The sequence below is a fragment of the Marmota monax genome, unplaced genomic scaffold, assembly GCF_021218885.2.
Source record: "Marmota monax isolate L192 unplaced genomic scaffold, Marmota_monax_Labrador192_F-V1.1 WCK01_AAM20220418_F8-fsc00247, whole genome shotgun sequence".
In the NCBI taxonomy this organism is placed as follows: Eukaryota; Metazoa; Chordata; class Mammalia; order Rodentia; family Sciuridae; genus Marmota; species Marmota monax.
The window spans coordinates 1,146,048-1,290,226 of record NW_026694880.1 but is presented as its reverse complement, the minus strand read 5'-3'; the positions used below and the strand labels follow the sequence as shown (position 1 = coordinate 1,290,226).

Sequence of the window (144,179 nt, the reverse complement as noted above, 5' to 3'; positions counted from 1 at the left end):
AATTGTCTGCCAGTATAAGCAGGTCCATTATCAGTCTTAAGGGATGCAGGAGCACCCCATGCTGCCCATGCTTCTAGGCAATGAGTAATAACATTACGTGCCTTTTCTCCCGATAAAGCAGAAGCATGAATAACTCCAGAGTACGTATCAACAGAAACATGCACATACTTGAGGTTACCAAAGTCAGGTATGTGTGTCACATCCATTTGCCAGACAACCAATGGCTTCAATCCCCGTGGGTTCACTCCATAATTAGGGGGATGAAGAAATGTGACACAATGGGGACATTGTAATACTATCTGACGAGCATCCACTCTTGAAATGGAAAAACGCCTGCGCAGCGTTAAAGCATTAACATGGAAATTCTGGTGAAATAATTTAGCCCCCTCTAAGGAGGAAGCCAAGCATATCAACTGACCTCTAGTGGCTGAGTCCGCACAGGCATTACCCTGTGATAACGGACCAGGAAGAGAGGTGTGAGCCCGGATGTGCATTGGATAAAAAGGAGCAGTGCAGCTACAGATAAGCTGTTGAAGCTGATTAAAGTAAGCAGATACATTATGGGCATTACTAATAGCTCCCACGGCCTCCAGGACTTTTAGTGCTTGTACCACATAGATGGAGTCTGAAATAAGATTAAAAGGAAAAGAACACTGTTTAAAAACCTCAATAACAATTTGCAGTTCCACCCATTGTGGATTTCCAGGAGCAAATTGATGCTGAACAGGGGGAGAGTCATTAATTACATAAGCTCCCATTCCAGACTTGGAACCATCAGTAAAAATATTAACAGCCCCCGGAATTGGATTGGGTGAAGTTACCTTAGGGAAAATGATGGGATGTTCTTTAACAAAATGGAGTAATGGATGGGAAGGGTAATGATTATCAATATCCCCTTGAAACGAGCAACATAGAATAGCCCAGTTGTCTAGAGTAGCACACAAAACATTAAGTTGAGCTTTAGTATAGGGTATAATAAGAGAAGAAGGTGATTGTCCGAAAAATTGAATGCTTTGTTGAATCCCTTTAAGTGCTAACGCTGCAACAGCATCAGGATAGTATTCTAAGGATTTTCCTGGGGATACATGTGGGTGGATCCATAGTAAAGGCCCATCTTGCCACAGTACTCCAGTAGGCTGCCGCATAGTGGCAAGCACACATAACTGGAAAGGTTTATCACTCTGGAGCCTGCATAGAGTAGCATGTTGTATAGCTTCTTCTACTGTTATAAGGGCCGCTCTAGCCTCTTTGGTGAGGCTACGAGGAGAAGCAAGATCTGGATCACCCTTAAGGGTAGCATACAAAGGCTGGAGCACACCATTAGGAATATGTAAATATCCCCTTATCCAATTAATATCTCCCAGCAGTTTTTGAAAATCATTTAGAGTTTGGAGATCCTGAGTTCTTATGGTGATTTTTTGTGGTTTTAATTTGTCATACCCAATTATCGCTCCCAAATACTCAATAGAATTCCCCGTTTGAACCTTTTCAGGTGCGATATGTAGCCCATATTGAGCTAACAGCTTTACTAATTCTTTATAGGCCTCATTAACTGTCTGCTCTAACTTAGCGGCCAATAACACATCATCCATATAATGAATGATCTTGATGGAGGAATACTTATGTCTGAGAGGTGCGAGTGCCTTCCCCACATACATCTGGCACATCGTGGGACTATTAGCCATTCCCTGCGGCAACACTACCCACTCAAACCTTTGATCTGGTTCCTCGTGGTTACACGAGGGAAGGGTGAAGGCAAAACGCTGTGAGTCTTTAGGATGCAAAGGAATAGAAAAGAAACAGTCTTTAATGTCAATAGCAATAATATGCCAGCCCTGAGGAACAGAGGAGAGCAGAGGCAGCCCTCTTTGAATGGGCCCCATAAGTTGCATTTGAGCATTAACTGCTCGTAGATCATGCAGTAGGCGCCACTTTCCTGATTTTTTCTTAATAACAAATATGGGAGTATTCCATGGAGAAGTAGAAGGTTGGATGTGACCCAAGTCAAGTTGTTCTTTGACTAGATCATGGGCTGCTGCCAATTTAACCGAGGGAAGAGGCCACTGAGGCACCCAAACAGGCTCCTCGGTGAGCCATGTTATGGGTATTTGAGCCCCAGTGGCCCCTAGGAAAAACCCAGACCAAATCTGTTAAGCTTTTGATGACCTTGCACAGGATGCCTACGCCCCTGTAGGTGTTTTCCTAGTCCTAGACCTGGCCTATACCCCATATTTTGCATAATTTGTTGAGACACTGGGGAATAGTCATTACTAAGAGTGAACCCCATGTCTTTCATCAGATCACGGCCCCATAAAGAGATAGGTAAATCAAGTACATAAGGCTGAAAGGTGCCATTGTGTCCTTCCGGGTCCTTCCAAGATAGATGTCTACAGCTGATTTGAGGGGCTTGGGCATATCCAAGTCCTCTCAGGGATTGATCAGAAGTCTGCACTGGCCATCCCTTAGACCAGTCCTTAAGGGCTATGATACTACGGTCTGCTCCTGTATCCAGCAATCCCACAATAGATTTACCTTCTATGCTTAATTCCAAAGTGGGGCGATTGCTCATATCTAGTGACAAATAGGCACAATTCCCTCCGGTGGTACCAATCTCACTTCCCGTCCGTGACCTTGAGTCAGCAGGGAAGTGATTATGTAAGCTAGGCAAAATTAGTAATTGAGCAATCTGATCCCCTGGGGAGATAGACACAATGCCCCTTGGAGCCTCCACCATAACCTTTACTGCCCCTACAGTATCAGGGCTAATGACTCCGGGAAAGACATGAAGACCTTGTAAGATAGAGGATGCACGTCCAATTAGCAAACCTACAGTGCCAGGTGGTAAAGGCCCTTTGAACTCAGTTTCCACCAATTGGACTCCCATCTTAGGTGTTAATACGAGTCTGGAGGTGGAACAGAGGTCCAATCCCGCGGCACCTGTAGTGGCTCTCCGCGTCTCATGGGATGGCGTAGAGATGGCCATGTCTCGGGTTCGGGTGTGACATTCTCCACTGCCCCATATATTTGTGGGCCCTGGGGTCGGGGGCCCCTTCGGCCGTTTTTTGGCCCAGCTGAAATAGGCTGTCCATGGATGTCCCTCACTGATCTACACTCTTTTGCCCAATGCTTCCCCTTTTTACATTTTGGACACAGCCCCGGTTGACGAAGGCCATTGGAAGGGCCACCGTGAGGAGGTCCAGTAAAATTGTCTTTTTTGGGACATTCACGTCTGAAATGACCGGGTTGACCACAATGGAAGCATGTTCCGGCACCAGGACTGCCCCCTTTTGCAATCCGAAGGACAGCAGCTGCAAGACCTGTGTTAGTTAAAGGTCCTCCAATCTCTCTACACACTTTCATCCATGCTTCTATGCCCTTATTTTTATAAGGAGTGATTGCCGCTTTACATTCCTTGGTGCATTGCTCAAAGACCAATTGCTTGATAAGGGGCATGGCTCTATCAGGATCCCCAAAAATCTTTCCAGCGGCATCCACCATCCTTGCTACAAAATCTGAAAAGGGTTCTGTAGGGCCTTGTAGAATCTTGGTCAAATTACCAGACACCTCTCCTCTATTTGGAAGCGACTTCCATGCCCGAATGCAAATGTTGTTAATTTGATCATATGCCTCAAGAGGAAATCCTGTCTGTTGATTTGCAAATCTACCCTGCCCCAAATGCATATCCTTGTCCCAATGGGGGTGTCCCGCCGCATGGTTTTGGGCGGCCTGCTCTATTGGGCCCTCTAGCACAAATGCTCTCCAGTCCAAATATTTACCCGGGGAAACACAAGCCCGAACAAGGCTAGCCCAATCAGAGGGAGTCATGCAGTATCTAGACAGACTCTCCACCTGAGTTAGTGTGAAGGCGGCATCCACCCCATAAGTGCGCACAGACTCCGCCAGGGTCTTCACAATTTTAAAATCTAAGGGTTCATGGAATCTTCCCCTATTGTCATCCTGAAAAACTGGATAAGCAAGACCCATCTCAGCGTTAACAGCCCTCCATGTTTGGGCATGGAAAGCTCTCCCCGAAACACCCCCACCATATGGCGGTGGATCTGGGGGATCGCTTTTCTTGAGCCCCTGTTTATTTCTGTTCTCTTCTCCTATAGCTAAACTCTCTAGCTGACGAGACAGCCTCCTGAGCTCTTCCTCCTCATCCTCCTCTTCCTCTGACCCACTTTCACATGGGGGTGTGCGCAGCGTACTGAGATCTGGATACAATCGTCTCCTCCCCTGTTTCACGCTCCACACACTCCCATCCTCCTGAGGCACCTCACTTCCTGCCGTCTCCGATTTCTCCTCATGTAATTGCTCTAGAACTTCCTGTCCTTTAGTAAGTGCTTCCTGACATCTGCCATCTGTAAGGCAACTACGGACCATTTTCCAAAGGGGTATCACCCCACCCTCTAATATGCCCTGCTCAGAAGCAAAGTCAAGATCTTTGCCTAATTTATCCCAACTAGGTACAGTAAGGCTGCCCGAAAATGCAAACCACGGTGCAGCGATATCTATCTTCTGTAAAAATCTCTGTAAAGTACTATGTTTCACTTCCAGGCCCTTGGAACGTAACAGGCCATCTAGGGCCAGGAGAAGCGGACTTGAAGATGTGGCACCCATGACACAACAACAAAAGAAGCACAAAAAACAAAAGCGAAATGACACAACAAAAGAAACACAGAAAACAAAAGCGAAAGTAGAAGCGAAAGTACACAGTGCAGCTGCAATAAAATGTAATGCTCTCTCTTTCTTTACAGAGGAGCTGCCCCGCTTTGGTCGCGGATCCCACTACCTGGGACTAACCCCGCTTTGATCGCGGATCCCACTTACCTGGGACTAACCGGTGCACCACCCCTGACTGCTGAAAGTTCTGGTTCCCGGGTTTCGGCTCCACTTGTCGCGACCCCTTGCCCGCAAGGAAGACGCAACTCAGGAATCTTCTTTCAGCAGTTTATTCAGGCCCTTGATATTTCTTCTTCTCTCCCCCGGATGCCCCTCCCAGCCTTAATAAAGCATCTCAAGCCCCAATGCGAAGCTGCCACGTGGAGCTTTCTCATAGGGTGGTGAAAAAACACGCGCCAACTCTCCCAAATAAGGAGTTGTTTGTCACAGACCACAGCGGAGCCAGCGCCATCTTGTAATGGCGACCATAGTCTGCAGAAACGGCAGAAGCGGCTCACCACAGGTATGGTTTTAAAGAAAGCAGTTTATAAATGACAAATCCAATCCAGGAAACCACCATGTATAATGGAACACCTTTTTTTGTGAAGATTTTGAGATATGTTCAAACAATTTGAATTTATCGCTTAGAAGATTGTGCCTGCTTTGTATTTCTGTTTCAACTATTGAAACAAGGTCAGCAAGCTAAGTGACCTAATGTAGATATTCATCTATGAAAGAAAAGTAAGTATACTTTACTGTCAAATAAAATACCAGACAAAGTAGGTATAAAATACATGGTGGGGACTAGGGATGTGGCTTAAGTGGCAAGCGGTAGCGCGCTTGCCTGGCATGCACGGGGCTCTGGGTTCGATCCTCAGCACCACATAAAAATAAAAATGTTGTGTCCACCGAAAACTGAAAAATAAATATTAAAAAATTCTCTCTCTCTCTCTCTCTCTCTCTCTCTCTCTCTCTCTCTCTCTCAAAAATAAAATAAAATACATGGTGGATAACCTGCTGTAATCTGGCAGTTATCATAGTACAAATTTTCTCATCATTTAGCTGTATAAGAATCACCTGAAGATCCCCTGAGTCATAACGTGGTTTGAAAATAGCTGATTTATTTAATTTAGAAAATTGCCTTGCAGGGGATAGTTTCCCTCATTTATTTTAAGGGAACTAATTATGAATATCAAATGTAAACTATGTAAGGAAGAAATTATGAAAATTATTTCAAATGGTGTACTATAATTTTAAATTATTCTTCCTTTCAAAGAAATAATTATCTCTTTCTTTGGAAATTGAATTGCTTTTTATGAAATGGAACATGAAAATGCCCAATAAGATGAGTTGAATATTGTCAGTGTACTTCCGTATTGGAATACTTTGTTGATGTTGTTTGATGTGAACAATTACTTCATTAAAAATATAAAAGCTATATCTCTGTCCATTTTTTAATTTGTTGAAGAAAATATGTGGAAAATGATATACCTGCTATAAGATATGTAGCCTCTAAAAAACAAGAATATACTAATTATATATACTAAAATACATTTTAATTACTAGTTATATGCTACAGGGAAAAAAACACATTCAAACAAATAATACATTTCTTTAAATTCTGTTTTAATGCCACTACCGGTATTTTATTCAACTATGTAAAAAATTTGTTTTTCATTTTATCATTAACTATGAATTCATACATAATTTTCAAACAAAATATAATTTAATTAAATATGACTTCCTCTGCATACAATGCAGGATAAGGATTCTTTGTTCTTTTATATTTCAAGCCCAGTTTTAACAAAGCATCTGGAAGGAAGTTAGATATAAGACTGCCTTGAATTTATAAAAGTAGTTTTTGTCATCCCAGAAACTCAAAATCGCTTGCATTTGTTCTTGCAAGATGCTTGTTTTGTGCACTAAGATGCAGCTGGAAGAATGTGTACCAATCCCTCCCACCTTCTAATCAAGGGCCCTGAGCAGAACCTATAAGGCCATGTGAATTATAGTCTGATTTATCCTATGAAAGCAGCAAAACTTACAAATTCCTGTATGGAATCGTGCTTATATACTGACATCCAAGTAGTCATCTTGAAAGATCCACCATTCATAAAATTGTTACTGTGTAGAATGTCTTGAGTGCCTCCTTGATGGAAGGTGGAGTTGCCATCAGAGTCAGTTAAAGGACCACTCTAGTGCCACCATCACTCTGAACATAGTTCCCTATCCTCCAACAGAACTCCAACTTACTTTTGTTTCTCTTGTTTCCTTCTATCAACTTATCTCCAATGAGGAAGATTTTGTTAGCACTGTAAGTATTCAAGAAATGAGAAACCAGCTCTTGCTTCCATTGTCTGTTGAAAAAACAATTGATGCTCATAAGCACAATATCAGCTATCACTTTACTAAAAAATTCTCGCAAGCAGGAAACTATTCTAAGCCTTTTATTTGCATAATTTCATGTAATGCTAAACATAATTCTACGGAATAGCAAATATTCTCATCCACATATAATAATTTGTAAATGAGCTATGGAGAGATCTGGTGCTATGGCCACAGCAAGTAAAATGTTCTCCATACACAAGCTTGACATTGCTCATTTCCAACTCATTTCTGAAGAAAAGAATACATGGATAAGTGACAAGACATATATACATCATTAGCCACACAGAGAGTGAGAAAGCTTTATGGAAGAAAATTGACATGCAGAGTTTTCAATAGAGAAGATGTGGTTACCCCAGTTCTCTATTAAAGAAGCAGGATTGGACCAGACACCACGGCAAGCCAAAAGAGGGGTCCTAGGCTCGGATTCCAGCTGATTCCAGTTTTGTGGTACCTAAAGCATATTTGATTTAGAGGCCTATCCTCTAGGAAAAAGATTGTAAAAGTATAAATAAAATTTTAAAAATGGAAGTGTGCATTTGTTAGGAACAAGAAAACTCATCAAGTTAAAATAATTTAAACCAATAAGTGCCACAAGTATTACAAAATGCAGAAACATAACATCATTGTTATTCATTAAAAACTGATATACCAATCAATAACTTTACTTCCTACAATTTGGGGTGCATACTCTGAAGTACTCTTCCCATGACAAATTTATAATGTAATTTGCCAAAAATAGAATAGAAAGGAAATATTTAGTATCTCTTCTAGCATGCTGGATGAATACTTGAAGGTCCTTTTAAAAGTTATTGATTCAAAAGTGTCTTTCTATGTAATATTTCTCTACAGATAATGTCACATGTGCTCAGACTGTGCTTTATGTCAAAGTATAAGTTATCTGAGAACTGCCATGACAGCAACTGGTCTAGCTTGACCATATCCTCCCTGGACCTCTCCAGAACAGAATTTAGTGGGCCATTGGTATGGGCAGCATGAAGTGGATAAAGAGCTTGGTCTAAATAACCTCTGGATAGGAGACAGGAGGCAAACTCTGAATCAGTTTCTTCTTCATTAGGTCAAAATTAGGTTCTAGATGAGTGATGATGTCTATTTGGCCCAGATATTATAGTTGGACTGGCCTATGGCCCAGTTCTAAGTCTCTGGGTCATCATCAGTGGACAGAGTGTAACACCCAAGCTGGATATCATGCCACATTCCCAACACTTCTCCATATACACCATGGAGAAGGCTTCTGTTCATGCTTCATGAGCTTCCTGATAAAGCTACCTGTGACTGTAATTTGTTACATATTTATAGAGAACAGTGGAGATGGTGACACCCAAAGACTATACACTGATGGAATTTTCCTAACCAGGGAAATGACTTGTTAGAATATGTGAAAATCAGCCAGGCATGGTGGTGCATGCTTGTAATTCCAGTGACTTGGGAGGCTAAGGCAGGGAGATTGCAAATTTGAGGCCAGTCTGGGCAAATTTGCAAGACCCTGTCTTAAAATAAAAAGTGAGAAGACCTGTGGATGTAGCTAAGTGGTAGAGCACCTCTGTTCAATCCCCAGTATCAAGAAGGAAGAAAGGAATGAAGGAAGGAGAACGGAAGGGAGGGGAGTGAAAGGTCCAAGGAAAAAAGAAAGAGAGCAAAAGATAGAAAGAGGAGGGAAGGAGGGAAGGAGGGAAAAGAAGAAAAGGAAGAAAGTAGGGAGGGAGGCAGGTGAAAATCTGAGCGAGTCTGAATACTAGCACCACCTTTATCCTATAGATCTTGGATTCTTCAACTGAGTCTTGCTTGCCAACTTTCTGCTAAATTATCAAAACAGAGGATATAGGAATATTAAGGAGAAAAATTTTATCTCCCCATAATGCTATGAGAGAATGGAACTTGTCTCCAGATAGATAGACCCTATGTAGCTCTAAATATGCTATTTTATAAAGCTGGAGTAGTACATACTGTGGACTGTTGTGTAGAGATTAAATGGCATATTAGATGTGCAAATAACAAAGCAGTTTTTATCCTACACATTTAGTGTTAAATCTCTACTGTTTCTCTTGGTCTAATCAAGACCAGTGTTCTCCCTGAGTGGAATAAGTATGACTGCTAAAAACTTGGCAGTCAGGATGCTCTGTAAAGCACTGGAAATTCAAACATTCAAACATGTTGACTTGTCACAGCCAATGTCAATCTCTTATGTTTGATATTGTATTTTCCAGCTTGGCATGTCAGATCCCCAGTGCATTGAATCCTTGCTGAAAGTCTCTGCTCACTTGACTAATTCTAAATGTATTCACACAAGGATACTTTGTATTGATGACTTACTGACTTGAACAACTCTTGATGTGAGTGACCCCTGATGCCTTGCTCAACCCACTAAATTGGATTTCCTTCAGCATTGTGCTGGCCTGTTTGAAACCTTGAATTAACTAAATCCTAGGGCACCTAGGGGCTGGCTAGAAGCTAAGTCATTTGATTTCACCTACTTCCGTACTTCTCTTTGCTACTGCCTCATGCTGCCAGGTTCTCAATAAGAAAGGCAGAATACAGTCTCAAGCCATTTACCCAAATGGTATGCAAAGTGTTCTGAATAACAACACCACCGAAAAATACATACTGACTTCCAGATTGACTAGTCTGTAAAACCACACTTACCTGAATAACAATCACAAAGAATAAAACAATGCTAATAACTTTAATTGCATAATCATCTCTCTTGCCCTTCATCAGAAGTTCCAATGGTCATATTATTGTGACCATTTTATATATCAGTATTTGGCAAGCTATTGTCCTCAGTTCTGGATTGCCAACTATTTTTTGTTTAATGTTACATGTACTAAAAATGGCTTTCACACTTTTAAGTAGTTGAAACTAAATCAAAAGAAGAAAAACATTTTTGACATTAAAATTATATGAAAGTCAAATTGCAGCATCTACAAATGAAGTTTTATTGGGACACAGTGTGTTCATTTGTTTATCCATATTATCTGTGGGTAACTTTGCTCTACAAAAAACCCCTGAGAGGTTGCAACAAAGACCCTTTGTCCTGCAAGCCTAAAATATTTACTACCTGACCCTTTATAGAAAACTTTGCTGATTCCATTTACAGATTATGATGCTAAAGTTCAGATAATTCTGTGACCTACCCAAAACTACCCCTGCATAAGTGGTGGTGAAACCCAAATCTGGTCGATCCAAGAGATGATGTTTGTAATAGCTCCACAGTGTTGCTGTAGTTCTGGTTGTTATGAAATCAGTGAATCTCCAACATAGGCAGTAAACCACATTTTAGAAACTTTCTCATCTTATTTTCTATCTTGACCATCACAGAAAGATTTGGCAAAGGGTGACTGACTGCTGCTACTTCTGTAGAATGATGTGCTGCTGAATTTAGGGGGAGAATATTTTCTTTAGCTGACATCTACATGGCACAGTGCAATTCTTGTCCTTTTGAAAGTGGAATGGTTGCCAACCTCCATATTATAAACACTTCTACTTCTAACCTAACTTCAAAGCACAACCCATATGCTAGGTTTTTGGAATTGGATGAAAGATATGGGGACCATGTCCAAGAAATAATTACAAATGATTATTCAAAATTATACATTCAGTTAATTGCCAGTAAAGAAAAAAAAACTCATCTCTTCCTCCTTTTCTGGTTTCAGAAGCCAGAAATAGTGGCAACAAGATTCAGTCTCTTAAATGAATGAAAACATTATATTGTCAGAATCATTCCTTCAGAGCAACATTTTTAATATCTAACAGCCATTGTAAGATTGACTTTAAAATGTATATACAGTATTAATTGTCACCTTGACAACATTTAAATTTTAGGTATAATATTTTAAAATAATTATAAATCTGTTTTTGTTTCTTTTCACTATAGCAATGCAGTACTAATATTCAATAATGTTATTTTATAGTTTGTTAAAGCACACAACCAGGGACATGAAGAATTAAGGAACATCTGTTTTTAAACCTTAGAAGTGATGCAAATACTATGACACAGAGGCAAATTAATCAATAGTATTGCAATTATACATGGACTTGGGAATGATCAAATTCATAACAGCATTCCTAAGAGATGGCACTGTTGTCAACATTGCCAATGGAATTAGCATCTTTAGACAGAAGCATTTGATAAGCATTTGTTTCATGGCTACCATTTTGAAAGTCTCTCATCTTCCAATTTTTGCAATGTTGGATCTTAGGATGTCTATTTTTGTATACTACTATTGGCAATATTGATAAATGACACAGCTTGGAAGAACACTGCTTTTGTTAGAATAGTATTTGTTTTACTTCCTTTTAAGTAAGGAAAAGGATAATATGTGTCAGAATATTGTATAGGATAAATCTCTTGCTTAAAATTAAAGTAGGTCAGTTATTCCTAAACTGTCTATTTTTGCTTTTCAGAATCTTTAACTTATTTTCTGGGAAAAAAATGCATTTCAAAGCTAAGCCATTGTCAGATATTAAGTAAAGGTATAAATTTTCACCTGCTTATGTTTTTCTCCCCTCTGAGTCTCCTTGGTATTTTGCACAGATGCCTCCTACTGTAATTTTTTTTATTTTGATAATCATTTACTATGTGGTAGTACCTATTGTAAAATTTTTAAAGGCAGGTACTGAATCTTAAAGAGGTATTTTCATTTATGGTTCTAGGAAATGCATGAGAAAGTATTAACTTGAATTGAATAAGACATTTAAATATGAAAATTTATATTTTAAGGAAGGATGTGTGCTTTTGTTTGACAGATACAGGGAAAAAAAGATAAGTGTCACATTGTTTCTTGTGTTAAACTAAAGGAGACCTGTCCATCTATTTATTTATAACGTTTGATTTGCATGAATTCTTTGCAAAGTCAAAGAGACGATAAGTATGTAGTGAGAAGGAATTAATTAATTAATTTGCTTATTCAAGGAAAATGTTGATCAGGAGAAGGAGAACTTCCAAGAGAGGTAAGAGGACCAGACCTGAGAAGGACATCCAGTTTTTCAAGGCAAGGAAAAGTAAGACATAATATTAGAAACATTAGAGAGAATGTCCTATGTGAACACAGTTTTCAGCAGTGTGTGCTTCCTTCCACGCACAAACATACCATCCAAGCATTTCTCTCTCTTTTCCTCTGTCTTAAATGTTTATCAATCATTTAGTTTATGCAGAATATTGCGCTAGGAACCATATCTATCTTTTATATTTTAAGTGCCTCAAATTGATTTTAGTAAGGTGGTATTTTAGCTTTATATTGCTGTGACAAACACCAGAGCAAATCAAATTAAAAGAAGGAAATTTTTATTTTGACTCACAGTTTCAGAGGTTTCAGTTCATGGTCACTTTTCTCCATGGTTTCTGGGCTTGAAGTGAGGGAGAACATCATGACAGGGACTCACCTCCTGACAGTGAGGAAGCAGGGACAGGCAGAGAGAGGAGGGTGAGAGAAGTGGGGGATAAGACACACCCTTCGAAGGCAGCCCCCAGCGACCCACTTCCTCCACAACTGGATCCCACATCCACAGTTTCTAAAACCTTCTTAAAGCCTGTTAAATTACGAATCCTTTGATCTGATGAGGTCAGAGCCCTCAAGATCCAGTCACCTTTCAAAGGTCCCACCTCTGAATACTGCTGCCTTGGGAACAAAGTCTTTAACACGTGAGCTTTGGGGGGACATTTCAGATTCAAACCATAATAAGTAGAAAGATAAATATGATTCTCTCTTCTAACGTATGAAGATGTCAGGTCTGAAAAGATCTTGTGGTTATGGCACAAATGGGTATGTAATTTGTTTTGAATCATAATCAGTCCAATGAAAGAAAAGTCAGTTTAAAAACTTCTTCTTTTTTAAGTATGGGTTTTGAATTTTGTTTCAATTCAAATTCTGATTGTACCATTAGTAGCTGCTTCTCCTGTAAGACCATTAAATTGTAAGCCTCAGTGTCCTCATTGGGTGAATAAAGCTGTTAGTAACACAGAGACAATACAATTTCTATGAGCATGAATTAAGACAATACATTTTAAACACATTGCCCATTATAAACAGTAATATTACCTATTAATTCTGTTGTTCTTAGATGGAGACAGGTATCTTTATCACAGATCTCCTTTTCTGTATGGCAGATATTTTTGAATGGACAATTAATGCCAGTAAAGTTAAAATTTATGAATTGGTCTCAATAGATTAGTATTCATCCATCCATGAAGGGTACTTTATGAAAAGGAAACTCTTAAACTTGTAAATGGCTAATACTTTTTCTCTATATTTAACAAAGTACACAATTAATAATTCTAGTTATCTTTCAATTTTGGCCCAGCTCTAAATACCAAAATGTGTTCAAGTACATCTTGTAATTATTATTTATTTAAAATTAATCTTAACAGAATACATAAACCAATAGCATGTTTTAAAATTAGAGTTCCAGCGTGTGAAATCTTAGTGTCAACACAATTATTCAATATTTCTTTACTGTGATTATATGACATTGATGCAAGAAGAAAGGGGCAGACTAGCAAATGACTAGAATGGTTGATCCTGTTATTATTTATGAAAAAGAGAACCTTGTGAGAAGTGCCTTATTGTCTTCTCAACATTAGTTAATATTTTATCACTTTAATTATTTTTATATTATTGCATCTTTGTTGCTAGAATTTTTTTAAAAAATAAGAGCTCACACTTGAAGTTTGTGGTCTTTCCTCCTGTAAGGTAGTCAGACTGAACCTACGCAGCACAGAGTTGTGAGCCAAGCAAATAAGCTCCCTTTTTAATAAATATGGTAAGCCCATAGAAAAAGATATTCTGTTCTCAAATGGGTAGTTAAATTTCATTTTAATAATTAATGATATGCTGGGCGTGGTGGTGCATGCCTCTAATCCCAGCAGCTCAGGAGGCTTAGGCAGGAAGATTGAGAGTTCAAAGCCAGCCTCAGCAAAAGCAAGGCACTAAGCAACTCATTGAGACCCTATCTCTAAATAAAATACAACAGGGCTGGGAATGTGGCTCAGAGGTTGAGTTCCCCTAGGTTCAATCCCGAGTACCCCCCAAAAAAAGTCAATGATATAAATACATAATTCTAATTTAATTTTAAATATCACTTATTTAAAACAATATACAAGCCGGGAATGGCGGTGCATGTCTGTAATCCTAGTGGCCTGGGCAACTGAGGCAGAAGGATCACAAGTTCCAGGCCAGCTTCAGCAATTTAGCAAGGCCCTAAGCATCTCAGAGAGACTCTGTCTCTAAATGAAATGTAAAAAAGGGTTGGGGATGAGGCTCAGTGGTAAACCACCCCTGAGTTCAATCCCTAGTACCAAAATAAATAAATACATACATACATAAATAAACATACGTTAGTACGGTGGCAAGCAACATTGGTCTCAGTAAGACAAATTGGTGCAGAGATGATACTTTTCAATTTCTGATATAAACATCATTTTATGGCTGAATAAGTAAATCTCCAAATTGGGATTAGGCAGATAAATCAACTTTGCACAAGTTGAAGTGGGAGATTTTTAAGTGAGAAACTATTTTTAAGTTTAAAGATGAAGAATGAATATTTTTAAAAATAAACTCAGTCAAATATAGGGTTTAGGAAATATATGTATGTGTGTTTGTGTGCGTGCATGCAGAAAGAGAAATCATTAGTCATCGTTAACTATTGATATCAACCAACTATACCTCATCAAATATATATACATATATACACACATATATACATATATAGTCACAAACATGTACATCAAACAAGTGCATGTGAAAGTTTTATAGGAAATGTTAAAAGAGACAGAATTTTCGAAGACAAGTTTTAATATTTAACATTTGTGGAAATCTAATACAGTTAAATGTTCTTATTTTAATATTAAATTCTGGTAGTGCAAACTTTCCAGAAATCATTAAGGATTAAAAATTTCTTGGCATCACAAAGAAATTTAGCCCTTAATAGTCCTCACATTGTGATTCCCTAGGCTAGCTGAGCATCATTCAGGGACTTATTAGAAATACAAGTCCTTGGACTCCACTCCATAACTACTGACTCAGAAGGGTGACTCATCTCCAACTGATTATGGAGGTGAGATCCACAAATCTGCTTTAATGAGCTCTCCAAGAAATATAGATTCATGCTGAAATTTAGGAAGTCTGCTCTATATCAATTCCTCACAAAGAGGAGAGAGTTGAGATAGGTGCTGAGGAAACAGAAAAATAAAATCATAAATTGGGAAGGAGGTCATCCACAAATGCAGATACTTGAAGGTTCTATTTATTTTACTTCTTTGACTACCTTAAAGAACGATTTGTACAGTGCCATACATGCTCTATTTTCACTCAAGTTTAGTCTCCTTTTCGTGTCTGAAACGGATCCTGATCTTATTCAGAGATATTCAAGTTCACTCCAGATCAAAAACCTGGTACTCAATGTTATGACATCCATTGACAATCTCACTAACTGTATTAAGTTGTGATACTATGTCTAGATATCAAACCAAATTCCTATTTCTGGAAAAGAATAAAATATATATGCCTTCTTCTCATATTTCCATCTCTTACTACAGAGGATGAAATGTCCATTCAGCATGCACCTCTGACCACTTTCTATTATTCTGAAAGGGTGTATTAATCATTAAGCTAATTAGTCAAGAGACTAAGTCATTGACTAGGTCACTCAACATGTGCAAGAATTTTGGGTGTCTGCATGAGGGTGAAATGTGGTGCAGTAGAGAGGAAGGCAGGGCAGAGAGGGAAAGGACTGCAGTAGGAAGCATACAACAGCTTCCCAGGTCTAAGCTTAGCACTACTTTTCAGCCAAGTTTTGAAGGTGGTGGGGAATGCTTGCCAGTATACCAGGTTTTTTCCTTATCAGAGAATTCTAGAAGGCAGGAGTAGTGTGAGAATGGTCCCCATGGCCTGTCATTACTCTGTGCCAACTGCTCAGAGATAACCAGCATTTTATATGTTCTACTTGCCAATCTTTGAGAACATATCTTACTCTTCATTGGTATATCCAAATGTTGAATTCTATTTTGCATCTTGTCTGAAGTCTCCTGTTATAATTCCAATATTCTGAGTTCTGCCTTCCTCTAATCATCTCAGATGAAGCAATCACGCTTCCCAAAACCCATTAGACATGATTCTAGTTCTTGCTATAGATCTTAGATATTTCTTTATAAATATTTACTGTTCCCATTCCTGGTCCTTTTGTGAAATATATAACCATACTCTGCAAAGAAAAAGATGACTTAAAAAATTTAAAATGCTGCACCTATAAGTTTGAGTTTTCATCCTGAACTACCACCTGGATAAAGAGAAATTGAATAGATAACAAGCTTAGAAAGTCATGAAAAGCTACTTTGTAGCATTTAACCTAAGGCAGTTATATGGTTGTTGCCATCTTGAGAAATTTTGTTATATATTATATACATTTATGACTTTATCATAAATATAGAAGCAGTATTTGAGAAACACAACCAATATATTAAAGTATACTTATATTTTAATCATGTGTTTTCAAGTTAAGATTTAGAGACAGGTTTCCATTACCATTTAAAACACATGAAAGATTTAAATGGAGAAGACTCATTTATTTTGTGAACACTAGGGAAAAATATAAATCTGAAAAAACTGACACTCTTGCTTTTCATTCTCATCTTTTCCCCTTCTCTATCTCTCCCTGGACTCTGTTACTCAGTGTAATTATTCACTTCAATTATGTACCTCAGTATAGATTACTTCAATATTTATTTTATTCTTTTCCCAAGCTGCGGGTACATACAATTAAGGGATACCTGCAACTTGTGTCTCATGGGCATCTGAAATATAATACATCTGCAAATGACTCATCCCTCCATTCCATTCAATCAAACACATACTCAACCTGCTCCTCCTTTCTGTGTCTTATCTCAGGTAAGAAGACTATGTAGTTTTCCAAGCTAACAACCCTGGAATCACTCCTTTACTTCAATATAAATGCTATACAATACATTAACATTTTTATGAAATATATTCATACTGATCATCACACAATGTACACATGAATCAAAGTATGGCATTGCACCTCCATAAATATGCATGATTGTGTCAATAAAAATAATAAATACAAATTAATGCTTAGCTATCCACGTTCTAATTCTATTTCTAAACTACTTCTCAGATTCCTTCTTATTCATCTCACAGTGCCACTGTATTTGTTCATCAACCATTAAAAATTTCTTGAGGGCTGGGATTGTGGCTCAGTGGTAGAGTGCTCGCCTAGCACAGGCGGGACCCAGGTTCGATCCTCAGCACCACATAAAAATAAAGGCATTGTGTTGTGTCCATCTACACCTAAAAATATAATAAATATTAAAAAATGTCTTGAACTACAGCAATATCTTCCTAGTTGGTCTAGGTCTCCGTATTTCTTCTCAATCCATCTTTAATATCACTTCCTGAGATTCAGTTTTATAAAAGTAATTTAAAGGTCATTCCAAATGTGAGAACCTTCAAGATTCCTCACTGCTTCCAAAATAATGTCTATACTTTGGCTTGATGCATAAGATCCCCTAGAATTTGGCTTCAAAACCTCTTTTCTAACATTTATTGCTTATCTTTGCATCCCCGTAAATGCTAAGAGAAAGCCACACAAAATCTTCATTATGTTAGAACAATACTTTCTACATGTTTCCTTGTTTGAAGGCCTTCTCTCTGCCTAGAACATCTCCCCTATTTTATCTTCCTGGTGTAGACCACCTTCACTACAGCTACACAGATGTACCAGAGTAGTTGTCTATTTGGGCCTCTGCTCACTAACCTGTGCTCCTGGAAGAAAGGGATTGAGTACACCATAGATACAATGCAAATAATGGACATTCAATTTCAGTGGATGGACACATAAATGAATATAAGGCAACATGTAAAGTAATTATAAATAAGAAACCTAGAGATGTTAGAATAAAGACAATACAACAGGGAGTGGTGAATTATTCAAGATATACACACTTAAGTAAGTACTAAATATCTGGATCGATGCCACTTTTTTCTTCTCACTTATTGGCTGTGTGAAGGAAAATTTGGTTTTGTGCTGAAAGTAGACTACATTGCTATTTTATACCTCTGTTAAAAGCTATTTTGAAAAATTTGTCAGTAATTTCTCACATCTCATATCAAGTCAATCCCTCACATGTAACATTGGGAGGACCACTTCTACGCAAAATAGAGATGGTGACTATGAAACACACACAGAAATATGTTTTTGGATCTTGGCTAATATTAAGAAATAATGAGGGTAAAAAAGTCCTGAAAATGTAAAGATCCATAATGAGAAAACACAGATATGAACTTCAAGGTTTGTTTCAAAACATTATGAAATGGTGGAATTAAGGATGGGGGTAAAGCAGGTTCATCAGGGGACAGATATGTGTATAGGAAGTTGATATAATAAGCACCCATTAAAATACCTGTCTGCTTTTGTCAATGTTTGAAATTACAAAAAAGTTTTTTTAATATGTTTTCATCATGACCAGTGTCTACCCAAGTATGAACAATTAAAATGACAACAAATAATCATTTTTATTATTTGTAATGCACTCAGAATTTTTATTTATCCTTTCATAGTTTTTCAGGGTCCTACTTTAATTTTAATTGAGAGTTTGCTTAAGAATGCAGAACAATTAACATTTAATGACTTGATGTTATAAGATTTCAAACAAAACCCTTAGGTCAAATAGTTACAGTATTCCTCATCAGTTATTTCACATTAGGTGCAGGTCTTTTAAAAAAATAAGAAAAGAAAAGAAGAAATCAAATAAGTTCTATGATTAAGTGGAACACAAGATAAGCATTTTAATTTAGTAACAAAATTAAATACTAATAACCACTTTATAAGTGTGAAATTATCATTTCAATAGGGGTAAAAAATCTAGTTCACCAGCATGAAAACTAACTGCTGCATTTTTAAAGCTGAGGTCACATTTGTGTAAACACACACCAGCCCACATAGTGGAAATGCATTTCTTGGTTCATTCCTCCACACTCAGACCTGAAAAGGGGTTCCTGCTGTGTCTCTTAGATTCCCAGTCTGAAAAGCTACCATAAGTTTTAAGTCATGGGTTGGAAAGACCTAAGTACTATACCAAGGAGATTAATGTATTTGAGAAGGATGCAATCTTTCTCTGAAGGGCCAACTAGTAACATTTCTAGTCCAACCCCTGAGCTTTCCAGGCTAAAGGTGCATATGGGAACAGGACTACCTAATGCAACCCTGAGAGAGAGAGACGGATGCATGTGAGGATTGATGAATTCAAGTGCCCATCCCCCCTCCCCCGCCAGCAGACACTGCTTTGCAACTAAACTAACTCTGTAGAATGGTAAATGGTGTGATTCTTGATCCACTGTGACCAAATAGCTCTAACGCAGGGAAAGTCTGTATGTTAAGCCTTGCTCTCATTACTATTTGAAGCATAAATGATTAGTCCTTTCCAGTGTGGTTCTCACAGGCACTGGGTTACCATGTTTTCTTTCTTGTGAGCATGCAGTCTTTACATTGAACATTGAAGCTTCAGGCCTTTGAACAAGTACAGCCAAAACTAAGAAGCAGACCCAGAAGCCAATTATTTGCATTATGATGTTAGGGGAAAAAAATTACTGCTAGTAGATTTTTCCCCCTAAGCCATTTAGCATTTATCAACTGTTCAAACCAAAGGTCATTACTAAGTAGAAAAGTTCTTATTCCAACTTTCCACTGGCCCATGTGCAATACAATTTATTCTGTTCCCCCAAACTGTGGCAGGACCTGTTTATTTGAGTGTAATTAATGCTCAGTGGGCTTGCAGACACCAAATGCCATGAGGATGTTGGTCACCCTCAGGATGGTAAAAATGGTTCCCATCAATACCAGGCTCTGCCCATGCAGCATCTCATTTGTCTGGCTCCTATCCAGTGGTTCCACTAGGCTGGGGCCTCCACCTGCCGCACTAAGAGGGTGCACAGGCCCAGACATAGCCACAGTCACACTGGATGAACCCTCTTTCCCATTCACTAATGGCAAAGAGAGCTCTATCTTTTTTTTTAAATATATATATATACACAATATGTATATATATATATATATATATATATATATATATATATATATATACACACAATATGTATATATATACACACATGCTAAATCATGAACCGATGTTTATGATGTTTATTTAAATCTTTGGCAAACACTGAATTCTATACAATGGAATAATTCCTCATGTATCAATCCCCCACCCTGCACCATCATATGACCACTTCTGGAACCTATATTAAATATTAACCTTCTCATAAGTCTCCTGCCGCAGTCTGGCTGGGCACAAAATCACGAGCCACCACACAGCTTGTAGATTCAAACAGCAACTCTTTATTCCCGAACTCACACCAGCCGTCTACAATCACGTTCTGGGGAAATCCATGTTCTCTGCCCAAATCCACCCCACTGGGCTTCTGTCTCTCAAAAAATACTGTCTGAATCCCATGAGAACTCAAGGGGAACTCAGGCAGCAGGATACGCCCTATTCCCAGCAGGAATAACCTTAAACCTGGAACCACCCTAAACCAGGATTGTCCTAAACCGGGAACGCCCTAAACCCGGATCCGCCCTGGTCCTTGAGCAAGGTCACCTACATGCAATGTCACTGCAAAATGTCCTATTTCCACGAGTCCTTCCACTAAGCAACACGGGGTACGCTGGCAAGGAAATTGTCATACCTACTTGGCTAATGGCTCCCAGCAGTCTCCTAGAATTGTAAACGTTGTAAACATCTTCCTGATGTTTCTCTAATCTTGCCACATGACTCTTGTCATAAAGTATGCTGTAGAAGAAGTTTCTGGGGTTGGTCTAAGCAGATAAAAATTAAGTTAATGCAAGCCATAGACAAAGCTAAGGCAGCCTAAGATGGAAAAAACTGACTCTCTCTATATGAACAGAAATATTGTCCAAGGCTATTAAGCGGTATCATTTATTTAAACTTGACCCTACTGTAAAAAAAAGAAAAAGAAAAAACTTCTTCCAGAATGTACATTCATCTTTTTTCTGCTCTGTGTAATCATCTGCAACTCTATTTTACTGATCTTTCTAGTCTTACCTTTTGATCAGTTTAGATTTGCAACTACAGAGAAACTTCCAGTTTGAAAATTTCTCCTTAGGTTTTGGTTGTATATTCTATTTTGTTTTTCTAATTTTTTAATTGAATTTCATTCTGCATTTTCAAATATGTTTCCATTTATGAAGGTCATTTTATTTTTTTTTAATTTTCTATGGCACAAACTTGGCCTGCTGGGATGGTGCCACCTGTAAACTATGAGCAGTTTTTATGTTTTGTTCAGTGATAAAGTTGAATGCTCTGTGGTCCCACTGAGTCACCTATTTTAATGTCACCAGCAAATAATCGGAGTCTCAAGCATAAGATAACCAATCAAATATACTTAATAATGAAATGCCAAGTACATTAAGTTCTTAATATACACAAGCCATGTAGACATCTAAACAGTGACAAAAATGAGAGATTGGATGATGTAATAGACATTCATCCACATATCATATTTAAGATGCAAAAGACTTGATAAAAATGAACATATGCACTTAAACATTGTGTTATAGTCTCTGTACTTCTGTATTATTCTATATACTATTTCCACAGAATGTACTTGAGACATATACCTCATAATGTTGAAGACAGTATTTGATATACATCATTTAATATTATACATAATGAATCAAGCCCCTGATTTATTACTCTGACATAGGGAGGAAGACATAAGGACAAGATAATTTCTAGGTGTGGAAAAGAAAATAAGTGGGTAAGCACATGAAAATGTTGACCTATAAATCGTTCTTGATTATTATAGTTCACATAATATTATGGAGAAAAAAACCCTTGCATAAATTAGCCAATATTGAAACTGGCATGAAATTGTTTATAACTAACCTAAAATCAATGATGTCATATATATGAAAGTCTAGTCTGGTTGTAATACTAAACACATGTTTTGTCATTAGCCCAATGGAGGTGTGTTATTCCTGTGGTAGATGGTCTGTCAGGATCCCAAACAGTTTGACTCCTCACTATGAGATAATTTAAAAACAACTTCCCAAGTTCCTTAAACATCAATAAATCTTACAATCTCTTAAACTACTGTATTTAGAATTCTGAGGAGAGGAAATGGTTCTGCCACTGTGACTGATGGGGCAGTCGCTACTCCATGCGTGTCACCGGCGGCGGTGGCAGAATTCTTCCAGTCCAGGTGGCCCCAGGGGCAGCACCTGCTGCCTGCATGCTCCGCCTGAGTTGCTTTGTTCAGCCAATGTCTGACCTCTGGTTTTATATTCCTTGTACATCATACAGAAATATTTTAAGTTATATGACATTTAAAAATACATTTTACTTTCAAATACTAGAAGTTTTAATTTTACAGCATCCAAAAATCAATCTTTTTGTCAAACTTGGAGGTCAGTGGAGAAAACTAAGAATTTAAAAATTATAACTACATTTGCCTAAGTAAGAAGCAACAAAGTAATTAATGCTAGGGGGATGATGATTCCACCCTTTTGTTAATTAGTAGGTGCCCTTCTTTTAAGTGGACCCAAATTACAAAGTAAATGTCTTTAATATTTGCATAAGCCTATGAAATAAAATATTATCAGTTTATTAACAGGAAGGAAGCAAGATACATGTCTAGTATCAAAAATTGATTTGTCAAAAAACAGAAGCAACATTCATTTCCACCCCACGCCCCACAATCTGTGCTCTTTATTCTATTTTTATCTAATTTTATTTTAAAACAATCTTTATATTATCATGATTTGAGTGCAAAATATCTCTCCCAGATTTTTCTTCTGGAAATTAAATGAGATTAGCACTTACTTATTCCTTTCCCTTCCCTGAGTCAAATACTGTGAAGGCTCCTAGTCGAAACAATACTGTCTGATTTTGCATTATACAAAATATTTAAAAAAATGTTTTGAAATACTAAATATTTCTTTCCATACTTAAATTGGTGAAACACACAATAGGATTTTCTTCTGTCTTTAAAAGAACAATATTATATTCTGCCTAGAGAGAAAAGTGAGAAATGAAACCAAGTATTTTAGAATTCCCATTTATGGAAATATCTAATTCTGAGCTTTTACTGTAGAAGCTTATTAATTAGAGTGCTTATTTTAATTTGATATCTGATTAAGCCTTGGCTGGTACCTAAAAGTAAATTTTGGTAGGTTTGAAGACAAGTAACTAAAGAAACCAAATGTATGTACAAACAAACCTTATGAATCTAAATGAATCTGCCTGATAGTTGAAATAGATTCTTAAAAATCTTTATTCCTATACCTTGAAAAACAAAAAGGAATTTAGAGGCAAAATATGCTAACATCAGGAAGAAAACCAAATTCTGTTTTATGAAATAAATCCCTGATAAGAGCCTTGCTCTTATTTATTTATTTATTTACTTACTTACACTGACCTCTTTCTAATGAAAGTGAAACTGCAGAGATCACTCTGCCAATCACATTCTGGAGACTGTTTGTATGTTATAGATATGACTTGTATTTCCTGAGTTATTCTAGCCTGATAAAAACAAGGGAAGGAAGTTCCCATCTGTATCAGCTCTGTTGGAATTTCTGCATACCTCTGATCTCTGACCAACTATGTCTTAGGAGCCTCCAGGGAGATTTTCCCTCTTGGCTACCTCCTGGTGTCTACTCTTTTCTGCTCTGCCTATTGTGGCAATGCCACCAACTCTTGCTTAACTCCAAAGTGGCCGATGTACCTAATTGTTGCCCAGCAAAATGTCTGCAGTTGTTGCCATAACCTTTCAACATTAGAGAGGCTGCTATTGTAAGCAGGAAGCTGTGGTGCTCCATGCTGTCACTCTAGAACTGACTTCATGCACTATGAAAATTATTTAGAGAAGGCATTCTGTCCTTTCATTCTCACATTGCCAAAATGTGTTAGTTGACAATCTAAATGACTAATGCAAAATCGCTAATTCCTTTCCTTTTGATACCAATTGTCTTCTAACTTAAATTTTTATAATTCTACTTCCTTTTCCTTTGAAATGAATTCAACAGAATGTTTTTCCCCTTCACAAATATATATTCTAGGAAGATCAAGCCCTGCTGCATCTATAAAGCTGCACAGATCCTAGGGTTAAGGAGGCTGAAATTTAGATGTGGACCTCTGCTGCATTTGTCTATGCCTTTTAATGGTAATTATAAAATGGTAATTATAAAAGGTTTACTTTAATGTGTGGATATTAATAAACTATTTTCCCAACTGCAGCCAGAGATTTACCTATGAAATATTTATTAGGCATCTGTTATGTGTCCCCTTTGTTGGGCACTAGAGTAGACCAAAGACATAATTTAGATAAATATCCCTCAAGCAACATGTGGACTTTGAGACTATTGAAAAATAGTCATGAAAACTTGTCAGCCTCTAAATACCCAGCCATCCTTTTTTTTTTTCCTTCTTTTTACATCAAAAATTGACTTCAACATACATACTTGGAGCAAAGTAGGTCTCTTGTACTAGTGTTCAAGGAATCAATGAGCCAGACTGTTGAAACAGATTAATATGGTGGGAGAAATGCCCAACTTATTACCCTGAGCTCTGTTAGCTCACAGAAATTATATAGATGCCTTGCTTCTGTTTCTCATTGCTTTCAGCTCAAGTAATTCCTCTTCATTCCCCAGAGAGGACACACACATAAGCCCTTTAATGTCCTTCCATCTCTCTTAGGCCTGATTACTTTAGAATAGTGTTTGAATCCTCAAACTAATTGAATCTACTCATAAATTTCCTTTAGGGCAGCCACAAAGTGAAACCTTACCTATTTACCATCCCAGTTAAATCAGGGTTTCTTAAACATTATCACTTATAATGAATCTTTTTTTTGTCATTACACTACTTCAAAATCACATTTTCCTTTAGAAGGAAAGTACTTTTAATGTATAATATTTAGCATTTCAATTATGTCATCATCTGTGATGTGATTTATGTAAGGAATTTTGAGTTTTAAATAGCTAGCTTTCAGGGGGGGTTAGGATTGTGGCTCAGCAGTAGGGTGCTTGCCTAGCACATGGGAGGCACTGGGTTTGATCCTCAGCACCACATAAAAATAAATAAAGTTATTGTGTCTGACTAAATAGCTAGCTTTCAGATTATAGGCTACTTAATGTTTATCTAATACAAATACATCTACAAAATATTTTACTCAAAACCAAATGCTACCATGTTTTATATAAGTTGGCTACTAAAGTTTCTTTAAAAAATATATTCTAAATTTTGAGAGTAAGTAACTATTCCTGCAGAAATAATAATAGGATGAATATAAAGGCATAAAGTATCTCTTAACAATGGGGATACCGCCTGAGAAAATCGTTACTAGGTGATTTCATCATAGTATTGACAACGCAGTGTGAATTTACACGCCTGGATGGTATTGGCTACTACCTACCTAGGCCACGTGGTTTAGCCAGCCCACTGCTCCTAGGCCACCACCTGTGTAGCATGTTACAGACTATAGTGATACTGTGGGCAACTGCAGCACAATGGTAAGTTTCTATTATCTAAACATACCAAACACAAGAAAGCTTCAATAATAGGAATTTTCCGCTCCATTATAATCTTTTGGGATCACCTTCATGTATATGGTCCTTAGACCAAACATCGTTATGTAGCGTATTACTTCATATATTATCAAGGGAAGAGTACTGTCACTGAATAACAAATGCAGATAAATTTTTTAACTGAAATGCATTGCCAATTATTATATGAAATGCAGTTGCTAATCAAAATAAAAGTGTTTTAGAGAAGATTTTAAGGTTCATGGAGACATTTAAAAATGTGTAACAATCTAAATTACTGATTATAGTTACTAAGTGAGTGTACTTGAAAGGAGAAATCCGGGGTATACAGGTTTAAAAAAAACACTGAAAATACATTGATGTTTGTACAAAATTACTTAGTATTTATTTATTGATCTAAAAACAACAGTAAATTTGGAAGAATACTTCTCTGTAACATTGTATGTATATAAAAAGTTAACAAACAGACTCTTTGGTTTATTATTTCCTCTTTTTTGATTTTAAGAATTAAAGAACCAAACTGAATATTATGATAATTTTTAAAACAACATCACACATAAGTCACAAGTGTAATTAACATAAAACAATGGTTCTACTTTATATCCCTTAGCCACAGGCACATTAAGAATCAACAGATATTTACCAAATAATCAAATATTTGTGGAGTAATAGTTGAATAAGGACAGGTCTTGAATAAAGCTAAATTAGAATACATCCAGAATTCAACCTCTTTTGTTGTTTATCTGGATTGCACTAGGTGTCGCCTTGGCTAAACAAGATTCGTGCTTCTATCAGTGTGGACTGAAAACATGTACCCAATATCTCAAGACACCATGTCAGAACTGTAGCATCTCCATCATAATAAAGGGACATAAAGTGTTCAGGATGCAGGGTTATTCACTCTATTCTGAAGCCAACTATCAAGAACTACTTTGAAATCATACCCATTTTCTTGAGTTTCTGCTTATAAACTAATATACTATGTGGAATCAAAAATTGCCTTATCAAAATTTAATGTCAAAGTACACCTGCATGACATTATCTTTCCAATAATAATAATAATATGGGGAGAAAAAGAGAAGCTGTATTGCTTGAAATTATTATGTACACAAACTTGGCTAGTGTCAGTAAAAAAATGAAACACTGAAACTTTTTTTTTGAAGTTATTATGTGTTTGCTCTGTCCTAACCCTGGGGAATTTATCAGCTCAGAAACTTTGGAAGGTTATTATGTACATATTCTGACATACAGGTATTTCTGGAGGGAAAAATAGAAGGAAAACAATCAAAGAAAAAAGGCAAAGGAGAATAAATCTGTTGTGCAAAACTCTAAATTACCTGTCAAGGTGGATGGAATAAAGCATCCTAAAAACTCCCCAATTCCACTAAGAGGAAGAGCACAGTAACTATTTAAAAGGATGTACCTAAAAGCTATTTGTTTCCAGAAATTATATAAGTTGCTGTACAAAATGGCAACAGACTGTTGTTTGAACAGGAAGTTTGGGTTTCTATATCATTTCAGGTTTTAAAGTCACACTGCACTCAACTTCAGGGCTTTTTATTTCATAGCTGCCTAATGCCAATTAGCTCATTATCCTCTTATCTCTGATAGATGCCTAGTCCAGTACCAATAAAGAACAGAAGATATATTGAAGTCCATCTAGTTTGGTGAACTGTAAGTTCTGGACTTTAGAACGTGGGTAAAGAACTATGATCCAGAATTACCACAGTAAATTTTGCTAAGAGCAAAATGAATAATCTCTTCCACGCACTGAGCTCCAATTGTAATGCTTTTTAGTGACCTGACAGTAACCCATGAAGATCATATAATCTCTAGGTAACTATAAAAATTAAGCAACAAAATAATTAATATGTCTCTCATTGCAAATGGAATCCTTTGTCTGATTTACAAGGAAATATGTATTCCAAAGGTTATTATTAATCAAGTTTTCTGCAAATATAATTGGTTACCTTTCCTGTAATAAATGAAAACTCAAAAAGTTTTATTTTTATGCTATTAATTTCTTAGGGAGTATGAAAATTTCAAGTTGATGATACTCATTTTTCCAAAACAATAAAAAGTCATGTTGCAGTACTTGGGAATTTCCTTTATTATATGGAAGCTTTAAACCCTACTTTTGTGGATGATATAAAACTAAGTATACATTTTGGATTTGTATTTATAAAATGCTATTTCTGTACAGTTACTGGCATATTTCTATGATTTGTAAAAGGAGAAAGAGCAAAAGACAAGAGTTCTTCAAGAACAGCAGGGGAGAGGCCAGCAAAGTATAGTGCAGCATAGGATGAAAAATACAGGCTTTGTGCTCAAACCTCAGTTCTGCCAATTCAGTGCTATGTGACTCTTGAAAGGTCATGTAACCGCTCCAGAGCTCATTTTGTCTTCTGTAAAAGGAGATTCTTACTTCACAGGGTCATTGTAAATATTTAATGAGACAGTGTATTTAACACTGAGCTTCCTGACGGGATGCACCCTTCTCTAGCCCACAGCCTACAGGTCAGAACTCACTTCTGGCTCTCTTGGCTGTGCTCTCACTGTCACAGGTCTTCTGGTGGCAGGAGATGACAATGGCTTCCTAGCAATTAAAACTGGCCCCATTAGATTATATTCGGAACTTAATCTCATTTTAATCCCTCAACCTCACCTATGATGATTAATTTAAGGTTTGTGTGTCCCTATTATCTGGTGAAATTCAGCTTAACCTCTCCTGGTTGATCACTGTTGCTTTAATCCTACCAGGTGGGGCAGGACAGGCACTGAACCGACTGGGAGGTAGTGACTGTGACGGAATGTGACAGTTCAGAGCCATTGCTTATTAGTTATGTGACTTGGGACATTATCTCCCTGAGTCTCAACTATCAAACCAATCATCTATGAATATAAATATTGGGGAAAATGTCACCCACAAAATATGGTCATGTCAACTTAAGCTTCTAGCTCATGACCTGGTCTATAGTTAAGTGTTCAATACATGTTAAGCTTTGCTTTTCCCTACTGTCACAATTTTCTACTGTCATGTTTCTTTTCATGTGTTTAAATACTGTCATTATTTTAATTAATTTAATGTTATAGATATTAATATTTGACTGAATCTTGCATTTTTAAAACAATGTATGTCCCTCATAGTGACTTAGAAGATGTTAAATGATACATTTAAAGTGTCAGAAAAGCACTTCACATTTCTGACATGATCCATTGTTTCTCAAATTCTATACCTGTGTATAAAGAAAAGCCAAGGTAAGTGTTTACAAGGGATACGGAGCTTTAATTTCAATAACTTAAGAAAGGCAAAGGGTATCATCTAATCTGAATATCATCATCAAATCAAGATATATAAAGATTTAAAAACCAACCAGGTCCTACAGTAAAGGAAAAACTAGGCCTAGTTCTCACTTTCAGCAGGGTACTCTTGTAAAAGCACTATGGTGTCATATAATATTTGGCTCACGTTTTTCAAAAAGTAAATATTTTTTTCAAGCAAAACATCTCAGTACTGTTATGTTAATCCAAAATAAAAATTTAGGCAGGATATTATATTTCTGAAGTCTTTATATGTTAGAAAAAGTAGGATATATAGTCTAGGTTTCTGGCTTGCTATAAATTGACTAAATCATGATGATAGAAGATGGATAGTTAATTGGGGGGAGGGGGGGCAGGGCGTGGAGCCTGCCTGGGTCCAAACTGGAAAGAGGCACATCCAAGATGGTTTTTAAAAGATTAGGAAACAGGATCCTATGAGTATTGTTGTACACATGAGACTCATACTTTGCAAACACTTAAGCAAAATCAAAAACTGTGGTGAAGTATATAGTATAAATGTTACTATTCTTTCCCAAACAATTGTATACTGCTCCACAGTAAAGCTAATAAAACATGACAAGTTATCCTGTAAATTTAAAGTTAATTAAAAACAAAAAAGGCTTTATCACATTTTCTTATATATTTCAACATGTGAAAACATCATAAAGACATAAAGCATCACTTTTTTATAGTATGTTCTTTTTTCAAAAACACAGACTTTGGAATGAATGGTCAAAATCTATGTACCACTTGTTCACTCAAGTTTCTAATAAAACACTTAAGATTTTTCAGATTGAAGAAAACAATTTAGTTTACACTTTTTTTCTACCATTACAATTTTAAAATCATGTCTTTACAGAGAAAGTCCATCTATAGGGTAATTAAGCACAACTAATTTTATCATACAGAACAATAACTGCTGTACACTACTATGCTGTGAACATGTAAGTCACACCCACAGTTCTTCCATTACAGAAATCTGTGCACATGTTATAACAACTATCCACTGTGTTCTTTGGACAAGTATTTATAGCTACATTCATTTATATTTCAATAGCTATTTGAAATTACAGCATTTCATTTGTTTTTGTGGATAAAATTTCCAAACTTTTGCATAAATCCTCGAAACTTGTTTTCATTTGGCTGATAGGAGCGGTAAACACCAGCATTGTAATTAAGCATTGGGCTGGTTCTGCCATAACTGTTACCCATCGTTGTGGGTTTTATTTCTGGGCGATTTACACTGGTATTTGGAATGCTGCTTGTTGGCTGCATAGAGCTCTCGATCTTACAAAATGGCTCAAATCGACTGTAAACACGCCGGTCAGTTGAATGAGTTCGGAGAAGCTCACTGGGCTTTGGCCTTGGAGAAGAGGTTGCTCTTCTTTCAGGAACAACAGGTACATTCACCTCCTTTGAATCGCGGTATTGTATCTGTTCAGTGTTAAATCTTGGGGCAGAGGCATCTCCTGCCCTCTCCAAGAACTTTCTTTCAACTTGACCTGGGGAAGGTATTATTTTGTCTCTTTCATCTGATGGAGGATTCATCCCCTGAATTGAGCCAACTGTTACATCTTCCTTACTCTTGTGAATGCTGCCTTGAGAATTTGATGAGGAAGAACGCTTTCTTCTAGGAGATGAATCAACTTTTGGTTCTGATTTCTTTAGTTTTTGATTCTCCTCACCTTCAGATACTAATGTGTCAGAGCTACTGCACATTCTATAAAATGCAGGTGCTTTGTTTTTGGATAGATTTTCTTTCTTTTCTGGGGTAAGGCTAAGTAATGACCTTAACTTCTGAGATCCCTTTTTCAAAAAACTTGGGGAACCCTTTACCTCCTTCTTTGATGCATGTTCTTTGTTGGGTTCCTCTTTATTCACATCAAGTAAAGCAGCCATGGAAATTGATTTGGTGGTGGTGCCACTTGGAGCATCTTTCTTGATAGAGGCTTCCTCCCCCTCCTCCTCCTCCAAGTTATGGGTCACATTGTGCATGCTTTTAGAACTTTTTAGCAAATCCTCTTTGGGTTTTTCTGGTTGTCTAACTCTATTCCTGGTAAGTGTACTATATACATAATGCTTACTATTTCCATGATCTAAATTGGGTTTTGAATGGTCAAAGAATGGGAAGCTGCGTCTTTTAAGAAGATTCTCTTTTTGTTGATTCTTCAGATTTTCTGCCTGCTTATTTACACACAAGGTTGTATATATATAGTTGTTTGATTCTGCATGGGCATTTGTAGTTTGGTTTAAGATTGGTGACTGGTTTTCAGGAACCTGCAAGGTATGCATTTTTGGTGCTTCTGACTGAATTGGGAGCTTGGGGATTGATTCAGGTAAAGGTTTCTCTGTCAAATGCTGTACACTTGGAGGGGTATCTGGGATCTCTTTAGGTGTGTCACTTCCCTGGGAATCAACGATAGTTGAATTGGAAGAGCTGGTTGTACAACTGTTAACTTCTTGCTGCTCAGGTAGAGTTGGTTTAAATACAAAAGAGGAGCGAAGCCGAGAGTGAGTATAAACGGCATTGGCTTTCAAATTCTCAGAGCTATCATAGCCCTCAAATCGGTCACCTAAAGCGGAGCCATTTGATTCAGGTGTGCCTTCTGAATTGTCATTTAAGTAGGATTCAATTCTCCAGTTGCGCAGGAATGATTTAGTGGTGTGCTCGAGGGTTGGCATTCGTTGTTGTAAAGAGCGAATGTGATTATCTGTCCCATTAAAAGACCTCCGCACATTCGAATTCCTTTCTGCAAGATTTGTTGTCTTTCTCTGGGCAAGCCGATTGGCAAAACTCTGGGTGGGTGTATTATGGTGGCCTGTATAGCCTCCCCGCGATGAGGATGCCACACTGAGACTATCTGAAGGCCTCTTCCAATTCCCAGGAGGATTATTGGTTCGATTCAGAGCCCTATTAAGCAGCAGGTATGGTGTTGTTTCTGGCTGTTCCCCAGCATAACTATGTCTTTTCCAATTTTCATTTATTTGATTGGGTTGAAACTGTCGGATTGTGTTTGGACCATTAAAGTTTGGAATAAAATGAGGTTTGTATCCATGATTTCTTATGTTGTATTTGTCATATTCATTTAGGGCATATATCCCTCTGTTTTTGAAGTAACTAGAATCTAGTTTATGAATTTTGTCTTGTCTACCAAAGAGGTTTCTTTGGCTGGAAACAGAAGCTAGTGAAGAAACCGATCGCTGGTAGGTGCCGTTCTCCCAGAGTGCCTTGCCATGCTTCACCCTTGCCAATTCCTCCTGAGCAAATGAACTGGGGACACAGGATCTGGCATAAAGGGTTCTAAATTCTTCATCAAAGGACTCAACAAGTTGCCCTGTGATTATCTGGACCATGCTGAGGTGTGCTTTTTCAAATGACCACATGTAGCTGAAAAAAAAAAGAAAGAAAATTATAATTTTGCTAGGTTAAAATTATGATGATAATATATAGTTCTACAATGTCATTTAATATTAACAAAAGAATACTGGTGTTTGTTCTGCTTGGATAGCATAGTTTATAGAATTTTTCAGTTATTTATGCTTGTAATGTAGGTATCTCCTATGTTCAAAGAACAAAGCAACTCAACTTCTGGTATTAAATCCACTCAAGAGTTTTTTATACTACTTTCCAGAAGCTCAGAGAAAAGCTTGCTGTGCATTTTTCATCTTTACCTACCAAGATTTTATGGAGTAAACAATATTATATTTCACATATACTATCCTGCCAGGGTATAGAAAAGCCAGTACTGGAGGAAAAGCTGGGAGGCCTGGCTTCTGCAGAGATATAGCCACATGAGCTTGGACCTCACTTTCCCCAAGTCCAAAATAAGGACATAGATAGTATCATAGCTACAATACCCTATGCTCCTAGGATGTAATAATGCAAGATGAGCCTGTGCTAATGCATGTATTTTGAAAGTCTCAGTGTCTTCAGACTGTTATCTCTGTGGCTTACTCAGCAAGTGTAATTTAGGTTGCAGGGAGCTGTAAACAGGATTTATAGTTAGCTTCCTCAATCACTAATGGGCATACTTCCCTGTACTCGGTGTACACAGGACTAGTAACTGTAGTCCTTATAAGCCATGCCATTCAAAAATGTCAATCAGGATCTTTTAATATAGAATGCAATTTATAAGACATTAAGGTTTGTAATGACTTACAGTACTTTATGGAACTTTCAACTCCTTTCCACCTTTAGAGGTAACAGCTCTCTTGAAATTTTCTATCAAATTTTAAATCTGATTTTTGAAAACATAGATGATATAAAGAACCACTATGCTGGAAAAATGCATTGCTAATATGCTATGCATATGCTATGTACATAATACAATGGAGGTTTATACAAAAGAGAAATGAGACAGAGACACATTCTACATTAAAATATCTTACTATCTATAGAGGGAAACAACAACAAACACAAATATAAAGATTTTTTTTAAACCTGCATAGTAATAATTTAAAATGCACAAAACAACAATATAACACTTAAGAATCTTGCTATGCTGATATGCTCAAGTTTATCTGTTATCCTGGTGGAATGTGTGGTTTAAGAATATTTACCAGCTGCTTTTTATGTGAATATGTGAGCCACCAGGATGACTTAAAAGAAATTGTACAAAAGTCAATAAATAATTTTCAATTCAATTGAAGATATGAATACAACATGCAATCAAGTAATGAAATAAATAACTAGAAAGTATGTGGAAATCCCTTAAGAGAGTGGGAGCTTAGTGAAATTTTGACAGAGACTAGATACTCAGAAGTTCAGACATGAAAGACGTGGGAAGACAATTTGTGTGGAAAAAGAGACATATGGAAAAGTAAGGGAAGCAATAATAGCTACGTTTCAGTCAAACACAGAACTAAATATATTTAGTTGGATTAAAAGAGTTATGTAAGGGATTTTGTGAACCAGTTGTGAAAGCAAGGGAGAGAAGTCTTGAAAGCAAAGCAGAACGTTGGATTGCTTAGGACTTGTTTCTGAAATTGGATAATTTACAGTAAAAAGAGATGTTTCAAGAATTATTTTTTTCTAGTGGCTGTTTGTAATTTGGATTGAAAGATGAGGAACTGTAGTTACTATGAAGAATAAGGTAAGAGTCTAGACTTTAGCAGAAATTGGAATAATGAGTAAAACTTGAGCCACTAGGAAAAAGAAAGGACCTGATCTTCATGCCATAAAGAATGTCTATAGGTTATGAAGTGAAAATACCCTCCAGCTGTCAAGTTTAGGAACCTGAGAAGATATTGCTACTAGTAAATGTATGACAACTGGGAAAAGTTTCTAGGTCCAGTAAATCAGAATATTTCAATAAAAGCTCAGGGAACAGGAAGACATTTGATTGAATATGTTTAATTAGTAAATCTGAGAATCTGGAGAAAAGGGGCATTCTGTAGGGTTTGGGGACAGATTCCTGTATTTCTCTCTCATCCTTGGTAATTTGTATTATCTAAATGTCAATAAGATCTGTTTTATCAGTGCTGACCTCTTCCTTATCTCTGGAAAATTGCAATCTAAACTTGCAATTTTAATGAACTTTATAAAACTAAGATGTCATCGATCCTCATCCAACGCTTCTCTTCGCACAACCTGTTTCCTCCCCAATCTTACTTATTTAAGTCAGTGGCTAAATCATCCTTTCAGGCGATCAAGATAGAAAACAGGAGCTACCTCTGATGCTCTCTTTCCCAGAACCAAGAAGAAAAGCAGGTCCTAATCACTCTGATTCCCAAACCAATCACAGATGTCTCCTGTTTCCTATGACCTTAGTCTGAGGTGTCATCTGCTAACTTGGCTCTTCTTCATTTGCTTATTTTTCAATTAACAGTAGCAAAGGTGATGTATTCAGAATATAAATTGGGTCATGTCATATTCCTACATAGAATTTTCCATTTATTTAAGATGAAATCCAAACTCCTCGTTACCTGGCCTAAGAGAATACCTTTTCTACATTCTTTCCTGTTCTACCTTGAAGAGCTTCTCTCCTTGTAGAAGGTGTTCCTGCCACATTGGTCTTCTTTCTAGAGATAATAGCTCCACCAGATAATGTGTCCCAGGATTTTTGTTGTTACTGTTTCTTTGAAGATACTTTCTTCCCTCTGGTCCCTGACTGACTGTTTCCTAATCACTCTAGTCAAAGTAGCCATGTTATCATGCTTTGTCCTATTACCTTGGTCTGATTGCTCCAGTCCTCATTATTACTATCTAATATTTTATTGTTTGTTTTCTCTTTGTCTTCCCTGCTCACTAAAATAAAACTTCTCTCAGGTTATTGACCTTGTTGAGGACTATATTCTCAGGGGGTTAAGAGTGGTGCTTGGCATATTGCAGAAACTTTTAAATATTTGCTATAAACAAACACAAGAAAGTATAAATGAATTATTATTTTCTAAGTCACAGAAGATTAAAAGGCAGAGATGTTTATATTTGTGGAAAGTTTAAAGGGTTTCAGTTAAATTTGTTTAGTAAGCTTGTTTATTTCTTTTTCTTTCCTTTATACTACTAGGAAGACAGCAAAGGTAATAGGTAACAGGTGGGAATATTCAATGTATTCTGAAGCAGAGAAATCCAAAGGAAAAGTGGTAGCAATTCAGAGGAAGTTTGTGCAAGTTGAGTACCAATGGGAATAAGCCATTTGGGCCAATACAAAATTTATAGATTTAATGTTGGAAGAAAAGGGTACAACAGATGGTAGGTCATTGCTATGGCTTGAATGTGTCCTTCAGAATTCATGTGCTGGAAACTTAATCTTCAAGGTCATATGCTAATGTATGTGGAGGCAGAACATTTGGGAGATAATTAGGATTAGATGAGGTCATGAGGGTGGATGCCCATGATGCAATTAGTGGTTTATATGAAAAGGAAGAAAGACCCAAGCTATAAAGTTTTATACCATGTGATACCCTGCACCGCCTTGGACTCTAGAAAATCCCCACCAGTGGGAATGCTCTCACCAGATGCAGCCCCTTGACCTTGCACTTCACAGTCTCCAGGACTTTAAGAAATGAGTTTATTTTCTCTATAAATTACACAGAATGTGGTATTCAATTATAGTGATATAAAACAGACAGGATGGTTATTAAAGCCACCAAAACAGGGAAATGGAGATTGATGGAAAGTCTTGGGCTTATAGGTTCCCTTCTCTTCCCTCTCCCATTCACCATTCCTTCATCCTTTTCATCAGAAAGTGACCCCGAGAAGATCTTAGCTCAGGATCTTTAAACAGCACAAGGCAGAGGTGAAACTGAGGCAGAAAACAGAATTATCAGGCCCCCATTTCCCTTTTCCAGTTTGTTGTTGTTATAGACTATTTCTGTATTCCAGAAACAGACTGGAAAAGGGAATCCCCCCCTCTGGTCAGTGCCACATCACCTCCAAATTTTGCCCCCTTCTATTAAACAGTCATGGAAAGAGATTATTCTCAGGAAACACTGAACAGCCCTAGACAAGCTATGTATATTGACATGTGTGAATCCTTCTATAAATCTTCCAGGACCCCAGTCAATCACTCAATTGAAAGTTAAACTTTGATAAATATTTTCTATGCAACTTCTGATCAGCTTTATCATCAATCATTCAGAAGCAAACTTTGGCAAAATTGACTGGGTAAAAAATTAGTAACCACTTTGAAAAAATAGAACGAGAGAGAAGAGCAATAAAAACCCAGATAATTTGATCAATACTATGGACAAATGGGTGGAATAAACACACATAGAACACTCAACAAAATCAGAATATATATTCTTCTCAAATTGACATTCAGTAGGGGCTGGGGTTGTGCCACATGTGTGATGCACTGTATTCAAACCTCAGCACCACATAAAAATAAACAAATAAAAATAAAGGTATTGTGTCCATTTACAACTAAATTTTTTTTAAAAAAATGGACATAGAATATTTTCCAGAATAGACCATATTAAAGTCAAACACGAGTCTTAACAATGTAAGGAAGGTTTGAATCATGCAAAGTACCTTCTCTGATTATAATGGAATAAAACTAGAAATCAATAGCATAAGAAAACTGAAAAGTCCACAGACATTTGTAAATTAACAGTTTTGAACAACAAATGGGTCAAAGAAAGTCACAAGAGAAATCAGAAAATACCTTGAGACAAATGAAAATGGAAATTCAGCATATTAAAATTTATGGAATACAGTGAGAACACCTCCAAGAGAGAAAGCTGTTGATGCATACATTAAAAATGCAGAAAGATCTTAAATCAGCAATTTAACTTTATACCTCAATAAACTGGGAAAAAAAGAGAATAGATATAGATTAGAACAAACTAATTAGGGTGGTGGGAAAATGTCCTAGAACTTCAAGAAAGGGGGAAAAAAAGATTTACATTAAAAGAATGGAAATAATAATTGTTGAGACTTCTCAACAGTAACTCTGATTATAACACCTTCCAAACTTGGAGGAAAATGATTCAGCCAAAAATTCCATCTCAAACTAAGCTTCAAATCACCTAGAATTATGAATTTGGGGGTTAAATGTTCTTGAGCAAACTTGGGAGACAAGTAGAAACATGGAAACAAAAACAAATAAAAGTAGGATTTAAGAAATCACAGATCACAGATCAAACCACCCAGGAATATGGGACATATAAGGGCTCTAATTGTGCTCCTGGTTAGGCCAGGTTAGACATCACAGATTGTTGTCAGCTACTCAGTATTTGGAAAAGTCATTCATCTGCTGCAAAACCTGTGTGGTCAACTGGAAACATAGCAATAGAGATAAAACAAGAACAATGAATAAAAGCAAAAATAAAATAGCCATTATTCACTCTTAAGACATATATCATAAATTACTCCATGGCTCAACAATGCTCAATTTTGACAGAATTTCAATAATGTAATCCTGGACTTTTCATTTAGCAAATATTGTGGTAAAACTATATCAAGACACTGGAGATAAGAAAGGAAAGTGGATGTGAATATATCGACATCTATCCTAGCTGGCGACCTAATGCTGGGTTCACAAAATCTAACCATTCCAATAACTTAAGAAAATGACAAATAAAGCACACAAACACACAGAACTTTCTTTTCAAAATCTGTGATGGCTCTCCGACCATAAGGGTCAGTGGAAAGAGAGAGAGCCACTAGAATTCTTTATTCTTCTATAGGGGACACACAAGGGGAGGTTCTATGGAACATTCTATCCTAAAAGGGGCTAAAGGGTAGGGATTACAAAGGAACAGGACAGTGTAACTCAACCCCACCAGGTGAGGCCTACTCCTGGAGCCACGCTGGGTAATGCCCAAGTTACTGTGACCTGGCACTGCCTTGCCACACTGAACACAATTATTGGTGAGAACCCTGGTGCATCAGGACTTAAAGGCGCCTGCATTCAGGGCAGCTCCCGACAATCCTGGACTTTTCATTTAGCAAAACTTGTGATAAAACTATATTGAGAAACTGGAGATAAGAAAGGAAAGTGAATGTGAATGGGTGAGAAATACAATTCCTCAATTACTGTAATGAAACGCCAAGATACAATAATTGAAATTGATAAATTAAGAAAGAACAGTATGCTCACATTATTGAAGGAATGGAATAAGAATCAGAAGAACTAGCTCAAGGAAGTGAATAATTACATTTAGAGGTCAGAAGCAACAGTGAGTACAGATAAAAAAAAAAAAAAAAACAAGAAATGCTGTTTAGTACTACACATCTTTCAGTAATATTTGATTTTAAAAAATTACTCCCACCTCCTCCAAACACACACAGATGTATATTAGTCATGAAGTTGGAAGTGTGGCTATGAATTCTCATAACAAAAAGTGGATTAAAAACACTCTGGGTTCCTGGCAGGGTGTTAAAAAGTAAAATTCATGGGGTGTACATAGTGATGGTATATTGGTTGTAGTATGAATCTCAAATGTGAAAATCTTCATGTCTGATCAAAAATGGCACTGGAGAGACACCAACTTCAGTGAGTCTTTGGGAAGTAACTTTTATAAAGATCATAAGATTTAAGAAATAGAAGCTCATAAAATTCTTTCTTGGTTCAATATGTGGAAAATGCTTTACTAAATACTTTTCAGGGTTTTATATGAAAATTTCAAATGGGAATTATCAAATTCAAGATATTTTTATACTCTTTGATTAAAAAATATTTAAGTGTTTTATCTCATCAATGTTATTATCATGTTATGGCAAAAAGCCTATTGTATAAAAACTATCACCATGATGTGTGAGCTGTCACACGACAGATGTGTGACTGTGTGAATACAAATTCCAGGCCCTTCTGGCTGGGAGTTTAGAACCCATTGACATCTCACAGCAAAGAATTTTGAATTAAAGAAGCCATTTTTCAATTTGCCTGTGAGGAAAATAATGGCAATACCAGAATATGAAAGACAAAGGCTGTTTTCAAAGTATAGGAGATACTTTTTAAAATCAAACTGGTTTGTAACTATTCCAACAGAATCCATGAAAATATTATTAACAATAAATATCTATGATATCAGTCACGAAAAACAAAATAAAAATGGTTGACAACCACTAAATTTTAAAGAAGTATAATCAAAATGAACTTCAAATAACAAAGAGAATAAAGTTGTTAGAATTTTTAGTGAATTGCTATTATCTGTGTTCCTAGGAATTCCATGTTCATTTCCAATTATACCTCTGACCTATGATATAGATAGAACGACATAGAGTTTTTGCTTTGTATTGATTTTGGTGATTGCAATTATCTGTTTTTCCCCATATCAATATAAAGCAGCTTAGCTACATTTATCTGAACACTGGGCACTTATTAATACCTAGTGGTAGCAAACCAAAGTTCAGGTGAAATTTCCTACTGAAGACAATATTAAAAGTCAAGTTAAATACTAAAAACACAAAGCATTAATTATGATGAACTGAAATAAGAAATACTATTCTGTGAGTCAAATAAGCTCTCAATTTTAATTGTAATTTTAATTAAAAACTCTAAAACTAAGCGTGTCTGAACAAATAATACACATATAATAAGACTTTAAAAGGACTCATTAATTTTAAGCATTAATTGTAATTTCTGCTCTTAACAAGTGTTCACTTGGAACTGCAAACAGCAACAACAAAAAAAACTCCCTGAGCTTAAAGGGAATGGTAGCAGAAAATAATAGTTATAACAAAGCCCTAAAATAATAGCTAAGATTAGGGATTAAGGATGCATTAACTCATTTAATCTTCATAACCATGTCATGAGGCAAGTCCTATGAATATCCTTATTTTCAGCTCAGCAAATCAAAGTGCAACCAAATTACATGACTTGCTTGGGGCCATCAATTTCAGAATTTCAGTGTGGTTCTTCCTTCCTGGGATCTTTTAAGCTTTAAGCAAAAGAGACCATGGATTCTACCCCCCCCCCCAACTTCTATTTATATCTACCTCTTTTCTGGGGTCTCTCTCATCTTTAATAGTGAATCTGCACTGCCCTGATGACCTGGCACTACACAGATATTTGCAGGTACTTTTATCTGCTTGTTCACACAGCCTCATCCTGTATCTCATGCAGGACTGATGCCAGGATTTAAAAGGGAATGTCGACAAGTGTGCATACTCTGGATAAGCCTGTCCTGGATTGGGTTGCCTATCTAGTGTGATAAGATGCTGAATAACACCAAAATAAGAAAAATCTATTCAACAGTCTCTTCAAAGCAGTGAAGAGCTTCTATTTTTATAAGTAGTAGTTGTTACTTAATGTACAATGTACAGTGTTTTCACAGGAGAAAAACTACCTGGGTAGTGTTATAGAGCTGTAGGGAACCTAAGATATTAGTCAAACTCCTCATTTTCTAGAAGAAGAACCTGAAGCTCTAGGGAATATGGGATTTGCCTAGAGTCTTAATCCTTTAGAGGCAGGACCAAGAGCGAAACATGGTCTCCAATCTTCTATGCAAGCATTCCTTTCTTGTTTTTAAGAGTGAGCTAAGACGATTGTATAAAAATTTGAAACTTAATCAATTATTTAAATGATGGATAATGCTGAAGACAAACACAATGTTCTTACCTGTAAGAGCCATACATCACTTTTTGGCAGTCTACTAACAAAAATTTCTGTTCCAGTTTTCCATGGAATTTTGCCCCAGTTTTTGAAAGATAATCTTGACCTTTTACTGTCCGCACTCGAATATTCTAGAATTATATGTAAATATAAATTTTAAATTATGGCTAGAAAGGAGATATTTTGAAAAGTCAAATATATATCAATATAAAAACTTAATAACAAAAAACATTTACTTAAATTCAACTTATAAAACATAAAAAAATTGTGAAAAAATATCTCAAAAATTACTCAAGAAAAATGATCACTTATAAAATACATTTCAACAAAGCTTAAAGAAGCGGTAGATGGTGTTTTATATTTATACAGAATGATTTTATTAATTATTTAGGATCCTATTGTGACAAATCCTTTTGAATTATAGCATCATGAAGATACAATAACAAATTAAAATCGGTCTTCCTTTCAAAAGTCAAACATAACTGATAACTGTATGCTAAATGATCTTGACAAGCAATATGTGCTGAATCATAGCCACTGCTCCTGTCAGTGGATCAAGGTTGTACCTGCAAAATGGAAGCATTAAATATCCTAGCAAAGTTAACTAAGAAAAGCCTTATATAAGGATGTGTTTTTTAGGCATATTCTGAAAAGCTCCAGAGGGCCTGTCTGTGATCAATCATTGTATCACCTTAAGTATACATACATTTTTTTTCTTTTTACTTTTGGAATGATCAGTCTTAGCATGACTTAAACTGAAGGAGAAGAAAATGATGCACAAAAATGCCTGAGAAAAAAATAGAATTCTTACCCTGAGACGTTGAATTTGACAACTCTGCTTTTCAGTCATATTTAGAAAATGATTAAAATTGGACTCATCGAGTAAAATATATACAGATATCCCCCGAGTTGATGCCTCCACTATTTCTTTGAAAATGTCCACATCTGTAAACATATCCATCACTAAAGCAATCACCTGTTAAAGAAAGGATAGGAAGCAATTTCAGATATATAATAAAGATTAAGAAATTCCTTAGTTTCAGTAAAAACTGGACAAAATAGAAAACAATGAAATATGTACATACATACATATACATAAATCATATACCAATAAGTATGCCATTTTATATAAATAAAAAATATATTTTAAATAAGCAAAAACATATATGCTGATTTGTTACAATAATAGTCTGTGTTTTAAATCCATAGTTCTTGAAACTGTGTTAAGAATAGACTTTAGTGCCAGGTGCAGTGGCATGCCTGTAATCCCAGCAGCGTGGGAGGCTGAGGCAGGAGGACTGAAAGTTCAAAGCCAGCCTCAGCAAAATCAAAGCACTAAGCAACTCAGTGAGATCCTGTCTCTAAATAAAACAAATAATAGGGCTGGAGATGTGGCTCAGTAGTCAAGTGCCCCTAAGTCTGATCCCCCGGTACCTCTCCCACCCCCCCAAAAAAGAACAGACTTTAGGAGTGGGAGCAAAGTTTGAAATAGAACAACTGTAACAGGAGGTGATGGTGAGGACCAAGACAGTGGTGTCTGTGATGGGCGATGCTGGGTATTTGAGCCAAAAGGACTTGTGAATGGAGTACATGTAAAGAGTGAGAAAAAAAGGCAAAGGAGGTCAACTCTAAAACTTTTTGCCTCACAAAGACAGAACTGACAGCAGGTACAATAAGTTTTAGGTGCAATATTAAGAAGAAAATTTAGGTTTGAGGGGCCTGGATATCCAAATAGAATGCTGAGTAGAGAGGTCTGGGCCAGAAATGTAAATTAGGTGTCAATGGTCTGGAGATAATTGAATCCCAGTCATCAAGGGAGAGAGGATAAATAGAAGACCAAGGAATGAATCCTGTGACACTCCAAAGTTAAAATGGGCTAAAACAAGAGAAGGTAACAGCAAGGAGGCATCTTGAAATCCAAGCACAGTATCAAGGAGGAGGGTATTAGGAGCACCAAATTCTACTGCTAGGCCACATGCAGATTAGTGAAAAGTAAAAGCAAAAGCCTTAGTGGAAGGTGTCTGGGAGTGAATGGGAGGACAGACACTGGATGTAACTGCAAAAGACAACTATGTTTTTTATAATTTGGCTATAAACAGGAAGCAGACAAATGAAGCAAGACTGCAGGTCAAGAGGAGTTGTACTTGTTTTGTTTTAAGGTGAGAAAAATAATAGCATGTATATGCTACTAAAATGTTCCAGTAAAGAGCGGAAATAAATGATGCAAGAGAGTGTGGGAGGGGAGGTGGGAAGAGGAGAGTTCCCGGAGCAAGGCCTCTGGGTCTGAGTGGTTAATGAGGGATAGAATCTAGTGCAAAAACAAAGGAATTATAGCATTTATTGTACAAACCAGAAAATGATCCTATGAAGCCTAAAAGCCACATACAAACACTCAAAGACGGGATGTGCTAGAGACACTGGAGAAAATGGATTTTCTTGGTGTTGTTGGAAATGTGGTCCTCAACTGAGAGTGAAGCTTTAGAAAGATATTTTAGAGGTCTGAGAAAAGGATACCAAGAAGTCATCTAGAAGGGTAGGAAAGGAAATCGACTAAGAAAATAGAGTCTGGTTGCTGATTAGCATAAGGACTCACCAGGTGATAAACTTGTTATGGGAACAGTATATAAATAATGATTGTGACTTATTCTCCTCTGGCCTTGTTCAGCTGCAGGTGCACAGGCATGGAATAGCCAGAGAGTTTGATTTAACAATGGCTGTAGTCCTGCCATACAGTGTAACAACTTGAGAAAGGACAGAGGAATTGAAGGTATGCATAAATGACTAATCTTTAGTCATTTGGGCTGGAAATAGAGTGGAAACAAGATGCTATGACTGTGAGAGACAGAGAAATGGGGACGAGATCAATGAGTTGAATGTTTTTCTGGTTTTAAAGGACAGGTAGATGTTAAGGAATTCTGTGTGTTTAGGTTTAGTGTGTATCTTATCTTTTAAATATACAGGTTAATATGGCCGCAAAGGAAAAAAAAATCTTGATTTGTATTTACTTCACATTATAGGAAATGAAATAAAATTAGCCATAAATTCATAATTTTTGAGGATGGTTTACTGTATACAGGAGATCTCTTTGTATTATTTTTTCTACTTTTGAAACTTTCCATAAAGTGAGGTTAAAAATATAAAAAGACAAATGTTTGATTAAAGCATACACCAGAGTCAGAAGGCAGAAATAGAAGCAGAAGGTATTGTCAGAGAGGGATACATGAGTTAGATAGGGAGGATCTGCAGGTTACCTTCAAGGATATGACTGGGAGTCAATGGCTAAGGTATTTTAGGAAAAGATCATCAGGAAAAGACAAGGAAGTACGTTTATAGAAAGATCTCTTACATTGTATATTTCAATTGCCAGGAATTGAGGCAAGATAAGTGTCAAAAAGAGTAATAGGAAGTAGGATCCAAAGCCATCAAAAAATGAAAGGGAATTGAATAGCATGGGAACAGGCACATGACAACATCAGGATATGTTAGAAGAGGATTGAGTCATTGGTAATATTAAGACATTTTTATTTACTATATTTAAACAAAATATTAGACCATGGTCGTATCAGGAGATGACCTTCTTCAATGTGAAAAATTTCAGCCAGACTGTCTGCAGGAAGAACAATTTCTACCATGCTAAGTGGGGTCTCTCATTTCTTTTTTATTAATGAATTGATATGAGGCACCAGAAGGCAGAAACTAACGAAAACAATCTCACCTACATCGTGAAAATATTCTCAATAATATCAGATATGTGAAGTTTCAAAACACATCTACAATTATTAATCTAATGTAATTTCTATGCATTAATGAGTAGTGTAATAATACATGAGCAATAACATAAAGAAAACATTCAACACACATTTATATATATATATATATATATATATATATATATTTTTTTTTTTTTCAAAACAACTTCTATTGCTATACAACATGATATTCTTTAATCTGTGTATCTAAGAATTCCTTTTTAATTTACCAGATAGTCTCCTGCAACAAATTATTTTAGACTTTAGGAATGAACAAAAACATATTACCAGGATACATAAAGATTTTTGCTTATAAAAAAGTAATTGAAGTCACTCAGCCATTGAATGATTCACATCAAAGGTAAAACAAATGACAGTCATTCTTGCATGCAGATAATACACTAAGTCAGCATCCAGGAGATTAGATTATACATTTTCAACAAGTTTATCTAATGTTAACCAAGCCAGGCTGCTTTGTGGGGCTTCTATTTCTTTTTTTCCTTTTTAAAAAATTATTCTTTTTTAATTATCACAAAAGCATGGAACATAACTAACTCCAATTCAGTTCCTAGCTCTTTCACTTTGCCCCCCCACCACCTCTACTCCCCTAACTCTACTCCACCGAGCCCTCTTCAATCCATTTAGAGTTTTTTTTTTTTTTTTTTTCTTTGATTAGTGTTCTGTGGATACACCTGATGCCAAGACTCACCTATAATATTGTAATATCCATGCATATGACAATATGGTGAGATTCACTCTACTATACTTCCTTTTCCCCATCCTTCTTCCTCCTCCTTAATCCTCTTTGTCTACTGATTTTTCCTCTATTTTATTAAAATTATGCTTCCTTTTTTTCCTCTCTGTATTTTTTTTTATTTCCCTTTCTGCTTACTTTGGATTAGCTTCTGCTAACCAGAGAAAACATTTGACCTTTGACTTTTGGGGACTGGCTTATTTTACTTAGTATGATAGTTTCCATTTACCAACAAATGCCATATTAGTTTTTATTATGGCTGAATAATATTCCATTTGTATACACACCATATTATCCATTCATTTGTTGAAGGGCACCTACATTGGTTCCATAGCTTGGATATGAAAATTGTGCTGCTATAAACTTTGATGTGGCTGTATCATGGTAGCATGCTGATTTTAAATCTTTTGGAAGTGGACTGAGGAGTGGAATAGCTAGGTGACATAGTGGTTCTATTACTAGTGTTTTCAGGAATCTCCATACTACTTTCCAAAGTGGTTGCACTAATTTGCAGTCCCACCAACAATGTATGAGTGTATCTTTTCCCCACATCCTCACCAATACTTATTGCTATTCATATTCTTGATAATTGTCAGGGTTTCATTCAATGTAGTGAAAAGTTACAAAAGAACTACAGAACATTTCAGGTAACATAACATGTAGTTCTTCTTTATGGTGGATTACATTCTGGGAAGAGTAATGATTAGAAATAATGTATTCAAAATTTTATCTGAAATTACTACTTGCCCAGCTGGTTATTTAAATTACACTGTGCAGTAGACATGACCATAATGACTATATGTAATCAAAGAAAAATATATGCCAGATAAGAATAATGCTTTCAAAAGGTACATTGACTGATTATATATCAACACAAAACCCATTTATGTTGAATGGTTTTCATTAAACTACCACAACAGTATATAGTCCTTAAATTCTTCTCTTGATTCTATATTCTTATTTTGTTCTTGCCTGATAAATTGAAATAAGTCTATTCATCATGAGACTTGGAAAATTTTTTAAGATATCCTGAATCGCTTTTAACATTTGAAAGAAACATGCTATTTTTTAGTAGTTTCAGAGAACGTGATTCAAGGACATTAGTTTTTACTTATTTTTTCTCACAGTAAAGTATTAAATTTAAAAATTCAGTCTGTATGTGCATGGTTGTTAGGAGTAGGAGCGCAGGAGAATGAAACAGACAACAGGGCTTCAAGGATAAGCCTTAAATAATGAATAAAGATTATTTTTAGCTATCTAAGCTGGAAGACTAGCATTGCAAAGACACACAGGCAAAGATGAGAATGAAGATGATGATAATATTTTAACAAATGTGTACTGAATTCACCTAAAGTTAAATCCAAAGATCACAATGCTTTTGCGCATAAAATAAATGTAATCAGAGAATTATATAGGTTATAAAAGATCTTGAAAATCTGATACATGTTTAGATTTGACCCATAGAACAATATAAATCCTGAAAAAGAGAATATTGGTCAAAACAGTGTCTTGGAAAAATGTGTCTAACAATAATATGCATACATCTAAGTTCTACTGGCTCATGAAGAGATTGTGAGATCATCTAATGACATTTATTGTAATGTTCATATTTGTAAGTACACTGGAAAAAAAAACTTTGTGTAGAAACCAGTGATAAGAAACATGAACAGTAGCAAGGCTTTGGGTTCAATCCCCAGCAATATATACACATGCACAAACGGAAACTGGATGACAAATTTGATAGAAAATGTTCATTACAATGTTGATGGTGAATACTTGCATTTCCTTAGAAATACACTGCATTATCTTCAGCATTTTATTTTCAAATCTTACATTGCTTTTCTCTTTGTTATCTATTAGGACACAAAGCTATTAGCAATATGCTTTTGTATGACCTAGATATTTAATGAAATGTAGGTGTACCTCAGGTTAATGTTCTGTAGTCACACAACTGTCATTATCATCCTCAAAAAGGGATATTATATCTTTTATGCTTCATTTGAAGGGATTCAGTTTTCTTTGGTTATTGAATAGAGATAGGAGAATTTATTTTTCTCATCAGAAGAAAATCTAATAGGGAATTCAAATTAACAAAATGATTAATGGAGCCTTACAATAACTGTATTTATAACTAAATTGAATGCAAATGGAAAGCTTCTAAGAATTAAGTAATAGAAAAGGGGGAATGAGGGGCTGGGGTTGTGGCTCAGTGGTAGAGCACTTGCCTAGCATATGTGAGGCACGGAGTTCGATTCTCAGCACCACATAGAAATAAGTAAAATAAAGGTCCATTGACAGCTGAAACATATTTTAAAAAGGGGAAATAATCACTTTTAAATCTATAAAAACTGTCAAAAATAATGTGCAAAATGGGTTTCAAAAATAACAACAAAAAAGACTGAGACAAAGAATAAGTATCTTTGGCCTTAATTCTTGTGCAGCCTAAGTAAGACCTGATAGTTCGGTGTGCCATAAATTAAGTGGTCTTGGAGAAATCACTGGAACAGCTCTGTATATAGTGAATTAATTAAAACAGAGAAGATCTCACATATACCATGTTCTGAAATTCTGCATTGCAACTGATTATGACAGCTAAAATAATATGAACAGTAAAGATTACAAACCACCACAAAAATGTATTACAGAGCTTCATTTTTATATATTAAACCATGAAAACTGATTCACCCATAACATGTTAGGGGCTCATCATTCAAAATTGATTTATATATTACTAGTGGGAAACAACAAAGATTTGACACCTATAAGTCACAAATATCTAGGACACATAAATAATCAGCTTTCACTATTCAACAAGCAGATTACAAGGTGCATTATAGATACCTTTCAAAAATCTGATCAATTACCACTTGGTAAAAGTGGGGAAAAAATCTAGAGTATTATAATAAAAGCCAAAAGATGTAAAGGGGTATGTTTGGACAATGGCACTAATTTATAGAACTGATACATATGGATGCAACTCAGAGAGAAACTGATGTTATTTCCCACATTCTTCGCATGACATTAGTGACAAACTATACTTCAAAATAAAGTACTTAAAAATAAAATATGCTTGTATTTTTATTCTATTTAAGTAAACTTTTATATCAGCACTGTGCAAGTAGGCTCCTTTGCTTTTGAAAATGACGTTTAGTGAAGAAGTCTAAAAGAACTTGGGAGGAAAGAAAAACAGGCTTAAGTGAAACTGTAAAGAGTGTCACTTCTACTAATTTCAGCAATTTAACCTTCTTACATGTTCTCATTTTCCCATTACTTCCCCCAAAGTGACTTTTACTGAAAGTTGATCTGGGAAGTGTCTCAAAAGCTTAGGTATCAGAGGATCTAGATAAAGTAGGTAGTGTTGGTAAGAACTGAGCTCAGGAGTCCCCAACTTTCCTTGCATTAGGATGATCAAGCTGTGTGACCACAGGAACAGTCCATCTTACAGAGTCTCCTCAGAGCTCCATCATTTGAGGCTGGAAAGGAGAGGAGGGGTAACAAAGCAGATTCTGTCCAACCAGCTAACAATGATAATGCCTCTAACTTTATGCATGACTCAACTCTAAGAGTATCACAGCCACACTCTTTAAAATACATTGTTCACTCACGAGTTTCAAAATTCAAATCAAAATGGATGAAAGACTTAAATCTAAGAGCCCAAACAATGAAACTACTGGAAGAAAACAGAGGACAACTACTCAGAACAATGGAATAGGCATGGATTTTTTGGACAAGATCTCAAAAGCAAAGGAAAAAGAAAATATAAACAGATGTCATCATAACAAACTTGAACACTTTTGCACAGCAAAAGAAACAACCAAAATTATGCATCTTAATGGGGTACCAAGTATTTGATACATGTACACATAGTATAATTATATTAGATTTCTCTCTTCTAATATTTATTTCTTTATGGAAAAAAACACTCAAAATATTCAAAACATTCAAAATTTTCTTCTAGCATTTTGAATGCACAGTACATATTCCCTATGTATAGTTTCCCTATTATGCAATAGCATGCCATAAATCCTTATACCTATCTAACTGCAACTCAGTATCCACTGATCAACCTTTCCCCATCCTCTCTCCACTTTTACCAGCCTCTGATTACTACCATTACTGTTAGCTTCTATGAGGTCAACATTATTTAGATTCCACATATGTGTGAGATCAGGTGGTGCTTGTCTTTCTGTGCCTGTCTTACTTCACTTAAAATAAAGATCTCTAGTTCTATCCCTCTTGTTGCAAATGATGAGGTTTCTGCAATCTGTATTTGGGGTAAAATTGGGAGTTCATAACCAACTTGAATCTAATGTATGAAATATGATATGTGAAGAGCTTTATAATGTTTTGAACAACCAATAAAAAAAAATTAAAAAAAAAAAAAAAAAAAAAAAGAAACAACCAGAGTGAAGAGATAACCTATGGATGGGAGAAAATATTAGTAAAGTGTACATCTGACAGGTCAGTATCCAAAATATGTAAGGAACTCCGAAACTCAATAGCAAAAAGACCAATAACTTGATTTAAAAGTGGTCAATGCAAGGCTGGGGATGTGGCTCAGTGGTCAAGCACTTGACTAGTATATGTGAGGCACTGGGTCCAATCCCCCAATACCACAACAATAAAAAATGGTCAATATAACTAGATAATCATTTTTCAAAGGAAGGCATAAAAATGGCCAATAGCTATATGAAAAATGCTTAACATCCCTAATAATCAGTGAAATGCAAATCAAAAAATGATCTCAAATAAATGTCTTAAAATAAATAATAAAAAAGCACTCTTGAGTTATCACCTCACTCAAGGAGAAACTGCTATTATCAAAAAGACTAAAGATAACAATTACTGGTGAGTATGGAGAAAAAGAAACTCATACACACTATTGCTGGACATAAATCATTCCAGCCATTACTAAATGGGGGTTTCTTGAAAAATTAAAAACAGAATAACCATATAATACAGCAATCTCACAACTGTGTAGGTATACAAAGGAAAGTGAAATCAGTGAGTTGAGGAGACACCTGTATGCCTATGTTTACTGCAGCACTTTTCAAAATAGCCAGAAATGTAAATAATCTACGTGTCCCTCAACTGAAAACATATAAGTAAAACATGGTGCATATACACAATCAAATATGATTTAGCCATAAAAAGAAAGAAACCTCATCATTTGCAACAAGAGGGATAGAACTAGAGATCTTTATTTTAAGTGAAGTAAGACAGGCACAGAAAGACAAGCACCACCTGATCTCACACATATGTGGAATCTAAATAATGTTGACCTCATAGAAGCTAACAGTAATGGTAGTAATCAGAGGCTGGTAAAAGTGGAGAGAGGATGGGGAAAGGTTGATCAGTGGATACTGAGTTGCAGTTAGATAGGTATAAGGATTTATGGCATGCTATTGCATAATAGGGAAACTATACATAGGGAATATGTACTGTGCATTCAAAATGCTAGAAGAAAATTTTGAATGTTTTGAATATTTTGAGTGTTTTTTTCCATAAAGAAATAAATATTAGAAGAGAGAAATCTAATATAATTATACTATGTGTACATGTATCAAATACTTGGTACCCCATTAAGATGCATAATTTTGGTGTTTTTATGTATCAATTAAAGAACAAATTTATTTAAAAATTTATAAAATAGAGATAGCTGATGTAACATTAGAGAACTAGAAATGCTAATATTTTCTCAAGTGCTGCTACTAAAGAATCAGGGCTACATTTTAGAAAAATTCTAGAAACATTTGTAAAAACAGAAAGTTAAGTTTATATATTCATCAAAAGCAATCACAGACTGCTGAGAAATCATGATACATTCATAATGTTTTGAAGACAACATACATGCTACATAGTACTTTAATATTTCAGGGCATATAGAATAGATGGATACAGGGTAGTATTACTTCACTAGGAATAAAGTATAAAAGTATAATATTTATTTATGTCTTCTAACTTCACTTTCACCTTTATTATAAAAGTCAAATTTATAGAAAAATTAAAATGATAGAAGTTTTCACAATCTATTGTCAGTATTTTAAAAATTAAAATTTTGTTATTTCTTTTATAATTTTACAGATAAATATCTGTAATTTTGGATCAAAATTTAGAGTTAAAAAACTGAAATAAATTTAATTATGACTATATTTTCAGCAGGTTTAGTGAGTGAGCAGTCATATAGAAGGCAACTTGCTAAAACAGAAGGGTGTGTGTGTGTGTGTGTGTGTGTGTGTGTGTGTGTGTGTATAATGACCAAAGGCCATACATTAAAAGTAATAAACATTGTTCTACTTAATTTCTTAATAGCTTGCTATTAACCTTTAAGTTTTGCATTATAGTAATGCATGTAACTGGTTATTTTAACTACTGATATTTACAAGAAAACTTAGAGAAAATAAATGTATGATAACTATTATTTTAAATCATCAATTTGAACCAAAGAAAACTTCTCAAAATTCTGACCAAGAACATAAAAATACTGCAAAAGAGTAGATCATTATTATTTTCTCTGGCTTTTAAATTTTCATTATATATATATATATATAAAATATGGCACTGAAATTAAAAAAGAACTCAAAGGTTCACACACAAAGGGCAAAGGCACCAAGTCAATTCTATAGAAAAGGAAAGTTCATTCAACAAATAGTGCAGAAAAATACTAGATAAACATTTTTAAATACATAAATAGCATTTAAAAAATTAAAAATTTAAAAAATTGATACATAAAAATTAATTTTAGGGCTGGAGTTGTAGCTCAGGGGTAGAGCACTTGCCTAGCACATGTGAGGCATGGGTCTAATCCTCAGCACCACATAAAAATAAATAAAATAAAGGTATTGTGTCTTTGTACAACTAAAAAATTTTTTTAATTAATTTAAATGGAACCCTTATACATAAAAGCTAAAACAATAAATCTTCAGGAAGAAAATATAGAATGCCTTCCTGATCTTTCTTGGAATAATCAAATTTAAGATGCATATTAGGGCTAGGGCTGGGGCTCAGGGCAAAGCACTTGCCTAGCATGTGTGAGGCATTGGGTTCAATCCTCAGCACCACATAAAAATAAACAAATAAAATAAAGGCATTCTGTCCATCTACAACCACAAATTTTTTTTTTAAAGGTGCATATAAGAATCTTTAAATTAAGCCTACTTCATAAAACTGGAATTCATAAAAAATGTTTTAAATGTGTGCTCATCAAAAGAAACAATAAAAATACAAAAAGAAAAGTACAAACTGAGAATACATTTGCAATAAATAAGTCTGTCAAAAGACCTGTGTCCACAATATGTCTCTGGCAACTGAAAGATAAACAGCCCATTAACATATACAAAGACACAAAGATTGATATTTTTAAAAAAGACATAAGAGGTAATAATAAAGATAGATTTGTTCTTACTCTTATTTTTTAAATTTAGGACATAACTATTTGCTCCCAAGTTTTATTAACTTTATAAAACACAATTTTTTTGGGGGGATGGAATCTTACTTTCTCCCCTCATTCTGTTTTGTCAAGTGCTCTCTCATGACAGCATTTGTATCTCTTCTAGTAACACTTTTTTAGCACCTAGAGGACATTTCATTTAAGTCACTTCTCATCCAAGTACATTGCTATTGTACTCTGTACACTGTGAACAATATATATATTCTAAAAAGAAGTTTTAAAATTCTTATTAATAGGATTTTTAAATGTTTAAGTCATCGAATCAGTAATCTCATTCCTGGAGATTTATCATAAGAAAATAATCTGAAATGTGTACAGATTTTTACAAACCAAATAATTATGTTAATTACAGGATTATTTATGACAACAAACATTCAGACCCTAAAAGTTTCATAAAATAATTTTTCATAAAGGAACAATTATTATATGTAGTGGTATACATTTATACAACGAACTGGTGGGTATGTGACTATTTCTAGTTATCAGTTTTACTTATGATAATATAATTTCATGTATATTTTAAGACATAAAAATAAAGACATTGGAAGAAAATACATCAAAATACAGTCACTTATGAATCATAAAAAAAAGAAAAAAGAACTCAAATATAGGAAGAAACCATTAGGAAGAGAATATTCAAAAGTGGAAATTTTTAAAAAATCATTTTAGAATTATGTGAAAACTTTCTACACAAACTATCAGTAAAATTAAAACATCTGAATTTTTAGAATGTACATTTTATTATTATTGGACTAGTTAGAGCTTCCCACTACTGAGTTTATATAATCTGAGTGTATTTCCTTCTGAGGTAGGAATGGTAGACAAATATCAGATGTTCAGTAAATTTTTGTTGGGATGGAATGCAGTGCTTACATGCAGCCTGTCCTCAAGGAACACATCATTTTGTGAATCATTCATTCATAAAACTATAAATCAGAATAACTGGTTATAAAAAAATATGACCAAACTTAGGGAACAATTACATCTAACTAAGAATTTTGTATCACTAGTACCTGAGAATAAGAAGCATCCCCTCATATCTTATGAATGAAGGAAATGACACTTCTAAGAATTCAAGGTCGATGCATAGTGGATCAAAACACTGGAGTACAAAGTCCCTTTGAAGAGAGAATGTACAGGATGTGATAAGAACCAAATGAATAAGGGGGACACATACAAAAGTAGGTATGTCAGTATGAGAGTATGGCAGTTGGTTCGTAAGCCAGGGAAATAAAGTAGAATCACCGATGCAAACAAACAGTGCCCATATTCATCTAAGTACTATCCAGAAGAAAGTGTGGGTATCCAAAGGCATGAACTTGATCTTTCTGTAATATTGGCTTGGTAAACTTGGTTTAGTAATGGCATTTGAGCCAGAGCATTTTAAACATCACATGAGTTCTTCTTGTTTGGATTTTATACCTTCAATTATTCTGGGGCTAACTGTGTATATATTGCTCCAAATAGAAAATAAGCTAGCTGGATAAAACAAATCTATTAGGACACTGTGCCATTGCAATTGGTACTGTAAAATGGCATTCTGTTGTCAGATATCAATGTTCCAAGCTTAGTCAAAGTGAATTTATGGATCAGGCATTCAATTCTCAAGCCTAAGGTCCAGAATCTAGATCTTGGCAACTGACTATGGTATTTTGTACTTTTTCCTGGCACCTCTTGGGAGATAACCTTTTTTCAGTAACAGTAAACAGATTAAGAAACTGTCCCTCCTGCTTGGAAGTGCACAGTGAGAATTCCAATCATCAGGGGCTTGGGACAGCTGTTACCTTACTTAATATTTAGTGATATAAAGGAGTACCTGTTATAATAAAAAAAAAATTAGTGAAGGACACTAAAGGCAAGAAAAAGACTCAGGTCATGAGTCCAGATGCATTAGGAAAGCTGTAGATTAGTATTGAGATGAGCAGTTTGGGTGATAGGAGCTGAGCCATCAGGAAGCCTCGGAGGCAAAGCAGCCCGGAAGCTAGGGAACTGATTTTGGTAGGAAATGGAACTATGTTAAAGAGGAATTAGCAATAGAGCTAGAAAGATTATGAAGGTAAATCTGGCTGAGATGACAAGGAAATCCTTCAATGCCAGGCTAACTACAAATTCCCCAAGGCACAACAGAGACCACTTGAAACTTTACAGCTAAAGAATAATGTCATTAAAACAACACTTAAGAAGATCAATATATATATTTGTATATTTAGGATAAGTAAAATAGCTAATAGCAGGCAGAGGAATGAGGTTTTAGTCCCCATCTCTATAAAAATCCCAATGTGGACAGTAGTAGCAGGAATAAAAGGGATGGAGGTGAATTAGCATCCACATATCAGAGAAAACATTCAGCCTTTGGTTCTTTGGGATTGGCTTATTTTGCTTAGTATAATATTCTTCAACTCCATCGTAATTAGAACAAATTCTTTAAATTTTTTTTTAATAAAACAATTAAAAATAAGAAATGGAAAAAAAAATACCTTCTGGGAATAAAAAAGGGATGGTGGTGACATAAAAGATGATTTGACAAGACTTACTGGCTGACTGATGGTGAAGGAAAAGAGAGAAAGATTAAAAAGATCTTTAGGGCCTAGAGACCTATATTACACAGCAAATTACTTGTACCATGATAAGAAAACCTAACATTCAAAAATATCATTTTGTTCATGATCAGAAGAAAAGTTATTGGACTAGGTCAAAATGAGATAAAAAGTTGTTTTTCCTTTCTACCTACTAGTCCATTTATCCACCCACTCATTCACCCATCCAACTATACATGTTTTTTTTTGTGTGTGTGTGTGTGTGCTAATTACTGAAATTTAAACATGTTTAGGCATACAGGAAAAAATAAATGGACACCAAAATAATAAAGCAGGAAAGAAATATAGCATTTGATGCTATAAGATCGTACAAATATGCTAAGACTATGGGGATAGGAAAGTACTTTATAATGGAAACATTTTGGTAGTATGTAGGACACAGGGGGAAAAGGGAAACAGATAAGGGACTGTCCCTGAATGCCCTTAACATACCTCCTGCTTGGAACTGCACAGTGAGAATTCCAAGAGTGGGCTTGTATGTAAATGAAAAAGACTCAGAAAAACTGCTCCAAGGAATTTAGTAAGAATTTAGTGAGACATTAAGAGATCAGCAGAGTTAATAATAAGTGCTCAATCCAGGTTAAAAAGTATAAAGTTAACATTTTAACATGTTGTTGAGACATTTTCCAGTAATGTTCAACAAGCCCTGTGTGGAAGAAAAGGGAACAGATGGTGGGGCTAACTTCATATTGATAGAGGTGGGCCCTGACGTCAAGTACTAAGCAATGTCCAAACATACTGAAGGACTGATGCAAAGAATGTGGAGAGACAAGAAATCACCATGAGGGAAAAATTCAAGTCCAGTGGATCTGATGAAAAGTGGCCTTTTAAGGTGAGACTGTTAAGTGCTAGATTTGAGATATAAATAAATATGTTATTATGTTATTTCATACAAAATGAACTTTAAGATATGTTCTTTCCTATGGCAAGAGTTATATGGCATATGCCTTATGAATGAATTCTAATGTGAAGCATTACTTTGCTAATGTTAATATGAACATACTTGGTTTCTTTCATTTAAAAGATACCTAGGAAATGTTTAGTAAATAAATGCCCAACCACTACTTTAAAAAATTTAAAAGGCAGAAAATGCATAGATTAAAAGACAATTAAAGGAGACATCAACCAAATGCAATATGGAGCCTGGACCTTGTTTGAACTTTAACGAAATGTCTGTGAAAAGATGTGTATGTAACAATCAAGGAAACTGCAACATTAACTTGTTATTTGAAAATATGAATGACATTTTCATTGTTGCTTAGGTTTGATACTTAGACGCAAGTTATGTTTTCAAAAAGCCCCCCCCCAATTTTTTTCTTCCAGACAATCATATTAAGTCAGTTCAGATGAAATTAAATAATCTGAAGCACAAAATTTGCTTTAAGCAAGTTTGGGGGACATGGAGACAGCAAAATTGACCACAAGATGAAATTATGTTGACCTTAACCAAATATCCTCCCAACAATTAAAACAATAAATAGAACAAAGAAAAACTTTCTGTTCTCATTTTAAGAGGCTGCATCCTTTACTTGGGCAACAACCATTTCAATTTGACATAAATTATAAACAATTAATTAACCTGACTTAAAAAGTCCAACCTGCCACATGGCAACAAAAAGAGTATTATTTATTCCATATTCATTTCCATTTGAATAAGAAATTTAAATATAAAGGAGTTTCATTAAGGTCATGAAATATTAAATAAGCAGTTTATATTTAATGAAATGAATTCATAACACCTGTACCCAATGGTCAATTTACATGTATTTAGTTTTTTATTTCACTCTTCTTTGCTCTCTAGGATTATTTCACACCACCAGCTTTTATAAATTATGTATTTTTTTAATGTGCACCGGGAAACTTGAAAAGATAGCATATATTTGGTGGTAGGGAACAGTTGTCCTAAAAACTAAGAAGTATTGGAAATAATTTTCAGGAGACCGTCAAACTAAAGTGAACAACTTTAGCCATATTATTTAGGATATTCACTGGATAATTACACCCCACACTTCAAGTTTCTTGAGTATTTTGAACACTTAATGATAGTATCTCTATACAGATTAATAAAATATAAAACAGAACATAGCAAATGTTTTTCAGTTGGGCTGAAAGTTGCAGATTCTGTATTTTATTAGCAGCTTCTATTCTCAAATCTTCAAAAACATGATGAAAATTTCATTGATATAATCATGTATTTTCTGCTGGTAAAATTATAAATTACTTTCCTATAGCAGATTCATAAAAAGGACCTTAGTCTTCTGTGTTAAAAGGCTGTTTTGTTTATTACAGATTTCACATCTAAAAATTGATATTTTATCAAAATTGAGATTGGCCCTGTCAAATGTAGAAACAACCACATTTATCTCAAATATTTTCATTAGATTAAACCAAATTGTTTTATCATAAAAATCAAGGAATTTCCATGTCTGTATGTATCACACTTCACTGATATTCTAAATAAATGTTATTTGAAAATAAAATGTTCCATATAAATGTGTCCTCCAGCAGATAGTTAAACTATAAATCTAGAGGAATTGGAAGTTAATGATTAAAGAAGAGGAACAGAATGAGATGTGGAGAACAAAATGGAGGAGAAAAACTATACAAAAATTCCCTTGGAGCAATTCATTAAATTTGGTTATTGCAGCAAAAATACAAAATGATATTTTAGAACTTAAAGTATTTCCACACTGAATAATTTCATTTTTCATCTTCCATATGTAGGGACACAAAAAAACATTAAAAAGGTACATTTATTCTGACAAGTAATATTCAAGTTGGAATTTCATGTTTTGGGGCAATTTAAATATGCCCTGCAATTTAGGTTATTTGAGAATTCCTTTATGAAATAAATTAATTGGCATAAGAGAATTATATGTAGACAGGCATTAAAACATTTAGATAAGTCATAGTTGAGGAAAAAAATTTATCCAAATTATTAAAATGTGAAGCAGTTCAATAAATCTAACTTTTAGCTTTTTAAATTGAGCTGATCAAATCAAATGCAACAGTAAGCCTGACAATTGATAAGGGGCCCAAAATAATCTGTCCTCTGAGAAGAGAAAGAAAATGGTAATGTAAAATACTCTGGTAAATTTTTAATTTTAAGCTAAATTGCAATTCATGAGCATCTAAAACAGACTCCAGCCTCACTTCTTACAAACTCTTTATCACTAATACTGCAGTTAAAAGATCATCTCAGTTTTTTGGGTTTTTTTTAGACTTTATGTCAGATAGCCTTTTTGCAAATTAAATTCAAACTTCTTAAGTAAATTTTAGGCATCTGTATGAATTCTAAGCACCTTGGTAAAAAAAGAAACACAAGGTTAGTAATATTCTTAAAAGATGAAAAATAAATCTATAAAATATCTATTAAAAACAGAAAGGGGTCTGGGTTTGTGGCTGTGTGGTAGATAGAGCATTTGCCCAGCACAAGTGAGGCACTGGGTTTGATCCTCAGCACCACATAATAAATAAATAAGATTAAGGTAAACTGTGTCCATCCACAACTAAAAAACAAAAAACAGGGGTTGAGGTTGTGGCTCAGTGGTAAAGCACTTGCCTAGCTCTACTGAGGCACTGGGTTCGATCCTCAGCACCACATAAAAATGAAATAAAGATATTGTGTGTCCACCTACAACTAAAAATTATTTTTAAAAAACCAAAAACCAAAAAAAAAAAAAAAAATCAGAGTTGGATAATCTGTTTCCTTCTTTTGTTCTTGTTCTCTCTCTCTGCAGAGGAAAATTATAGACAAACTTCTAAGAAAAAAACAGCATTGATTTCACAACCAAGAACAATGCTTCCTTTCCTTTCATCTTGGTATTTGTATATTTTCACAAAGCTGAGATTATCTTATTTATGTAATGTGGGATATTGTATATTTATCATTTTAGCATAAGTATTTTCCTATTTTTACACACTGTTGTAATATCACATTTGGAAAAAAAAAGTTCTGCAAAACAGTGTAAAATATGTAGTTTGTAGTCAGGTGTGGTGGTGTACACCTGTAATTAATGACTTGGGAGGCTGAGGTGGGAGAATCACAAGTTTTGAGAGCATCAAACCTAATTGGCACAGGATACTATGTGATTCTGGGTCCTGGAAGGAGTCCAAATTTTCCTAAGAACTTTCATTGGTGGGACATTTATGAAAAGTCTGTTTTCAGAAGTGTTAACACTGTAAAGAAACCAGCAAGGGATCCAGGATTCTTCTTCTTTCAGTGTTCCATGATTCTGCAGGTAGCTCCCATGAGGCAACAGGCTCCTCATCAGAAATACAAGCAACAAAAGGACAAGCAAGTGATGCGTTCTATAGCACCAGTCTGAGAAAACCACAGAAGAGCAGAAAAGGATGAACAATACATCTACAAGGGTTGGGGCAAAGGGAAACATGCTCAGCAATGTAGATCAGAGGACAAATTTACAGATATTTAGAAACTAGATGAAAAAAATAAAATCTGACAGCCAATGGGATGCAAGAATACGTGAAGATGATGTAGTCTCAGTAACTTCCAAATTTCTGCACTGGGTAACTAAGTGACTGCTGCTATCAAGAACACACATAGACAGAGTGAAGGTTGGAATGAATGGGTTTGACTTAGATCTGTTGAGTTTCCGCTATCTATAGATAGAAATTTTGATGATCAGTTGGTTATCAGGGCTTGCCACTGGGGAGATAGAGCTTGGCCTCCCATTTCTAGATTTCAGATAAACTATTTAAAAATAATTTATAGAATCAAATGTAAATTCCTTGATACCAATTTCTTATCTTTCAGAGAAGCCCTTTTAAAACAATTTATAGAATCAAATGTAAATTCTTTACAATGGCATTCAGGATCTATTGCAATCTGACTACCTTTTCTTAATTTTATTACTCACTGCATATTCCATGCATTCTGTTTGGCTAAGCATGCACATTCAAAACATACCATGCTTGTGTGGTTCCTTTTATATTAAATCCCCATCTTTCTTTGCCTATGAAAATCAAACATATCTTTAAGGATACAGCTTACTTGCAGGTGCAGGCACCTTCCCAAAGCCTTTGCCAATTTTATTAACCTAAATTAATTGTATCCTCACTTGTGCTCCATCTACAGTATATTTGTACTTCAGTGTTTATTTCATTCAGCTTTGTTGCTTACATACTGCATTCTCAGGGGCAATAAGCTATTTGAGAGTGAGAGTGTACGTTGGTCATTTTTGTATCAAAATGTAACAATAAAATTTTCTAAATTATTCATTGTTGTTTCTCCAAAGCATCAACTGTAGATATTTTCAAGCTATGCACAAGCAAATATATATATATATATATATATATATATATATATATATATATATATATATATACACACACACACACACACACACACACACACACACACATATACACACACATACATATATATTTTTAAATAAATATTTGTGTTGTTTCATTTTGAATTTCTTAAAATTCTAGAGAGATTTCTTTTCATTCTTTTTTTAAAATATAGTGTATTGGGGATCAAACCTAGGCCTTACACATGCTGACAAGTGCTCTGTCACTGAGCTACATTCTTAACCATGATTTTACTTTTCTTTTTAAATTATTTCTTAGGGAATAGGGGTGGTAGGGAAAGGGAGGGAGAAGGGGAATAGTAAGGATGATTTTTCTTTTTTTTTTAATTTTTTATTGTTGGCTGTTCAAAACATTACATAGTTCTTGATATATCATATTTCACACTTTGATTCAAGCGGGCTATGAGCTCCCATTTTTACCCCATATACAGATTGCAGAATCACATCAGTTACACATCCATTGATTTACATATTGCCATACTAGTGTCTGTTGTGTTCTGCTGCCTTTCCTATCCTCTACTATCCCCCCTCCCCTCCCCTCCCCTCCCCTCTTCTCTCTCTGCCCCCTCTACTGACATTCATTTGTCCCCCTTGTATTATTTTTCCCTTTCCCCTCACTTCCTCTTGTATGTACTTTTGTATAACTCTGAGGGTCTCCTTCCATTTCCATGCGTTTTCCCTTCTCTCTCCCTTTCCCTCCCACCTCTCATCCCTGTTTAATGTTAATCTTCTTCTCATGCTCTTCAACCCTACTCTGTTCTTACTCTCCTTATATCAAAGAAGACATTTGGCATTTGTTTTTTAGGGATTGGCTAGCTTCACTTAGCATAATCTGCTCTAATGCCATCCATTTCCCTGTAAATTCTATGATTTTGTCATTTTTTAATGCAGAGTAATACTCCATTGTGTATAAATGCCACATTTTGCCCTTCAATAGATGAATGGATGATTTTTCTTAATAAAGCACCATCTCAGAATTATATGTTTCATTTGAAACCCATGGAGTTCTGGGAGGGAGCTGGAATGGAACAGACAGACAGACATTACTGCCCTATTGACTGGTCCTCTGGTTCTAGGAATATTTTATGTATGAACACATGTATAAGACAGCTAGACCCTAAAGGTCATCTGCCTGATATTTAAAATGCCAGTATATCCTGAAATATATTCTAAATGACAAATGTAAAAACTGTAAATAGCATGGATCCTAGTAAGTTTGGAATAATAACACTTGCATAGTGGAAAGTCAAATTATAAGATCAAACTTCTCAAGAACAGTCCTGTGTATTGGGTAAAACATGTACTGTTATTTCTGTGAATACAAATACACATAAATGACAAAAAGCAAAAGATACAGAAACTAATATTTGTATAAAATCACACAGTAAGTGATAAAGCTATGATTCAACCTACTTTTCATGTAGCTCAGTACTCAACTACTGTTCCACATGACCCCAGTCCCCTGCCTGAATCAGGCGGATAATGCATATATAACAGGGTTTCTAGAATATAGTGGCCATCTTTATTGGTAGAATATGACTCTAGATTTATGGTTAATGCTCCATTAATAATAAATGGCAAAGAATACTTGAATGCAGTTTTCCAGTCTTAGAACAACCATTACCATGTTCTAAGCCCTGTTTCAAAGTTCTGGCCATCTTCATGAGATTGTCAATGAGTGAAACTAATATTAAATACTATTTTTTCCCTATAGCCTATGGTGAACAAATCTGAAGCCAGTCTAGGCAGAATTTTAGTCTGTGAGGCTCAATTTCAAATGCATTAAAATTCATTATAGATGTGTTTCAATGTGTGCATAAATCATATAATACATCAAAGCTATAGTTAAGATTTTTTTTTCTAAAAATATATACCTAAAAAGTGATTACTTGAAAAATCTCATTAATTTAAAAATTGTAAATTCAATAATCACAATAAATAAAATGTTCAACAACTCTAGATAGGGCAGAGGGGTGGGAGGGAAAGGAAGGGGGCAGGGGGTTAACAAGGATGGTGGAACGTGATGGACATCATTACCCAAAGTACATGTATTAAGACACGAATTGGTGTGAACATACTTTGTATAAAACAGAGATATGAAAAATTGTGCTGTATATGTGTAATAAGAATTGTAATGCACTCCACTGTCATTTATTTTTTTAAAAAAATCAATTAAAAATTTAAAAAATGTTCAACAATGGTAGTATGTATAGGGCACTGAAACAAGATATATTTCAGATTTCTTAAAGAAGCTCTTCTCCTTGGAGGAAGAACCACACTTAAGAAGCAATATTCACAATGAAAGAACCTTGCTTATCAGGGGGTCAGAACTCTAACATAATGGTGCATAAAAGAAATTCCTCAGTTGCTAATAATGAAATGGAGGACAGGCTGGGGATATAGCTCAGTGACAGAGAGCCTGCCTAGCATGTGCAAGGCTCTGGGTTCAATCATTTGCATCACACACACACACACACACACACACACAAAGAGAAAGAATTTGAGAGTTGATGTGTCACTAAATACATAAATTCCCATTTGTAGAATACTCTTTGTCAGCATTTGACAGACTACTTTCACACCCACAAAATCCTAACAAGGAAGAGATCTTCATTTGGTCAACAAATAAGGGGGTAATAGATGTGTTTTATTTCCCAAGTATTATGCCCACTTACTGTTTCCATCTTCTGGTTTTTGGTCAAGGAGAGCCTTAAATAAGTAATGTTTATTTTGTATTTCTTGGATGGATATTTTTCTACAATAGTGACCTATATCACATCTGTTTCCTGCCCTTCCTTAAAGAAAAATCATATGGTGACTTATTCATTCTAAATGTGTTAAAACAATATGCATGGCCTTTGGTCTGTTACCAAGCCAATATAAAAATTGTTTCATTAAATGTTAGCATTAGGGCTGGAAATGTATTTCAGTGGTATAGTATCTACTTAGCATGTGTGAGGCCCTGGGTTGTATCCCCAGCACTCCATTATAGATTGAGTTCTTTGAAATCTTGACATACAATCTAAAATTTGGTTAATACTACAGTCTTTATATGGAAACTTATATGGAATAGAAGAAATTCTTACACTGAGTGAAGACATAAATGAAATCAACTCTGATCTTGGAGGTGCCATCAAACTTTGATATTCTATGATCTTGTTTTTTCAAAAAACTCTTAAGACATTCCCCATGAAAATATTATCAAGACCTCTTTTCAACAGTAGTTAGCTCCTTATGAGAAAGCTAAAGAGATGTTATATAGAATCTTGAAAACAAAACTCAGTTTAAAGCCAAGAGAATAAAGAACTGAAGAGTTACAGTGTTGAACTTATCAGAATGACTACCAGCATTGTTCAAAAAATTAGGCCCTCTGATTTTTTTACAGTTGCATTTTAGCAATAGTGAATAGTTCTTTATGATTCTTTGTTATTTTTCCATAGTATTTCCAAACCATTGAGATATATAAGTAATATCAAATGAAACAAATTCTTAAATACTATTTGACTGAATCAACAATGATAGGAAAAATATTCTTTAGTTTAAAATATAATGATTAATACAGGTAATAGCTTTTCTATACTAACCAACAAAAAAGCTGCAAAATGTTTCTAGTATTTGTATTTTTTTACAGTTAACTGCTGTTCATAGAGAGGTACATGGAACAATGGATGCAGAGCACATATTTTAAAGTAGGCTTTTTCCATATAACTGTAAGGAAGTTTAACTTTGATGGTAGTGTTCATCCTGAACACATTACAATAATAAAACAAAATGGGCTGAATTTCATTGTAATCAAGGAAGAATGTCAAACTAAAATTTCACATATATATGCTGGAGGAAAAAGACTGTATCTGGCTGCACCTATGAATGTAGACTCCTATGTGTTGTTATTCAGTTGCAATATATTACTAGGATTTAAATATAATTCTTAGCCACATCCTCTATCCATCAAATCACCATTTTTAAAATCACCTATTAACTTAAGGAATACTCAAAATTTTGTCTTGGTGTAACTAAACACTATATTATACTGGATTGAGATCTAAGTTGAGAAAAATAATTAAAGTTTTCTTAATTTTGATGATAAAATCTGAAAAACATGGATACCAAAGCACCGACTCAATTTAGCCCATGTATGTTATCTGTGGAGAATCACTGTTACAGATTCTAGTACTTTTATCTGTTCTTAGTGGAATAAATGACCTACTTTATTTCTAAATTGAACAAGACATTTTGTATGTTATGCTCTTTTGAAAACTCCATTTAAGCAGAATTTAGATTCTCTATAGAGACAGAACAGGATGATTGGTTGAAACAAAGAATTTTCTTCATTTGTGATTTTAACAAGGATTTCTTTTCTTTCTTCTTCTTTTTTAAAGAATAGTAAGTGCACTGGGATGGATGTAAAAGAAGGGAGACCAGGAAAATACATTTAAATGACATGATATGGAGACTTTTATTCATAAAATAAAAGAAGAAAGATAACAGATAATGTAAATAGGGTAAGCAGAGGCATATGGTTCTTACACAATGGAGAAAAAAATCCTGTTTATGAATGCAAATTGGGAAAAAAACAGAAATGGACAATTCACAATACACAGAGAATAATGTATGATGAAAGATCATGATTCTATGGCCAAAGCCTGTTTTTACTTTCATTTTATTCAATTTTCTCAAGTCCACCTCTATTGTTTATATTCTTACAAATGTTGAATAGAAATGAATGCATTCCTCTGGCTAATATGAAAGCCGCTATAGAGGTATAGAAAGAATCTAGCATGGCTCCAAACTACTGGACAGTTTTAACTTTCTCTACAGCAAATAAATGTCCCCTGGCTCCTCTTCTTCACCTCTTCCTCTCTGAATGGAAACAGCAACAGCGAAGACTTCCCTCGGAGAAGCACCATACTACATTCCTCCTGTCTGCCTCAACCACCATGGCCAAGGCCTTGGGAAGCATTTCCATGCCCAGCCAGAATAGAATATCTTTCCTTTTCTTTACACATAATTGACCTTCCATTCTTTCTCTCCTTTTCCCTCTGCTCTATTCTCTTTTCTCTTCCCTCCCCTATCATATTCTCTCTCTCTCTTCCCCTCCCTGCTACCCTCCCTCACCCCCTCGTTTTCCTTTTTTGGTCCTTGTTATATATTTTCCCTTAATCTCTCTTTTCTCAGTATTTGCCACCCAACCTTACCTGCCAACCATGGCTGGCATGGCTGCAGCCAAACTCTGCTTCTTACTATTTCCTAGTCATACGGTTCTAGCACTACTGTCAACTGACCTCAGTCTCTGACTCTTAGTCTAATCTCTTTGGAGCACTCATAGAATAAACAGTCAAGACCAGGGTAGGCAGAGGTGGGGCTATATTACTCCCTATTTAAAAAGCAGGTATCTTGAGTTTACATTCTATGCTAGGCATAAGGAGAAGTATTCACCAGGGCTGCAGAGGAGGGCAGGGCATATGGAAGACTGTTTATCTTAAATGCCTTTAGAAAAGGGTGGAGTGACAGTGATATAGATTAGAAGAGTACTTAATATTTGGACAACAGTACTTGTAGATAGAAATGGTAGTATCTATGGATTCCCTCAACAGTGTACCTTAGGACTCTTGGAAGATAATGGTACTCACAGTTTTTGAACAAGTTTTTTGCTAAGGTGGACTTGATATTTGCCTGCATGTCAGCATGGGTACTAAGCATCACCCCCAAACACTATTAAACCTGTGAAAACCAACTACTTTGTAGAATTTTCTAGAACAGAAAAATAGTCTTTCACTTGTAAGTTTTTTTTTAAAAAAACATTGACTCATTATTTAATCAAGCATTAAACAATATCTAAGCAAACACTTAAAACTATTTGGGATTAGTCCAAGGAGACAAAGTTAGCAGCACATAGTCTTAACCAAAACGAGAAGGACAAAAACAATCTAGGACATACAGGACAGTTTTCGATCTAACAAAAAATGCTTCCTCTAGTCATTTCCAGATAAGTCCTGACTCAACTCCTCAGTAAGAAGGAGCTGGCCAGTGAGGTAAGAACCTACCCCTGTGTGTGTGATATCGAAGCATTTAGAAGAGCCAGGGGCAGTAGTGCATTTGTATAATTCTAGCAACTCCAGAGGCTAAGGCAGGAGGATTGCAAGTTCAAAGCCAGTCTCAGCAATTTAGTGAGGCCCTAAGCAACTTAGCAAGACCCTATCTCAAAGTAAAAAACAAACAAACAAACAAACAAACAAACAAAAAACAGGAAATAAAAAGGGATGGGGATGTGGCTCAGTGATTAAGCATCACTGGGTTCAATAGCCGATACTTCCCCCCACAAAAACAAAAACAACAACAACAACAAAAAACCCAGAAAATAAAAAACAAACAACAAGAGGATGAGTGAAAAACTCATTCAAGGTGCTTTTTGATAAGGATGACTTCAGAATTGTTAAGAATGAATGAGCATTACATTAATGGAGTTAGGAAATGAGAAAATAAAGACTAATATCCAATAGAAAAATTATTAAGACAAATACATGCAGCCATTAAACATATAAAAAGATGCAAAATACCTCAAAGGAGAAAACTGAAATTTTACCTACCATCTTTTCCAAAAACATCAAAGTAATGAACAACACTCAATGTTAGCATGTGGTGAGAGAAATGGGCACTTACAGGAAATCTCAGTGGTAGTATAAATTGAGTCAATGCTCTTGGATGTCAGTCCAGCAATGTTTTTTACATGTAATAGGTGAATAAATCATATCCTTCAATAATACCAGCCAGTTCTCTGAACTTACCCTGAAGAGAAAACCTTACTCAAATATATAGAGATATATGTGCTTTCTGTAATTGCATACAATTGTAAAAAATGGGATTGTCCAGTAAATAACAGGGCATCACTGTTATGGCACACTTGTAGAATTGAAACAGGCCCAGTTTAAAAAGTATGTTAAATGTGAAACCATTTATTGAAATAAAAAAATAGAAAAAAACTGTAATAATGAAATTATCATTTTTATTATCTTCTATATATTGCCTTGTGATATAAGAGTATTAGAAGTATAATTAGTTCTACTTTTCTGATTACCCAAATAAGTTTCCTAAATATTTTGAAAATAAACTGCATAAATTTCATCTTTCACATTGGGGGGTCAAGTCAGTTTAAGTAAGTCATTTTTATTTTATTTCAAAACCTGAAGTTAAAGAACCACTGAGGTGCTTGTTCACAGAGAGAGGAAAAAGGAAATAATTAGCACTCCTCAAAATTTCTTAATAGGAATTCTTTTTGCCTTAGTTATAGGTATATAAAATGTTGGGCATTACTTGTGGAATATTAGACATAAAATAAGAAGAACAATCTGACTCATAGAATAAGTGGAGGGTTTTTCCTGGTATTCTATAGTCCTTTTCTTTTAGGACAAACACTAAATTGTGGAAAAATGTCAAAAATAAGAACAGTAAGACAATTGAGAAGGGCATGTGTTGTTCCTGCCCCTCTATCCACACTGAAGAAAAAACACATTGGAAACACTATGATCTCAATAGAGCTGAAGACGGAAACAGGAGAACTGGACAATTTGTAATAATGTATTTCCCCAAAAGAAGAAATCCATGTAGTACATGGTGGACCTGCAACAGCTCTCTCGGTGGAAGCTGGCAGAGTCAAAACAATGGAAACACAACAAAAGATGACTAAAAACAAAGGCATTTATAGATCTGCAAGTGCTTCTTAAATGGATCTTGGGGCATTTGGGGACAGAGCTTTACTTTTCCCAATTCACATCATGAATTATCATTGCTCTCCCTTCTCAATACATTGCAGCTAATTCCCAATGTCAGAAACAAAACACTCAAGTTTAGGAAATAATATTTAACTCAATAAGTCAATCCCTGTGCTACAAGTTAGATAAGAAATAACTGTGCTGAAAGTGACTCGGTTTTATGATAGCAAATCCACAAATTATAACTGAAAATGAAATCAGTCTTATCGTCCCTACATAGGGAGGACTTAGATGGGGAGACATCTGACTTCAAATGGCTTGAAAAGAAGCAAAGAAGGGTCTACACAGGAAGGAAAAAAAAAAAACATTCAAACTATCTACCTGTCATTCAAATGCTACATCTGTCACTAGATAACATTCACCTGTCAGAGTTACAGTGCTTAATCACCTTAAATTACTTCTCTGTAAATCTGGTTAATAAAAATGATGTGTATGTTAAATACTAAAATATCTTCAAGGACATCCCAAGGAAGAATTTAGAAACTCTGCCACATAATTTTAACCAGCAACTGTTATTTCTTTTATGTTTCAACATTAAAGGAATGAATAAAGGAAGCAATGATATTTTAATAAGAATATCTATAATATTTGATTAGATTTTTATATTATAACAATACTATGTCACAAAATTTTAAAATTTTTCTTTCAATAAAGATGTGATTTGTTATATATTCTTTCATATGACAGAAAATTCTTTAACACAGTGGCTTCAGGGAATAAGATTATGGCTTCTATTTGCCTTATTAATAACAGGCATTTACCTCATTTGTTCAAGAGGGTAACAATATATGATTTTTTTACAATCATGAGAAACAAGGTAAGCCTGATACAATTTTACTTATTGATATTCATTATGGAGCTAGATATGTATCAAATTCCCCTATTTCAGTGTTTATAGTGTAGGAACACATGGTCAATCTATTAGGAGGGGACAATAGCACTCAAGGATAACAGTCCAAAAGTAAAATCAATTTAAAGTATATTCTAAGATGTATTATCTTTAACCTCCAGGCTTTTATAGACTATTAAGAATTGTCATTTTGCTAGACAGATTACCAGCTATTTGCACACATGTCAACAACAATCTATATAGTCCACAACACAGTAAAGTATTCCAGTATCAAAGTAGTTGTGTTCTATTGAAAAAAATTAAATTTTGATTTATGATCACTTTAATGTCTGTATAGACAATTATAGTTGCTTTAAATGTTGAGCATTCCACTGGCAGCAATTACTTATTAGCTATATATGAAAATATAGTTCTTGTGAGTCTGTAGCCACATAGCCCAGCATTTTTAAGTGGAATGGGATGGTCTATCACACTCCAGTTTGGGCATTTCTCACTTTCCTGTTAAATGACATTATTTGAAGCAGGCCATCATTTGACTGTGAGTTGTAGAGTCAACTGAGTATTCCTAAGTAAGGCAGTGGATATCTCTCTCGTGCATATTTACTCTGTGTGTGTGTATGTGTATGTATATATATATATATATATATATATATATATATATATATATATATATATATATATATATATATATATATATATACACACATATATATATATATATATATATATATTTTGTCATTAACAAAATCATACCTATAGCTGGTCTTGATTTTTTTTTTACTCATTGGTCACCAACAATTAACAGAAAAAAATAGAATCTTTGGCACCAAAATTATTTCTAATAAGTGCTTCATTTTTGATATTTAAAAATAGAAAGTCATTTTATTTTTGGTATTTTTGAACCTGAAACAGAAATCAGCTCAAATAACTGTCCTTCAATGGTACATACTTTGATGCCTCCATATCCTTCAGAAATAGCACAGTCCCATCAAGTAAAAGCCCACATGACACCTGCTGCTTCCTACTGGGGAAAAGGAGAATGAGCATCTGAAAAGGACCCCCAGAGATTCTGACATGCTGGTATGGAGTGGGGTGCCTGACTGCTCACTCTTCTTTCACTCCATCCTACTGAAGACAATGATCTCAAATTAGATCTAAAAATGGCTCTTTGTTCTTGCTTTTATGTTTGTGCCTTTCATTTATAAAGAGTTATTAAAACCAGGAAAATCCAACCAGTAAGAGTAAGTGTGCTACCATAATAAAAAATCCACTAATAATTTCAAGTACATACTTATACTGTATATATCTAACATGAGTTCTGGCAAAATCTTAGGTGCTAAATGTAATGCTACATTTTCATTCACCTATACTATGATATAAACTATGTAACTTAAGTCAAATTATTCTAATTTACTTCAGGGTTTCTTTTTGTCTGTTTTAATGTGAATCCTTTCATTTATTTAGGATTAAAATGTAAGTTCTGGATCATTTGTACTCCAGGAGCCCAGCTGAACTTCAGTCACCAAAATGTGAGACTGAGCATCTGAGAATCATTCTGCTCGACCACATCTCCTAGCTACTCTACTGCTCTGGTCATATCATGTTCATGCATCCTTTACCACTGAATTCATATGTTGGACTCCGAATCCACAAGAGGATTGCATTCAGATTGGCCTTTGGGAACAATTAGATCATGAGGAAAGAGCCTTCTTAAGTGGGCACAGTGCCCTTACAAAGGCTCCAGAGAACTAGTTGGTCACTTGAACACTGTGAGGACACAAAGAGAAGGTGGCAGTCTGTGAACCAGGAATGGGTATTTACCAGACACCAAATGTGCCAGTGCCTTCATCTTGAACTTTCCTGCCTCTAAAACTATAAGCAATATATTTCTGCTGTTTATAAGCTTCCTGGTTTATGGTATGTTGTTATAGCTAACTATACAGACTAAGAAAATGCCTATTTTGAATCAGGCATAGAGTTGCTGCATTGACTATAATAAAGAATCCTAAAACTAAATAGAAAATTATCTTTGCTTGTGGTTTTCTATTTTACTTTGTTTTATGTAATTTTATTTATTTATGGTGTTGCTGGGATTGAACCCAAGGCCCCACACATGCTAAGCAAGCACTTTACCAGTGAGATACACCTTCAGCTCTTGAATTTCTTAAAGTAAATGAGTCAGAAAACCTTGAACTTATAGTCACACAAATGTTATATGTATAATGCCCTTTTAAAAATTATAAGAAAGCCTTTTCAATTCCTATTTTATCAATTTACACCACTAATTTTGTACTTCACAACACAGAAGAATCCACATTTGTATTTATCATTTTAATTTAAGAAATAAGCTGGGTACTTACTGTGTGCTAGGAATTTTAACATGTACAAAATGAAGCACCTCTCTTGAGGACTTCTTAGTTAGAAAGATAGGCAGACACAAAAATGAGAGTCACTGCCCGATTAAGTACTACATAAAACATGCTGGAGAGGAGGAATGCTAAGGCTGAGCTCACTGGAAAAGTTCAGGGAATGTCCAACAGCAAAGACATGAGACCTAAAACCCCAAGAGGAAAACACAGCAACACTGCAAGAGAATGGAAGATGAGTCACAGGGTCCATGAAACAGTCTAGAGGAGACTATGCAAGCCTTAAGTAACACTGGAGATAGAGAAGATAGGACCAATTTGACATGCTGGTGACCAAATCAACAAGTCTTGACAAATATGGGACTAGGGAAAGGTAGAGGGCAGAGGAAGGACTCACTCCTTTGAATGAGTCCTTAGATGGTGATACCATTATCCTGGTGGGAACATATAAATGCTAGTCCATGGAAAGCAGAGTAGTGATGGGAGTTTAGCTGAGGAAGCATTAGTGTGGGGTCTCTGGGGCACTCTGGAAGGAATGTCAGAGCTGGTGATGCTCGGTTGGTAGAGCACTTGCCTAGCACGTGTGAGGCTATGGATTCAGTCACTAGTAAGATAAAGCGCGTGCGCACACACAAAAAAACAGTAATAACAACAACCAACAACATACAACCCTACAACTGGAAAACAGTAGTCATTAACTGGTGGCAATCAGCAGTACTTCACTCTTTCTGGCCTTTGAATTTTGAACACATATCAAATGACTAAAAAGGCCAGCCATTTCCACCTCTGAGTCCCCAAAGAGTGTGGAGAGTACCCAATCTGCTTCACACAGCACAGAGCTAGAGAAAAATCTACTGAGAGATCCTGTTATACCTGTACTGATCCTAGGGCTGGTGGAGAATTGCTGTCTGAGCTAGAGACAGTTCGTGGGGAGAAAAGCACCCGAAAGCAGCAATGGGTAGGATCAAGGGTGCCAGATGCGCCTTGCTCCTCTCAGGCATCAATTCTAAGGGTGAAGGCAAAGAAAACTACATTGGATCCTTGGAAACCCCATTTAAGCTAAAAATTTAAGCTAATCAGCCAAAAACAGGAGGAAGAATATATCATTAAGCATTCCAAGAAAATCTGAGCAAAAGAGGAAATATGTTAGTATTATACAAGCAAGAAGTATAAGTGTTAGAATCTTAAAAATTCTGATAGTGCTAACTAAAAACATAATAATTCAGTTATTTTCCTTATGCATTCAGGTCTTCTCTTTGGCCTGAATAATTGACAGAACAACAAAGTTCTTTCAATCTTAAGGTTGCTGATTAGGAAATAGTTCAGGTACTACTCCTATTTTACAGTAGTCTAACCTCAACCTCCTTGCTAAAAGCAAGACGGTTTATGAACTGGCATGTGGCCTGTTTCATTCCTCTACTGGGTCTTACTGCTGCTCACATTTCTTTTTTTACGGTTTCATTATCCTATTAGTCTAGACAAAAGTAAAGAGAGTGACAAAGAAATTCTATGATATGAATCTACCAAATCAAAGACTGAACTTTTGGCCTGATTTTCATAGCTAGAAATTCAGGTTTTTGTGTTGTTTTGCCATTTTTCCAGACATCTGCAGAATTTTTCAGATGAAAATTATTAGGATTTCTGTCAAAAACTCTGATAAAACTATTCTGATTCCTCTGTCCTTATAACCTAATTCTAAGGAATAAAATAACATATAATTAGCATTAGAATGTTTGACCTTATTTAAGGGCTTTCCTATTGGTGACATTTAAGCTACTTAGAACGTAACAGTGCAATTAAGACTTTGGTTATCAGCACAGAGATTATAAATACTATTAAGATTAATCATCATACCCATGAGTGTTTTCCATCTGTAGTGTCCCCACTCTCCAGATGACTTGGTTTTTGGTTTTTTGTTTGTTTGTATTTTTCTATTAGGCCATAACCACTAGCTGTAAAGCAGCACTCAATATGCTAGAAAGTAGTAAGCAGTTTAAAGGATCTCAGAGAAAATATATGGGAAGGAATATAGCAATGAAAACAGGATCCCAAAAGGAAATACAGAGATAACTTCCAGCTAACTACTAAGAAGACTGCATGAAAATGTATTTTCATACTATTTTGCATTCCAATTTCAAAATGGCCTCCAAGAAACCTGACTTGGCTCTACTACCCAATTATATTTAGTTTTCAACAAATATAATTTGATTTTTATTATACAAGTTCCTTCCAAGAATTCTCGCTAATAACAAGTATAAACTTAAATCAGGTAAATTTTCCTGACAGTTATAGAAATGTGACTTTAAGTACCAAAACGTTTTTTTTTTCATTTCATTTTGTCAATTTTAAAAAGAAAACACTTTAAAATATAGAATATCCTTTCCTGACTTCTAAAAAACACTATACAGAAATCATTTAATCTTGATGTTATTTAAACATACTGGAAGACAATGGTGAAGACTGTTGACAATGACAGTCACTATATACTAGGGTCTTATCAGCAGAAACAAACATTATGAACAATACGTGCAGAGTGAACACTAGGAACATGAATTTCATGGTTATTTTTAAAATCTGTGATGTCGTGATATGTGACTGTGTGTTAAACTCACAAGTGGAACAACTGCTTATAGAGGTAAAAATATAGAAAAGGAAAAAAAAAGGTAGTAAACGCCAGAATCATAAATTGGTGTTATTTTCCTAAATGTGAAAAAAGATACAGTTAAGAAGGGAAAGGGCATAGAGTAAGGGGGAAGGAATGGGAAAAGGGAGGGACTGCAGAATGAAACTGACCAAATTATGCTACGTTCCTATATGAACATACCACAGTGAATTTCAACTTTATGTATAAGGATAAAGCACCAATAAAAAATAAATAAATAGGGAGAAGGAAGACCAGTAGAGTAAAGGATGGGAAATAGGGAGAGAGAAAAGGAGTGGGAAAAAAAGGAAATACTGGGGACTGAAATGGAGCAAACTATATTCCATGCATGTATGTCAAAATGAATCTCATTATTATGTATAATTATAACATACTAAAAAAGTATAAGGGCTGGGGTTATGGCTCAGTGGTAGAGCACTTGCCTAGCATGCATGAGGCACTAGGTTTGATTCTCAGCACCACATATAAATAAATGAATAAAAAAAAGGTCCATCAACATCTAAAAAAATTAAAAGCATTAAAATACATGTATTACAAAAATAAATGTATACATTTCAAAGAAGTTAAAAAATGTATAATAGAACTTCATGCAAGACTAAAATGACAGACTGAAGCACTTTGAAGTGGCATTGAATCTACCCCTCCTCCCTCCACTGGACCAAGAACACAGCTGTTCAAGCGAAGCCAACCTTGTTCTATCCAGGCTCGACAGTGATGATTTATTCCAGATCTCCTTGTAGTGTTCCTTTCTCACTGATTCAAATTTGGGATGTTACTCTTATTTTTTTTCATTTTCTTTCTGAATTATAAAATCTTTAAAGGCCCTGGCCATAAATGAGTTAAAACCTAAGCTTTGGAGTCAGAGACTTTGGTTGTAGGCATGGCTGCATCACACTCTGACCTTGATCCAATTACTTAACTTGGTGAAATCGAATTTTCTCTATCAGGGGGGAAAAAAAAGGAAAAAATAATACTGATCCCACAGTGGGTTTTCTTTGGGGGTGGAGGGGGTGGGGGAGTTGGGATTAAACTCAGGGACACTTAGCCACTGAGCCACATCCCCAGCCCTTTTTAAATATTTTATTTAGAGACAGGGTCTCATTGAGTTGCTTAGTGCCTCGATTTTGCAGAGGCTGGCTATAAATTCAAGATCCTCCTGCCTCTGCCTACTGAGCTGCTAGGATTACAGGTATGAACCACTGCACCCAGCTTATAGTGTTTTCAAACATCACCTGAAATACTCTTTTAGGCAGGTTGCACCATACCTAGTCCATAGTAAAAGTAAAGCAGTAGAGCTGAGATTCAAAGCCAGGTAATTTGGATCTATAGTTCTTGTTCACTGCTACTGACCTATATTATCCTGCTTCATTCATTTTTGCATTCTGAAGGCATGATATTAGATTTGTATCCACTTATTCTAATATTTTTCTAAACAAAGTCATCCTATATCTGAATTCTGAATCCCAAAGGGCCTGTTACTCTTTCCACTATGTTCTGTACTAAACAAAAAAATCAAGAATCTAGCTTTGTAGTCTACTCCAGTAAGAAAAATGCTAACTTAAACACCAGATGGTTAAGGACAAACCCCTGTAGAGTTCTATTTCTTAGGTTCTCTAAGATGACACATATTCTTAATTCAAATCTCTTCAAATATGTTCTCTCAAATATAAGACACCTGCGTGGGCTAGATTGTGTTTGTGTATTTTGTATGGCATGTGCCTGAATTTTCTTGGCAGACTACATGCACATGTTAAATTACAGAATGGAGATCAAATTTTCCCCATTTATCTATGAGACTGTCATTCTAAACAAAATTCATCAGAATTCAAACAGACCACACAGAACATATGACCACTTCCTATTGGAGAAGTTAAAAAAAAAATAGTTCCTAGGAATTACATTTGCAAATTCTTGGTAGATTCACTGCTTCCTGTATTCAAATATGGAACACTGGGGAGAGCCACTTAAATCAACAGACATTACAGTTATCAAAAACTATGCTACCTATATAGCATTTGTGAAATTAAAGCACAAAAGACAAATAGACTAAAAAATCTCTGAAATATTCACTTTCAGGAGATGAGTCAGTAAAGGCATTTGAGCAGCAATTATTAGAGATGGGAAGAAAAAAAGAAGTGAGAGAAATAAAACCAATGGTAAGAGAACTAAAGGTGGACACTACTGAGAGAGGTAGAGGGAAGAAGGGATACAGAAGGGCTGCTGGTGTGGCTTTGCCATGTAGAGAAGAGTAGCCTGTATGACACCAGGTTGGAAGAGGAATAAGTGAAATTCAGACTGCAGGGTTGGGAGGAAGGAGAAAAAAATAGTGACACTTGATGGAAAGTGCCTGTTAAAGACATGTAACGGTTAAAAGGTTAAGAAAGAATGGTAGCACGAGAAGATAACGGGATGGAGGCAAGAGACTCTCTAGAGGAATGTCATACTGAAGCAGAGAAGAAAACAAATACAAACTAGTAAGGTTGAAAGAAACAGAACTGCAGGAGGCTCAAGATCACAGATTCTTTCCCTTCTTCAAAGGAAAAAAAGAAAAAAAAAAAAAACATTAGAAGAAAAAGCAGCAAAACCCAGGCATCTGAGGAGAAAGGATAGGAAGTTTAAAGGAAACCATCCTGACTAGCCTCAATCAGGATTTGCCCAGAGAAAGAGAATGAAGAGGTGCTGTCTTCATGTTACACCACAGGACAGGATTCGGAAGGCACTTTTAGGGGGCCTTTGTCACCTTCTCCTTGGTGGTATCAAGAGAACACAGTGAACCAGGGGTTACAGCAACTCAGTGGCTTCTTCAGTAGTAACCAGGAAAAACAAAACAAACAAACAAACAAACAAAAACCAAAGGGACGTTTTCTACTTTGAGAGGGAGATTTTCACATGTGCAACTGAAGTGTACACTCTTTGGACCGCATTTTCTGCAGTGTTATTTTTAAATAATTATTTGGGTCCTCAACTTCTTTGATCTTACCCTAAAAAATAAAACAGTGTGGACATATGCACAAGGTGAAACTAAGCCCTTGGATATCTGTGACTCTGAGCGCCAGGGATTTGGCTGCTGTGAAACTATGTAAACAAACCCTGAAAACTCTTGATGGAATCCAAATTGGTCTACTTTTACAAAAATATCAAAGGCAGCAGACAAAGCAATCTTTTATTTTGGGAATGAACTGCACAGTTTTTTTGAATAGGGTTATTAACAACTGAAATAAAGTATTTGAAGACTTAACTTAGAAATAAGAGGACTCAAGGAGCACCTATATTGTTTCAACTTGATAATGATTTTGAAGGAAAAAAAGATCTAACGACTGCAAACTAAAAAATGTCAATATTACACTTTCCCAAATCTGTTTTCTAGAAGGAAATTATTTTGAAAAAAGCAATCATGAATGATGCTATAAAGTTCTTGTATTTGGTTTCATTTATGATTGTTTTCATCTTTATATTCTAAAACTAACACGGCATTATATATACTGTTGGTTTTTTCCTCGCTATTCCATAAGAAAAAGCACTATTAGTTAGAAAAAAAATTTTTGAAGGCCACCAAATTTAAGTTGTCTAAGTAACATAAGTTCAAGTAAGGTGAATGTGTAATTAAAACATGTTGACTTCACAAAACCATTCAGAGGAAATTCTGACAAAAACAAAGCCACCAAACCCTGGGAATGTTACCTCAGGCTGCTATAAACCTGCTGGCCTTGCTCACTAGCAGGGACAAGGCAGTGGCAGTGAGGGTTGCAGGGCACCAACTGGTTTTAACAGTTAAGTTTAACATAAATAGCTAAAATGTAAAAAGTCTTTATACATAAAAGTTTTACATATCTATTACATGTATACTTAACTATTACGTTATATATGGTTGTGTGATACCATTCAATGGCATTTAAAAATATACACAAAGAATTTAAGATTTTAAAAGGAGGAACATGTAAACCCTGTTAAGTTTCCCATAGAGTCAAACATTGCAAAGTGTGTGTCAAGGACTCGGAAGTCTTTCTCTAAGATTTTAAAAGTGAGGAATAGAAGCTGGTTACGTTTCTTTACACATGCACATATTCCTCCATTCTTACAAGTATAGGCTGGTTACATGCACAAATTTCTACATGTACATAATTTTTAAGTAGTCATATTTTAAACTCAGGGATTTAGCATATATAGTTTAGACAGAAACGACTTCAACAGGATAATATTTGAAATAATAAGTTTCATAATGTGCTCTGAATGGAGAAATGTTGGAAAAGTAAGACACAGGAAGCAAAAAATGAAATTCAAGATAGTTTCTACCCAAGAAAATATCTGAAATGTTCAAAACTTAATAGCCTTAACTGCTTCACTGAATTAGTACTAGCTGTATTTTAGTAATTAAAAATAAATTTAAATAATTTGTCTGAACATTAAAATATTGGTAGTTTATTATTTCTGTGTATTTTTAACTCCTTTATACATATGTGAGATGTATAATTTTTCTTAAATTCATGTTGATTTTATAAATATTTTCTCATATTAATTCATTCAAAATGAAATGAAATGATCTCCTGCTTCAGACCACAATAGCTTGTACTAGATCAACTCTTTCACTTAAAATAATAAGGACAGAAAAATATCTTAAAGATAAATAAAATAAAGATAGCCAGGGCTTGTAGGGGCAAGATCACAGATAAAGTCAGATTTTTTCTTGACCATATTTTTATTCACAAGTTTACATTTGCAAATTCACAGTGCAAGACACTGAGGCCAAACAGTAAACCGCGGTCAAGAGCTTTTCATAAATCTCAAAAAGCTAAAGAAGACAGGCCAGATGCAGTGGTGCACACTTGTAATGCCAGGAGCTTGAGAGGCTGAGGCAGGAGGATCGCAAGTTCAACACCAGCCTCAGCAATTTAGCGAGGTGCTAAGGAACTCAGTGAGACCCTGTCTCTAAATAAAATACAAAATAGGGTTGGGGATGTGGATTAGTGGTTGGTTGAGTACTCCTGAGTTCAGTCACTGGTACCCCCCCCCCAAAAAAAAGGAAAGATAAAGACAACAAAAATTGGAGTCTAGAGCCACCAAGCAAAAAGTACCTAAGGATCCCTAATCACAGAGAAAAGGAAAGCAAGATAAAGTACCACCAAGAAACTTTGCAGTTACTGCTCTTTTGGTATTTGCCAAAGTTTGAATTGTTCAATGAGCAAAAAGCATGAAAAAAGAATAAAAGGAAGTCACTGAGAGGGTAAGAAGCTTATGAAAACCTTTGACTTTCAACACCAGAGAGATAATACTGGAATTTAGATTCTCCCTAGAAAGAGAGACCCCAATACACAGTTCAGGCTTTTATATAAGATACCAGAAGAGTTACATACATATAGAATAAATGGAAGCTTGGTAAAGACCACTATCCCAACACTAAATACCTTCCTCATGAAATCTCACTCTTTCTCTTCCTATTAAATATCCAACATTCATTCATTCAGAATATTCCAGGCTTATGAGAGGACTGAACCAAACCACCAAAAATTACCAAAAAAAAAAAAAAAAAAAGTAGAGGGAGGTTGAAGGAGATAAAGCAAAAAGCCTCATATGTCCTGCTTGTGGGTCAAAGTTATCTCCCTCAGATTCCCAGGATCAACCCTAATAGCACCTTTGGTGGTGGGAGAATTCAGCTGGTTGGCACAGTGCCAGTCTAAGTGTTTTATCATAGGAAACACACCTTGCAGTTTAAAGTCCAGGCTCTTCTGAGCCTAATGCCTGGGCTCAAATTCCAAGCCCCCCATTTCCTACTTCTAAAACTCTGGATAAATTACTTAACCTTTTTGTTCTTTGCCTCTGAAGGTGGAAGTAACATGATATAACAAAGTCTTGGAATAGAAGTCAAAACACCTATCAGTCCTTAAGGTTACTATCAGTTGGGTGACTATGCACGGACTTTTGACTTTGTCAATTTCCCTCTGCTCATGTGTAAAAAGACAAACCACAATACTTTCTTGCTGTTTGTTTGGGTATTGGTTTTGTTTTTCAGTAACTGCTCTAAAATTTCAGCCAGTTTAAATATGACTATTATGACTCAGATACTGATTTTTTTTTCATGATTATGGATTTTCTTCTGTGGCACATATTGGATTGATATTTAGCCAAATGGCAATGTTTTGCCTTTCACATTTATTTACAAGTTTAAAATATTTCCTGTGTTTGAATTCACGGGGTAAAAATAAAAAGGTGATTATTATAAGAAATTAATATAGCCTAAAGGAAAGTTTTGGCATGTGAAGGAAAATGTAAACTTAACCATATTTTTCTCCCTTTTAAAGTTTCAAAAGCCCACTAATTACTTAGTAGCTAATACATATAGAAAAACAGTTCTGAAGGAATACAACCATGAGATTTTCATCATATCAGCACTGGTATACCAATGGGTAAGAGATAGGTGGAGGCAGCAGTAATCATGAGGATTATGTTGTCACTGATAATATTGACAGTTGCCAGCCTATGCTACAATAAAGCACAGATAGCCTTCTGGTCAACCTTATTATTGTTTTTAAATCCCCTACAGAATAAGAATCTCCCTTTATTACTTGCTTTAAGGAAGGCAGCTCCCACTGCCCTATTTTGGTAGAGATCATCACATTTCACTACAGAAAACCAATTATTTTACTATGGGAAAAATCATAAATGAAAAAAAGTCAGGAGGCATTTTTTTATATTATACACAATATGTATATATCAAGTTCATTACATATTATCATTATTTTTCAGAGACTTACATAGAACCTTAAGATAAAGACATAACCAACAAATTTGTGTGCACACAAATTTCTCTATCCATCTAGTTAACTAATAGGGAAGAAAATTTCTAACATTAGCAGTAGTTATTATTTCTACTGGGGACTGTAATTTAATTTTATTTTCTTAAACTTTTTCTGTATTTTTTTCATGTTTTCCACAAGGAGTATAATTTCTCTGATTCATAACAAAAAGTAAACCTTAGATATATAATAGATTTGTTAGACTAATAAGTTTATCAAAAACTACTATGGAGATACTTTATATATAACATAATTTTTCTACTTTGAATTTCAAGAGGTGTCTCTCTCATCCTCTGATACCTAATGAGCGAAATGATGGAAAAAAATTTAGACCTTTTTAATACAACAATCACTTGAATGATAGTAATATACTCATAGCACACATTTGTATGATCAAAGAGTATCTTTCATATAACAGAGACTTTGTAGGCATATAGAGAATAAAAACCAGTGTATACCATTCAATATTATTATTAAAAATATTTCTGGATTTTAAAATCAGAAAATTATATCTTAAAAATAGCTTTAACAGCCAAAAAAAAAAAAAGTCACCTTCCTTTAGACATAGGACTAAGAAGTTACAATTCCCTGTGGTGGCAGTAAACTGAAGACATCTTCATACTCCAGGAAGACATTGGTTTTCTATTGAACTTCAGCTGGCTCCAGCCCATTAGTTTGTTGGTGATTATTATCACAACACTTGTTATAACCTATTTTTTATTTTTCTCAACTTTTAACTAATCAAAATATTAATTTGTCCAAGGACAAGTTTGATGACATCATTGTCACTGAAACACTTCATGACTTCCTGAACTCTACTTCCACAAATTTGTATCAAGGAACTTCTATAATTTTGCCCTAATCTACCTATTATAGCATCCCTTGACTTTTTTTTTTCCTACCTGATTGTACTTTTCTCATATTCTCTGCAGTCCAAAAATGCTAAGATCTCCACCAAGTTCATACTTCTCAAAATTTCTTCACCAAAGCATGTGTGAGGCCCTGAGTTCATTACCATGGATGGCGGTGGGTGGGAGGGTGTGTGGATCCCAAAAGGGCCTCTTAAAAATATGACCTTCTATGTGACACCTTCCCAGTTCTAATACTTTCACTTTACTGGCCCACAACATAGGAATTGTTTAATTATTATCTGTAAAATTGCTTAAAAAGACTAAGGGATGGTTCTACTTCTCAGCAGGGCATGTGATCATTTTTATCATAGGTCCTGGGTCAGCATCTAGTCACACTATTTATCCATTCCACTGAACCTGAATCATATGCAAGTTATTTCCAACTCTATCTCTTACCTAGGCCCACATGGTCAGGACTATTCTCCAAGTCTAGTCACTGTGTTTATGTTTTAATGTGAACCTTTTTCTCTTTATCTAGACATGTCTACAGCCCAGGTCACAGAGCCTGAGGTTATGTGTCAGCCACTTCAAGGATGTATTCACTCTGTTGCTCTATTTGTTCCAGCAATTGACCTCTTTTGGTCTTTCTCTAGCAAAAAAAGAATCCACAGTTCTGCCCTAATGCTTCACCTATGTCTGGTCTGTTCTGACCACAAATATACGAATGGCTCACTCCTTCTTTCTTCAAATCTTGGCTCACAAGCCACTTTCTTAAGGCCTATTCTAATCACACTATTAAAAATGGCAACTACCCCCACCACCTCTCCCAATTTCCCTTACCCAACCATATTTGTATTTTGATTCGTTTTTCTCCACAGCACTCCTCATTTACCATGTTTATTATCTCTCTTCCCCATTTGTGTGTAAGCTCAAGTTGAGAGCTCTCGGGAATTCCCAGAACTTAGAACAGTACCTGATATATAATGGTCACTAAACAAATATTTGCTGAATGAATGAATGAATGGCCTGGGCCATTTAAAGCTCTTAAGTCTAGCCAAAGCCTAGCCAAAGTTCAAATGAACTCATCAGAGGTTAAAGGACAACTTCATTATCTGTCTGGCGTTTTCTTCCCTCTTCAAATCTCCCCTATATTTTGAACTCACAATACCTGTTTCCTTTCAAAGTACCTCCTGATCTTCTGTCTGCATTCTGGGTGTTGATATTATCTACTTAACATAATCTTCTTCCAGTTCAGATCAATTATATCTGAGTTTTTAAAGATCATTTGAAGACTGACCAGTTAAGACTCCAGTAACTGATATAAAGGTATACACCACACGATGCTTCTGTAGCAACTGCAGGAGAACAGGCAGAACCTTTCAAATACAAAATGTCAGTCTAGTGTTGCAGCTTCCATTAACTCAACAAGGCTCCCATGGCAACCTCATTACTTAACTCTAATCAAGAGGACCATCAGGTGAAGGAAACCAACATCCTCATATTCCCATGAAAATGAATTTTTGACAAGATGCCTCCAAGTGTACTGAAAGTCTTAAGCTTATCATCTCCCTAATATTTTTATCAAAAATGCCCACCCCATCAGGTCAAGTGTTCTCCTTTTTGTCCATTTTCCTTCACTCACTGTTGGACAACACCTGCCCCCTTTCCCTGTGCAGTTATTTTTTCTGACTTAGACCTGAAAAACCTGAGATTGAAAAACTGGAAAATTCTGTTCCTATGGAATTTAGATGTTATAAAGGCAACATGAAAGCTCAGTGTTTTATGATAATGTTTGAGATAACAATTAGCTTTGCCATTTCAACAAACTACTATAGGTGCATCATCAGAAAATGATTTCACATTTCAATTAGTAACTGGTTTTTATTTTAAGCCCGAGACAGGAAAGAAAATGAGCAAACATAAATAATCATAAAAAACAGACTTTCTACTTCAGAGATTCCTTCAGAGACCTACTTCAGAAGACACAGCTAAATTTTGTACCATCATCAATAACATTCCCACAGAGTCCAAAAGAAAGATTGCATACATTATGTGCAATCTGTACAGGACTATTTTGACCAAAAAAAAAAAAAAACTCAAATTCTGAAAAACCAAAAATGTGAATAGATAAAATGGTCTTAAAAACATTTTCCTTAGTCAGACAAATCATATGCATTCTTAAATAAGTCAAACATTTGTTTCTTTCTAAGTATTAACTAAAGCTATGGATTAATAATAGCAAGGGAAAGTTTCTCCTGTCATCTGTAAATAACTCCAAAGCTAAGATGCCATTTTATTTTATTTACTTATTTATGTATTTTATCTTTTGGTACTGGGGGGTCTGAACATAGGGGGACATTACCACTAAGCTGCATTCCAACCCTTTTAATTTTTATTTTTCCTGAAACAGGGTCTTGCTTAGTTGCCCAAGCTGGCCTTGAACTTGCAAGTCTCCTGCTTCAGCCTCCTGAATGGCCTATACCACTGTGCCCAGGTAAGTTGCCATTTTTAAATGAAAACCTATTGAAAATAAAAGCCATAGTTGATTTTTAGATATTAAAAAGTACTGCCTGAAACACATGAAGCTCATAAGTTACTGATGATTTTGATATGCCATCAAACTGAAGATGTTATACAATTTTATCTTCATTTTTTATATCATCCCAAAGTTTTGCTTCAAAAAGCCTGAAAACAGGAAGAATATTACCAAAGCAGAATTTTTTTTTTTAAGGTAAGAGGGCTAAGTAGGGCAGGCCATAAATAATATTCTTCATGGCCTTTTGAATTCTATTAGAAAATTTCAGTAAATAATACATTATGTAAATTAAGAGATACTTAAATGAACTTTCAATACCAAGATAGCAAGGCTATAATTACTAAGAACTTCAGAAATTCACAAAACCTTGAAATCTTTCATAAAAATAGAACTCTTGCTACATTATCTTTACTTTAAAAAATAGTAAATTTTGTCATTTATAAAGTACTGTATGAAAAAAAAAATATTTTTTTTTCTCCTGCTCTGTAAAGTACGCACTGCTCCTTTAGCTTTCTGCCAGAATTACGGATCTTTTCTGGTTTTCAGATATTTAGGTAAGAAAGTATGGTTTGGCAAGTTTTTTCCTTCAACACCACTTCTTTTATAAAGGAAGATATCTTTTTGCACAATCTGAATATAAAATAGATATACTGAAGCTATCTTCATAGTAGGTCTTATTTCAAATGTAATTGTGTTGAATCAATTATTCCCCCAGTTTGAACCTTCTAAGCAACAATATTTGAAAAATGTTGTGCTGTTCTGCAATTAATATACTGTACCCTATTCATTCAGATACTTTGTTTAAATCCTTTCAGGAATGTCCACATCACAAATGGCTAGTCATTGTAGCTGGCATTCCTAGTAAGACCCTGTCTTATTAAATCCTGAAGTTGGTCAAAGATTGTTCTCATTTTAGAAGAAGAAATGTCAATTCAGTGAAGCAAAAATATAAGCTTATGCAAAAATAAGGGTTGCAAGAACAACTTTAATTTTACAGAATTAAGAAATAAGGTCATAGAAATAGGAGGAGGTGGAAGGGATGGGAAGAAATGCCAGTGCCATCTAGGATGCTAAATATGTGACAGGTGTCATGTTGGAAAAGTCAGCCATTTCGTCCAGTCCTCACATCTCCATGTAACATGTGGGAAAAATAACTCAGAGGCTGTATTTGCCAAGTCTAATAAAATGAGCTCAGATTTAAGCTGAGTCCAATATTCTGAGCCTTCAAATCACTGCAGGATGAATTTATTAAATAAGAGTATTATTTAAGTTGGGGTAATTAAAATTTTAAAAAGACTATTTTTTCCCATAAAAGTTATCAAGTAAGTCAAGGAAGCATTAAAAACTGTCTTACAATAAGGTTAAAAGTTCTCTTAATAGTACCTTTTATATTCTCTTCTCCCCTTAAGTACATTGAAAATAACATACTTAATATCACCAGGGTTAGTGATAATAGTAGAAGCATCAAGTGAGTGTACCCCTAGAATAATTTGGAATGTAGCACCAGAAGTTTGGCATAGAAAGATTTTTCCCATATAGGCAGAGCAACAGTTGGCAGTACAATTTTAACACGTTGTCTCTCTTCTCTCTCTCCCCTCTCCTCTGAGTCCCTCCCTTTTTTTTTCCCTCCCTCCCTAATCTCCACTACCTCATCACCCTCCCACCTTTCCTTCTCAGAAACACATACTCAAATGGAAATATGCATTAACATATAATGCACTTTATTCAGAGAAAAGATGTTCAATTTAATATCACAGGATAGTGATGTCATTAAATCTGACTAGATGAAATATACTTCCTGGAAGAAACTAATTTTGATTGAAATTCAAAGAATGAAAGGAGAGAGAGATGATCCTGGCCTAATGAAGGCAGTGATGCAAAACACATAAATGACACTTAGCTGGCCAGGACATGGTTGCAAAGTGATGTGGATGGAAGTAACACAATGCCACAATGAAAATCATTCAGACAGCGAACTGATTCACCAAGGAGTACAATATTATTTTAAGCATGATTAGAGATTTGGATAAAGATGCTAGATTTTTTTTTTAAGAAAACACCAGATGACCACTGCTTTCTATCTTTTATTAAATTAATAAAAATACTTGGGAAGGTACAAAGACTTATTCAATGCTACTACTTATTGTAGAGTCCTGGTGAAAAAGCTTGTAGCTTAGTACTACTTCTATACTACCAGCTGAGACCCACCCCCCATCATCTATTCACCTTCTCTTTTGCACCTATGGGCCCAACAGATGGTTAATATTGGTCTGTATTACTAATAACTCCCAAGGCCAAACAGACACACCCAGGAACAGTGAGTCAGGGATGAACCAAGACCTGAATGGGAGTGATATGGTATACAACACCTCAGGAATTGCTCTGCCCTAATTCTCACTAGACTTTTGCTTATGTGTCTTCTTGATTCCATATTTCACAAGAGTAAGATTCACATCTCAGAGAAGAAGCCAGGTTAGAATTAGGAAACATAAATGCAAATAACATTCTGGTTAAACATTACATATTCAATATTACCAGAATTTATAACTTTGTAAATATATGCCACTGAGTGTTTAAAAAAATTACTTTAATGAAAGATGACTTTTTAAAGTAATTAGAGGGGATGTTTTCATAAGAGGAGTTCACAGTAATTAAGAATATATGCATACATCATCTTGGGAACACTTCTTGAGAGACAAGTAATTACCTGGGAAAACTCTTGCAAGACACTTTCAGACTTTATGAAGCTGACCCAAATGCAACTGTCAACCACACAGTGAAAAACAGAAAGGGGTTAAAAAATTTCCAGTAAATTAAGATATGTTCCTTTAGGGCAGAAGTAAGATAGTATCTATAATTGAATTTTTTCTAAGGAAAATTCTCAAACTAAGCAAATTCAACAAAAAGAAAAAAAAAGAAAAACAATTGTTTTCTAAATAATTTCTAAGTAAAAGCTGACATAAATTTTTAAAATTTAGATTTTTAACTTATAATAAAATCATTTATAATTATTAAAGAAAAATGATTCAGAGGTCACATAACTCAAGCTAGAGATAGGAATATACTAGTGAAATTAAGAAACAGAATACTGACAGTGTAGCTCCATGATGGAGCACATGACCCTGGGTTCAATCTCCATCAATGAAGGGAAAAAATAATTAAATATTCTCAGTACAGACAGAAGAGATACTTTTCCTCCTTTTCTCAAGGGACTAGAAGGCTAACTTAGTGTTTATGATTGACCAGATTTCCATTATTTGGACCTAAGCAGATTGCATTTGGATCTTTTCATTACATTTTTTTTCCCATAATATGGCATTTATTGTCATAAATGCCTGATCTCAATCGCAAACAGAGCAGTTACAGTGTGTTTAAGTTCTTTTCTAAGATTGCTTCCTGGGTTCTGCTTTGCTGTTTTCTAGATCTACTTGTTTGGCCTCCTATCTACAGTTTTACAATGTTGATTACCAAAAATATCTCCCTGAGAAATCTAGTCTATCCATTAGACTCTACCTTATTTAAATACTTTGTAAATAAAAAGATCAACCTTTTATATGGACATGATAATTCACTGAGTTGCCAATAAAAAGTATTTATCCTCTGAAAATGATTTAAAACCAGAAAGTTTATTCTGATGACTAATAACAGGCTTCTAACAATTATGAGAGATTAGAACAGACTATGACTTTCTGTTGAATAAATGGCAGTAATGAAAATCACTTAATCTTAAAAGTAATGTGTTCTGACAAGCTTTTATTCCATACTGTTTGCTTTTATTATTAAAAAAAAATTACAGACTTTGTCCAGATGTAGGATAAATAATCTGAATTTTTTAAAAATTGAGTCAATAATCTCCCCTAAAATACTTTATCCTGTAAAAATCTTTAAATACACATAGTGAAATATGAAGAAACCTGCAAAATACTTGAGAAATAAGCATTACATGTGTATACAGCCAATTTGACTTTAATATTTACTGCATCTGGGTAGATATTCGCATATTCCCCAATACTTTTGAAAAACAGCAATAACAACAAAGTGATGATCTTTTATGATTTCAACTGTGATATACTTGATTTATAAGACCAAATAATATTCTTTTTAATTCAGCGTGGATATGTATATATAAAATGAATAAAATAAAATTCTCTTTCTTTTATGCACTCTAATTTTATGGAAGAGAAGCAGAATACTACATTGTTTTACAGTATGGAACTTCAATTTCCTCTGTTGCTAATTTAAGTAGGAGTTCTCAGTAGAAAATGACCAGGTAGAGGATATTACTTTTAGAGGCTTATTAATACACAGTGCCACACTGGAAAGAAAAACTCATAAAAAGGTTATAACTAATATTTAGTTTTAAGTGAGTGTTATCCTCAAAATATGATATCTCCTGCATTATGTCTCTAGACATCATAAAAATGCAATGTCCCAAAGGAGACTAGCTCTGGTGTAGGCTGATATGTGCATACCTACTAAGTCACCTGAGTGCAGTCTTAACCTGCAAGGGTAGGTTTCCAATTTTCCATCAACATTGAGATTGAAATGCATATCATGTCCCTAACAGAAGTTAACAAAGTTTGCCCTCGATATGTATTTTGTATTTAGAAGTACTCATACGCATTCTTGAATTTTCTGTTTTTTAAAAAGTACAATTGTATACTTGGTTCACAGAACACAAGATAGTTTTAAAAATATTAAAGATTCAATTCAGAAAATTGAACTGACAGTTTACTTCATTCAAACAACATCTGGTCATCTTCTGTATGCCTGATTCTATAGCTAACTTTTAACAACTAAAAATAGATTAGTCATTTCATTAAGAAAATACTGCTCAAGGAGTTAACCTAGCTAAAAGGCACATTATCTGAGTTCAAAAAATCTGGAGGAAAATATCACTTTACTTTTGTGAAGCCTACCTTTGACATTAGCTTCAGAACACTGTGTCTCCAGAAACTGATAGAATTTTAGCAGCCTGTCTTGCAAACTGTCATGTTATTGAGGACTCCAAGGGCCCTCTATTTCCATACTCCATAAACTATACTTTTTCAAACATTTCCTTGTCTTGCTGAGTAGAAGAAAGCAGTGATATGTATGTGCCCCTCCTAAGATCCCTTTCAGATCTAAGCTTTCGTATCAAAGTCTCTGTAGCTAATATGTACTTTGTGATTTAAAATCATCATTTTTTGTTAAAACATTTTAAAACTTTAGTTGTGCTTGGGAAATCTGCTGGATTCTTCAAAGTGCCTTCTATGGTGCTCAGTACATACAAGAAAAAGAAAACCACTGAAAACAAAAACAACTTCCAATAACTTTTACTGATAAACTGAGTATTTCTACAGCTTCTTCTGAGCTCTAAAAAAGGATCTGTGAGATTTATAAGCCAATATAAATATTTGATAAAGAGCACTACGGACCTGAAAAGCTAAGTACCTCAGAATCTTACTTTAGAATATCACATTATCATGTTGATTTTTATATTGTTTCCATATAACTCAGAAAACAGATAAGTGAAATTATAGTTTATATAATAGCATAAGCCATATCCAGAGCAACAATCAGTATTTAGTCTACTTTGTAACAATAAAAACTTGACCATATCCACCAATATATTTCTTTTTTCAAAGGTTAAGAAATCTTTAAGTGCTTTAGACTTATGAAAGTGTCAAATTATCTTATTCCCAGTCCCCATACCTTAATATTCAAGGGCAGAAGGCTTCTTGAGTATGTTACGAAGAGAAGGAAATTACCCCCGTTAGCTGGGCCCTATTGCCTCTCTCCCAAATGCATGCATTAAACGGGAATTATATCCATAGGTACACTTCCTGAAAATAATCGCCATGGCCTGTATGTACAGAAATCCCTTTATTAACACACATATCTATGTACTCACTGTGATTTTCTGCATATCAATTTTTTTTTCATTTCAAAATAAAAATATGATTACCTTTCTTGCTTCTTTTATCATCTTCCTAATAGTTTCCTTTATTGTAAGCAGGTGTGCTCTTGGCGGATGAAAGAGGAGATCTATATGGGTGCCCCCTAAGAGTCCAGGCATAACATATGGCCAGCCTAAATCAAGATTTGGAGCTTCCACATCAGACTCAATGGGCCAGTAAGTCCCTGAAGATGAGGTATCATCATAGGAATTATCAGTACCATGCGCTGCACTTTGTGCCACCTTCTGAACATTTTTCAAAATGTAATTGATTTCTTCCTCAGCTAGGAAGTCTGCAACACGTTCCTTCGCAAGAAATTCTTGGTATGCTTCCAATCCATGTTCAATTAGGGTATCAACGGCCACTCGATACCATTCCTTATAGTGAGGTTCAATGTAGTTGTCAGATTTACATTCCTCATTCAGTGAGGAGAGCATCGATGAAGTCTCCATGCTTTCGAGAATACGACAATGGCACTTTCAAATGTCCATTTGCTAGAGGTATCTGAGTGTTTGAAAAAAGAAAATCAAGATCAGTCAGAACTCTGTATTCAAATACTTTATTAAACATGTCGACTACTATTTTTACATCTATTCATTTACATTACCAGCAGCTCAAACTGCCATGCATTTCATATCCAAAATGACATTAATAGCACTGCAATTCATATATCCCTTACAGTTAAACACATTTCTTTTAAAAACTGTCATTTCATTTTCCTTTTTCAAGGCATCTCTACTTCCCGTTTCTCATCTAAGATAATACACCTGTTTTCTCAATGCACTCAAAAATTCTTAACTTAAGTCTAGGACCATACATGCTAGTTATCAGTTTCTACAAGCCCCTTTAAAATAGAATTAAAATACAGTCCATGACTGACTAGCCATTAGTGTAAGTCACTACTGAATACTTGTTATGCATATAATAATATGCTAAAAAATGTAAAAAGCACAAAACACCTGTCTTCCAGGAATTTTACTAATTAGGTGAGGTGGGCTGGCAAAACGCACACAAAAAAAACGTTAGTTATCATCTTGAACAAAGTCATTTATTACTAAGAACCAAAAGGAGTATGCATTCATATTAATTAATTAATGCCTATATCAGTGCTTTAAGAACAAAAAGCAAGTAGAGATAAATATGGAGTACAGGAGGTATGAATAGCCTTGTGCCAGAGGGAATTTCAGTTCAACCAAGAGCTATGAGTAAGAGGAAGATCAGGTGACAGGAAGAAACGTTTTCATTCCATGTAAGGCTAAAAAACATGAGCAACCGCAGAGAACAGAATTGAGCATGTGCATTAAGAAATCAGGGGGCAAATCTGGTATGCTGAATAGCTTTCTTGTACCAGGAGTAAGAGATAAAGTTTAACAGATAAGATGGAGACAGGTATAGAGGGACTAGGAGATCTTTCGATTCAGCAAAATTTATTTTTCAAACAATTAGTCTGGCAGTGGCTGGGGACTGGAGCAGAGATACTTAGCTCAGTCTTTCAGTTTTCAAATACCTGGTGAGAAAGTGACACAAATATTCAAGAGATGGTTTAAATGAAAAAAACGAATCTGAAATATAGTGACTGAACAGTGTACAGGTGGGAAACTTAGGACATCAAAGGTAAATCAGAAATTTCTCTTAGGAATCAAAATCTACCTATCCAAACTCATGCTCAATCCCATACAACGCTCACAAAATGTTTTTCATCCAATCATTCACTCAGGACTTCACTGTGTGAGATACTTGAGTGGACATTATCTCAGTCAGATAAGAGACTTTTCAATCTTTTGAAGTCATGATTTCCATTATGAGGTTCAAACAAAACATAACTCTATGATGTACTACAAACACTGATTTGACAAAAATTGGCAGAATCAGGCTGTCCTCCAAGGGCAAGAGGAGGAGCACCTAGCTCATCTGTTAGTGTGTAAGCTCTGGTGTAGAAAGATAAAATTTATTTTATTACCTAATTAAAATTAGCATAATCTGTTGACAACCACCAGGGACACATGCTGAAACATGTATGGGTTTCTCTGTCATTGCAGGAGGTGCTAACTTGTTCCAAACCACATTTCATTCAAATTCAGTGGTTTTCTACAGGGGAGATTTGCCCCCAGGGGGCAATACCTGAAGGTGTTTTAAAATGTAAACACTTGCAGGGAGGGGTACTCCTGGTAAAACTACTGGCCCAGGAAATGTTGCTGGTGCACAGGACAGACAACCACAGTTAGGAATTATCTGGCCCAAAATGTCAACACTGTCAATGATGAGGACTCATCACATGGCTCACCTCACATACATGTGCTGTGGTGTTTGTCAAAGGTTCATGCTAGAAACTTGTCCTAGCTATTACAGTATTGGCAGGTGTTGGGTACCGAGTGAGGTAAGGCCTGGGGAAGGTGATTACAGCACAGTCACACTACCCTCATGAATGGATTCAGGTCTTTCTCTAGAGACTGGGTTATTTCTCTTGAGACTGGATGACATGCCATGGGAATGAGTTAGTTTTTGTGGAACTGAATTCCTTACCACTAGCCTGGATTGTTATAAAGCAGGTCAGCCTCCCCTCTGCCTCTCTCTCCCACACAGGCTGACTTTCCCTTTCCACTTCATCATGAAGGGACACAGCATGAGGACCTCAGCAGAGCGGGGATCAAAGCCATGCTTTTGGATCTCCCAAACTGTGAGCTAAATAACCTATTTTCTTATTAAAATACCCAATTTGGGGTATTTTATGATAGCAACAGAAAATGGACTAAGACAACATGATATCTTACAAATTCATAACATTTTCAACATTAAAGTTCTCTTCTGCACGTAATGCTCATTGTTAACAAAGTTCATGATCATTTGACAGAATCAATCCATATACTTATTTACCTTCCTAAGATTTAGTGTAGTTTTCCTTTGATAATTCCATCCCCAAATGGAAGAACAGTGGTTACATACAAAAATAAATAAATACATAAAAAAAATCACACTATTATTTGTAATTATTAAAAGTGGTAGGTTACTTACTGGTCATTCATTTTTTTAAAAAATCCAAATTTTCTGACTGAGCACTTATTTCTTAACTTTTATATTTTAACTATTGATTTCCCATAATATGTAATGTTAAATGCCTGTTACCTAATTGGAAGTTAAAGTATACACAATGATTTAAAAATTATTTTCATTTATGAACTTTATTACGCAAATAAATATTCTGCAACTCTAAAAAATGCACTCCTAAACTATGTGTAAAATCAAATAGTCAATGCAGGTGCCATTAGACACAATATAGGAAAATCATAGCAACACTGAGCATTGAGTTAAGACATTATGTACAAGAGTTAAGAAATAAACACACATGGTATTGGTCCTGTGGGTAAGGCAAACACACATGGTATTGGTCTTGTGGGTAAGGCTGTACTCTAGACATTGTGTAGAGACACCCATTTACCACAAGAGCTGTTTACAAGGGATTCTTGTGAAGGGAACATCCAAAAACTAATTTTAATGGAGAACAAGAAAGTAATAGAACTTGTGTACTTTCACTGAAAATTTAGTAGGCTTATTATAGTACAAAATTAGGTGTTGTTTTAAACTTAGAAAACTAAAGTATCAGTTTATTAATAACTATTTAAATCATAAGTAGAAAATATATTTTCTTTTAACACAGAGTTAATGACTAAAGAAACATATTACCTCACTATGATAAATAGTTGAGCAGACCACTGGGCTTATCCACAAATAAAATGATATATTCTGGGTTGGGGGAGGAGGAACATAGTCTTAAGAAGACATGCCTCAAAAACATTGTAAACTGAATTTGAAACCGCATCTTTAGGGTCACTTTTGGCAAGTAGAAATTCCAAAAACTACATTCTTTAAATACAAATAATATAGAATGAGTCCTAGAAAAAAAAGAAAAACATGCATTTCAATTCAACTCAGGGACTTCTCTGAAAAACACTTTGGCAGTTTCATTTATAAAACTAAACAAGAAACTCCACAAACATTATAGCAATCTCCTTCTTAGGATTCACTAAACTTACCTTTACTCAAAAATTTATCCATGGATGTTCACTGAAACTGTATATGTAACAGCAAAAACCTGGAAACAAGTTAGACGTCCCTTAATATTAAACAGTGGTATATGCATACTATAATATACCATTCAGGAATAAAAGAGACTGCTGATCTGCTGATCCATCCAACAGTCTGGATTAACCCAGATCAACCTCCCTCTGGGGGACACAGTGATTAAAAACAAACAAACAAACAAAAACACAAATCCCAAAGGCTACGTGTTGCATGTTCCATTCTTGAGATCACAGCAGTACAGAATGGAGATCAGATTAGGGTTGCCAAGGAAGAAGGGAGGGCTGTGGTGGGGGAGAGATATATGTGGCTGCAAAAGGGCCACAAGAGCAATTTTTGTTGCATTTTTTGATGGTATCAATGCAAATATACTGGCTGGGATACCTTATTACCATTTTGCATGATGTTATCAGTGAGAGTAACAAAGAATAAAAGGAATCTTTCTCTATTATCCCCCTCAACTGTGAATCTACAATTATCTCGAAAAATTTAAGTAAAATATCATATATGCAAAATTTCACAAAGATTGGGAGTGAGGGAAGAGGTGGAGAGACGGACCAGCATAGAGGATGACAGCTTATGTAGGGTAGAACTGTCAGATTCAAACCCTTCTTCACCAGTTACCATGAAGCCCTCAGATAAAATACCTACTTCAACAAGACTCAGTTTGGGGATATGGAGGAAGAAGAGTAACAGTCTTCACCTCACTGGATCATTCTATGGTATAAATGAAGGAATGCAGAGTTCAGGTGCTTAACTTTTAATATTACTATTCTGCTGTTATAACTATTTTACATTTTCACAATGTTACATTATAATTACTATAAAGATTTTTTACAATGTTATAGTGCAATTGCTTTGCAAATAGAATTGTGATCAGAAGAAATTTTTTAAATTCAAAAAAGGTAAAATTTTTGTGTCATGCCCTTAGCAATGGCATACAATTTGGAACTACTTTTTTTTATCTGCAAATGCCATAAAACAAAACTAGTTATGGGTTTTTGGGGTTTGTTTGTTTGTTTGTTTAGTTTCTGGTCTGAGAAGATATACTGAGAAGACTTCTGAAATAATAAGTTAGTGGAAAAATGCTCCAAAGAGAAGCTACAAATTTCTCACAAATAGCCTGAGGCAGGTCTTTGAAAACAATGGCAAAAAGGATAAGAAAGATACAAATATTGTTGCAGTCCCTTCCTCAATCTATTTTAGGCTGTTTCTCTTCCACTACTGAATACTATTAGGACTCTAAAATGTGCCCCAGCAAGAGGCACTGAAGTCATTCGCTACCTGCGACACTGACCTTATTTGGGAACAGGGTCTTTGCAGATATAATCAAGTTAAGATGAAGTCATAATAAACTAGAAAAAGCATTTCAAATAAGAAAAAGTCAGTTTCACACTTTTTGCTTTGCTTGAAAACAACTGCCTTATAAAATCATAATCTATGGCCCACAACAGTTGAAAGTCACAGATCTCTTCTATTTTCAATTTTTTTAGCTGCCAAGATAGTGTTTGTCTTCAAATTTGATTACCAGAAATTTAAGATGACAATTAAAACATGAAAGAAGATACAACTAAATTAAAAATTTACTATAATACTCTAGCTGTCAAGTACAAATTGATATCTAATTTTGACTTCCAAACTCATTAAGAATCTAAGCTGGCATGAGATGCATGAGAAAATGGCCCAAGAGCAGAGATGACAGTCATCCACAGCACAATTTTCAGCAGACTGAAGAATACATGACTACAAGGCTACATGGCGCACTCTGTCACCTGGTGCTGGGTACAAACACATGCATGGATGGATCACCAGAAGAATGTTATAGTACAATTGCCTTAAAAATAGAAGTAAGCTCATGAAAAAAAAAAAAAAAGGACCTATATTTCTCCAATTCATTTTACAAATCCCAAGTGGAAAATCCATTTGCTCAAGATTTATTGTTTCTTAATTTCCTAGATTTTTAAATTGTAGATTATAGATAAGCAATATCACTTTCATACCAATATAATTTCAGGGTTTGTCTATGTTGGCTGTCATTCAATATATTTACCATCCCTAAACAAAACTCCAGGAATTTCTGGTATCACATGGAAAAGGTCCCAAATAAATGTTAATGACATTAAAACATAATATTTCACTGTCATTTGGAAGTATATACCTATAAACAAATTCTTGAGAAAAACTATTTACTGATTAGGAAAGCCAATGTTGGATGGTCAAATTATAAAGGATTTCTCAATGCATGGTTTAAAATGCAAGTGAAAGTAAGGTAAATTACTCTTTTACTGACACTTAAATTATTCTTGAATTACATTTCATCATAATATCAGCATTACAGAAGCAACAGTGAATGGGACATGGGCAGCCTGATGGAGCTGCACCTTGTGCTGAGCTAACGTGTGCCATTCTGAATCTGAGCTTGATCACTATGGATAATAATTGTTTGGATGAATGAATGGAAATGCACTGGTAAATATGTAGAAGAACACATATTTCTTATATGTGAGAATAATCAAAATGATGTTAATGCAGCAAGATAATAAACCAATGTAAACAGCATTAAGTTCAGCTAGAAGAAATTTAAAGCATTTGAATTTACATCAAAAGTAAACTATCCAACAGGTGTGGTGGCTCATGCCTGTAATCCCAGTGTCCCCATAGGCTGTGATAGGAGAATTGTGAGTTCAAACCGAGCATAAGCAACAGTGAGGCTCTAAGCAACTCAGTAAGACCCTGTCTCTATACAGAAAAAGAAAAAAATACAAAATAGAGCTAAGGGTGTGGCTCTGTGATTGAGTGCCCCTGAGTTCAATGCCCAGTAATGCCCCCCCCCAAATAAAACTTAACTATCCAAGTACAGGATTATGCAGGTATGGAGCCCATTATGCAATGACATTGAGAAATGAAAATGTTTAATGCAGAAAGAACACTAAGAGATATGCATTACAGTAGTTTTCAATTACATAAAACAGAGAGTAGATTTTTAAGGACCCAATGACAAACTGCAGATTGGCTCAATGACACTGTGGGTAAAACAGCCCAGCATCTGACTTCTATTTTGCCTATTACTGATTGTAAGACCTCTCAGTCCTGTTATGTAAGGGCTTTAAATCTCATGTTTCAGGAAAATGGGTAAAGTAACACTATTGACCTCAAGGGTTTCTATGGATACTAAATGATATATAACTACTCAATTTTACATTTGTTATTTAAAAAATGCAAAAACAAAAACAAACAAACAAAAAAACTTGTTAGGTACTAAGCCAAGCTAGTTTTATTGAATAAAATAAAAAAGACCCTGTTCTATTTTTTGCTTAAAGATGCTAAGATTTTTTTTTTTTTTTTTGTCTGCCAAAAAAGATCTGTGATGTTCAGAAACTTCAGTTGGAGATGAGGAGGTAGTTAGGGGGTATGACAACAAACTGCCCATGAACCCTGTCCCAAATTTTTCCCAGTTGACCTTTTTTTTTTTTTTTTGCATTTAATAAAAAACATTTAGTTAATAAAACAATATATTAGGTTATATTTAAAAAGGAAGAAAGGAAGAAGAAACAATGTAAATTAAACATATTAAACATTTACAGGTGAGGAAGCTGATGTCCAGCAGGGGACAGACTTAAAGTAACATAATGGCCCATCCTGGGTAAGAATTCAAATCCAATAACTGCCATTCAGAGTTCTTCCCATAATCCCAACTTCATGGCAGGATCCAGTTGCCTCCCTATTATCAGGGTATAAATTGTGAAGCTGCTCAGTAGCAGGGCTAAACCTTCTTAGGTTATTCCCCTTCTCCAGTGTCACTCTGTGCTCAGCCTAGAATGGCCATGTGATTGAAACAGACCCAACAAGTTAACATGTTACTAACCTGTAAATGCCTGCTGTACATTTGTTTGTTTTTGAAATAAACCAAAGGACATTATACACACCATATTCAAATCATACAAACCAAGAACAGCTGAGGACAGTGGCATATGCCTATAATCCCAGCATCTTGGGAGGCTTAGACAGGAGGATCACAAGTTCAGAGCCAACTTCAGCAATTTAGTGAGGCCTTAAGCAACTTAGAAACTTATTTAAACTTATTTAGAAGCTTTTATTTAGATGCACCATTTACTCTTCCCACTAGACTATCAGCTCTGGGAAGGCAGTGATTGTGTCTATTTAGCACAATCCTGAATATTTAGCCTGTAATTGGTAAGTGATAAGCTAACAGTACTGCCTTAATAACTCAAGGTAACAGAATGAGAGGTGATTAAAGTATGATAGACAGAAAATGTTGAAGCATCCATTTAAACAAAATTAAAATATGTGAACTTTTTAGGATTTTAGCACATATTTGTTTAGGTTAAATGGAGGTCAGTTTTTGGTGATAAAAAATGCTACCCCTTTATCAAAGGCATCTGAAAGAATAATTAGAAATACATTGAGTACTGTGAAAGTAATTCAGTAAGTTGATAGATCTATATTTAAAAAACAAATATTAATTTCAAATGGGAACTTTGTCAAAAGAATAGAGATATCAAGTATCTTTAGGGGATTTCCCCTGAAAACTAGTTATTTTTCATTTCTTAATTATGTTAAAGTAATTTCACACTCTCTGTACATTTAAATTAATCATAATGAAATTAGGCTCTAAGTCTTATTGTTTCAACAAGAGAAGTGATACAAATTAGCTGTGAAGCAGGACTCATTTTTCTTGTGCTTCTGGTGTTGGTTTTGTTTTTACGTATACCTATTTCAATAGGAAGCAAGGATTAGTTGGGTGTTCAATAATGATTATGGAAGTTTGATGTTTCATTAAGGTGAAATTAGAGTGAACTCCATATTCTAGAGCAGCCCTCTGGGAAGTTGACAAGACTATATTTTACAACTTGACCAAACAGAGCAGAGTGGAGTTTAATTTTATCTAATAAATCACACAGCTATGAACCCATATTATGATTTCAAAAAGAATATATTATCTCCCTACTCAAAAAATAGGAAAACCTGCAACGGGATGATTTTCTTAAAAACACTACCTGGTGAGGAAGTGATTTTTACATAGTAACTCTTGTTAGTGCCAATGGTGTCTGAATTGCTGAGATAGTCTGAGTGCTGCTGTTTTCGAAAGGCTAAGAATTTCCCTCAAATGTCATGAAAGCATTTAAAATTTTCTCATTGTCAAGGTTTGAACATGGGAGCCTTGCTCTTGTCTGTCTTCACTCTTCCCCAGAAGTGTCTCCTCTAGTCTAAGATCCATGGAGGCTCACAAATCTCCAGATCCAGCTGGTTCCCTAAGCTCTGGACTCACATATCCAGAAGATCCAGATTTCAGTGGGAAGATCCTGCTTGTGGATACCTTCCCTAGATATCAAGAGAGCTTCCTTATTTACATTTAACATCCCCAGTTAATTTCTACCCAGGATCTTCCCACTGGAAGTTCCATCTGCCTGGAATGCTCCTTGTTTTCATTCCTTTCTGACCTCCCAAGATTACTCCTGTCATCTCCTTAGAGAGGTCTTCCAGAACACCTATTTTAAAGAGCACTCACCCTCACTGTGGTGCTTACTCCTCCCATCACTTCACTTTATTTAAATGACAATCTTCCTATGTGAAATAATAAAGGTATTTATTGCTGTTGCTTGAATTACCTCACTAGAATGGAAGCTCCTTAAAGCTTCAATTGGTTGGTGCATTCTAATTCATCAGTGCCCTCTCACTGCTATCTTGATAAGGCCTATTCTCTCATAGGGCAAGTACATTCAGTTCTGCTCTCAGCATGTACTTATAAAGCAGAGGTAATCAAGGCTCTTTTTCGCCTTGCCTCTGCTTCTCCTTAGTTCACAACATCCATCCACAGTTTCCCAAATGCCATAGTAAGTAGGGTTAATGATCTTTCAACTTCAGTTTTAGAAACTTAGTAAAATTTATTGCAAAGATATATTTAGACAAAAATACCCCAGGTAACAAGTACCTCATGGAGTTAAATGTTAAACATGTGTGCACTTTTGTCCCACCTTTTGCATCTATTTAAGAAAATAACAAAGTCATTCTTGGTACATGTTGACATTTGTAGAACAAATGCTATAGGGAAACATAATAAATATAGACTCCAATATGAACCCTTAAAATGGTTTTCCACTTTTAACAAGAGCAGTGTACTCATCTATTTAAAAAAAAGTGAATATATGTAAATAATAAGCCTTAAGAAAATATACTTTGCTTAATTATGCTGGTAATATCCATCAAAAGTCAAGGTGCTATATTTGTAGTGAAAGAAAAGTAATCTCAGACTATTAAAATAACTTTAAAAACAAATAATTTTGTGGAAATTGTATAGGTAGAAATAATTTATGTAATTAGAATGCCAAAAAATATTCAATGTTACAATATATCTAGCCTTGAAAGACTTTTGTTGTAACTTGTGTAAAGAAGCCAATAAATAATCAGAATACCTAAAACAACTCCAGTGTCTACCAGTTCTTTATTAAGCATTTCCCTGAGGGCTCCCTCTTAATCAAGTTTGCAGACACAGCTGTCATAACTAAAATAAAGTGTTTTTATTTTCTCCTCAGAAGCTCCCAACAAAAAAAAAAAAAAAAAAAAAAAAAAAAATCTGACTGGGAACTAGCCCATTCTTGTTCAATCTTCCATTCTTCTCCAAATAATCTCCTTCATTGGATCTTCTCCTGTGTTTATAGGGTCCTTGCACACATGGTAATTAATAGACATAAGACAAATCCATCTTTTAAATGTATAAAATGTTGCTGGATTTATATAAATGTATTTCTGCGGTTTGTGGATTATGATGAACAGCAACCTGGGATCCTGAGAGTGGGGCTACCCTGGGAGACTGGAAGGTAATGTTGAAACAAAGCTGATGCTAGTCACAGATGCCTAAACCACACCTACACCAGAGAGTGCACCTGGCAGCTCCCTTGTTTCACTTTCATTTATCCTCAAGGCCTATGTCAGTGTTACAGTGAGGGAAAAGGGAATGGTTTGGCCACACAGTATTGTACCTAAAACTGGTTGTTTTCTGCTCTGCACATTTTACCTATGTGTGTGTAAATCTTGCTCTTTTTTTCACTCCTTTGCAGCTGGAAGCTTTAAATGATTTCAAACGCAAGCCTCTTCTCTTTGTATTTCAATTTAGCTTACCCCAAAGACATGTGGCTAATACTTCTCAATTCCTACCACATTACATATGCTTATATGAAAACCCCCCTTGGCACCCTTCCCATGGTGTCATGATTGATTATGTCATCTAAAATAATCAGCCTTTGCTTCAGTTTTAACAATCCACTATACAAATAAGAAACTTACTCATTTAAAATGTACACAAAATAAACTGAATTATTTGGGGGAGAATGGCATGAATGTGCTATTACATTAAAATAAAAATACTGATTAGTCTAACTCAGATGATGAATGATTTTATCAAGTTGTGTATATGTGGTACCTCCATACACCTATTTAGCATGTTCAAGGGCCTATGTCTCAACTTTCTTGAATCACAATTTGGATCCAATGATGCTGGAGAGGTTTTACTCTTTTTCTAAAATTTATTGTTCGAAGTCTTCTACATACAAGGTTTAACAAGATAAATGGGAGTGATTTTACTCTATAAACAAAATACAGAATTTCAGTGTAAAGATCCTGCATTAATAACAGGGCTCTGAGTCATGGTTCTGAGAACAAACCTAAGGTGACTGACATCTCAGATAATATATTTGGATCTGAGCACACATGAATTGGCCTACTATTGCATAAATCAATGCTTTTGCAAATAAAGCACTTTCTATGTTACTTTGAATGTATATAGACTTTGGTGGTTTTGGGTTTTTTTTGTGTGTGTTTTGGGGTTTTTGTTTGTTTTTTTGCTTGACATGAACAGAAAGTATAGATACACACTATAATTTTAATTTTCTTCAGTACTCTTTTCCTACTGACACATTTTAAAAAGAAAGGTTAAATTATATGTACAAGTGTCCTTGTACTCATTTCTTTTGACCTTTGAATAGCCTGGACTTTTTTACATAGACACTGACACTCAGAATACTTTTCTCTTGATAATTTCTGTTTAATCCATCAATTATCAAACATTTCTACTTACTGCATACTGGAGCTGTCAGCTTATCATATCCTTTCTATAATATCATTTTTTTTCTTTTCACTGTCTTATTTATACATTTACTTGAATATAATAATATAACTTGAACTTATAAGTTCCAGGAAAATGGAAAAAATTAGAGTCCTGACTTTACAGATATTTATCTCATAAGGTGAATATAATTGAAGCAAAGATGGAACCCACTGAACATGTCCAAAGAAGCAAATCTTTAGTTTCCACCAGATGATCATTGTACTCATGTTCTATTGTGAAATAAAGGAATAATTCTTAAATATATAAAATGCTAGAAGCATATTACTGAATATTGTAATTCATTGATAATATATTTTATTTATTAAGGAATAAAATCCCCCATATAATATATGTTTATTATTTAACTTTCCATTGTTTTAGTTTTATAGATTTTTTTAGAAGCGTACAATATTTTAAGGTAGAACTTTTGTCCATGTGGGTGGGGGAGGGTGCTAGGGATTGAAGCTAGGGTTTTGTGCATTTGAGACATGAACTCTACAAACTGAGCTATATTCCCAGAAATTGAAATGACAGAAATAAAGAACTATAAATAGGTGAGCAGAAAAACAGACATGGGAAAGAGGGAAAAGAAATGAATGAGTAGAAAAATAAAAATGAATGAAAAGGGAGGAAAATGAAGTTAAAAGAAAGCAATAAAAGAGAAGCATCAAGGGGATATAGAAAGGAGGAGAATGAACAAGAAGGATCAAGTAGGGGCTAGATACAAAGAATAAGCAAGGTCAAGAAATATGAAAAGAAAGGAAGGGCTGAGAATGAGGGAAAAAATTCACAGGGGGACACTGTCAATTGTTACTATAAAAACAACTTGGCTATTCTGCACCTTTTTGTAGCAAATAATTCAGAAGTTATGTTATTTGAGGAAAATACAATTATTTTAAAACATCAGGAAACAGCTGCTGAATGAGTCAGATGAGACCAAGTATTTGGGGCAATGTGCTGTTAAGAATTAAAGTCATCATCGTTTGCACATGTATATATATGACAGCCCAGACAAACACCCCATGTTGAATGATTCTATCACAGCCACTGGGATGGAAGATGTCATTCTTTAGTGTTTTGAAAATTGCCTTTTCTGCCCCCAGTGGATAATGTTTATACATTCAGAGAAACAGCCTCATGTTAAATAGAGAACTAAAACCCTTTGAAATGAAAATATGACAATAGAAGTGAAAATAATGAGCTTCCCAGTGATACTATGGGGAGACCTTAGTTAACATTATGTTATGGTACCCTCAATAAGAAGTGATCACAGAGAATTTCAGAGCAGAGTGGGACCATGTAGCTATTGCATACTCCAAACTTTTCACAATAAGAGTGGAAAACCTGAGAGGCTGACAGAAGTATTTTGTCCAAAATCATGACTAACCCAGATCTGCTAATATCCAATTTCATAAATAATTAATAAGCATACAAAATATAGGATAGGACCTTCAGAAAATATGAAGGAAATAATAAATCTGAGAACCTGCTGTATTTATTTCTGTGTATATTTATAATTATTTTTAGGTCTATAAATTGGGATCTTCCTGAGGTCCAGGAAAAGAATCTTGTTAGCTTCCTAACCATAGTGGGAAACACATTGCTTGGCATCTCATGGTGAATTACTCTGTTTAATGAGTAACTCTGTTTAATGAATTCAACTGTTTAATGCATAAAAGAACACAAGTTATAGCTATTAGACATTGTTATTACAACACTTCTATACAAACTCTTTAAAACAGGTTCCTGCCAGTAGGACAGAGAATACACTTTACCCTATACCAGTATGCATGAGAGGCAGATCATTACTAGTTTATCTTCCCCAGAGATGTGGAGTCCATAGAAAACTGGACACACAGTTCAAAATATAAATTGCGCAAGCCCATAGGGCATGTCTGATCCCACATATGAGGACAGTGCAAAAATAAAACAAAATACAAATTGGGTAGTAATTAGATGTTCCCAGAGGAAAAGTTTCCTCCTATCATCCACAATCACGTAATTCAAGAACTTCCCTACACAGACTGCCCCACAAATATCCCTCATATCATCTCTCTAACCCAAACCATCATCCACAGCATCAAACCAATAAAAAACATCTTTGACTTCCCCAATCCCACAGCTCCACTTCCAGTGTATGTTAGTCCTCTGACTCCTTAAGGCACCCTTCTCCCTGATCTCAAGCAAACAGACCCCACTCTATTCCATCTCCACACATATTCTTTCTGCTGGAGTCTCCCATTTCCCCTAGTTCCTGTCTCAGCAGATTACAGCACTCAGCCTACCAAAGACTAGCAGGGCCCACCTTCCTGGGAATCTTTTTCTACCCTGTGTTCTGGGATCTTTCAATACAGTGCTCATGCCAGACAGCCCACCTCAAAAGGAAGTAAGTTCCCTCTGAGGGCTCCAACACATTTTCTCAGAGAAATGTTAGTGGTTTTGATTTTGATGGAATTTAGGTGCTATTTGAACAAAATTTTATCCAGGGTATCCTTAAAGATAGGCTCTACTTAGAACTGATTCCATGAGGAGGGATATATTCTGATTTTCAAATGATAGGTTCACCAACAAAGTTCTAAAACACATCCCACTTTCAGATTATAAATCAAGTGAACACATAAACATTTAGAATTAACAATAGCATTGTGTTTAACAGACCTGAATTGTGAAACATGCCTGGGACACTCACATTTTGCAAAGGGATAATCATGTAAACTTACCTAACTAGCTAGACAAGGAAAACTTGTAATTTTACAAATAATGTTAAATTAAGTAGGACCTTTTTAAAAGATATCCTCCAAACAGATGTAAGTTTTAGAAGAGATCTGCCTCACTGGGATCACAGTTTCACCACAAAATTCTGCAGAGGCAAATGTACAAGGATGTTACACCTTGGAAACTCAGTATGGTTTAATGTAATTGAATGGGAGGCTACTAGTTCAGTTCCTACAGGTTAAGATTGGTCAACAAAACACTCAATGAAAGAACCTTCACTGTAAATTGTGAGGGGATGTGGCAGCAGGAAGGCATATAATAGAAATAATAAAATTAATTAATCCACCCCAAAGTTAGTTATAAAGTAATAAACTCCAGAGCATAATCACAAAAGACATCACTGAGTCAGCACCAGAGGTGTGGTTTGTCTCCATCTACGCAATCCCTTTCAGCAATTGTTCAATTGGTGATGCTTCCCACAATAAATTCTGAGCATCTGCGGTCTAGGGCCTGCCAGCTTTTAAAGAGGTTCCACCCATTCCCTCAGGCAGGCTCTGCAGGGTGCAGCCAACACCCTTAATGGATGTATACACCACGTGTGCCCTAACCCCAAAAGCTAGGGAGTGGAAATGGTTGGCAATCTCCAAGTGTGGGGACTTCTACCATACTGGGAACTACAGGAAGGCAAGAAAAGACCTCCCTACCCTTCTGTTTCATCCTGTTTCACGTCATTCTCCTTAGTCATTTTGAAAAACCAAAATATCAGGCCCTCTCTTCTAAGTTTCTTTCATCACCTGTCCCCTTTCCCACTGCTTGTCAGCACTGATTCAGCATCAGTCATAGATTTCCTTGGGGCCCTTGTGCTTGTTGGGATGAGAAAGGGAAAGAAGGGAGGTGCCTGCCAGTAAGGAGGCAAGATATTTAGCAAGGAGAATTTGGAAATGAGTTGTTGGGCATTGTTATCTAACTCTGACTGGTTTCCAGGAGCATGTCTTTTACTTCATGTTCTGGTCACTTGAGTTTTCATCCCCATTTCTGGGTCACAGACCTGAAAACCTACAACCTTATCATACCAAGAATAGTCAACATGCTGTCCAGTGCTCCACAACTCCCAGTATCACTCTTATAAAGCACTATTGTCTCTTCACATGCCCATGATTCCAAGCAATAAACACAGGCACATTCTCTGCCTGCTTGTACACCACACACCATATACAGGCAACAACACACAGAAGAGGCTAAAGGCTCCATGAACCTCTCCAGGAGTAACCATCTGTAGTCACACTCTCCCCTTAAAGTCACCACAACCTACAGCAGTGGTTCTTAAACATGGTGTGGTTTGTCTCCATGTGCACAATCTGCTCAATTCCTTTCAGCAATTTTTCATTGATGAACTGATAGCTCTCCAGAATCACCAGGAGAGCTAGTGGAGACTCCAGACCCTGACTTAACCAACTCCAGTTGGAAAAGCATAGATCTCTACTAAGCTGTGGGTAGGAATGAGAACTTAATGCAAATAAGAAATTTTGTGTAGAAAAACTTTGTTTTCCTTCTCAAGTTCTGCTCTGCACTGGAGATCTAAAGAACACCTACAAGCTCTGCAGCTCAAGCGTCCCACTTTTTCCTGTACCCCTCAACTTTCCCACTTCCACCCTCTATTTTCTTGCACAAGGCTCTTCCCGCACCCTCTCTTCCCACTTCCTCTCCCTGGTCCTTCTTGCAGAAGAAAAAAAGAGGAAACCAAGCCTGCGTCCACGGTGGGCGGCGCCTGTCCCCAGAGACCCAAACCTTACCGCGCCCGAGACAACTTTCCAAACTTTCCAACTCACTCCCACCCGCACGGTAATGAAAGCAAAGTAGAAAAGACACGCTGCACCCTAATGAATTTCCAATCCCGCGCGCGCTCCCCAGGGAGAGGCCTCTTTCTCTTCCCTTTGGATCGGTGGGCAGACCCGGGTCCCAGGGTCACCCCCAGCCTCCCGCCCCCGAGGCCCGCGGGGGAGCCCGAGCCCCACTTACCGCCAGGAGCGCCCCGAGCGCGCGCAGCAGCGCCTGCCGCACCGCGCCCGCCGCCGCCGCCGCCGAAGGTTAACCTTCCAGGAAGCGGCGAGGGCCCGGGAGGGGCCGGCAGGGGGAGTTACCTGAGCGCGTCAGGTCGGCGGAGGGAAGCTTATTCTGACCACGCCTTCTGGGGGATAGGTGCGGAGCTGAGACCGGGCGGGTGTGCGGACCAGTTGCAACAAGTCCAAAGTCACGTCACACCACAGCCCGCACAGCCAGAAAGCGCTTCGCAACCTGTCTGAACTCAAAAACCCAATCCTCTACCCACAAGTAAAAAACAGTCTTTCTTTCCTGCTCGCCCGCGGGACTACGAGGCCCTTGCAAGTCCGGACACTTGGACTAAGGCAGGCAGAGAACAGAGAACGTTTACCTGGGAATAAGGTGAACCTTGGAGCAGGGCTGTGGTGCTGCCTGCGGTCCAACCTGAGTTTGGGAATGCCCTGGAGGAGACCAGCAAGTCCTAGGGTTAGAGCAAGGGACATACTATCCTCAAGAGACTGGGGCAATTCAGCCCTCTACAGAGAATCCCGATCACCAGTTCCCAGTGCAATCCCTGTAGAAGGATTTGAAGGTTCCCCGACTTGAAAAGGAGGGAGAAAAGTGCAAGGAAAAGTGTTTGTACCTTTACTTTTTTATATATGAGATGAATTTCAAATATCAAAGATAGGTACCAACTTTCAACTTTGCTGGGAGGACTTGGGAGGAAAGTGGCACCATTTAAAATAGGAAAGCTTGAGTGGAAATCAGCTCACTTCAGATGGACTATTGTGGAGCAATGTTATGGGAGTAGAGACATTATATATTTTTTTAAATACAGAATTATTAAATACAAAATTATTTCCTTGCCCACATCTCAATAAAGGTCATGTTTTAATAATTTGTATAATCAGTCTTCAAGATACAGCCATTTGCAGCAAATATTAAAAAATGCAGCCTAGTACCAGAATGTATGAAATGTTGGGTCATAATAAGCATATCTTAAGCTTCTGGTAGGATTTTTAAATTGTCATAAAATAAAATTGACTTTTAAAAATGACTTTTAGGAATATTTTTCTCAGAATAAACACTTGGAGAAAATGCTAGACTGTAAGGATTTAAGTTAGGTCCTGACAGATGAGCTGATTTAGACAGTAAAATGAAATTTACAGTCTAGAAACTGAAACATCTGAGCCAAGAATATAAGAAGGAAAAGTAAAAGCAAGTTTGAAAATAGTGCACATCTAAGCTTTCAGGTTGCAGTATTGTGAGCTCTAGTTTCCTTTCTCCAAAAATAAATAAATAAATAAAAATGTAGAGAGAATTGTCTTTTTCTACATATCTAATTTTTTGTTTGTTTCTGGTAATTTCCATTTCTCGCATCTTGATATTTTGGCAATTCTGGTCTTCATTGTTGATATGCCATCATTTGACTCAGTTTTTGTTCTGTGTGGCACCTCATTTACTATTCTGCTTCTTCAGCCTTCAAAAATAATTTTCAATGTTTCTTTTTTTTGTCAGTATGAATTTATTTTATTTTTTTCTTTTTTCAATGTTTCTTTTAAAGATGCAATATTTATGAACATTTGAGACTGCCTTTGTAAATATATGCTTATCCTACTTTAAAAACAAGAGCAAAGATATTTAGAACAAACAAAAAAAAATTAATGGACCACAGGAAGTCTACTTTTATTAAGATTTACATTTGTGGTTAAGTCAAGTGAAATCATAAAGAAGGATATCTACTAAAGTAGTCATTATTAAAAGCAAGTAAATGAGAGGAAAATATAAGTGGAAAGGGAGAAGGCCCTGTACCATGTGTTTTCCATTTTTTGGTGAGATGGAGAAATATATAAAATTGACCTCAAGTCTTAGAGAACTCACAAAGTAGGTGAGAAATGCTGACAGAATTCATAAAACTCTTGGAATTTGAGTTTGTCCCTGATTAATGAAAATACTTACCTGGAGAATGAAATGGACGTGATTAGATACTGAAAGAGTAAAGCTAGAGGCAGGAAAATAAAACCAAGTTCCAGAAACTTGCAAATCCATTACTAGATTTGGACCTGGTCATAGCATGTTTGTGGTAGAAGTTTAAATTTAAAAATAATATTTGGAATGATTTTCTCATCTACAGTATTATTTATAATCTAAGACTGTTGTGAAAATTATGGTTTAGAAATACCATATATAAAACATACCAACTCCAGATATGTGTTAGTATCATAGTATATGGCCACTACTATTATACTGAAAGTCAGTTGTGAAGAAGAACCTTTATTTCAAGTTGAAGAATACGGACTGTGTCTACTGACACTGATACAACGACTTACCTAATATTTGGTGTCCTTTGGCACTAAACTTTAAGGAGTCACTAATAGTGTTTATGCCCAGCTATGATATGAATAGTATAACAAGGGTGCAAATAGTAAAATTGGAAAGGAGGAGAACAAATTTGAGGGCCAATTAGAGTGAAAATTAATATTACTTGAGTCAGACTTGATGTGGAAAATAAATGAAAAGAAACTTTTTTAAAAGTGGGTTTTTAATCTGCCAAAAGTCAGCAGTGGAAATAAAGTGGCCATACTTCTGAAAAAAGAAGAAGAAGGAGAAGGAGAAGGAAAAGAAGAAGAGGAAGCAGCAGCAGCAGCGGCTGGATGGGAGACATGTAAAAGATTGTTTAAATGTTAGGAAGCTCTCAGTAACTATACATACTCAGAAAAAGACTGTAGAAAGGAAATGTTAGAGAATAGAAAGAACAGGGTCTAGATGGGATAAGAAAGGAGATGCAAAACTTTAGTATTCATATGAAAACTATGCCTAATACGTTCTTATGCTATGAGTTTCATTTTTAAAACAGATAGATTATACTGATTCAGGAATTAGGATTTTGCAGTGGATTCTCAAAAAGCAATTAACAGAATGAGTGAAAAGATTGTATTTATGGTTACGGTTCTCCCAAGACTGTCTATAAAGAAAACAAGGTAATCTTCATTGCACCTTTACCCTATTCTACACAACTTAGTATGAAGTCAAAGAACAAATTAGTAAAAATATTAAAATTGTATTCAGCAGAATTTTATTTACCTTGAAGGTGGTTCAAAAGGGTAATTTATGTGCTTAAATCACATCACCTTTAATTGAGAAACAAAACCTTTATGGAATAGTATAGTACAGAGAAAATGACCAGCTGTTTCTCGCCCCACATTTTACCATAAGACCTCTGAAAAAAAGCAATTGGGAGGAGCTCAGCTGTCAACAGAGAGGAGCAGAGTCTTTATAGAAACTCCCATGAGTTAAGACTTTTCGTTCCGTTTTATCGAAGTGCATATATGTTCTACTTGAGGAAAAGTAAAACAGTTGTTTGCAAAAGTCAACCTGTATCTAAGCATTTTAACAAAAACAAAATCCAGAGAATAATATGAATATGCACAAAATACAGATAAAAATAAAACTCGGAAGATAGAGTCTAAAACTTGTTAGGAAAGAAGCAAGTTGTATTCTCTTTAACCTTTTTTTTTTTTGGTTTTAGTTGCTTATTTTGTTTTTAACAAAAATATCTTCCTTCAAAATTTCTTAGAAATATGATTGGATTCCAGACTCCACAAAAGAACTGGTTCCTTTAAGAGCTCTAAAACATGTATGTTTCTAATGCAATACAGGCAATAGCTTCCAGGCATGCAAATAAATCCATGGATAGAGGGAAAATGTCACATTTAACATAAGAAATTGATTTTTTCCCAAGTACTCTGAAGAATTTAAGCAAAATACTTGGTACTGTTGGCAAAACCTGTATTGAATGAATCATCACATTGGTGAATAGTCTTATTATGACAATTCATGTAAAACTTCCATGAAAATTATTGAATGAACATCATAATCATTTTTATATCTACATATTTAAATTGTTACATAAAGTATTATATAAGTTTCATTAGTTCAACATATATATTGAAACTTTTTCTGTAGGGAAGGCATCATGTCAGACACTGACTGCTTAGGACAGAGGATAAAAAGATTAATATAGCAAGGCAGATAACGTGGCTAAAAATCTTGTGTGTATCTGATTTCTTGTATGTAGGTGTTCATGTGTGTGTAAAGATGGGACAACAAATACTCTTTAAAAGTCCAGAAAGATGATATGAGCATTTGTGCAAAGAGGTGTAGAAAGAAATATAATTACCTAGACTTCAATACACAGGTAGATGGAGATCTTTTTCCTAGCTTTTCCCCCTATCATTGTTTCTTTAAAAGGACAAGAAATACATTATTACGTTTAGTCCTTCCTCCAATATTCAAAATTATGGTGTAGTGGTGGGCAAAATTTTCTTAATCTGCAAGCATCTGTTAAAGGTTAGGTAATTACAACAAATTATTTTAGGTAAAGAGGAATAAAATGACTTAATTAAAAGAGCAGAAAATCGTGGTTCTTTATTTTTAATAGCTTAAACTTATTAGATCTCATGAATGCATTTCCTCCTCTCTTTCTTATGGGCAGATCAAACATGAAAATATTAGGTTGCTTATAGTTTTTATAAAACACTAAAGTGTTTATCAGTTTAATGCATAGTAATGCAAGTGGGTAGAGGGACAGGACATGGAGTGAGTTAATAGAAGACATTTGATAGGATGTACTGATTATTTTAATTATTTAATGTAAAACATACCTATTAGTCTTTTGTTAGTAGTTTTGATAAGACATGAAAATTGTCACCTTTAAATATCTTTTATGGGCTGGGGATGTGGCTCAAGCGGTAACGCGCTCGCCTGGCATGTGCGGGGCACTGGGTTCGATCCTCAACACCACATAAAAATAAAATAAAGATGTTGTGTCCACTGAAAACTAAAAAATAAATAATAAAAAAATTCTCTCTCTCTCTCTCAAATAAATAAATATATTTTATATTTTAAATATTAAATGTAGCATCTGAAAAGACATTAACTATTTACCATGGTTATGGATTTGGATGAATAGCTATCGTCAAGATATTTTGTCACAGTGATACACAGAAGTCATGATTGCCAACAACATTGATATAATCATAGGCCCCTTTGCTACCCTGTGTTGTATTAATTATGTAGAAATACATCAGCAATGATCGCTCTCCTTGTCCTTAGAGTCACTCACAATCTGGACTACATTTCAAAGAGATCAGCCAAGGTCTGGGATATAAATTGTACTTTTATAATTAAGAGAAAGAGAGGCAGAAACAGGGACAGGGCACACAAACAAAGAAAACAGAGCAGCCGTGAACAGCCAACACCAAATGCTTTTTCTGGGAGGCCTAATTAGAGATGTTGCAACTCTGCATCACAGTCTTCCAGAGGAAGTGTGTTTATTTCACATCACATCTTTATGCACCTCTGCTCAGTGCATCTTCAGCCTGTGATGTTCCTGTGTTCCTTCTCTGTCTCCTCTCTTCGGGTTAACCACCATTCAAGACCCTTTTCTACTCCTTCACAGTCTAATTCCAGCTTTGACTGCTGTGGGCTCTTTAAAATGCTTGTCTTAATCCCCTTACAAACTCTCTGCCAACAATATGTGACCTTATTACAACCTTTTATTGTTTTTCTGATCTATGATGGAAGTTTTCTGCTATATCTTAATCTCTCCAGGGTCTTAACTTCCAATCAGATCAGTGATTCTCTCATTGTATCAACCCATAGGGGACACTTGGAAATTATTACAATGATGGAGGCCTTTAGTAGTGTTTACAAGACAGAGAATGACAATGACCTATAATGTGCCCTTCACAATGCAGAAGTATTTGATGTCTGGGGTAAATAGCAGCCCTTCTAGATATAATAAAACATCCATTTATAATTATCTAAGTCTAGATCTTCATTCTGTTTTACAGATATATAAAGACATTTTAATCAGTTTAAACAAACTGAATTATAGGAACCCAATTACAATATATTTTGCTTACTTTAAACATTCATTAAGAATCATTTGGGGCTGGGGATGTGGCTCAAGCGGTAGCGCGCTCGTCTGGCATGCGTGCGGTCTGGGTTCGATCCTCAGCACCACATACAAACAAAAGATGTTGTGTCTGCCAAATACTAAAAAATAAATATTAAAATTCTCTCCCCCTCTCTCTCTCTCTCCCTCTCTCTCACTCTCTCTTTAAAAAAAAAAAAAGAATCATTCATCCGTTTGTATAGTATAGCATTAACAGAATGGCTTCAGAGCTACCAAGTAAGCTCATCAGTTTCTATTTGCATCCATAGATCAAACATCTGACAATTTTTTCATGTCTTTCGGTAGTTGTAGGTGAATATTTAGAAACTACAATTAAAACTGTTTGTTACTTTTATTTCGGTTACACTTAGGGCATGACATTTGTTTTCAAATATGTATGTAGATTAAATTATATTATCAATAAGCTCCATTATACCACTATTTAATAAGAGGTCATGAGAAAATATTTCTTTAAAACCAATAAGGGGCATTATAGTCTGAGAGTTGAAAACTATTGAATGAGATTATATGCATTCATGGGAAAGAAAGACTGAAAAGAAAGGAAAAATGAAGTGAAAAAATTAGGATTTATTGAGTATTTCTGTTTTGCTAGAAACAGTGTTTGAGATTCTAACATATATTGAATACTCTGCAGGACTAGCCCAATGATTAACACAATCACTAAATAATGAAAGAAGAAATAGTTCAAGAGTGTAAAACATTTGTACCCTAAGTCCTCAATATGTCCTTCTCTTAGGTGTGCTGGCTACCTACCTAATTTTCTACTTCCCCTGTTCTCTCTCTCCCCTCCCCTCCCCAGCATCCTCTTCTCTGGCTTTCTAAACTCCTGCAGAATCAACGTCCTGTAAGTTGATCTGTTTGGCCAGGATCTTTTCTTCCTCAGGGCAATTGTACATGTGGTTCCTTCTGCCTAGAAAAGTTGTCTTTACCTTCTTTTCTCCTCTCTCTCCCTGAAGAAAACCTCTCTCTGGAACTGTTTCCTGTGATTTTCTAAATATATGTTCCTCTCTTTTGCTCCATATTACTTTCACTCAACAACACTTCATGGAAACCCCTCCATATGAAAATGGAGAGATCTAATTGATTATTTTAATGTGTGCATAATAGTCTTTTGTGAGGACTTGCTATACTGTATACGTGTCATTCCCTTATTGACTAAAATTTTCTATGCAGACTACTTTTGTACTTTTCACAACATTGCAATAAATATGTCTGATTGAAAAATACATATCTAGGGCTGGGGTTGTGGCTCAGTGTTAAAGCGCTTGCCTCACGTGTGTGTGGCACTGGGTTCAATCCTCAGCACCACATAAATAAACAAAATAAAGGTATTGTGTCCATCTACAACTAAACATTAAAAAGAATACACATCTACTATGAACTAACTCTTCCTTCAGAGGTAACTATCCTTTTCACAGGAAAGCTTCCTGACTTTTCAGACCAAGTCAGCTCTAGATTTATAAGCTTTCATGTATTTTTTCTTCCTTAAAATTATTATAATTTGTGGTGAGCCGCTTCTGCCGTTTCTGCAGATTATGGTCGCCATTACAAGATGACGCTGGCTCCGCTGTGGTCTGTGACAAACAACTCCTTATCTGGGAGAGTTGGCACATGATTTTTCACCACCCTGTACATCACCCTGTGAGAAAGCTCCACACGGCAGCTTTGCATTGGGGCTTGGGATGCTTTATTAAGGCTGGGAGGGGCATCCGAGAGAGAAAGAAGAAGAAATATCAAGGGGCCTGAATAAACTGTTGAAAGAAGATTCTCGAGTTGCGTCTTCCTTGCAGGCAAGGGGTCGCGACAAGTGGCGCCGAGACCCGGGAACCAGAACTTTCAACAGTCAGGGGTGGTGCACCGGTTAGTCCCAGGTAAGTGGGATCCGCGATCAAAGCGGGGTTAGTCCCTAGTAAGTGGGATCCGCGACCAAAGCGGGACAGCTCCTCTGTAATGAAAGAGAGAGCCTTACATTTAATTGCAGCTGCACTGTGTACTTTCGCTCCTACTTTCGCTTTCTTTTTTTTGTGCTTCCTTTGTTGTTGTGTCATGGGTGCCGCATCTTCAAGTCCGCTTCTCCTGGCCCTAGATGGCCTGTTACGTTCCAAGGGACTGGAAGTGAAACATAGTACTTTACAGATTTTTACAGAAGATAGATATCGCTGCACCGTGGTTTGCATTTTCGGGCAGCCTTACTGTGCCTAGTTGGGATAAATTAGGCAAAGATCTTGACTTTGCTTCTGAGCAGGGCATATTAGAGGGTGGGGTGATACCCCTTTGGAAAATGGTCCGTGGTTGCCTTACAGATGGTAAATGCCAGGAAGCTGTGAGTGAGGGTCAAGCTATTCTTGAGCAATTGCATGAGGAAAAATCTGAAGGATCATGTAGTGAAGTGGCAGAGAGTATTAAAAGTAACAGTAGTGAGAAGGCAAAAGAGCCTGAAGATAAAAATAGGAGAAGGCTCTACCCAGACTTGACCGAATTAAAAACGCCTGAGAACACAAGCGACTCAGAGAGTTCTGAGGACCTTGATATATTGTTACAACAACTACATAAGATAAAAATGAAAAAGAAGAAAAAGGAGACACAGGGCACGCAGGCCTACTGTAAGAAGGGGAAGGGAGTTAACATTGGTCAACAAAACTCTGAGGAGGAGGAGATAGAATATCTAGAAGAAGATATGGTGCCGATTGCCCCACCTCCGTATGTGGGGGGGAGCCAAGGTTCCGGGAGATCTTTTCATGCACAAGTTTGGAGGACAGTTAATACAGATATGGGACTTGCATACCCTGTATTTCAGGACAATAACAGGGGAAGATATCATGAGCCTTTAGACTTTAAGATAATTAAAACCTTGGCAGAATCTGTCCGCACTTATGGCATAGATGCCGCTTTCACTCTCACTCAGGTGGAGGGACTTACTAGATTTTGCATGACTCCCTCAGATTGGGCTAGTCTAGTCCGCGCTTGTGTTTCCCCAGGGAAATATTAGGAGTCCAAAGTTGGCTGTTTAATGTTTCTGGCAGTACCCAAGACTCGGAGCGAGGTAGGAGGCTTAAAATTTCTGCAAATAATTCACAATTATCTAATGCTACATTACCCTCCGCAGCAGTCTGTCTCCAATCTCCGTTCCTGTTTCTTTTGGCTAATGATACATCACAGGGGATGCTTAATTGTTCTAATATTACCTGTTATTTGTCTGAGTGTTGGAATGGCTCCTGGACTACGGCAATGGTTATGAAATTTCCAACCTTTGTCCCGATCCCGGTTACTGCAGATCCAGAGTCTTTTCCTATTGTTGAACTGATTAGAGCCCGTAGAGATTTTGGAATTACGGCAGCCATAGTGACAGCTGTGGCGGTATCTGCTGCTGCAGCAGTTATAGCTGGAGTAGCCATAGCCAGTCAAGTACAAACTGCTGCCACTATTAATCAAGTTGTTCAACAAACTTCTACCATACTTGAGTCCCAAAATTCAATTAATCAACATATTTTGTCAGGGATTTTAGCTGCCAACCAAAGAATAGATTTACTCCAAGCTCAGGTAGAAGAATTGGCCGACTTGGTGCTTTTGGGTTGTGTTGACCAACGTGCACATTTATGCATAACCTCTGTCAGATTTAATGATTCCAGAAATGCCTCCCGCATCATCGGAGAGTATCTATCCGGAACCTGGTCCATGGAAGCAGAAAACTTGATCCAGTCTCAACTAACTCAGATTGCTGTTTTGAATAGTACCCGTGTCGAACCAGTGACTTTGGGTCAATTCACCGATTGGATATCTTCTGCTTTTTCCTTCTTCAAAGAATGGGTGGGAGTAGGCATTTTTGGTGCTATGTGTTGCTTCGGTGTTGTACTCTGTTTGTGGCTTCTCTGTCGCCTTAAAACTCGCCATGCACAAGAAAAGGCTATGATCATACAAGCTCTTGCAGCTTTAGAAAATGGCAACTCACCTCAAGTCTGGCTTGCGCATCTTAAGCAGTAAACCTTTGTCATGGTCGTTACACCCCAAGTTATTATAACATTGCACTGGGATCGACATGACTTTCCTTGTTATTCTCTTAGTGTTGGAAAGCCCTTGCACTCTGCCGGTCTTACTGCCATTGCACGCAGATGGGTTTCCACACTAGTGCTTTTCTATCGCCTTAAAGTCCGTGCCTTTCTTTCAGGGTGCTGTCAACTTGTTTGTCCTTATAAACAGCCACAGTTCAGCCTCAGCTATCCCCCTTCGTCCACCATCGTCACGATACAGGATGCGAGGCAAGGCACTGCACTTGAGTGATCCTTGACGTGGACCTCAAGGAGAGCATGTCCTATTGCATGCGGGTTAGACGCGTCCACGCCCCGCCCCACGAAAAAAGGCGTCGGCTGATATGGCTTCAGATCTGGGGAAGGCGCCTCCTTAGGACTGAGTCATACTATGCAGCCACTTCTGCACAGTGGGATAGGACCTCTACTCTCGCCTGTATTGTTTTAAGAAAACAGAAAAGGGGGAACTGTGGTGAGCCGCTTCTGCCGTTTCTGCAGATTATGGTCGCCATTACAAGATGACGCTGGCTCCGCTGTGGTCTGTGACAAACAACTCCTTATCTGGGAGAGTTGGCACATGATTTTTCACCACCCTGTACATCACCCTGTGAGAAAGCTCCACACGGCAGCTTTGCATTGGGGCTTGGGATGCTTTATTAAGGCTGGGAGGGGCATCCGAGAGAGAAAGAAGAAGAAATATCAAGGGGCCTGAATAAACTGTTGAAAGAAGATTCTCGAGTTGCGTCTTCCTTGCGGGCAAGGGGTCGCGACAATAATTCTAATTTTAGGTTTATTTGTGCAAAAGCCCAACTGTTCTGCTTCCCAAAGAACACCCCAGGGAACAAGCATCTGTTTCTGTTCACCTCTGTACCTTTGCTGCACAGTAGGTACATAGTTGGGCTTGCTGTATATTTGAAGAATGAATAAGGGAATGAATGAAATAAATTAATTCATAATGTGTTATATAACTAAGAGTATTCTTTTACTCTACCAAGTAACATTTGCATTCTCTTTCTCCTTCCTTCTCTCCCTCTCTCTGTCTCTCATCCTACAGTAGCTGTAGTATTCAAAAGTGCAAATGTAACAGACTGTGAGCTTCAATGGATTCAACATCTACATTTCTAAATATCAAATTTCCAACACAAAGATGCATCTCCTAATTACTACTCTAATCATTATAGTGAAATTGCTCATATTTAAAGCAAAAACAAAAACACTTTTGAACAAGGATTTTTCTGCCCCATATTCTAATCAAAATTATATTTCTCTAATGGAGATTCTATGGGAATCCCCACTAAACACTAAAGTTCATTTAAGCAGATATTTTCTAAAACTCTAATTCTGCTTGAAAATGTAGGCAAAAATAAGATCCATACTCAGTAGGATTATTAGTTGGGGGAAAAAAAAGAAATTAAGGGAGAGTGTTCAACCAATGGGGGAAAAGACAAAATCTTATAGGTTGCTATTGCTAAAATAAGTTTCATTGCTACTTGATAGTAATAATGAATATATTTTTCTAATTTAAACAATCTATTATGAAAAGTATTTGGGATATTAGATTATCTGGAATGAAACACAAGAAGAAAATAAAAATCTAGATAGAATAGAGCTTGGAATATAATACAATAACAAAGTTTTGTCCCATGTTTAAAGCCAGTTGATTTTTATTCAAACCCTAGTTTTATTTTGGATTGGTCATGACCCTTTAGCATAGCTACTTAAATTCCTGTGTCTCCATTGCTATATCCCTAAATCTGACATAATTATAATAATACCGACCTTCCTCAAAGAGAGGTTGTATAGCTTAGAAAACCTGCAATTATCATACAACAGTCCAATATTACTATGGTTATCATTACTGCAGACATTCCACACCTATTTCAGGCATCAAAGCTAAGACAAGTTTTAGGATGACTTTGGACATTTAAGAGGCAAAATTCCATTCTGGTGGCTTACCTTGGATGATAATGCTCCAAAGAGATTTCAAATAACACCCCCAAATTAAGTTTTTACTAGCACCACCTATGAACTAGGGGAAAGAGTTTGTCTTAAAATAAGCCAATCAGATTCCCTCTTGGAATTTATAGACAAGTTCTGCATATGTTTAGCCATATAAAATCGACCTGGGGAGTAGCCATACTTAGTTACATACAGGAGTAAACTGGTCTACTAAAGAGGAAGAGAACACAAAAACCAAGGGAAAAGTAGAGATAAAAGAGGAAACTGAGCCTTCATTGCCTTCTGCTTCCTAGGTCCAGTTTCTATTGGGGACTTGAATGTCAGCTTGTCCTTAGGCTCTGGGAAATGCATATTATACCCTTTCAGCATGTTTCTCCTTTCCTACACTTGTAAACACCAGCTGTTTTCTGTTACTTCTGGTCTAAAGAATTTTGTCTACTAACCTATTTAGGTTAGTAGCTAATAATAACCCCTCAGAGAATGAGGAAGTGGCTGTCAGGTAAGGATCAGGTCCATCGAAGGTTTTCCCATCCCAGAGGGGGAAATTGGTAGTCCCTGCCACACCACAAAGAAGCACATAAAGCTATTATCTGTTGGCTCTTGAAACTTAGGCAGGGTGATTACCGGGATGAAACTTCAATGAAAACAGCAACAAATGTCTGTACAGTGGGAGTATGCTGTCTGCACCACTAGATTTTTAGTTTCACACCAGGTCATGCTCCTGTTCTGAGCTCAACTGTAAGCATATAAAGAAAAAGCAGAGGCGCTGATTGGAAACACTTCAGGCTAGGAAAAAAGATGTCACCATGAACCAAATGAATTGAAGTACATGGGTTCTACAGTTGTTATAGGTAAGATAGATGAGGACCGAAAGCTCCAGGATTCTAATAACAAACCTGATCATCCTCTCTATCCCAACCGCAATATCTTTAAAACAGTTGTCTAACTTTTGTTCTGGGAAGTAGTCTGGGCATTACATTATAAAGCACATTCCTTCACTGCATTGTAAGGAGGAAGGGCAGGATAGTGTTATTGTAATAAAGGCTCCTTCTCCATCCATTGTTACCCATCAGCAATGTGTGGCTAACTTCAATCAGTAGAGACAAATGGGAAAGATTGAACACTAGCAATAGATCATCACTACAGGCAGGGAAGCTTCATGTAAAATAGGACTTGGGGAGTGTCTTCACCAGCAGTGTGTTATAGTGTCTTTTTATTTTAATAGCAAACTGAATCATCCAAAATGAAATCAAGAGCAGCTCATGAGTTTTAAAATAGCATGAAACTCTAAAGAACAATGACTCATGATAACAATTAGTGGGCAGAGTATTAGCTACTTGGGTCATCTTCCTATACAAATTGAAACATGACAGGAAGTAGAGTGATGTTTGCGTACTCATGGTTGTGTGCAAGCACACACTCACAAAACCTTCCTCATACTCTTCTTGGGGATGGCTTTTAATGGCACTGCACAAGGAAAAGGTTGAAATTTATTTGATAAATGAATCATCCTTTTCTTCCTCCACATTGTTTGTCCATGTGATAGCTATGGTTAAATCTATAATCACAGTATATGATGCGGTAAGAATCCATGCCTGGACAAATTAAGGTGAACTATATAAAGAACAAGCATCATTGAGGGAAATAAGCCCAGATTAAAATGTTCCTCCATTGTTTTGGCTGGCCAGTATCTTTTTCCTTGAATGTCATATTTTCCTTAGGTCTACTGGATGCAATGGGGATGGGGACTACAATACTCTACCCACAGAAACAAAGATTCAAGCATGTGCTATAGCCTTCCACATTTTACTTGGAAAAATAAATAAATAAATAAAAGAGCAAACAGGTTTCTCAAACCATCCAATAGGGCGAAGCAGAGATTTTGTCTGAATTACAAATCCCAACACTAGTAATACTATTTTTTTCTTTTTAAACTTATCATGGCCATGCTAAATATATAATGGATAGTACAATAAGTATCCATACAAATACCAACTAGTTTAATAGAGAACTACCAGTAGAGACAATGTTCCTATGTACCCCACTGCAGCTCAGTCTCCTATGGTCCTACAGAGGTCATTTAGTCACCCCAATTTGGTATTTTTCATCCTTATCTGTCCTGATATATATTTTTTTGCATACATATATATCTCTAAATGATAGGATTAGTTTGTAGTCTTTGAAACTACATTAATATACCACACACATTACAATTACAGAAATCAGAAACATCTTTGCATAAAGATCCCTAATTTGGAGTAGGGCTCAATTCCTAACTGTATGGAAGAATGGTATTTAAAGGAAAGTGAAGTGAAATGAAGTTATGAAAAAAATAAAGTGGGAGTGTGGGGAATGGAAGGGAAGAAGGAAGGCAAGAAGGAGAGAGATAAAGGGGTGGGGAGAGAAAGATAAATTACTTGAGTTCTGGGTACAGTCAGGTCTAAAACTATCAATCCAGTTTCCATTTTAAATTTAATGTGATATAAATTGGGCTTAGTCTTTGTGGCCCATGTTTTAGCTTTTCATTGCTCTGATAAAAACACCTAACATAAATAACTTAAAGAAGGAAAGATGTATTTTGGCTCATGGTTTTAGAGGTTTCATTCTATGGTCAGTCGACCAGCTCCATTGTTTTTAAGCTCATAGTGAGGCACAAACATCATGGCAGAATGATATGTCAGAGGAAAGCTGTTCACCTCATGTCAGCCAGGAAGCAGAAAGGGAGAGTGAAAGCTGCCAGGGACAAAATAATAGTCCTCAAGGACACAATTCAAGGAACCACCCCCTTCAACTAGGTCTCACTTTCCACACCCTTCACTGGCTCCCAGTACTCCATGCAGCTAGCAATCACTGCTCTGATAAGATCAAAGTCTTCATAATCCAACCACTTCTCAAAGCCCCACCTCTGAACATGACTGTGTTGGAGACCAAGCCCTCAACACATGAGCCTTTGGGAGACAATTCAGATCCAAATCAATACACCCACAGTACTAATACATAAAATGATATTTTGGAAGGGAATACTGCAGATAATAAAACCCTGAAATAAGAAATTGTCTGAGTCCCGATGTAACTGTAAGTTATGATCTCTGTATCTCTGGAAGGGAAGTTGGAGGTTGTAAGTGTGTGTTCCGCAGGTGGAACTTTGGGGATCTCACAAATAGATGAAAATGTGGGCAAATATTGGCCTTCAAAAAGAACCTACAAGAAAAGAACATGCTTGAATTTTCAAGAAAACAAATTGAAAGCAGAAAGATAACAATAATTAGATTTGTTAATGAAGAACAATACAGGATTCTGAGATACCTGAGAGCCAGAAAACGGTGCCTTGCAAATCCTAAAATGAAACAAATGATTTATTTCAAAGGAAAATTTGGAGTAAGTGAAAACAGGGAGTTGAAATAAGTTAAATCAAGTAAGTAAAAAAAACTCTACAGTGAAAATTACAAAAAAATTAAAAGTAGGTCTACCATATATGATACAGCAAACCCACCACTGGGTGTATATCCAAAGGAAATGAAATTAGTATGTCAAAGAGACATTTGCACTCCCATGTTTATTGCAACATAGTCCATAACAGACATGATAAGGAATCAATCTACATGTTCATCAGCAGATGAATAGATAAAGAGTACATGAATCAGCCACAAAAAAGAATTAAATCCTGTCATTTGCCGCACAATGGATGGAACTAGAGACCAGACCTAAATAAATAAATACTGCATGTGTTTCTCTCATACATGGAAGCTAAAACATTTGATCTGAAAGTACAGTAGTGATTACTAGAGGCTGAGAAATATGGGGTGGAGGAGGGGTAGTGGGAGACTGGAAAAGGAGTAGCAAAACACAGATGCAAGTATGAGTTCTAATATTCTATAATTGGGGTGCGTATAGTCCACAGTAACGTACATAGTTATGAATAAGTATAAAGAAGACGAGCTTAAAAACGCCACACATGAAGAAATGATAAGGAGATAAAAATGCTAACTACCCAGACGGAATTAGTACACATTGTATACATGCATTAAAACATAGCATTTTACACTATAAATATATATAATTATTGTGTGTCAATTGAAAGAAAAAACAAAGAATTGTACTCAGGAGTAGTTTAAGACCTGGACTTCATTTTCTAAATACTTCTTTTTAAAAGATATTTATTGTTTTAGATGTAGATGGACACACCACAATACTTTTATTTTTATGTGGTGCTGAGGATCAAATCCGGGCCCTGCCAGTCCTAGGCGAGTGCTCTAATGCTGAGCCATAATCCCAGCCCCTAAATACTTCTTAATGTGTGTTCTCAGACTGACAAAGGCAATTCTATCTCAGGTCATAGAATAAAATACTAACTACTAGGAGGTGTAGCAGGACAGAGCAGGGATGAACTCACCTTACCGTCATCAGTAGAGGGTTCAGTGGAAGCCACTTATTGGCCTCAAGAGACCAGCAGAGGACTCAGGGCAATTATTAAGTGAAATACCAATGGAGTTAGGTTTCACTGCTCTGATCTAGGATATATACTGCTGATTATTATCCTGTGGAGATTTCATAAATAAATTTACAAGTAAGAGAGTGGGCATTTTAAGAAATTTAATTGTCAGAGAATTCTCAAACCTGGAAAATAGAGATATGTTATTGCTCAACCATTAATTCAACATTCAGTTTATTATAACTACATCTACAGAAAATAGGCAGTCTTAGTAATTACAGTCCTGCAGAGGAAATCCTGCCAAGTGCTCCTTATAGACATAGCCATAGAGGAAAATGGTCCCTGGAAATTTTCCCAGCACTCAAAGCAGTGAGGTAGATACATGACATGAAATTTATTCTACAAGTGAAGGGGATATTCTTAATGCCCCTTCCTGTAGAGTTTGACTTATGCTAAGGTTCATAGAGTTATTTGTTAGTTTTTATTCTCTACCTTTTCATAAGTATGTTTTATTGTGTTTATTGTATTTATCTTTTTATTGTAGTTATCTTTTTCTCCCATCCACCATCTTGGTAGAATGTAAGTGCCAGGAAAGTTAAATTAAATCATGGTGACCCACATCCAGATGTGATCAAGGAAAATGCATATCAGCAGATGTGCCATCTGGAGATAATAGGGATTTACTGCCTTTTGGAGAGGAACTGAGTATATATTTGGTGATGTTTGGAATTATTATGCTAGGTGGAGACATAAAACAAGTGCTTATCATGTGAATGCTGGGCAGGTGGAGTTGAAATATAACAGTGGATTGAAAAATATTCTATTACATCTTCCACTTTTGTGGAAGTCTTTCCTCATTCATGTGGTTGCAGTAGAGGTGTTGATCACAGAGCACATACTTAGCACATCTACATGCCTTAGCTCATGTCTATGCCTTAGCTACCTATATACCCCAGCCTTAAATGTAAACATGTGACATAGGCTTGGCTTCAGATAGGGTTATCTTTTTCTTAAATAGAACAATTGGTTTTGGTGGGCCTATAACTCAAATAAGATCAGGTTCCTTCAATTATGGAATAATTATATATGTTTGTTGTTATGCTTAACTTAGTTGGATCATGGATAGTATAGGATAGCTGTGGATATATGAAAAGAAATCTTGCTGAGAGATCAAGAGTAGGAAGTAATCAATCTTTTTTGCAGTCCTAACAGTAATCCTCTAATCCTCCTATCTCTAGAAACTCTCAAGCATCATGAGGAAGAGATGACCATAATTTTAAAATTATAACAACTCCTCCTCAATGCTAGCAAGATGAGGAGAAGATTTCTGAACAAAGGTTATATGATCACATATTCTCTCCTATGTAGAAATGGGATTAAGAATGAGGGAGTTACTTGTGGCTTGCAACTGGAACTACCACAATTAAATTAAGGGGCTGTGACAATGTTATTTCACCTTAGGGACAAAAAGCAGGAAAACCATTACGCAGAGATGAAAAAGTTATGCAGGTGTGCATAATACACAGAAGAAACTTAAAGAGAATTTTGATGGCCCTCCTGGTTCTAATCGCATTGTCTTCTGGAGCCCAGTGCCATTCCAGCCTTATGTCTCTATAAATTCAATGACACTCCATTGTGTGCTTATACTATTACTAGGGGGTTTCTGTTTACTCATAACTAGATGTTTCTAAATGAAACAGCTGTGTAGTTACAGTAGTAATTATGATGGCATTAATGAAAATAATGTTAGCTAATATATACTGAATGTTTTTGTATACGAAACATTTAATGTTCACTCACTATAACCTCTTGATATTAAGTGAAAGATAATATTATATATGGCAACTTATTTAGGTAAAAATTACTCAAGTAAGTTATTACAGTGAAATAAAGAATTGATAAACATTGAGTTACTTTAAATTAACTGCAATATTATAATAAACTTGTAATCAGAAAAGTTAGGAATAATACCAGGAAGGTAGCAAGTTCTCTTCTTTGTACTGGTTAGTCACCATTGTGATATGATTGTGATAAAGAGGTAAATATCAGCCATCAGATGGCATTTTGAACCAGTCTGCAGATATTATTTCATCAAAAAATTTTTCTTAAGATTAAAAAAAAAGTGCAAAACAACAATGAAATACCCAGTAGCCCATGGATACTACCTGTTTTAAGTTCTCAGAGAAAATCTTGTGAACATGTTCAAAGGGATAACAGTTAATGTACTCTGTCTTCAGTACTCAGATTTTGTTTCCCCTGATATTCTTCTTAGCCGAAGTTCTTACTTTAAACTTTAAACAAATGCTTACATGACTCAGACAATTTGATGTAACATGAAAGAACAACTTTGCTCCTAGCTGAACAGAACCCAGGTGGCTGCCTAAATAAAACATGTGGAAAAATATTAACCACAGGGAATCTTGACTACGACATGACCTACCATAATGCAATTCATCAGACAGGGCAGGGTTAGAAAGTGCTGAATCATGGGATCTCCCACTGCACTCTGTGTACTCTTATGTACTGCTGAACTCACCAGGGATTTTCAAGTAAACCGATGTAAGGTGGATCCAAGTTTGAACTGTGTCCAGGGATGACTTGTGTATGATTCAGAAGGCTTTCCTTTCAATGACTCTTCACTTACATAATTTCTTGTTAATGTGTCACAGATTGCTGAAATGCATTTTCACTGCTTTGCCATTTGTTTTTGGGCTTCTCTATAAGACTGATTTCCTTAATATCTGAGAATGTGCCTATGTATGTACTGGATTCCATCCCCTATCACCCACTCAAAGAGAGGACATGTTTCCTCTCCCCAATGATTCAGACTTTCTACCGATCCTCAAAACTGAATCTTACTCATGAACGTATAAACATGGTATCACATTTCCCATCCAAAGGAAAATGAAAAAATCCCATTGTCTTTTGAGGCCCTTATGTCACTCTCTGTCTCTGTAATTCAACAAAGATTCATTGTGTGTTCATACTATTACTAGCTAGGTTCTACTGACACACAATGAAATATTTCAGAATAAAACAGCTGTATAGTTATAATTATTATTTTCTTTCTCATTGTTCTGCTGTTCTTTACAAAGAAAGCACCAAAAAGGACTGTCTATTCCAAGAGTCTCTAACACCTATCTTTTCCTTTATTAAGTCCATTCCACTGAAGCTATTTTTCTCACCACTCTTTACAACAAGCTCTTGACAAGGCTATCCACGTCATTCACATTGCTAAACCCAATGCTAGATTCTTGGGTGTTATTTAACTTTACCCATTGGCAGCATCCTTCACCAGCGATCACTTCATTCTCCTGTACTTGAAAACTCAGAGTACTCTCACCTCAGTCTTGTGATCTCTATCTATGCTTTGTCCCTTGGTGATCTCAGATAAGTCCATAATTGTAATTCAAGCCCAGTTTTTTCCCTTAAACTGTGGAAGCCTTTATCGAATGTTTCTACTTTATCTCAATTTGAAAACGTGATACCATCCAAAACTAACAAAACAAAAATGAAATTTTGCTTAGGCCCACCTGCCCTTCAAAATCCAAACAAAACAAAACCCTGTCCCACCAACAATCTTCCTCAACTCAATACCAGTAACTCCATTTTTAAAAAAATTTGGATAAAACAGGGACGCATGCTGAATTCTTACTTTATAATTAATCTACATTAAATTCACAAACAAATCTTGGATTATTTTCTAAAATATATCTTGAATCTCACCATTTATCATTATTCCATTACTTCTTATTCATGGTCACTTCTTACTTGGACTATTGCAAAAGTCTTCTAACTAGTCAACCTGCTTTCAGCTTTGCTTCTATGTTCATTAAGCCTAGGTTTTGCTGTGTTTAATTAGAATGCACAGCAGTGGAACAAAGAAGATAGAAATTTCTTGGAGATTCCATAGTCATTAGTGACATAGGCATCTTCTATCTCACTGTTTTATCATATTAAGAGAATTTCTTGTGGGGCACACATGTAATCCCAGTGGCTCAGGAGGCTGAGGCAAGGGGATCATGAATTCATAGCCAGCCTCAGCAATGGTGAGGCATTAAGCAATTCAGTGAGACCCTGTCTCTAAATAAAATGCAAAGTAGGGCTGAGGATGTGGCTCAGTGGTCAACTGTCCCTGTCGTCAACCCCCAATACACCCCCCAAAAAATTACTTCACAACCTATGTTGACTCTAGCTGGGTACCCGTCTTCATTCCAAGGGACAAGGAGGGAGGAGGGCATAAAGAAGAAATTGATCTCACTTTCTAGGGCCTATTCCTGGAAAACTTTGAATAAAATTTCTACCACATCTTATTAATCAGAATTTTGTGTCACTACATTATACCCAAATATAAGAGAAGTGGAGGAGTATGGAAATCTTCCCATCCATGTGTCAAGTGAAGAATTTTATACTGATACCAGAGAATAAAAAGAGGGGAGACATTGAGAGGTATTTAGCAGTTTACATCACACTTTCCTATAGTGTGTTCTTCATCATGTTCTGTTGTTTCAGCAGGAACAACCATCCAGAAGCTTAAGTTCCCACATGACTGAAAAGAGGCCCTCAACTTAATTATTGGAAGATCCTCTTAGTTGGTCCCCTTGCCCTCATCTATTTTCATAGAGAATCCACAACAAATATTTAAAAATATATCTGGTCATATCATTTTTCATCATAAAACCTTTTAATATATCAGCCCACTCAGAGTTATATATTCAATTTCCTTAAAATAGCCTACATGGTCCTACACAAATTCACCTTTGGCTATCTCTCTGATTTTATTGCGCTTACCTCCATTTACAAAATCACATTTTCCCTCTTGTAGTTACTCATATATTTCAATCAGATCCCACCTGGGTGCCTTTGCCTTGCCATTCCTTCTACTGGAATAATCTTCCCTCAAGTATTCATATGGTTTATAGATATGACCTTATCAGTGGGATACCATTCTTAACCACTATTGTAAACAGTACCTCTAATCCTTACATTTTTCAAAGAAATATTGAATTCCTCAAGTTGCTTGTGTCTAAAATTAGCTTCAGATAGTTTATGAAGCAACTTTATTTTCACTTTTGCTACTTTCCCCACATCAAACATCATTACTGTCAATTCATCAGATCCTCAACCACATTGTATGATAAACACATTCTATTCACTTATTTAAGTGATTTCCCATTAATGAATAATTGTGTTAAATCCAGTTGTCCCACAATAAACAATGCTTCAATAAATAACCTCGAACTTAGTAAATTTCACTTATGTGTAATTCCTAAAACAAAAACAAAATTATAATTATAAATACTGGAGAGGATGCAAAAAAAAAAATGGAACTATTGGGCATTGTTGATGGGAAAGTCAAATGTGCAGCTACTGTGGAAAACAGTATGGAAATTTCTCAAAAGAATTAAACATAGAAGTATCATATGATCCAGCAATTGTGCTTTGTTCTAGGTATACACACACACACACACACACACACACATTAAAATTAGGGACTCAAACAGATATTTGTATACTAATTTTCATAGCAACGTCATTCGCAATAGCCAAAAAGAGGAAATAATTCAAATGCTGACAGATGAGTAGATAAAGAGAATGCTATTTAAATTGAACAATCTTACTATAATAAAAAATAATTTAAAACCATATATTTGTATTCATAATCTCTTTTTCTTTAGAATTATCAATATATTATTGTCTTATGTTATACAATTTATCAGTGGTACATTATGTCTACCTTAAATGATTTTTTTTCAAAACTATTAAGAGAATTTAAGAGTTACCTTTAGTTCTTGTTTTGTTCAGATATAGCAATGTATTTTTTTCAAAAAACTATATTTTTTTCAGAGACTACCATTCCAACTATATTGACCACTATTTTTTTATCCACAAGAATATTGACAAACATTTTTGTGTGAAACTCAAGTTTTCCATCTTATATCTTAATGTTCCAGAAAGTGATACCTGGAAACTATTTGTATTTTTTAGAAATTATTCCTGGATAATTTTACTAAAAATGACATGCACCAGTGTATCTAGTACAAAGTGATCAAAGAGAAGGGTAGAAAGAGCTTGGAAATTAAGAGAAGGTCAGGGAGATTGATGATGTCAAATTATAAATCTTGTAATTTCTTTGGATATTTTGTCCTGCATGATATAGGAAGATGCTAGAGAGATTTATCAAAGGAGTACTTTCTGTGAAAGGAATGTTTGCACTGTTGGAAGTTTCTATGGGAGGATAAATGCGAAAGCAGTTGAACCAGTTAGTCAGCTCATTCAGTGTTTCAAAAAGGTGTGATAGTTATGTGCTCCATAGTGGTAGCAGCAGAGATATTGAGAAATGGTTGGATTTGGAATATTTCAAAGTCAGAGTCGGTGGGATTTTCTGATAGATCGTCTATAAGATGGTAGAGAAAGAGGAGTCAGGATCACTTCAAGATTTTGCAATAGAAGATTTGAGTTTGGAAGAAGTGGAGACTAGGTAAATATGGTGGAGCCAAATAAAAGACTCTTCAGTGCCAGGTAGAAGAGTTTGGACTTGCTCCTGTAAGAATAACAAAGTCACTTTAGGTTCCTGAGTAGGAGAATAACATGATGCAAGATGTGCTATTGGACATATTGACTGGCAGCTGTGTCTAGCTAGACTGAAAGGAATGACAAGGCAGGACTGAGGAAACAGGACCTTGCTGGTTTCTATCTGAGTGTGGGAGAACTTACTCCTACTCTCTCCTCCTTTGGTAATGGAGGCCTTTATAAGCGCAATTTCTTTTCTCTTTCAAACAAGCTATTCAGTTCTCTATGGAATCTGTCAACATGAGAACATACTAGGGTTAGCCTGTTTGATCACACAAACCCCAGAAAACACAAATGTATGTGCACCTTATAAATTGTCCACATAAGTTGATGAGCAGTTTGGTATAAATTCTCAGCCCAGACCTTGGTGGAATTGATCCTGGCTTAACTCCTTGTGCTTGTCCAACCTTGGGTATATTAATTAATTTTCTCATGTCTCAGTTTTCTCATCTGTGAAACTAGTTTAAAGATAGTACTGATCTCATAGAGTCAAATTGAGAACTAAATCAGTATTAAATTTTAAATATTTGAAATTCTACTTAAGATATAGCAAGTTGTTCAATAAATGTGAGTTCATTTTTCCAGTACAGTAAAGAAGTAGGATCTGGGGAGGATGGAGAGAGGGAAAGAGAAAGAACTGGAGAAGAAGGTCATAAAATTATGTTTTGTGCACATATGAATATGTCACAATGAGTCCCACTATTATGTATAACTATAACACACCAATAAAACATACATAAAAACAAATTAAAAATCAGTGTAGACTAAATTTTTTAAATATGTTTTTATTTAATCTTGGTATGAATTGATTAGGACCTATTATAGGCAATAGTGGAAATATAATTTCAAAAGAATAACAGAATTGATATCTGGAAAGAGGAAGAAAAGTGAATGATAACAATAGGAGTCTAGAATACCATATTAATGATAAGGAAAAGAAAGCATCCTTATTTTTAATATTTTACATAGGCAAATTCCTATGAAGATATTTTTTAAAAAATGATGACAGAAATTATATTTATAATTAAACATGATTTTTTTCTGTAACAAAATTTATGTGATTTAAGTGCTTATGGTTAAAAGAGAACAAAACCTTCAAGGAGAACAAACTGTGTGTGATCACTTTCAAATATAAATTTCTAGGAAGAGAACTGCTCACCATTGTTATGAGACTGTGCTTTCTCTTCAAAATGTCCCAAATAATTTCTCTTAGATTGAGTTCCCATTTTTACAACCAAGAAGATTCACAAATTCTCAGAATTTGTGCTGACTAAATGATGTTGTCTGGGTTAGACATAATTACATGATTTAATTCTTTGTATGATTTTCTTTTCTTTTTTTTTTTTTAATTTTTTATTGTGGGTTGTTCAAAACATTACAAATTTCTTGACATATCATATTCCACACTTTGATTCAAGTGGGTTATGAACTCCCACCTTCACCCCATACACAGATTGCAGATTCACATCAGGTACACATCCATTGATTTACAAATTGCCATACTAGTGTCTGTTGTGCTCTGCTGCCTTTCCCATCATCCACCCTCCCCCCTCCCCACCTCTCCCCTCCCCTCCCCTCCTCTCTCTCTACCCCCTCCACTGTATAACCCTGAGGGTCTCCTTCCATTACCGTGCAATTTCCCTTCTCTCTCCCTTTCCCTCCCACCTCTCATCCCTGTTAAATGTTAATCTTCTTCTCCTGTTCTTCGTCCCTACTCTGTTCTTAGTTACTTTCCTTATATCAAAGAAGACATTTGGCATTTGTTTTTTAGGGATTGGCTAGCTTCACTTAGCATAATCTGCTCTAATGCCATCCATTTCCCTGTAAATTCTATGATTTTGTCATTTTTTAATGCAGAGTAATACTCCATTGTGTATAAATGCCACATTTCTTTTATCCATTCGTCTATTGAAGGGCATCTAGGTTGGTTCCACAGTCTTGCTATTGTGAACTGTGCTGCTATGAACATCGATGTAGCAGTGTCCCTGTAGCATGCTCTTTTTAGGTCTTTAGGGAATAGACCGAGAAGGGGAATAGCTGGGTCAAATGGTGGCTCCATTCCCAGCTTTCCAAGAAATCTCCATACTGCTTTCCAAATTGGCTGCACCAATCTGCAGTCCCACCAGCAATGTACAAGTGTACCCTTTTCCCCACATCCTCGCCAGCACTTGTTGTTGTTTGACTTCATAATGGCTGCCAATCTTACTGGAGTGAGATGGTATCTTAGGGTGGTTTTGATTTGCATTTCTCTGACAGCTAGAGATGTTGAGCATTTTTTCATGTACTTGTTGATTGACTGTATGTCCTCCTCTGAGAAGTGTCTGTTCAGGTCCTTGGCCCATTTGTTGATTGGGTTGTTTGTTCTCTTATTGTCTAATTTTTTGAGTTCTTTGTATACTCTGGATATTAGGGCTCTATCTGAAGTGTGAGGAGTAAAGATTTGTTCCCAGGATGTAGGCTCTCTATTTACCTCTCTTATTGTATCTTTTGCTGAGAAAAAACTTTTTAGTTTGAGTAAGTCCCATTTGTTGATTCTGGTTATTAACTTTTGTGCTATGGGTGTCCTATTGAGGAATTTGGAGCCCGACCCCACCGAATGTAGATCGTAGCCAACTTTTTCTTCTATCAGACGGCGCGTCTCTGATTTGATATCAAGCTCCTTGATCCATTTTGAATTAACTTTTGTGCATGGCGAGAGAAAGGGATTCAGTTTCATTTTGTTGCATATGGATTTCCAGTTTTCCCAGCACCATTTGTTGAAGATGCTATCCTTCCTCCATTGCATGCTTTTAGCCCCTTTATCAAATATAAGATAGTTGTAGTTTTGTGGATTGGTTTCTGTGTCCTCTATTCTGTACCATTGGTCCACCCGCCTGTTTTGGTACCAGTACCATGCTGTTTTTGTTACTATTGCTCTGTAGTATAGTTTGAAGTCTGGTATCGCTATACCGCCTGATTCACACTTCTTGCTTAGCATTGTTTTTGCTATTCTGGGTCTTTTATTTTTCCATATGAATTTCATGATTGCTTTCTCTATTTCTACAAGAAATGCCGTTGGGATTTTGATTGGCATTGCATTAAACCTATAGAGAACTTTTGGTAATATCGCCATTTTGATGATGTTAGTTCTGCCTATCCATGAACAGGGTATATTTTTCCATCTTCTAAGATCTTCTTCTATTTCTCTCTTTAGGGTTCTGTAGTTTTCATTGTATAAGTCTTTCACCTCTTTTGTTAGGTTGATTCCCAAGTATTTTATTTTTTTTGAAGATATTGTGAATGGAGTGGTTGTCCTCATTTCCATTTCAGAGGATTTGTCGCTGATATACAGGAATGCCTTTGATTTATGCGTGTTGATTTTAAATCCTGCCACTTTGCTGAATTCATTTATTAGCTCTAATAGTTTCTTTGTAGAGCCTTTTGGGTCTGCTAGATATAGAATCATATCATCTGCAAATAGTGATAATTTAATTTCTTCTTTTCCTATTTTTATGCCTTTAATTTCTTTCGTCTGTCTAATTGCTCTGGCCAGTGTTTCAAGAACTATGTTGAACAGAAGTGGAGAGAGAGGGCATCCCTGTCTTGTTCCAGATTTTAGAGGGAATGCCTTCAGTTTTTCTCCATTCAGAATGATGCTAGCCTGAGGCTTAGCATAGATTGCTTTTACAATATTGAGGTATGTTCCTGTTATCCCTAGTTTTTCTAGAGTTTTGAATATAAAGGGATGCTGTACTTTGTCGAATGCTTTTTCCGCATCTATCGAGATGATCATATGGTTCTTATTTTTAAGTCTATTGATGTGGTGAATAACATTTATTGATTTCCGTATATTGAACCAGCCTTGCATCCCAGGGATGAATCCTACTTGATCATGGTGTACAATTTTTTTGATATGTTTTTGTATCCGATTCACCAGAATTTTATTGAGGATTTTTGCATCTAGGTTCATTAGAGATATTGGTCTGTAGTTTTCTTTCTTTGAAGTGTCTTTGTCTGGTTTAGGTATCAGGGTGATGTTGGCCTCATAGAATGAATTTGGAAGTTCTCCCTCCTTTTCTATTTCCTGAAGTAGCTTGAAAAGTATTGGTATTAGTTCCTCTTTAAAGGTTTTGTAAAATTCTGCTGTATACCCATCCCGACCTGGGCTTTTCTTAGTTGGTAGTCTTTTGATGGTTTCTTCTATTTCCTCAATTGATATTGGTCTGTTTAGGTTGTCTATATCCTCCTGACTCAATCTGGGCAGATCATATGACTTAAGAAATTTATCTATGCCTTCACTATCTTCTAATTTATTGGAGTATAAGGATTCAAAATAATTTTTGATTATCTTCTGTATTTCTGAAGTGTCTGTTGTGATATTGCCTTTTTCATCCCGTATGCTAGTAATTTGAGTTCTCTCTCTTCTTCTCTTCACTAGCATCGCTAAGGGTCTGTCGATTTTGTTTATTTTTTCAAAGAACCAACTTTTAGTTTTGTCAATTTTTTCAATTGTTTCTTTTGTTTCGATTTCATTAATTTCAGCTCTGATTTTAATTATTTCTTGCCTTCTACTTCTTTGCTGTTGTTTTGCTCTTCTTTTTCAAGGATTTTGAGATGAAGTATGAGATCATTTATTTGTTGGTTTTTTCTTTTTTTAAGGAATGAACTCCAAGCAATGAATTTTCCTCTTAGAACTGCTTTCAATGTGTCCCATAGATTCCGATATGTTGTGTCTGTGTTTTCATTTATCTCTAAGAATTTTTTAATTTCCTCCTTGATGTCTTCTATAACCCATTGATCATTCAGTAACCTATTGTTCATTCTCCAATTGATGTATGCTTTTTCCTTCCTTCTTTTATCGTTGATTTTCAGTTTCATTCCATTATGATCAGATAAGATGCATGGTATTATCTCTACTCCTTTATATTGTCTAAGAGTTGCCCTGTGACATAATATATGATCTATTTTTGAGAAGGATCCATGTGCTGCTGAGAAAAAAGTGTAACTGCTTGATGTTGGGTGGTATACTCTATATATGTCAATTAGGTCTAGGTTATTAATAGTGTTATTGAGTTCTATAGTTTCCTTATTCAACTTTTGTTTGGAAGATCTGTCCAGTGGCGAGAGAGGTGTGTTGAAGTCTCCCATGATTATGGTGTGGTGGTCTATTAGACTCTTGAACTTGAGAAGAGTTTGTTTGACGAACATAGCTGCACCATTGTTTGGGGCATAAATATTTATGATTGTTATGTCTTGTTGGTGTATGGTTCCCTTAAGCAGTATGTAGTGTCCCTCTTTATCTCTTTTGATTAACTTTGGCTTGAAATCTATTTTATTTGATATGAGTATGGACACGCCTGCTTGTTTCCGAAGTCCATATGAGTGATATGATTTTTCCCAACCTTTCACCTTCAGCCTATGTATGTCTTTTCCTATCAAATGCGTCTCCTGTAGGCAGCATATTGTTGGGTCTTGTTTTGTGATCCATTCTACTAGCCTGTGTCTCTTAATTGGTGAGTTTAAGCCATTAACATTTAGGGTTATTATTGAGATATGGGTTGTTCAAATAATTGCTGACCATGAATATTTTCATCTTCATTAATAATAAGAAAAAAACAATAATAGAGGCAAAATCCTTGATTTTTGAAAAAAGTTTCCTAATTAATTAAAAGATTTAGACATGATAAAGGAAATTAGAACTTTTGAGAGTTTCATATGCTTTCTATTCACTTGAAAGCCTTTCTTCCTTTCTCTCTTTCTCCCTTTCTCTCTTTTTGGTGGTGCTGGGGATTCAACCCAGGGCATTGTGCATGCAAGACAAGCACTCTACCAACTGAGCTATATCCCCAGCCCCTGAAAGCATTTATTTCTTGCTGTTTGTGTTTGGCAAAAATAATGACCCTCAAAGACATCCATGCCCTTATCCCCACAATCTGATTATATGTTACCTATGTCCCAAAGAAGTGATAAAGAAGCAGATGGAATTAAGGCAGTGGATTGTCTGACTTTGAGATGTGGAGTTTATCCTGCATTATCTTGGTGGGGGTGACAACATACTCATGAGGGTTAGTATAAGAGGAAGATGAAAGAGAAACACAGAGTAATTGCAGTGTGAGAAAGACCAGACCTGACATTGCTGGATTTGAATACAAAGGGGAGGATGGGCCAAGGAATGTGGGCAGCTTCTGAAAGCCAGAAAACAGATTCTTCCGTGGAGCTTCCAAAAGACACAGCCCTGCTGACACTTTGATTACAGCCCATGAAACCCATTTAAAACTTCTGTGTACCTGTGACTTTCTATGCTACCCACATCTATACCATGTTTTATGATCACCAGGTGACATTTTTAACATTGCAATACTACTTTTAGCACTTACTTTAACTTTATTATTCCTTAGATTCCAGGACCACAAAGAAATATTTAGACACTTAGCCCAAGAGTAAAATTAGATTTTGTTTGCCGAATGAACATGTTTCATAAATTAGAATATTTCTGTAAAATATTCTACACATCAAATTATGTGGTTCATCTGAGTGTCCCAAAGCACAGTCTATAAACATTAGTGAGCATTAATATCTCAATTTTACAAAGAAAGAAGAAAAGGGATTTACTACATTAGAAAAGACTTTCTAGGCTATGTTTGCTATCTTCATACCAGCATTTTAATCCCTATTCTATACCACTATTTTATACCAAAATAATACAGAATATGCTAAGCCCTAAAACTCATAGGACATGATCAAGAAAGCCTAACCACTGTTTCTCATATAGACAGGGTTATTTATCTCTGGAATGTTTCCAGGCTTATTTTTCTTTGACCTAAGCATATCATAAAGAGAAAGTAGCTTCCAATGTTTGAGTCATTAGTCATAATAGCACCACTAGTATCATGGAAAGGTCTCATAGCTTAGATTATGTACACCAGTTGAACCTTCATCTAAACGCTTCTAGTAATTGAGATATTTTGGTGAGCGTACAAACTTGTTCTTAGACAAAACTACCAAATAAATCAGAAGGGACTTATCTTTGACAGGCACGTGGTGCAAATATTTAAGAGCAAAGAGAGACTGATGTCTGTTAGTGTATTTTTTTTTTGTGTATATATATATATATATTTTAGTTAAGGAGAATTTCTCTCAGTACCTTTGGTGAGAGTACAGACCTATATCTAACCATGAAACATCAGGACTAATAATTGGGAGAAATCTAGTATTTTCAGAATAATAAAACTTGAAAAAATAATTTAACCATTTATGCAGTTAGACACATGATGATATGTACACATCCATCCTACTGCCAATCACTTCAAAATATTTCTGTATGAGATTTGTAATTTAGTCTATTGTGATCAGAATATTTTAGACAAACTGACCTTTTATAATTTAACTTAATGGGAAAAACAAAAATCTCAGGGACCCTATTCCAATGCATTTTAAATAACTCATGATGAAATATCCATTGCCAAACTGAATTATAAATTTCTATGCCATAATTTGATTATCTATAATATTTTTTGCTTTTAAGTGAAACTCAATCAGAACCATGTTTTAAAGAAGTTGAATTTATCCATTACTGAACAAAATAAGTAAATAAAAATATCTTAATTTTTTACCTTATGCAAGCTTTATTAATAATAAAAAAGAATCAATGAGAAAAAATACCTTGTATCTTCGCTGATATAACAATATTTAATGTGATAGGTATCATTTTCTCCCCTATACCATATGAAGGCCATAAAAGTGGTGCCACTTTTTTTCTTTTCCTTGCCTCCTTTCTGTGCCTGGGAATTCCAGTACTTCCACTGAATAGACGTTGCAAGAGTGGACACCACTGCCTTTTTCCTAGTTATAGAGGAAAGGTACCAGGCATGGTGATGCACATCTATACTCCCAACTACTTGGGGGTCTGAGACTGAGGACTGTGAGCTCAAGCCCAGCTTGGGCAACATAGCCAGACCTTGTCTCAAAAAGAAAAAAAAAATAGAGGACACATTTTTATTTATTTTTACCATCAAGTATGATATTAACTGTGAGATTTTCCTATTTGGTCATTATTATGCTAAGGTAATAATTTTTAGTTTGTTAAAAAATCTTATGAAAAGTTGAATTTTAGCAATTTTTTCTTCTGTACTCACTGGAATGATCCTATGGGATTTATCCTTTGTTTTGTTGATGTTGTGTTTCACATTCATTGATGTTTCATATTGAACCATTCCTGTATCCCATAAATAAATCTCACTAGGACATGGCATGTGATTCTTTTCATGTGTGGTTTAATTCATGATAATGTATGTAGAAAACCCCAAAGATTCCACTTATATAAAAACAACGATGACAACTTAGAATCTGGGTATCATGGTATTCACCTGGAGTCCTAGCTACTCAGAAGACTGAGACAGGATCCTGGCGCAAGCTCAAGTTCAAAACCAGTTTCAGATTTCACTTCATAATATAGTGAGAGTACATCTCAAAACAAAACACAAAACCCCGAACAACAATAACAGAAACCCAACAAACAAAATGAATGAATTCAGTAAAATTGCAGGATGCAAATCAATGTAAAATGTTGCTAACAACATGAAATGCATTTTTAAAAAATTCCTTCTGCAATAGCATCAAAAAGAATGCAGTACTAAATAAACCTAATTGAAAATATAAAATACTTCTGCACTGAAAACTGCAAAACACAGATGGATGAAAAGCACTAATAAATGGGAAAAAATTCTCTTTTCATATTTCAGAACACTAAATATTGTAAAAATGACCATATTCACCCAAAGTATTTTATAGATTCAGCGAAATCCTACCAAAATCCCAATGGCATTTTTATAAATACTTAAATAATCTTAAATTCATAGGAAACCACAAGGACTATGAACTATCAAATCTTAAAAAAAAAAAAAAAACTAAAGGTATCACAATTTTTGATTTCTAAATATTTCTCAAAGCTACAGTAATCAAAACATTCTGATTATGGCATAATGACAGACATGCAGACAAATTGAACAGAAAAGAGTCCAAAAATAAGCTCACAAATATACAGTCAACTGATATTCAGTACAGACGTCAAAAATACACATGAGAAAATATATTCAGAAAACTGGCTATCCACATACAAAAATATGAAATTAAATTCTTATTTTTAAAAATTAAACTAAGAATGTATGGAAGACTTAATCATAGTTCTTATACCCTGTAAAACTAGAAGAAGACTTAGGGAAAATGGTTCGTGACATTTATCTTGGAAATAATTTCTTTGGTATGATACCAAAACACAGGCAACAAAAGGAAAAAATAAACAAGTGGAACTACATAAAACTGTTTATATACAACAAAGGTAACTGGAACAGAATGGAAAGTAAACCTATGGAATGGAAGAAAATATTCACAAACTATGTCTGATAAAAGGTTAATACCCAAGATATATATATATATATATATATATATATATATATATATATATATATATATATACATTTATATATATTTATATATTTATATTCTGGGGCAACACACACACAAACATATATACTCAATCTGATTTTTGAAATGTGCAAAAGACTTGAGTAAACATTTTCCAAAGAAGACATATGAAAGGATGATAAAATGATCCTCAATCTCACTAGTCAAGGAAAATGCTAATTTTAACCAAAATCAGATATCATTTTACACCAATAGGGTGGCTATTGACTAGCAAACTAATGGGTTCTACAAGGCTGTGCAGAAAACTGAACCTGCATACACTGTTGGTAGGAAGATAAAGTGGTGTTATTGCTGTGGCAAAGTGTGGTGTTTCCTCAAATTTTAACAATAGAAAAATCATTTAACCCACAAATTCTACTTCTGGTTGTTAATCCCAAAGAATTTAAATTTGTATCTCATCTCAAAGAGATATTTGCATTTCCACATTTGTTTTAAGATTGCTCACAGCAGCCAAAAATGTGGAAATTATCTAAATGTTCATGGATGGATGAATAAAGAAAATGCAGTATATGTATGCATGTATAATTATATGTGCACATGTACGTATTGTATATATGTACATAAATAAATGTACATACATATAATGGTATATAATAACAATGAAAAGACTTTAAAAGAAAGAAATCATGCCATATAGTATAACACAGGTGAACCTGGAGGACATAATAACAAGTGAGATGAGCCCATCACAAGAGGGCACATATTACAACTCTATTAAGATGATGCATATAAAATAGTCAAATACATAGAAGCAGAGAATAGAATGGAAGTTGATGGTAGTTGGGTTGGTGGTTGGCATGAAGGGGAAATTGGCAGTTGCTCTCCAGGAGATATAAAATTTTTGTTATGAACAATGAATAAGCTCTAGAGATATTGTATAATGTACAACATTGTGCCTACAGTTAACAATACTGTATTGAACTTTCAAAAACTTGTTAGGAGAGTAGATCTCATGTTAAGTGTTCTTACTAAAATTAAATTAAAAAATAGCGTTACATGTTTTCAAGTTACCTAAATCAAGGTAAATACTGCTGAAGCCACCACTATTAACATTTTCTGGAAGCTCCTTCTCTGTCTCTGAATTTGTACACTCATGTTAGAGTCATACATTTATTTAATTCAGAAAAAAAGGTCAGTGGTTTCCATAACAACCTCATTTCCTACTTGATACAGAATATCTTGAGAGACTGTCTGTTGGCTCTTTTCAATGTTGAAGTTGTATCTAAATGTGGAGACTTTCCTGGTTTCCCACCAAACGCAACAGAACCAATTTATTTGGACAGCTACACTTGTGGCTTTTATCTCTTAAGTCCATGCTCCACATTGGAACCCCTTGCTTAGGCTTCCAGGTCATGCTGTGTACTTAGGTCCCCCAGTGCTCACACATACCCAGGCAGCTACTTTTTGTTTGTTTGTTTTAAGATCTTGATTCCTAAAAGATACATTGAAAATAAGCTTTCTAGAATTATTTATTTCCGTAACAGAACTTTCTGTCTGGGTACTCTTTTCTGCCCTCAAGGGACCCTCTTCCTATGCCATTACCCATATATATTCCTCAATTACAAATACTATGCTGAAATCACAATTTCCTTCTGGACACTATACTTGCTCAAAGTCTGTTAAGAATTACCATCAGGACTTTAATACACATTTGCAAACTTTTCCCAGGACTAAAGCACAGAAAATCTATTTTCTTTTTCCCCTGACATCCTCATCCAAAAGAGAACCCACATTTTGAAAACAATAACTGGATACTCTCTTGAGAAACTAAAGGTGACTGATTTATTTTTGAACAGCCCATAGCAATGAGAATTAAACTTTCAATGCATTATCAGAACTTGCTGTGTAAAATTCTCAATAAATCATTATGTTATAATCATCTTATAAATCGTCTGTCACCTCTTGATGTCATATATTGAAATTTTTTTCCAAGTATCATTTCTAACAGGAAGTGGACAACCTGTTTTCAATCTTTTAATGTAATAAATAAAAGGGTGATTTAAATTACAGATTTTGATAGGAAGAAGTGAAGAGGGAGAATGAAATGGATATAGAAAAGTCTCAGGACCTGTTTAAGAAAAATAAGCAATACAATGTAATAGTGTAAAAGTTGTATAGGTAAATAGATGGAAAAGAAATTAAAAGTATATTTAATCTCATGTGCCTAGAAAAAGAACAAAATCTTGTGTTTTGAGATTATTAATGTTAAATCTTTATTTTCAGATGGTTATCTAATTGGAACATACAGCACTCAAGTTTCCTAAGTGAACTGGTTGAACCAATAAATAAAGCCTTTCATAAGAGTTCAACTCCCCAGAATGTAAAATTATTTCCTTTATCATACTAGAAAATTTTCTTGGAATATTTTAGTTAGCTTTTCATCATTGTGACAGAAAGACATGACAAAATCAATTTGGAGGAAGAAAAAATTATTTTGGCTTACAGTTTCAGAGATTCCATTCTTGGTTGGCCAACTCCGTAGCTTTGGGTTTGAGATGAAGCAGAACATCATAGCGGAAGGATATGATGAAGAAAAGCAGCTCAGGACTTGGCAACCAGGAAACACACACAAACACACACACAAACATACATGGGTGGGGGGAACTCTGCTCAACAAGGACAAAATATAAACCCCAAAGGCAAACCCCTAGTCATCTACTTCCTCCTGCTACACCTTACCTTCCTATTCTTACCACCCACCTAATCCACATAAGTGGATTGTATTATACCTTTCATCATCAAATTATTTCACCTCTGAAAATTTTTAAATTGTCTCACACATGAGCTTTCACGGAACACCTCTTTTCAACCATGACATGTTAATCATAACATGGAATAATTATTATAAAATAAATATGAAAAGTATTCTAAAAGCTACTTTTAAATGCAGTAGGAGGACTAGTCCAGGTGATTGTGGTTTCATTTCATCAGTAACTAGGTTACAGTAACAAAGCCATTGCTTTGAAATAAAAACTTTCAGGAATAGAAAGTGAGCTTATTTTGTTACTTTGGAATATAGGATATCAAGAAGCTATTTAAGACCAGTCAAGCAAGCAATAAATTCCTGTTTCCAAAAAAGTGAAATAAAATTAAATTATAAAAAAGTATTCTATATTTTAAGTAGAATTTACACTATTTAACATGATAATAGAAAAATGGCTTACATTTGCAAATTTCAAGAGTTCACAAAATATTTTTATATAATGTTCTTGCATCATATCATATAATTTTGCAAAATGAACAGAGATACTATCTTTTATAGATGAAGAAAAGAAATCTCAATAAATATAAAATACCTTAACAAAGGTCATATATTCAACTAGGGTAAAAGATTGGGATTTAGTCTAGAATCTTGACCATTTGACCACATTATGTTGCTCTTTGAAACAGACTTTGTATATTCTCTATTCAAATGTAATTAAATTTAATGTGATACATTTAATGACAACTAAATAGCAGCTCCTTAATTATAAATTGTTGACCATTTAAAATTATTATCTAAATAGTATTGATATTTTACTGGTATTAATATTACTGAATTTACCTTTACTATAGTGTTATATGATGGTAAATTAAGAAACTAGATAATTAGTATCTCCTAATAAATAGTAGTATCCCTTTACTAGTTCTTTAACATATTCACTCACATTACACCGTTCATTAGTGGAAAAAAAGTCTCTTAGATGATATAGTACCCAGATGGGGTCTAGAAAGCTGTACCAGACAATGTTTTTTTTAAATCTCAAGTTCAAAACTCTTATTGTTATCTATAGAGGAATCATCTAGATTGGGAATGAGGAGTGACTGTTATGTAACATTCAGTTCATCCCACTAATAGTTTTTGTTGTTCTTTTGTCTATCTCTTTTTAGAATTTGTGAGAAGCCATTTTGTAGTGTCTCCTCTTCCTTCATAAATGACTCTATTTGCTTCCAAATATGCCATTCTCTGGGTTTAGTTCAGACCTTTTACTAGAGTTGTCAACCATTCAGTTTCTTCAAATATTACACCATGAAGGTGAAAGGGGTTTGATGTAACAAATGAATGCCAGTACAGTTGAAAGTAGCTCTTAAGGTGAAGCATGAAGATCTTCAGGTTTTTTATTATCTCAGTGAAAGTGAAAGATTATTACTCAATTACTTTCTCATGAAGTAGCCTCTATATCTTTTTGGCTTTCATTTGTAT

General features: G+C 35.6%; 1 protein-coding gene and 1 long non-coding RNA gene across 3 annotated transcripts; one reads left to right on the top strand and one right to left on the bottom strand.

Annotated features, from left to right (window-relative positions):
* Positions 1 to 25,998: 25,998 nt before the first annotated feature.
* Positions 25,999 to 107,643, bottom strand: Fam83b (family with sequence similarity 83 member B). Of its 2 annotated transcripts, none has more exons than XM_046426713.1 (5): positions 107,545 to 107,643; positions 90,617 to 91,112; positions 41,770 to 41,934; positions 40,965 to 41,089; positions 25,999 to 32,347 (listed from the first exon to the last, which is right to left on the bottom strand). In XM_046426713.1, exons 2-5 carry the CDS (start codon positions 91,058 to 91,060, stop codon positions 30,037 to 30,039), a joined length of 3,045 nt encoding a protein of 1,014 aa, XP_046282669.1. In that variant the 5' UTR covers positions 91,061 to 91,112; positions 107,545 to 107,643; the 3' UTR covers positions 25,999 to 30,036. The 2 variants fall into 2 exon arrangements, with proteins under 2 accessions (XP_046282669.1, XP_058429372.1); XM_058573389.1 differs by lacking the exon at positions 107,545 to 107,643 and adding an exon at positions 94,640 to 94,699.
* LOC124080720 (uncharacterized) lies at positions 55,987 to 71,489 on the top strand. Its single transcript, XR_006847785.2, has 2 exons — positions 55,987 to 56,340; positions 70,928 to 71,489. It is a non-coding gene; the product is annotated as an uncharacterized LOC124080720 (long non-coding RNA).
* Positions 107,644 to 144,179: the final 36,536 nt, after the last annotated feature.

Coding starts and splice junctions, on each gene's coding strand:
- Fam83b (XM_046426713.1), bottom strand. CDS start 91,060: ATGGAGACTTCATCGATGCTCTCCTCACTGAATGAGGAATGTAAATCT. Junction 41,935..90,616: donor TGATAAAAGAAGCAAGAAAG/GTAATCATATTT, acceptor TTTCTTTAACAG/GTGATTGCTTTAGTGATGGA. Junction 32,348..40,964: donor GTGATGTATGGCTCTTACAG/GTAAGAACATTG, acceptor TTTTTTTTTCAG/CTACATGTGGTCATTTGAAA.